Source organism: Sparus aurata, chromosome 5 (assembly GCF_900880675.1).
Source record: "Sparus aurata chromosome 5, fSpaAur1.1, whole genome shotgun sequence".
Classification (NCBI taxonomy): Eukaryota; Metazoa; Chordata; class Actinopteri; order Spariformes; family Sparidae; genus Sparus; species Sparus aurata.
In genome coordinates, this window is record NC_044191.1 from 8,731,915 (window position 1) to 8,874,617 (window position 142,703).

Sequence of the window (142,703 nt, forward strand, 5' to 3'; positions counted from 1 at the left end):
CATACATGTATATGGACACCAAAAAAGAAAAGACAGAACCAAACCAGATCCAGAGCACAACTGGATCAGCACAATAACATCAGCACATCAAAAATGAATTAAACAAATGTACCTGTCGTCTTTTCCAGGCTTGAGAAATAAAGCTAGCAGTTTTAAACACATTGAAATTGAACAACCATTTCAGCTTCTGTTCATCAGAGCACCAAAATATTTCAGGGTTTTGTCCATAGATTTCATGAAATAATACCTCTCTTAAATCGTCATACTTTGTACAGTATAAAAGGAAATGAGACTCACTCTCTGCTTCATCTAGCTCACACATTTCACATATTCTATTCTCCTCTGGAATATTTTTAAATCGACCAACCTCAAGGGAGTCGTAGGGAGTAGTTGCTAAGTTAGTATGGCACGGCTGGTGTTGTGATTATGGCTCTGTGCACCGAGGCTGCTGATTTGCAGCATTTTCCACAATTTGTCTATTATTCTAAGTCATCTTTTTAGGGGTTTAGATACTCGTAAAACTCACAACTTCAATTCTATCTGCGATCCACATTCCAATCATGCAAATGTGACGTCCACAGTAAACAAATGAGGGCTCCTCCTCATTTGCCTCTTCTTTGCCTTTTATGTGTGTGTGTACACATATGAATGTAGCGTGAGAAACGTCTCGATAAAATAATCACACGCGAGTGCAAAACTGAATTTCACGAGGCGGTCTTACTCCTGAGCGTTTGAATTCAGCAGTCCTTACTCATGTCTTACCATCCACCTACCACAATGATAAAAGCATCAGGTTTTCTGGGTTTACTCTTGTCTTCCAATACAAACCATTATGAAGTATGAAATCTATGAAACAATACAGTGATATCCCTTCTGTTGTGGTCTTGACTAGTCTTGAGATAAAATCCAGTCCAAGTAAAAATGTGGCTGATTTCAAGACAAGACCGATGTTGAGTAGCCTACGACATCACCAGCCACAGGTGGAAAACACTGCAGCCAGTTATTGGTCTCCATGTACAGAACTTAACAGGTGTGGCATCTCCAGGTCTACAAAAAAGTCTGGTGCCAGGATGTCAGCCATCGTTTTTATTTGAATTTCATTCAGTATCTTGGTTTTTTTCAATTGATTTTACATGTGCTGTCACGTAACTCCTTGGAGAGAAGTGAGTGGACTGACTTCAGATTCGGTCAGCGCAATGTTACCGCAACTTTTCGGACTATTAGAGTTTAAACTGGGATTTTGCTCAAGGTTCATATGTTGGGCAGTTTGTTGGGAAGGAGCAGGTGGCGCTAACATGTTTTGTCCAAGGGCGTTTTAATCATTTTTGAGATCTTTATGAAATATTGTTGAAACACTGCTGTGCTTTCTTATGGACAAAAAGGAAACCGTTGATACACACATTGCACGTCATGTACGGTATGCTAAGTCAAGCTCCTCTGTCAACGTGAAGGTTGAACAAAAATCTTCTCGGTGAAGGTTTGATATTGTTCTGAAGCAGCCCCTGTCAGTTTTTCCATTGCGGTCATGCTTGTCAAACACATCACATTTCACAATATCCAAAACATCAGCTTCATGACTCTGCTTTAGCTATTCTGTCAGAGAGCTGATGAGTCACCGACTGGAAGTTTCTCCGCAATTACACCACAGTCCGATAAAAACACATTTTATCATGCTGCTCACATGTTTTGACAACCTTGCTAACTCCGTCCAAGCAAAAGCCGAACTATCTAACAGCAATATTGCCTCAGCGAGCTGCACGTCACACATGGGCTCAGGGTCGAAGCACACCAACACAGGAATGGATACCAGTCCGGAGAGCAGCAGGCCATCTGATTAATGACCAGGAATGTGCACAGAGAAAACAGGAACACATTAATAAATCACAAATACAGACTGAAGTCACCTTAACCTGCAACCTCAAGTCCCTCTAGCTGCAAGGCAGGAATTATCCATCAGTCCCTCTGACCTTCTGTAGGGGGACTTCTCTCATTTAATATAAGAACATACAGGCCTAGCACTATCTGACCCACCCTGGACAGACCAGATACCCATGTCTCCTGTACTGTGAAGCCCTTTTTTTCTGAGACAAAGAGCCAAAGTGGGTCCTGAGCCCGTTTTTATGGACAACAGCAGCATTACGTTTTAATGAGCCTCCGTCCTGCTGCAGCAAACTGCAGGTCTCTACCTGGCAAAGGTTTGAGGAGCTGAAGGAGGTTAAAGAGTCTCAACAATAAGACGTTTCTTTGATGTCCAGACGAGGGAATCATTCAAATCTGTCTCCACACCAAAAACCGTTTTTCGTTTTTCTTCTTGTTCCTACGGTTAAGTATTTGCGCTTCACTGTGTTAAATGATGTACGCGCAGGGTCGTTTTCACATTCTTTGCTGAAAGTGTACATTTTCTCTGTCCCCTCTGAAAATCTGATCGGAAGACGCGGGCGCCTCCAGTGCACATACACTGAGAATAGACTCTCAGATTACAGTGGGCTCATTTATTCAGATCCCCTTGAAGCCGACACTTTCGTCCCAAGAGTCATGTCTCATATTTGTGACTTCTTGATGTTGCTGTCGTGTGCAGACATAAACAAATTATCAGTGCAATGGAATTCTGACTCTGCCTAGTGCTGTCAATTAAACTACTGAGATGAACAAAGAAAGTGAAACAAGATTTTGTTTGATTTTAATTCACATTTATATCCACCTGTTAATCATATACACTCATACAAGAGTATGAAAGTATGTTACAATGAGAGAGAGAAAGAGAGGCCAGGCGAGAAATGTCCGCCATGGTGGCCAGCCTCTTGCAGAAAGGGCTGATTATCACTTTTGATGTTAGATCGACTGTAACAAAGTGATAATGTAAGTGTCGAGTGATAACACCCACTGTCCAATTTCAGCTAAAACTAATGTGAGATTTCAACAGGCTCAGTTCGCGTCATCATGTGTCTTCCAAAGTTTTTACTTAGAGTCGAGATTAAGGAAGTATGAGCAGGCCGCAGCCGGAGGAGCTCAAGCCATGATCAGGCTCTAAGAGAGTTTAGAGCAAATGGCAGATACAGGCCGGTGCCAGACCGTTCAGGGCTTTAACAACACGTAGTTAAATCTAGATTCTAAAACAATTGTCAAACTCACAGGAAACCAGTGAAGGGCCGCGAGGAGTGGTGTAATGTGGCCGCTGCTCTAAAGTTAAAAGCCCGGCAGCAGCGTTTCGTATCATCTGCAGTCTTTGGTTGTTTCGTCTGCTGATATCAGAATAAAGTGCTTTGCAGCAGTCGTGTCTGGAGGAGATTAAAGCATGGATGACCTTTTCTGTGTCTGGAGAGGAAAGGAATCTTGGTCGGCTGCCTGAGTCGGGAAAAGCAGGACTGCGCCAAGTTAGCAACATCATCTTTACAGTAGCTGAATTTAGGAATATACATTTTCACTTTGCGCTATGAATTTTGTCCCACACATCTCGGAATCACATTATTTTAGGATCTCTTTGTGGCCAGTATGCAGCGGACCGACTATAGCAACTAAAGACTGCCTCTGTATTTAAATGGGTGTGCTGTTTTAGCATAGACTTCTGAACCTCCAGAAGAAATCTAAACCTGTCCTCTAAATAAACGCAGTTATAGATTCAAAGCTCGCGTATTATTGTCTATAGGAGCACATGGTTATGGTGAAATGTACGGATTCTTTCACAAAACTTTAACTTCACAATTTATCATTTTATTCTCATGTATCAATGTATTCATGAAGGCCCCTATGTTTCAAAAAACAATGGCATCAAAAGGTGAATGAAGTGTACATAATGGAACAAGTCATCACTAAAATACCTAAAAAACTGACACCTTTTCTGATATGTCATGAGGGATACCAGTCAAGTCAAACATGGAGACATCAAGAACTAAAACGATAGAGAACCACCATATCCCATCTGCTTTTTTAGGATTTCTTTTTGTTGTTACGTATTTATTTGTTTTATTTTTTTCAGTTTTTCCTTTGTCTCTTCAGTTCATCTTCCTATATCTATATCTATAAACTTCATATGCAGAGCTGCACAAATAATTCACCGTAAAAACTTTGGTAATGTTTTCTGTCACCACAAAGTTACCACTTCCCTTCCTGCCGTTCCATGTATTAAAAAAAAAAAAGGAAGGGTAGGAAAATAATGTCTCTCATCATTTGAATGTATTTGATTATAAACAAAGAGGTGATCATGAGAAAGTAGAGCGGGACGAGGAAATAAAGACACTGGCAGACTGAGGAGTACTCAAACTATAGCACAGAGTTTATTAGGACTTGAAGGACACAGTGGGTTTGGCTTCCGCATGCACTCAGCACTTCGCTGTACATCACGTTAAGAAGGAAGAATCCCCTCATCGACACCTCCCCCCCCCCCCCCCCCCCAACTCCTTTTCCCTCCATCCTCTCCCTCCTCTTCTTTCCTCCACTTCCAACAAAACTGTGCGAGTGTTTGTGTGTCGATGTGTTCCCAGGCGAAACAAACAGAGCATGACAGACAGAGAATAAACAAAGTGCTGATGTCTGTGTGGGCATTGTCTGGGAGATAATACTAACAAGGAGGCACTTCAGTCTGATTCGGGTTTTTTTTTTTTTTCTTTTCTTTTCATATCATAGAGAAAAGAGAAAAAAAAAAAACAGGCTTGCGTGAGATTGGTAAGGATTAAAAATGACTGCATGGATCGGCTTTCACTTCCTCAAATCGGGAAAAACACCACATTCTTAAAAAAACAACAACAAAATAATTAAAAAAGAAAAAACAAGCAGAAGAGATTGAGCTCTCCCTCTCTTAATTGGCTGTGCTGCTGCGAGAAGGCCACTTCTTTGTGTGGTGTTTGCGTCATCCACCGCGTCTTCCTCTCCTCCTCCGCTCTGACATGAATGAACTGGACCAATTAAAAAACGAAATTCAGATAAGATAATAAAACCATTCACGTAGCTTTTGATTACAGCTGGCCACAAAACAAGAGGAAGACCCTTTAGACTCGTGAGGCATTTCGAAGAGGGCAAAGGGGCAACATATAAAAAACCTGTACACGTGACAGCAATGGCTTTGCAGCAACTTCTTTTATAAATGGAAAAAAAAACAAAAAAAAAAAAGGCATAGGGAGAACAAGAACACTTCAGTTTCGGATTGTAGAAAACAAGCGAGCGGTACAATAATGTGCCTTAATGATCGGAGGTAAAAACATTTCCATTTGGTGGAGAAACAGCATGACAGTGTTTTAAAATTGTGCAACTTGTACGTCAGGCTGAGTGCATGGGTTCCTCTCCACTCCTTTTTTTTGGGGGGGTGGGGGGGAGCTGTGCGGAAAATTGAGCAAAAAAAAAAAAAAAAACCAAAAGAAGAGATTTCAGTTTCTGTACAGCATATTCATTTTTCAAACTCCACATAATGTCAAATATAAAGTGACACCGTAAACTGAGGGAGACGTCTTTGTGTTGCACTATGGAATGAGGTATGCAGAAGCGGAAAAGGGATACAGCTGTCCATACTTACACTTGTCCATGCAATGAAAACACAACACGATTCTCACAATTCAGTCTGTGTAAGTCTACCTGTGTATGTATGTATGTATGTATGTATGTATGTATGTATGTATGTGTGCTTTAAGCGATATGATATGTCTGCAGGCTCATATTTAGAAGAAAGTGTAGAAAACGGATCCTTTCGTGGTTCTAAGCGATGGCTGAAAACCTTCAAAAAACCAATAACATGACGACAGTATCACAAAACTAAACTGTTAATCTTTGGCCTGAGTGTATACGCAAGGCAATGTACATCATGTGTTGAGGTTGCTGAGGTGATGCGTTCTGAATGTTTAGGAGTGATCTGAGGTATGGGAGGTGGAAATACAGAGAAAGAATAAGTTAGAGTAAGAGTTGGTTGGGTGTGGATGGGTAGATGGGAGAGATTGGGGTACAAGATACAGGCCAGAAAGCAAAGGATTGAAAAATGAGTGAAATTCCTTTTCTAAAAAAAAAAAAAGAAAAAAAAAAAAAAGAAACCTAAACAAAAATTCACCAAGACCCCATCTTCTTTTCCCTGTGGTGGTCTTTATTATACAGTGGATCCCCTGAATATTAGCTTGTTTTCTATCCTTTTCTGTCAGTGGCTCTGCTCTAAAGTCCAACAATCCTGAGGGTAAGTAAGGTTTGTCCCAATATTTCCAAACGTCTCTGCAACATAGACCATCCCACTAACAAATGCCCGGGGTCTCAGGGCCTGGTCAACCCCCCTCCCTCCCCCCATGGGCTGACCATTTAGGCTTTTAGACAGGCTGTCTCCGGCTGCTGCTCAGGCCCCAGCTGTGGACCAATCAGCAGCGGGAAAGCCCCTCGGCGCTCCTTCCCTTTGTGTGTGTGTGGCTCCCACACTGCCACTGTGCCACTAGGGGGCAGAGTTGGACATGGAGTCCACAGAGTTTACACTGGAAGACTGCACACGGCTGTGGGAAATAGACACCTCTGGGTGCTGCGGCAAAGAAAACAGAGAAATGTCACTTGATTTGCGTGAGTTAATTTCGTATATATTCATCGGTGTGTTTGTGTATGTGTGTGCGTCTCCACTTACATGCCTCCTGAAGATCCTGTCCAGCAGGCTGCGTCTGGGCGGCTCTGGCGGCTGATTCCAGTCCAGATCTGGAGGTCTCGTCCCTTGCGGCCCGAACACATTCAAATCTCTGAAACACTCGGTTTCAATCATCTGAGATGAGAGGAGAGGAGAGGAGAGGAGAGGAAGGAAAGGAGAGGAGAGGAGAGGAGAGGAGAGGAGAGGAGAGGAGAGGAGAGGAGAGGAGAGGAGAGGAGAGGAGAGGAGGGAGATTTGGTGAACTCTGTTAAGTGAGTTCTTCCAGCACTTATACAAACTGCACCGATCATTTAAAAATGTCATATTAAGTGCACACACTTACCTCATTCTGCCATGGGATGGAAACACTGCCTGTAGCAAATTTGGAGTAGAAGTCGTTGTCAGTTTGGTCCAAATTTACTCCCTTGACTGTGGAGAACTGCTCAATGTCCAAAACATCCTTACAGTACACTGCCCGAGGCTGCGGGAGGTCAACGACCACGGAAAGACGGGGGTGAGAGGAAAAACAGCAGACAAGTTTATCTTAACAGATAATTTATCATCGTGGAACTTCGCTTGAAAAGACACATTCTTCCTGCAGTGGCCTTTTCGGAGTATTCTGGTTAGCGTTAGGATTAAAACAAAATATCCTCACAGAGAGCATGTTTTTTTGCAGCGGGACTGATTTAAGAACGCACCGTGCACAGCCGAACACATTACTCACATCGGGCACAAAGGGAGGCTCCACTATTCCAGCCTCCAGCCTCTTGAAGTTGATGTTTTTGAAGAACGAGTGGGCCTTGACGCCCGCTGCCCCGTCCGCCTGGCACCCCAGCCTCTGCTTCGGGTCTTTGGTCAGCAGCTGGGTGAGCAGCAGCAGAGATGAATCATCGAGTTATTCATCAGCTCATCGTCCATCTCTCCGTACCAACATGACTCCCATCAAATGCTCACCATTCTACAGATGGCCTTGGTGTCCTCTGTAAACTTGTCGTTGTACTCCTCCTCCTCCTCCTGCACCCTCCTCTCCACCTCCTCCCGCTTCACTCGCTCTTTGCGGGCGCGGAAGGGCGATCGTCCGGCGGTCATCTCGTAAACGAGGCAGCCCAGCCCCCACCAGTCAGGACTCATGCCGTACTTCTCGTTGTTTATCACCTCCGGAGCTGAAAGGGAAACCAGTTTTCATTAACAGCTGCCAATTATTTACCAATGAATTCACTCAGTGAAGTGCTGATCACATTTTTTTCTCACCCATGTAGCCCACAGTCCCCACTCTGCCTCTGATGAGCTCTCCTTCAGGCACTTTGATGGCCAGCCCCAGGTCAGAAATACGGATGTGTCCTGCAGAATAACAGCGTGATGCATTTCATTCACTCAAAGTTCAGTGGATTGCAAAGCACTTATGTAGTCTGAAATTGTGTATCAGCAGCGAAATGCTCTGCAATGCAATATCCAGAAATCTGAGCTGATGAAGTTTCAGAACTCACCATTGTCATCTAATAGGATATTCTCCGGTTTCAAATCCCTACAAAATAACACAGCGTGTTTGAAATAAAAAAAAAAAAACAACACTATTCAACAAAGACAAAAACATCAACTCACACTTCATAATTTAGCTAATCTAAATAAATAAATACATTTAAATTAAGGAGGAATGAAAGGTCCAGTGTGCATATTTTAATTCATCAAGGAGCAGAAATGGAAGACTTATAATTATATTTTCATCAGTGTGTAATAAAAAAAAACCCGGAGGGGACCCCAGGCCAGAGCCAGAACTCACTGGGGGGATTACATATCTCATCTGGCCTTGGAACGCCTCAGGAGGAGCTGGAAAGCGTTGCCGGGAAGAGAGACTTCTGGAATAACCTGCTGCCACCGCGGCCTGACCCCGGGTTACCAGAGGTCAATGGATGGATTGATGACTACTGAATAATCACCTGAAACTAAGCATCATTGTGTTTTCTTTACCTTAGAATGAGCGTTTTACATCTACAGAGGGAGCAGGTGCTTTTCCACACCGTTATTCTAGGGTAGCCCAGAAGGACAAACTGAGCACTGACTCTAGAGAAGGCCTTTGTGTTTCTAGCAGCCACCATAGAGGAAGGTAAAACGGAGAGGAATTTCATTGATTGCAATCTGCTAAGTGCCACTAAATCCTACACACTGGACCTTTAAAACTAAATAAAATGGTCTGATTTGAGAAACCATTTGAGCTCAATGACTTCTGTAGAGGCGTTACCTGTAGACGATGGATTCTCTGTGCAAATGCTTGAGTCCACAGCAGATCTGAGCAGCGTAAAACTGGACCCTGTCCTTCTCGAAGCCCGGCGTGCCCATGTTGTAGATGTGAAACTTCAGGTCTCCTCCATTCATGATGGTCAGCACCAGACACAGAGCGTCTTTGGTCTCGTATGCATATGCTAGGCTCACCTAGAAGAAGAGGAGAACATGTTAAATACCTAACGTGAACCTCACTTTGCTGCAGACACTCTTCGTCTATCTTTACTTACAACAAATCTACTGTTGACTTTCTCCAAAATCTGCTTCTCGTTGAGAGCCATGGACTCCCCTTTCCTCTTTTTTATTCTCTTCTTCTCCAGCTTCTTGCAGGCGTACATCTTCCCTGTGGCTCGAACCTGACAGGCACACACCTGGGAAGAAAAAAACAAAATGTTATCTCAAGTTGTATTTGACGCATCATCCTTCATCGCCATCAACACAAACTGCACGTCTTACCTCTCCGAATCCGCCCTTCCCCAGCACTCGGTACTGTCTGAACGTGTCTTTCGTGATCGGTTGCCTGACAGAACACAGACACAGCAAAATCCATTAATAGACGCTCATATAGTATTGATTAGGATGGAGATATTATCTGCAGAACTCAATACCATCCTGAGTCTGTTTCCTGTGCAGAAGGTGGGGCCTCCAAGACGCAATTTCACTCTCCAGACACGGATACAATCAGGGCGGCTCTGAAAGCTCTGCTGTTTACTTCTAACTGCCTTTGATAAGCACTCTGCATAAAATATCATCCTGTCTGCAGCGATCAGGCTCCTGTGAAGGGTCTCAGAAGTGACGTGTGATTATATCAGAGTCCTTTCACCTGCCAAATGTTCCCTTCTTCAAACTGACAGTTGTAATATGTTTAAATCAGAGGTGGAAGTACACTTTGTGGCACAACTTAACTACATGTTTTCATTTTATGCTACTTTCTATTCTAAGTTCACTACATCTGAAAAATGAAAATATTATAGTTTTTACTCCGCTACATTTATTTGACAGTTCTAGTTACTAAATATATATACAGTATGTATACAATAATATATCATCAAATACTTCAAGCTTACTTCATCAACTTGACTATTTCTGTATAATTAATTAAGTTATTCTTAATGTCCGTCACTGGGTCGATACCAACTTATCCGGGTTAGATATGTTGATAAACTATTTTCTTTGGCAAAGTGCTAAGAGATGAATGAAGTCGCGGCCTTGCATACTAGCTTCTTCTGAGAAACAGCGAACTGGAACTTTTATTATTTCACTCAATAATACAGACATACACGCCATCTCCCTACAAAACCCTCAAAATATAAAACAGCAAAACCCCATTCTATTCTTAAAAACATTCAAACATTTTATTGAATGTCTAACGATTGTTTCACTGTTTCCTCTCTATTGTTGTTAAATGTAGATATGGGACACACAACAAAAAGAATCGCTTCCCCTCTGTAGTGGCTAATGGGGATCCAAACAAACACATGATTGTAGTCTGGCAGTTCGGCACTAAGCGAAGTTCATTTTGTCACCATCATCAGCTTTTGTCCACAGGGGCCGCCAGAATCAACACAAAACACCCGAAAGCTTCTGTGTGTCACAACCCTGTTAAGTTCAATTAGATTTTTATTCGTGATAGAATGAAGAAGAGCGGTGATCTGAAAAACTGGTAGTGAGATTTTCAGTGATAATAGGAAAAAAAAAAACTACAAATGAGATGTGTGAATTGACTTGACCTCTCCACTAAAAATGACTCATATTAATAGATTTCCGTACCTCTCCAGCACCTTCCACTGCAGGAAGCGGTCGAAGTACATGCTGTTCTGGTAGTCTGTGAACGGAGCTCCACTCAGGTACTCGTGGACTGCCCTGATCCGGCACACACACGACACAGCAGGCTCAGTCAAAACAGTCCCAAACGAGAATACGACGCAAGCTGAAATTCAGTTATCAACAGCTGTGCTCTTTGTTCTGTACATGACATGAGGTAAGCTATAGCGAGCGCAAACAGGTGAGAGTGCAGCAGACAGGTGAGGGGGGGTAAAGACTCACTTGCAGCAGTTGCTGAAGATCTCCTTACATGGACTGAGCTCGAGGTTCTCTCTGCACTGGTCTGCGAAAACCTCCGCTATGTCTACACGCTGAGGTGACTACATCAACACACGTAAACACACGGTGAGATATGTGCACACATTCACAAATATATGACTTTTATTACACATAAACTAAAGAGAGACATGCAAAAATTCTAGCAGAGTGAAGCACAGTATCAGTGCATTAGAGGTTCTCGTTAAGCCAATATTATAGTCTGCTGTTCGCTGTGAAAGGTGACTAAATTTGACACAGAATGCAAATTAAGGAAGGTCCCGGTTTTGAGGAATGTATCCGACGAGGAAGCGTACTTGTTTGGAGAGAAAAGTCTTGATGATCTTGTCCCCTCGGCTTTTTCTTTTTTCATCCGGCGTCACCTCGTAGTCCTCCTGAACAACAAAAATGACATCATCACATCATGAGAACAGATTAAATCAAAGCAGGTACGTGTATCGTAGAAAGACAATGTTTTATGAATCTTTCATAAGTTTTCATTAATGGCATTATCAATGGTTAATAGATCGTTTACTAATGCTTATAGATGAGACATTAATAGAACAACTTCCGGGCTTCGTTCATAGAGAAGTCCCTAACAGTTATAACATTTCAGGGACAAACGAGTATTGCAGTCCGTCAGTTGAGCCTTTGGGACTCTACAGCTCCTGTTGTTCCCTTCGAATAAAATCTGAGAGGGGTCAGACGTAACGTATCTGCTTGAGAGAGTTCTTTTAGTACGCTCCATTTGAAAACTTTTCTTAAGCATTTGACCAACATTCTTTGAGCAGATAAATACGACTACAAATTACGACCGATAAGTGGTTTATAAATGGGATTTATCAGGCAGCGGTACCTATTTGTGTCCTTTATAAATAAGCACCAAGCCCAGATGTGCTTAAAAGCACATTATGTAATTTCTGCCACGAGGAGTCTGTCAAAGAAAGCAAAAGACGTAGTTTGGTGACGTTATTGTTAAAGAGCATGGGCATCATGGGAGTCCTTGTCTTCGTGGTGAGACAACATCCATTGCCGATGACACTTATCTATCAATCTATCCAACTGACTGAGATAATGTTTTTAAGTTTTATCTATGTTGTGTTTTGTCACGCTTGCCAACTTCCTTCTTCACTCTTGGACTTATCATCTGATGTTTCCCCGGAAGTTTAAGCAACAGGTGACAATATGAAAACAGGTCCCAACATCGTTGGAAATGTTCAGGATAACGTACTCAACTCAAATATATAATAAAGATCTTGTTGTTTTGACATGAAAGTAATATAACAAATAATATTAATTGTAACATAAAACAGTGACAAATTAAGAACTTTTTCTTCTTTCTGGTTCTGTCTTGTTTTTCCTCTTCTGTAGAAAAAAACAAAAGAAAAAAACCCTTCCCTCATCAATATAAGTGATGTTAGTGATATTGGACTTCATAAACCCCAATTTAAGATTGAGATGTGAGTCGTTGACATTAAGATATTGATCACACATTTAGTGGGAATAGTACATTTTGCATTTCATATACGCTGAGAGAATACAAAAAAAAGCTGATGTGGTGATTTGTCGTGAGAGGGTTTGTAATTGTAAGATATTGTAATTTTTTTGGCAGGGCGTCTCTGTAGCACCAGAATGTTTCATTTATAGTTATGTTGTTAAAACATTTAACCCTAATCCAAAAATTTGAGATTCAGTGATTTAGAAATACTTGGATTACTGCCATAATATTTCATAATTGTTCAACCTTTAGTTAACGTGTACTTTCCCTCAGAAAATCCCCAAATTCAGCCTAGTTCTCGTCTGAATGAAAAACAAAAAACACTTGATCGGTTGTTTAATCTGTACGATGAAGGAGCTGCCGTTCATTGGTGACGAGGCCACACACCTCTCTGCATCTCTGTGTGTCGCTGTCACTCTCACACAAACATATGCTGCCGTTGGCTCCGAAGCCGTTGACACAAACAGGTTTGGCCGTTACGCGCGCCGGACATATTGGACATCTCGCAGCGGCAACAACATGAAAAAGCCCTCTGACGCATTTCATCACCAGCACTTTTAACTTCTCAAAGAGGAGGGGAGCGACGCGGTGCCCGCGCTGCACGCTGGCCCTACTCTTTCTATCGGTGGCTTTTTTCCAACATGGTCTTGTGTTGCCTGGCAGCCACACAGTAAACACGGCGGGATTCCTTGAGGTCCTGGAGTGTCACAGTGTGTCACACCAGCGTCACCAGCTTTCCACTACAAAACACACACACACACACACACACACACTCACATATATATATATATATATATATATATATACATATACAGTGCATACACACATAAGCCCTGAGCTTAAGGAAAAACAGGCTTTAAAAAGCTACAACGTCACTGACACCTCAGAACAAAGCCAAAAACTCAAGCAATAAATATATGAATGTAAATAAAACGGAACAGAGCCTGAAAGAAAGACAGAGGGAGGAAAAGAGCCAATTGTGATCGACGCCAAGTGTTGATTAACTGAGGCTTTGTTATCAGAGGCTCCACAGAAAATTACAGACAAACACACACACACACACACACACACACACACACACACAGAAAGAGAGAGTAAATGAGCTGTCTGAATCCCACCCTTTGCCGGTGGGGGGTCAGCCAAAGGGAAGAGAAGACGCCCCTTTAGCCTTTTGGAAGCAGAGGCAATCCAACACACACGCACACACACACACACATACACACACAATTGCACACATAAAATTGTACAGCACGCACACACACACACACACACACACACACACACACACACACACACACACACACACACACACACACACACACACACACACACACACACCTTCTCATGATGTAAGAGGAACCACTGGAACCCCCAAGCACATTCCTTCCTCTGTTGCACACACCAAAACACACAAAGACACCGAAACACACTCCTTCTTCCTCTGAAACGGTCGCGTCCATGGTTTCTCATCCCTCATACACCCTCCCAAAAAAAGTATATTTTTCAACAAACTAAAAAAGCCTCTATTCAGGTTGTAGCTTCGTACTTTTTTCCGAAAGTATGATGACTAGATTATATAATAGAGGTGTTTCTAGTAAGCCTCATCACTGCATGACTGCACAAGACTCCCATGTTATTTAATCACTCCAAACACAAGCACCTGCCTGGTTATAATCATTCTCCGGCCTGGTTTATTGTGAGTAAAGTGGTGAGTATAAAGCTCCACAGCGAGTTCATCACACTGATAGCAGAATTAGCGGCAACATGTGTCCGGGATGATGGCATGTAAGTGGTTTGATGGTCACTTTCAGGGCCGGCCTGGTGGTTGAAGGGGGGCAGAGAAGGGGAGGGATGTTGGGGTTGGAAGGGGTGGTGGTGGTGTGGGAAACAATGCAGTCCTTTCTGTCCCCTCACATGGCCGCAAAGATATTCTGGGCATAGATAAAGACTTGAATGTGTCATGTTGGAGATATTCCGTCTAGACGGAGAGAGAGCGATTGGGGGGGGGGGCAAGCTGGGTAAAGTGGCGGAGGAGAGGGGGGGGATCCGGCTGGTTGAATAATCACTACTCAGTTTAATTGTCTCCTCCGGCTGCATGACCCCGCGCAGTAATGAAAGTGAGTGCACTGAAAAAGTGGATGAGTGTGTTTTCTGGTGTTCATCAAGTAAAGAGTGCTGCTTTCCCCCTACTCCCAGCACCTGAAAACATCGGAGGAACTGATGGTTAGCTAAGCCTCTCACCTGTTAGCCTGCAGGCTTTCCATTGGAAATGGCACGTGGGCCCAATATGCAGTTTACAATAACAAAGAAAGATTAACACCAGAAACTCACTTTAGCCAAGATAGATTATCTAATTATTTGTGATTGTCCGTTTTTCTAACAATGTAACAAAAGTCCTTTGTGTTTAGTTTATATGTCTATGTTAACAATACTTAACAAGCATGCTGTGTCAAAGTCCAGTGGTTTTGTCATTTGCACTTGAACCTGTTTACCAGGTTTCAATTCCCATCACGTAGTTCTCTTTGCTTTCAAAATCTTCAATGTCTATTTAAAAGCTCAAACCCATATCAGAAGCTGTCTTTACTTTAGAGTTTATACATGTAGGAAAAGTTGATTTATAAGTCTCCACATGTCAAATAGTGACACTTTATTTTACAAGCTGCAACACCACTAAATCACTAAGTAATGTAGTTGGCTAATGACGCGATCATTATTTCTGGGATTAACTTTGGAACACTATTTGAGGGAGTGAGCCAGTTTACAGGATATGCTCACCATCGTGTTGGAGCAGAGAAACACTGGCCCGCTGTTGTTTGCTCCTGTTTTTTTGAAAAGGTTAAAAGAAAGACACTTGGGAAAATCCACAGCGTAACAGACCTACTGTTCCTGGTTACAGTTACTAAGTGATTGGCCCATTAGGGGATATATGTTTTGTTCACAGACACTTTGATGGTGATCATTAACGGGGAATAAGACAGGTTGTTGTTCATTTCCTGGGGATATTTCAGGCTAATTAATAGCAGACTTCTGGTTGAAAGACGCCTAGTCAATGTGTGGTGTGTGTGTGTGTGTGTGTGTGTGTGTGTGTGTGTGTGCGTACCATTGCGTCCAGTAGCTGGATGCATCGTTGCAGTTTAAATCTGGTCTCACAGTAAAGACGGAAGAGGAGTCGTCCGATTGGCTGTTTCTCACAGATGTTGACATAGTCCCTATCTGCAGAAATGAAAAAAGCACACACACACTTTAAAACAGAGCCTTCTAAAAACACACACACACACACACACACACACACACACACGTACCGATGCTGTTTCCCAGCTCAGTGCACTGGCTTATATGGGGGAACCTCAGGATCTCCTTCCATTTTTTGCTCCTCCCTTTACGCTTCCCTCCTCCACCTGTGGCGACAGAGAAAAACAAAGAGGTGAAAATGTCGTCAGGAAAGAACTTCATAAAGTTGTCAAAGTTTATTTTCATCACTGAGGAGCAAATGGGGGCCTAATGGGTGAGAAGGAGTGGTAGAAAGAGGGGGGCTGTGTGTGTGGGCTCTCCCCTGAATGAAATCATAGTCTCAGAGTGTATATATAATTCATAGATTACGTCTCACTTCCTCCGTAAATCTCTCCTCTCTCCGCTGACTTTCTTCCTCGCTCAGTAGCTTTTCTGAAAGTGGAACAGTGCGTGCGTGTGCGCGCGTGTGTTTGTGTCCACACAGACAGAAAGCCTATTCTGACCGGCTCAGTTCCCATCAGAACCCGGGACTCGGCCAGACTGGATTCCACCGCTCTGAATAATCATGCATCAGCCTCCTCCTGCGGCAACGAGGCACCGTCAGGAACAGCACTTACATCGACCCTGAGGAAACTTACTGCGTAGTCATCAATTAATCCAATTTACCTGCTCCTAAAGTTGCATCACACATTTAACCGCCTCCACATTTCCCATCCAAATCCTGTTACAATCACCTCAAAATGTTCCGCTCTTGTATGAGAACATATTTTTGCCGTTTTCCAGCCCGCTGTGGCCTACGTCACATTCGGCTGCTTCGGTCTTTTTTCATGACATACGAAGAGTGCTCTAATGAACTGACAGGGATTTCCTTTGACCACACTGTGCAGTGGAAATTGGCTGCGAGCGGCCGCCGTGAGAGGCAACGTTGAGAGCATGAGAGCGGGAGAAGCAATGACAAGCAGACATCTTTAAGTAATAACCCAGGAATGTGAGAGGCACTACGTCATGCTGGAGCCTCTGAGTGAAAGCTCGAGCAGTTTTCCCATCAACCCTCCTGTGTGACGGCCTCATCCTTCTCTACTCTGCAGTTTGAAATGTGTCTCAAATACACTTTGTTGTCTTTGTATCATTTATAATAACTATCATGAATATTTAGTCAGTTTACAGTTTATTAAACCTAAGTTTTTGCTTATTTCACCATTAACAACCAATGTACGGAAAAGGATTAGGGCCACATGTGAATTTTTTTTTTTCTGACTTTTATTTTCAGAAATCTGACTTTTTTGGCAGAATTCTGAGAATATAGTCAGAATACTGAGATTAAAGTCAGAATTCTGCGAAAAAAAGTCAGGATTCTGAGAAAAAAGTCAGAATTCTGAGAAAAAAGTCAGGATTCTGAGATTAAAGTCAGAATTCTGAGATTAAAGTCAGGATTCTGAGATTAAAGTCAGGATTCTGAGATTAAAGTCAGAACTAAAAAATTATTTACATGTGCAGACTTCTGACTTTAATCTCAGAATTCTGACTTTAATCTCAGAATCCTGACTTTTTGCTCAGAATTCTGACTTTAATCTCAGAATCCTTACTTTAATCTCAGAATTCCGACTTTAAAGTCAGAATTCTGACTTTTTCTCAGAATTCTGACTTTTTTCTCAGAGTTTTGACTTTAATCTCAGAATTCTGAGAAAAAAGTCAGAATTCTGACTTTAAAGTCAGAACATAAAAAAAAAAAATTCATATGTGGCCCTAATCCTCTTCCGTACCAATGAAATGCATGGAGGCGCGGGAGGTTTTCATCAACATCACCAGTATCAAGCTCTGCTACGAAAAGGATTTTGCAACACCAGTTACTTTACTTGACTTTATTTTACTTTACGTGAAAGTAAACAGTTACTTTCCTGTTGCTCTTTGTGGAACCTAATACAGCAACACTAGCTCAGTGGACTCCACCTAATGCTCCGCGAGTCATGTTTAAGCGGCGTATCCCTTTAGTTTTTGTAATACCTTGATATATAACCATCACCGCAAAAATAAAAAAACACAAATTTAATATAAATTCTGGTCATTTTGCTCACGCCTACACAACTGTACAAGGTTTAAAACCATTGGCTGCAACTTTATAATCGCTATGCAAACGATGTTTATAGATGAACTTCATAGCATTTATTAACTGCTGAAAAAGTATTATAAGCGGACAGCAAACCAACACACTAGCACTAGCATTTCTAGCACTTTTCATCCACAAAATTCACAAAACAAAAGGGTTTTTAAGGCTTGTAGGAACCCTTCTGATCAGGTATGTTTTTAGATAAAGGCCCCTGCGTCACCACAGCTGACACACACAGAACGGCGGGGGACAACCACAAAGCATAAATGTATTAATAACTCAAGTCAAAGTATCCCCTAAGAGAATCATTAACTCACAGCACCTGCTCCTCATCAACATTACTGTAGACCAAACAAGCTATAAACAGGCGCACTTCCTTATTTACGCACCAGTTGTTCTCTGAAAACAGTTAATATGTAAAGTTATGATCCACAACAAAACGCCAGCACGCTCTGCTGCTGTGCGCTCCAATATTATAAATCTCTTTTAATAAAAACATGACGTCTGCCAAGAAGCACAAGAGTACAGTGAGCTGAGAAGGTCACTCCCAGCGGGGGCCGCCATGCTAAAAATGAATGTTACTGTGAGGGGTTTGTGGATAAAAGTGGCCACCAAATGGCATGGATTTCCTGCGAGGGGTCAACGCCATGTCAGATAATTGTACCGAAAATCCACGCTCCACCCAGGCATTCAACTTCTACACAATGCTGAGACAACCACAAATAATGCAGTTCCTCCTCTTTTCTTTCCCTCTCGCCGCTCTCCAAACCCATTTATTTTTCATTTTCTCGCCATCCTCATCTCCCCCTTCCTGCTTTTTGTAACTCGTGTCAGCAGCAATCACCTTCCTCTCGCTCTCTGCTTCCTGTAATCCTTTTCTCCTTTTAGGCTCTGCTGAGTTTTTTTTTTTTTTTTTTTAACACCATCACATCTACATCATCGGCTAAGTTTGTCAACCAATGACTGATCTCCTGCTTCAGGCCCGTTGTCCGCCTTTCTTTTAGGGTTGGATAAGGTCACAAGTTTATAGCTTTACGGGAGCATTAACGGAACATCGCTTTAGGTCAGTGGTTCCCTTCCCTTTGGGATTTTAACCAAAGAAAGTTAGTATTTGCATGGTCTCTACAAGCTACGTACAGTATACAGGGGTGATTTAATTATCTAGTGATTCACTGAAAAAAGTAAAAAAAGAAAATAAAAAGGGTCAGAAATCACTGCTACAGATGATCAGATGTTCTTCACAGTCATTAAAGTCAGCATGCTGAATATAAAATATATATTAGCGGTGTAACGATCCATCAAGAAATAAAGAAGAGAAAATTAAATAAGGACTGTGGTAGCAGTGCAGGGCGCAGCACGATGCATATAAAATTGCTAACAAAATGTTCTACAGAAAATATGTTTATAGGCTAATATTTGTTAAAGGGGAACCATCTAAACATCCAGATAGTGTTTTACAGACTACATAAAAAAAAAATTGTATTAAAAAAAACCAGACCTGCTCAATTTCAGGCACACTGGTGCGACCCATAAAAATGTTTAGCTGTACTTGACAGACTTTTGGGCAGTGACCAGACAGATAATGGCCGGACGCCAAGAAAAAGACGATCAGGCCTTTTACTTCCCTCTAAGGAATTAATTAGAAGTGTGGAAATAATTTGGATTCAGGAAAAAAGGCAGGGCGACGGACAAATAATGTTTGTTTCAATAATAATGGCTGGAAAAACACGTGTGCAGGCTGAAACTCAACCGTGGCGTTCTGGTGTGAGATTCAGTGACTTGACCAACAGTGACGAAGACAAAGTCAAATTAATACATACGTACTCTTGTTGTAAAGCCATGTTTTGTGTGTTCGGGGAGTCTATTTAAAGTGAACTTTACTGCACTAACCTGGGGACAATTATTCACAATTGTTTATTGTGTGGCTGTATTTTTTTTTTCGCTAAAAGCAGAAAAGAATGGAGTGGCAGCTTCTAATGTAACTTGGCACACGTATGATACCGTCTCAAGCTGACTGCAGCCTCCGAAATGAAATGAAATCAATAGTGTATCGTGATATCAGCAAACAGTTATTTCCAAGAAACAATCCAACATCATATTCTGATGAAAACCTGTGATTTACGCCCCTAACATTCATCATGGTGATAAAAACTTAAATATCTTCCTTCACTCTATGAGAAAATGAGACTGTTTGTGGGAATATGAGTCAAGACGAAAACATCCAAACTGCTTGGTAATCTCCTACCAGCACACACTGTAACAAACTACTGTAGGAGGTATAAGAGGGCTATATAGAGGCCTGTTGGGTGAAAAGATCACATCATCCAAATGTGAGCACACCCAACCACTCCCACACACATGCAAATATCATGCATAAATTATTCATCGACGCATCCATCCAGATGTAACAAGTCATTTCCTGTCTGTCGTCCGTGTCCTCTGACATCCCTGCTGTCTGCGACCTTAAACAAATACAATCCTGTGTTTGTCAGTTCAAATGAGTTCAGATCCTGTGTTGCATTCTTGGTGGCCGCGAGCCGTGGCTGTATATCTGCTCGCTGAGGGGGAAATATTCTGGCGGGATGAAGCAGACGAGGTCGGTGGGGGGGGGGGGGGGGGGGGGGGGGGGAGAGAGTTTACAGAAGGATTGTAAATATCAACATAAAAGGAAGTCAGGCGCTTTCAGACTGATGGTCTGAAGCTGCAGGGGAAAAAAAACTCCACTTATAATTTTGTTTTATGTGCAGATCAGTAACTTTGTGTTCCTGGGCGGTGAAAAGTATGAACATGCTTGTAAATCGTTTTTTTCTTTATTTCTTTCTCCATTAGGATTTCTCACTCTCGCACTTACACACGGGTAGAAGTATGCGCTGCGCCGTGGGTACGCTGCACACAGGAACTTGTCGGCCTAATTTGTTCCATGAGGGCAGTGTGGTCGCCGCCCTTTATTTGTGTTTCTGCTTAGCAGCTCTGACATCATCAAGGCATGTCAAGAGAAGCAAAAATAAGGTCAAGAGAGGGAACGACATCTGTCTGGCGCAGCACCAGGGGGTTACCGGCATCCCAAACATGTGTGTGTGTTTCTGTGTGCGTGTGTGTATGTGTGTGTGACGTGTGTGCACAGTGTTTCTACTGTGACCTCTCTCTAGTAATGTCCTCATGCTCAATTTAACTGACTTGGGCAGTTCTGCAGGCCCACTCCATCCACACGTACAAAGACGTCCCTGCTTAGCTGTGAGGTTATGTTCATAAAGTGTTGACACACAAAAGAAGCCATTATCCAGTTTGTAGCTCAGACACACACACACACACACACACACACACACACACACACACACACACACACACACAAGCAAGCACATGCACAAAAACATGGTTTCGGAGATTTCAAACACCTCCACTTGCGCTGTCACCCCAGACATGCAGTCAGTGCCGCTGTGGACAACCAGCCGAAACCACATCCTGAATCTCACGCTGTGCATCTGGCATATATGTGACAACAACATCTGCAGCAGAATGTGATGTGAGGGCGCTGGCAGAGAGAGGAGCTGTGAGTATGTGCTATTGTCTCCACCTACACGGTGCAAAAAGTGAGAATCTGGTTGATTTTCTGTGACTCTTCACACTCATCTCCTCCCTGCACCGACCTAAAATTTCAGCCTCGTCCACAAACAACCGATTATCCAACTCATTCTCGCATCACCTCCTTTGTCTGATCTGTTAAATGTCGGCCTCGCGGGTTGAGTCACACCGTGGTGGTCAGTGAGGTACCAACACAGCGAAGCCAACCAGCACCAGACAGTGATACAAACGCCTTTGTTCTCTCAAAGTCTCCTCTTCCTTTCCCTCAAACAATGTCCAACTGTTCAGTGCTTGGAATCATTTGCATTCAGGGCTGCAGGTAAGGACCAGTGCTCTTGGCCATGCAAAACACGAGTAGTAAATACACAACAAGAACATTGTCAAACAAAGACGACAAGTTTGCATTGGCACTGGTTCTGAAACATCCATTTCCTGCTGCTCTGCAGAGTGATGTATTACAGCACAAGTTGCACTTTATCACACGAAAACATCTAGACACACTGTAATAGATATCCATCTCTTGCAAAGCAGAGATGGATTTAGAAATAGATCACACCTTTCCAGTGTGCTGTGCAGCGAGACACGTGCAAAAGTTTGCATGTTACTATTTATACAGTACGAGCAGGGATGTAGGAAAGGTAAGATCCTACCTGTTTATCAGATCCTCCTGTACAAGCTGATGCAGTCCAGCCAATAGCACAGCAAAAATCCTATAATTCCTCTCCAAGGTACTAATTAAGATAAGAACTTTATTAATCCCCACAGTATTGACTGCTGCAGGGATGACGTATTTTTGAAGTTAGCATCCCCCTAGTTACCTCAACAAAAAGGCTGTGGGATTTTTCCTCTGGATTTTGGATTATAGGCGAAAATAAACTCTGCGACAATAAGTAGATAAGTCGCCAGGTTCAGTGCAATGACATTTAATTTACAGGGGCTATATGTGAGAATTACAGTTGAAAACATTGAAAAAATATCTAAAATTATCAGCAGAATGTGAATAACGGTTTTAACATTATGAAGATATTTAATTAAGTTAGCATGCTAACCAGCTAGCTGCAACCTGTCTTGGTCCAAAGCTCCCATGCTAGCGGTTTAAACAGTAACACAGTCCGAACCACTGTCTGGACAGCTGACTAAGCTAATTAGCTAAGGGCAGCTTCAGTTATCGTCATCACACTGAACACCCAGACACATCTACACACCGGTCCATCTTAACAGGCAAACTTTAACGTTTAAGTTTTTCCATTTCTTTACCTTGTAATAGCCCAAAATCCAGTTGAAAACTCCCATAGGCTTTTTGTCAAGGAAACGAGGGCGATGCTAACTTCCGGGTTAACCTACAATAATACGGCCCTGAATATCTATTTCCATTTGATTCACGATTAGCAGCAGTGACTATATTGCACTATATTTAAATCTTTACTGAAAAAAAAAACACTAAAATCTTGATGATCAGACATTTGTTGTGGTTTGAAACAAAAAAAAAACAAAAAACAGAAAACCATTCGCCAGGACATACTGTTCGCAGTTAACATTTCTACAAACCACAGATACATCCAAGGTTGACCTCTTTTACCAAATGTGGCACATCACCTTCGGGTTATTACAATTATGTGGCGTCCAAAGCCGGCTGTTTTCCATCTCCATCCGTTTTTGAGGTGACATAACTGGGTTTTTTTTTTAAGGAGACCTTGGAACATTTCCAGCAGTGTTTGCGGCCACCGAAACAGGTATTTAAAGCCAAACCATAAACCCTAACCCTATGCAGAGCATTAGCACAGTATTGTGAAGAGGGAAAAATACAAAAGCAGCATAAAGAAACATTCAGTTTCTACTTATCTGTGGTAACGCAGAAATATTAATTCTGGTGATTGAGTTGTGTATTGTGATTATGATCAAATTTCTATTAACTGTGCCGCCCTCATTTTAATTAAATCAGCCCTACTGTACATTTTGAGGCCTTACTTTTGTTGTGTCCTTATCCTCCACATTCATCTCTACATGTGAAAAACATGTTATTGTAAGGACATTTCAGCCCCGAGGTTTGGTTTAACTAACACAAGTGTGTGTGTTTGTGTGTGTGGTCTGTGTGCCACAGGAAGCCGCGGGAAACGCTGCCCAGACCTGAGCAGAAGGGGAGGACTATAGCAGGAAGAAGCTCTTTGTTGCCCTGTTCCACAATGATGTCATGTCGCTCCGTCTGTCCAGCCGCCTTATTACCATCCTGAACGAGCCTTTCTGTCCACGTATTCCTCATTACTGCGAATAATAACGGGATAATCCGGCTGTAACATCTGCTAACGCGCTCAGAACAAACATCTGTGACGTACGCCATTTACCTGGCAACACTCGGCCATTCTTTAGGCTGCTGCGGGGGTCACATGTTAAACCACTTAATGAGGGGTCATAAACTCAAAATCAGTCATAGACAATAAAAGAGAGATGTTATCAGCAGTATTGATGCTAGCCCGCAGCTGTGTCCCAACACCCGAATCTAACTTGACCTTAACAATGTGGATGTGTTCAGCATGAAAGCTGCATGTTCAAGTGTTTAAGATCGATTTAAATATAAATGCAGAGTGCAACGGTCGCTCAGGTTGCACTAAGCTTTAAGAAAAAAATAAATAAATCCACAAGTGTGACTTTTCCCTGTCTTTATGTCCTTGTAAACATTACTGCTATAAATAGCCAGCGGCCCAAGGGCAGGAGCAATGTGTTGATACAAACTGAGGTGGTCAAACCGGTCCATGACCTCAGAGCTGGTGAGCTGGGACAGTTGTCGCTGGAGTAACTGTGTGTGTGTGTGTGTGTGCAGGAAGATACTCGGCATGAAAACCTGCACGCAAAGAGCGTAGAAATCTCACAAAAGCAGCAGACAGCAGGGTACATTTCCTGTCTGGGAAGAGTCATGTGCCACAGGTTTCCTGTTCTATAAATATATAAAATACGGAATGCGAGGGGGGAAAACAACATTCAATAGACTGAAATTATATAACCCGATCAAAGACAGCGCAGGGCTCAGGGCAGGGTAATACACGCTGTTTGCTCATCCATAAAGATCCAGGAGGACAGAGCATAGTCCACATGAAGCTCGCCGTAACAGGGCGCTCCTACTCCCTGACTCAGTGTTGGTGTGTTTGTTCACCTCCATAAATGTTTTGATAGGGCGAACATTATGGCAATGTGATCCTAAATCTCTGTGTGGGATCGTTTCATGTCTACTCGCTCCGAGTGAAATTCTGCAGTGAGCAAACAAGGAGGAAAGTGCTTCCAATGGAAACAAGAGATCCAACTCATCAAACTGATGGAACACATGCTGCACTTCACCGCGCAAAAACGGGGTTAAAATGGTCACACTGGCCTTCTCAAGCGGTCTCTTTTCCCTCGAGCTGTTCTCCATTTCCTTTTTGTCCGCAAACACACCAAGATGTTTGTTCCACGTCTAGCTCTTATGTTGACATTCCATGTTCTTTTGTCCCTGTTATGGCAACATCCCTCGAAAGAGAAATAAAAGGTACTGGCGAGTGTATTGTGGCTGAGCTGAGCTGCTGAAAGAAAGTTGCTTTCCTAGCTTTTACCCCACTTATCTGGTCGTCTGGGGCATTCTGGTCGCACTTGGGGGAAAATTTCTTTGACCTTTTTTAACCTATCGTTGAAAACTTGCGGTAAGACTTAATGAACAGGTTTATTTGTTTTTACAATATTAGATGTCATAAAGTCCTCTATTTTCTTGTCCCAGAAGAATGCCCAAGTCATAGGTTCCCTTATATAACCAACGACATCACTATCTCCCCTTCCTACAAAACATCATCAACGTGAATAGGGTTCTGTTTAAAGTTTAAGTTTAGAGATTTGGAAAGATGGTCCTTGCATAAAATTGGGATGTCTATGAAGTAGAAAGAAGAGAATCTTTTTGAAATTGGTGCTACATGACTAGAGAAGACGGAGCAAAATGGCTGTGGTATTCCCTTTTGCCCAAAAGGTAGAATACCTACAACAACCAGAATGCACTGCACTGCATCAGACCAATAAACAAACCCCTGTATGGCATGGTTATGGGCTAGTTGTCAATTATGAGACAGGAAACACTAAGACGACGAGCTGGCACGGAACTATATGTCGTTATAGCTGAACAGTACACTAAAATATGTTTCTGAAAACATTTTAGACAAAGAAATAGGTAACGGAGCTCGGTTCATCGCTGATAAACTGCCTTATTTTACAGTTGGATCAAAGCCTTTTAACAATATAGAAACAATACTTCCGGATCACAAACGTTCTCTATTGCAGCTAAACAGTCAGTTTCTGAAACATTTTAGGTGAGAAATACGCAGCGCAGTATCATCACACTGGTTTATAATTCATCAGCATTGCGTAGTTCTCTGGATCCCAGATGTGCTGTGAGGAAAGTCCAGGAGAGCTGTGGAATTTTGTTACAACTAGATTATTATTGCAATATAAATCTATACAACAAGTAATGACTGAGTTTTAATTCACTTTAATTTACGAGTACAGTCTTTGTGTCCAAACAACATGCCTGAGTACAGTGTGTAGTTCACACAACGGCCCTAAAATCGACAGCATCATTTTAGAGTGGGGGGCTCTGGGTGCAGGCAAAATGGAAAGAAATCGACCATTGTTAATTTGCATGTACTACTAACATTTTATTGATACAAAGCTGGTTTCAAATTGTCAAAATTGTTATAAATGTTCCCTTGAGAAGAATCCCCAGGCCGTGTATTCCAATAAAAAAACCTACGGTAGCCCATGTGGGACTCATGACTTTTTTTGCTCCTTCTACAAGTGTAAAGAGTAAGAAGATGGTTTTAAATAAAGTTTTTTTATTTAACTGCCATTCACTGACATCAGTTCATCAAGTTTCTTGAATTAACTTTCAGATCTTGATAGTGTCGGACCACGTACCTAAGTTTGCACAGACATGTTGAAAAAGTTCATGGTCCTCATACAGCAGGAGACATCAGGGCGGAAGCTTCCTAAGACACAGTATTGATTTTCCCCAGATTAATACATCAAATATTAATCGGATGTTCCATTAAAGCGATATGGCAGAAATGCATTGCACAGGAAGCACCTCTCAGGCCGTATAGAGCTGGAGACACAATAAAATGCTGCATCAGTAATCACCTGCGTGTCTGACATGATGGGGGGGAAAAAAAAAAGATATTGTCAGTTTGGCTACTCAGTCATTCCTGGAGTGCTTCAGTGACGAGCTGTTAAAATGCACATTTTTTTTTTTCTGCATCCACTTTCCCTCGGCCCACCTTGTCTACTTCTACTTTAGATAATTGTCTCCTATATTTCCCAGAATTCCACTGGACAACCCCCGGAGAACAGGCGTGAACTTGTTGCATCCAGCTGAGTTATGTATACTGTATGTGTGGGTAGAGGCAGCAATAACAATAGAGATAGTAAGAGCCAGAGAGCTGAATTTTTCCACTCAAGAAAAAATGAGTCACACTCCTACTCAAAACACAGCGAGCCTTGTGGCGCGCTGTCGATGGAGCGATCTCGGCTTCTTCTTTAGTTTATATCTCACTGTGTTACTGCTGCTAGAAGATGGAGAGCCAAGGAAAAAAAAGCTCTGGCTCTTTAATTCTGAGGGATTGACACACAAAGAAAAAAACTGACTTAACTGATAAGATTCTTTCGATTTTAACTGAAACTGTGCTTGAGATATTTAGCCATGAAATAACTGATTTGTTCCTTTTTTTTTGTCCTGTTCGTAACTGTACTCCTTGGTTGAAAACATATTAGATAAAACTACTGCTACCTGAGATGATTTTGAAAAAGAGGATTCTTTCCACTTCCATCATTTGATTTGGGGGATTATTTGCATGCAGATGTATCTGAATAGCAAACAGTCTCATACTTTAATTCTCAATAAAAAAAAAATGCTTTGCTTGTAATATATCTGTATAGGATAAATACCCCAAATGCCACCGAAAACAGGACAAAGTGTCTACAGCTATTCTAACAGCTATTTGAGGCTGTACCAACTAAAATCAGCATGCAAACACGGCCTTATTGCTATCTTGCATTAGACACTAATTTGAATTAAAGTTGATGAACTGAAAAATGAAACAAAGAACAACTTCTGCTCACTGAAAAAATCAGAAACAATATGGATGCCAGTATTCATGGATTTTATAAAGTTTTGAAGAGGTGAGACCAAGACGACTTTTTAAAAAAAGCACTTTTAATCAAGGCTTAACGTCTACAGCCATGCTAACGGTTGAGGCTAATGACTGAGACTGACGACAGAGACACCTCAGACTACAAATACTGATTTCTAGATTTGTTTGTTAATCTAATTTTAGGTTTGTTATATAGCCGGACAAATGTCACATCACCATGATTTTAAAGGGATATTCCGGTGTAAGTTTAATCCATGGTCTAACACAGCGTCAAGCTGTGTTAGACTCCCTCTCGAGAGATAAAGTTTGCAGACCGCTAGCTAACGTAGTTTTAGCATCCTCAGAAACGACCGCACGACAACATTACACTGCAGTAAATGGGTCCAAATATAAAACCGCCATCAAAAAGCCACAAATTGCCGTATTTGTTGGAATAAATAAACAAAACTCACCACCCGAGAAGCCTTCCTCGTTGTGGGGAAGCCCTGTGAAAGAGGGAGTCTAACACAGTTTCACGGTGTGTTAGACCATGGATTAAATTCACACCGGTATATCCCTTTAATAGTTTTGTCAGTAAAATCTATGAGAATTGTGATGCAATACTCATTCCCACTAATAGTGAATCATATCACAATAGAAATATGACTCAAAATAATCACAATATGATGTTTTACTTCCGCCCTATGACTGGATCAAAGGGGTCGATGTCACAAGCATGGAGAACAACTTTATTTTTGGGACACAGCGTTACCAGTCATCCTGACTGCCAGCTAACACGGTATCTTGGGATCTAATGTCACAGGCTGAGTGCTCCTGAAGCATTCATGCTGGGAAGTGAAAACACATTTAACAAATTTAATAATGAAAGCAAATCACGTCTGAGAAAAGTGATAAATAAAAAATGTGTATGAATGGGTCACGGACAATAGATTCTCTTCTATCAGAGGAAGCCAGTGATCAAACGACAGGCTTGTTTCCCTCTCGTGTATTTCACTCAGCCTCCATTAAGCCTCTCTACCCAATAAAAGTCAACGGCATTATGTCACGGCCCCGTCCTTTCAGAGGGGTCCTGAGGGAGGAGCACTCCAGGCAAGTGTTTTTGTTTGTGTGAAGTGGGATAAAAAGTTTGTGTGTGTGTGAGAGACTACTGTATATTATTCATGCTGACACAGCCATAATAGGGACAACAAAGCCCTGTGTTGTGTGTCTGGCAGTGGTGGTTTGCAGATACAAACAGGTTACCCGGCTCATTTTACCAGAATTCTGTTGGTCCTGCCACCCGGCCTGCTCAGACTTGCTGCGCCATTCCATGATGAAGCTACACCGCCCCTGACCCCACATCCCCCCAAAACCCCTCTGCAGCAGGATCTCAAAGACAAAATCTCTTGTGCAGACAAATACCTCGTAGCTGTTATCTTATGTTACCTTGCGTATCTTCTTGTAGTCACAAATCCGTTGGCTTGAAGTGCAACGGGGCCAAAAATGTGATACGATTGGCCGCAAACATAATCTGGGACTCCGATGATCCTTTTACACGGACCGACTTGATGCCACCATAGTGATAATTTAATCATTTTAGGCTTTTCTCTATGGATTCGAATACATTTGTAATTTAGTAGAACTTTCAAACATTTACTAAAACTCCAATGGCTGCGATGTATTACTTGATTTAGGATTTTGACAACCAACCAGCCCATTAAGTGATTATTTGACACATGTGCAACCCAACATTTAGAAGCGAACTAAAAAAAGAAGAGAATAGCAACCAAAATAGTATGCAGGCTGGGTAGACAGGAGGTCCGTGGGCTTCTTTAACTCGGAAAAGATCGACCGCAATATAACAGGGACCGTGAATGATTGTTATCGCAGTGTAACTATTTAGAAACAGCTGCCGATTCTGTTCTGTACCACTTCACGCATCTTTTGCTTCGGGAATGCTGGCACGCTATCCAAAATCACAAACTGGGGCTGAATTATGCCAGTGTCATTCGGTTCAGTGTAAAGTAAGCAAAACCAGCATAATGAAGGGTCCCTGTTGATATACAGATATACAGACTGGTGACGAATCAAAGGAAAAACCAACATCAAGTCGTTCAAAGGGTAACACATTAATGTATGTTTACAGGTACAGTGCTACTGCGTTTGTGAAAAAATAGGAGGCTGCACGTGACTTGATAAATTGCCTCCAGTGATGTCACTCAGTGGTTAAGTTGCATTGTGGGAGATATAGGTACCAGATTTTGAAGAAGAGTGTGTGGGGTAAAGACGTGCTATCTCTGGTTCTGTATCCGTTTGTTTTAACACTGTTTTGAGTTTCACAGAGTAAAGGTGCTGCTTTACAAAACCTGGTGACCGTTGACTGCCGGGCTCAAACACTCGGGCCTGTACCTTTCTTTTGATGTACACCACACATGCACCCGTCACTCGGTTAAGACTATGGTGAAAGGTGACTCATGCAACCATATCACTTTTATCTGCCTCTCTGTAAACCAGCACCTACACGGTTTTTTTTGCACCACTGAACCTTCAAATGCACCTTCATCTTTGTAATGAGGGGTTTATGCGCTGCAGCCCGACTATAATATCCTTCTCTGTGTAATTGTACTTCTTGCTGACACAGTCTGATCACGTCCTGGGTTCACATTCTCAGTCACCCGAGGAAGAGTTCTGTTTTGTCCAAAAAGTGAACGGGCAATTATTTATTGATGGCTTTTCCATAGATCTAATGTCACTTTAGTTGAAACACAAGCCAGCTGGTCAGAAAATATTCACATTTAAGGAGATGGAATGAAAAGTTTCACTCTTCGTCTTAAAGGAGACATGTTATGCATATTTTCTTGTTCATAATTTAAACAGAATAAAAAAAAGCACAAGTTAACTTATATTGTCTGAAAAAACTCGGTTATAGTTCCTGTCTCTTTAAGATCGCCCTCCTGAATACCCTGTCTGCTCCCATTGGTCAGCTCACACATGCCTGAACTAGCACTGCTAACAACAGAGAAGCTGTGGTAAATATTTTTTTTTACGAACCAAACTGTCTGTAATGCATGAATTATCCAAATGTGTGACTTGGTGACATGGTGTGATGTCACAAAGTCACAAAAATAAAGTTTCTTTAACTGACAGTTGGCTGACTAACGATCAATTATCGATTAATCATTAATAATCCCTAATGCAGAATTTGACCCTGTTAACTTTCAAGATCTTTTTAGGAAAAAAATCTAAAAGTATAATAGGTCACCTTTAAACAAACTGTAACAATCTATTGTTAGCTGGAGATTTAATGCTTGGTCATCGATTAATTCAATTATCATCATCTTGTCTCAACAATCATTTTTATGTACAGGTTTTCCTTGGGCAGAATTTTACACCAAATGTCGGAGAAGTGTTTTTTTACTTGTGCAACTACAACCTGCAAAAACACGACAGGCCTACCGTGGAAGCCAGCAGGCGTTGGAGAGGAATTCAGTCTAGTAGCCCAAACTAAATACCCCGGCTCTGTTACCGCAATTCAAGAAAGGCATCTGGATGCAGCAGTGCAGTTTTTCCCCCTTACTCTCATTCACTTCGACAGCCGATGACGTTCGCTCGCCTGGCTTGGAATCTGCGACTGCTGCCAGCAAGAGTTGTGAATGGGGAGGAGAGCAGAGACGCGCACGCACACACACACACACACACTCACACTCACACACACACTTAATAAGCTCAGGGTCTACTGCACTGATGTTCTAGTCAGAACCGCCGGGTTCAGGTTACATTCAAACAAAGGAATTCAGCCCCATACCCCTCATCTGCTAACACACACATAAATCTACAGTATACCCTGTTATTAAAGCTCCTCACTCAGTCTACTTGTGTATATGTCGGCTATAACATTAGGAAGGCAAATCCAAACAGATCGAGCTGAAACAAACGGCCGTGTCAGGCTTGTGGAACTTTCTTCTTCATCCGCTGTGACCCCCAATTTCCTCATCTGACAGCAGAGCTTTTAAAGACGAGCGCACCAGCGTTTCCTGCTGCTCCGTCATGGCTTACGGTGCTGCAGCTGTCAGATGATACTCAGATGATCGCGAAGGAGATCGGGGTGTTTCATTTCACCGCATACTCATCATCCATAAAGTATCTTCCGCAGAGACCGGAGAGCAGCTCCACAGGAAGATGGAGCTTGGATGGCAGTAGCCCACTCAGTTTGTTATGTAACGATCAATTTGATTAAATAGCTTATGGGGCTGCATCTGACTGATGGTGTATAGTACCGCTTGGCTTTATGTAAGATAGCGGTCACTTAAGGGGACGGTTCAATGTGATCGGAGCTGCTTCTTTGTATATGGAAAACAAAATGAGTTATATTCTCCAGTCTGTGATAAACATAAAAACATCCACCTCTTTTTGACCACAGGTTTGAACTCATTTAAAGCATTATAACAACTTAAAAATGTAAAATGACTAATATAAAATTCTTAGTGTTGTAACAGTCTCATTTCAAACTATGCCATGCAGGCTCTTTGAATTTGAGGGAATTTAGCCCGTGCAGCCCTTTAAAATTTGTATATTTTGATGTTTAAAGGAGAAGCTCACCCAAAAATGGAAATTCAGTGCACCCGCATGCTGATGGAAAGTCAGGTGAAGGATTTTATTGTAGTTCACAAAACATCTGTGGAGCTTCGGAGCAAAACGGCGTTGCAGCAGTCTCCTAAACAACTGAAGTAGCTGGGGACTTAAAATGCAAAAAAAAGAATGCATAAAATGGCTCCAGACAGCTTGTACGGTGTAATCCGAGTCTACAGAAGCCCCCAGAGTTCAAATTTATTTGACAAACCATTATATACACCCTCGATTTGTGTTCCGGCTCGGGTTCCCACGTCAAACACTCATCGTTTTAGGCACGAGTTGATACGTTAAATGACATGTCATCTTTTAACGTCATCAGTGATATAACATTCTATCCTCCCATCCCTACTACATTCCTGGAGAACAAACTGCTACATAAAGCCTGTTTACAAAAAAAAGGGGCGTACCATAAGCACCTTTTCATCTCTTTACGTCAATTTGGCCAGACGAGCTGTACGGAGCCATTTTGCGATTTTTTTCCTCGCCGTGAAGCTCCAGAAATGTTTAATGGAATACAAAACTTCTCCCCGACCTTCCGCTGGCTTGAGGGGGAGTAGATAGCGTCTGAGTATTCATTTTTGACGAATGCGTCCTTTAATCTAGATCTCTAGCTTCTCATAATCAATGACAAGACCTCACAAGAACTTGGCAGTGAAGCCCAGCGCAGCACTGTCAGGTCAGTCATCGCTGACACAGAAGAGCCAAAGAGCGATGCGAGGCTGGCACCGGGCCTGTTTTGCCACTCCTGGCCTGGAGATATCAATAGCTTTTTATTTCTGCGCCTCGCTGCCACTCGCTCTGTTTTAATGATGGGGGAAGGTGTGAGGACGCTGGCATATACCACCGCAAAGGCTGCAAGTGTAAACTGGGGTTTCCTGTTGTGGTTTGCTGGGAGCGTTTGGACAGAGGACGCATGCCTCTGAGACGCGCTCCCATAAACAAACAGGAATAAACACTCTTTATTCGCTCCATTCACATTCTCTCACTGCTGCTGGGACGTGACCTAAAATGAGCCTCTGTGTACACTGGAGTCCGCCACACATGTGAGTGACAAGCAACGTGCACACACGCACACACACACACACACACACACACACACGCACGGGGACCTGCGCAGTCTTTGGCACCGGGCCCTGTAAGATAAAACCGCTAATGATTCAGACAGTTAAAAAGGACACAAGCAATAACACACTCCCAACAACCTGTGACATGTTTCGATGTGTGCAGAGCAATAAACTCAATCGCTGATCTGCTCTCACATGGCTGCGTTTGTAGGGCCATTGATCAAACTGCTGCTGCTGCTGCTGCTGCTGCTGTGAAAGTCGTGCTTCAGCCATCAGCTCAAAGAACCATCTCATCCCTTAATGTGAAACTGTAAAAAGGCCTTTTCTCTCCCACACACAGTCGGGGCAGGGACTGGATGAGCACCAATGGAGCAGCTGGGACAAGCAAGATCTGTCATGGGTCATTAACTGCTCTTATTAATTCATGAAGCTTAATTCGCCCGGCCCAGTCGTGCTCTGCGCCCATAAAACAAGAGTCCACATTGACCTGCCAGCGAGTGCATCCTTCGTTAGGAGGGTTCTGACAGCATGTCAGCTTCCTGATTCACTTTATCATCATGTTAATTCCCACGAAACTCTCTCTGCCCTCTCTGCAGACGAGCCCTTTAAAAACGGACAAATGGACGGAGCTTCCGTCTTTTTTCCCGCGTCAGATCGCCTCTAACCCAAACTATGCTGCATTTCTACCAAAGTGCTCTATCCAAACGTACCCCCGTGGTAACTGTACCCAAACTTGAGATGTGTTTTCGTGTTTCCACAGTGGACAGTGCTCATACTTAAAATGTAAGCTGTGAGGATTTCCAGCAGTTGGGAAACAACAGTGGAGACTATAGGGGACGGGCAAAATATCAATAAAGCAGTATATCGCGTCGTTTTCTCGACAATACGATTATCAAAGGTTAAATCAAAGCTAGCAAGTCAGCTATACGGAGGAAGCTGAGACAAAGACATGCACATAACAGCTGCACAGATGTAAAAAAAAAAAAAACAGACAAACAGCAAACACAGCTGCCATCAACTGAGTGTCTTGGGTTCGCCTCTGTGAGCAGGTTTGATACGAAAACAATAATCCGGACATGGAGACGTAACGCTGGTGCACTGAGCAGCAACAAGCCTCCGTTCATTTTGTCTCCCACATATACAACACACCAACAACTCCTGCGTCGGCAACTCTGAGAGGGCACTTTTTTTTTTTTTTGTTGTGCTCTTTGCTGACGCTCCTTTTGAAATCACGATATCACAATGGTCCAGGGCTTGGTACGCGTGGGCAACACATCATGAATCAACGCAGGAGTGTGAGTGTTTGACCACAAGTTGAGTGATTTAGATTTGAAGGGTGCTTCTAGTGAAAGATTGCATCATTTACTCTGTAAAGACGGCAGCGTGATGCGTGTTCAGAGTTCCTGGGAAATGTGATGGTGGCGGTGGAGTTTTTAACCCCCTGGCTCCCCAAACAGATTCAGGGGCCTCCAGAAGACTTTCACAACACGTTAAAGGAGCAGTTCACCCAAAGATGGAAATTCGGTCGGCGTGTTTTCAGCCTCGGGCGTATAGAGTGGGCTGAGGTTTCAAAGTCGAAACAACATTTCTGGAGCCTCACACAAAACACAAAACGGCTTTATACGGCGTGTACAGCGAAACCCAAGTGTCTGGAAGTTCCAAGAACCCAAACTGATGGGTGAATGTCATCCACTCTCTGTTTTAAACCTGAAATCTTCACTTTGCCATGTTGTTGGGTTTTTTTTTGTGGTTGTTTTTTACATTCTAAAAACAAGTCCCCATCTCCTTCCGCTCTTTAGGAGGATGCCCCAACGATGTTTTCCTGTGACGCACCAGAAATGTTTTTTTTTGTCGACTACGAAACTTAACCCGACTCTCTATCCGCTTTGGGGTGAGTAAATAACTACTGAATTTTCAGTTCTGGGTGAACTTATCCTTTAAGGGCAACAATCATGGCGTCAGGCTGCACGGTGTTTACCTGCAGGCCTCCCCCCCTGCCCTCAACACGACCCTGTCCTCCTCGAAAAAAAGAGCCACTGGTGACACTGTGCACCTTCATACCTCGGACCCTACAGTCAAACTGCATCTGGGCCTCCAGCTTACACACTAATAATAACCAGTGTGTCTCTGCGCAGGCCTCGTGCATAGATCTCAGCGGCAGGCGCGTCATCACATCACCGTTCAAATGCCAGCCAGCCTACACTCATTTATTCCCCCTGTGAAAAGAGTCATTCCCCGCTCCGATGTGCGCCCCAGCATGTATAATGTTGCGAAAGAGCGCATTCATTTTGCACAGACAGCGAAAGCGGATGTGGGAGGCAGAGGCAGACCCCCCTCCCTTCCCTCCCCTGCCTTTACATATATGGGAAAAACGCATACGATCTGTCAGAATCTGTCAGGGTAAAACCATCCAGGAGTTTCATTTCAGGCTCCCGTTAATCACCAGATGAATCAGTGCCACTGAGATGCGTTCACGCTCACTGTAATACTGCATACGAGTCATTTTTTTCAGTTGCATCTGTGGGATTTACCTGCTGGCCGGAGCCGTACAGTCCGCAGACTACCTACTGCCGTCATCACCACGATTATTCCCACCTTTTCTGCATATCGAGCGCAAAATGTGACAGAGCCAGGCCTACTTAACTGTGTGCACTCAGCTCCCGTGTGTGTGTGTCAACTTACCCTCTCTCGCTTTCAGCAGTACAGTGTTGGCTACTATGTTCTCCAGCTCCATCAAAAAGAAAAAAAGAAAAAGAAAAGATCCTAAATGCAGAGGTTTTCGGTACAGCAGCGTCTGCAGCGAGCACAGCGTCCTTCAGCCCGTCCGCTCTGTGTTTTTCTTCACTCCTCGTCGGTGTCCCGGCAAATTTCTCTCATATCAAAGTCGCGGGGGATAAAACAGGATGTCATAGATTTGCTTGCAATGTAAGCTGGGCATGGTTCTTGTTGTGGGCTGGAAGTGCGGCGCAGCATTTCTACTCCAATCCCCCCAAAACCATTCCATGCGTAATGTGGCCGCGGAATGAGTCCGTTACAGAAACTGTTCAAGTGTGAGGCACCGATGTACGCGAACCCGGGTCCTCTCAGTGGAGTCTGTCCAGCGGTACACCAGGATACTACCAGCTTTACATTTCAAGAGCAGGGGTTGGCTGAGCGCACCAGAGAGGACATCAGCGCCCCCCCCTCCCCTTCCCTCCCCGGCTAGTGCGTAATCAAAGTGGGCTGGGCCTGCGTGTTACCGCTGCGTCAAGCCAGAGACAGGAAAGACGACTCCACCGGAAATTCAGCTAATTTGTCAGCATTATAAAAGCATAATACGACCGTTACTTTCCAATGTATTATAGTCCATTCCAGTCCATTGCAGTCCAAGAGATGGATTCATCAACTCTTGAACGCATGGTGTCCTCTACAGATATTAGGAAGACGTATAAACTATTTAAAGGGCAACTCCACTAATTTTTCAGATTTCTTACAAGCACTTGTAAGAAAGAAAGAAAGAAAGAAAGAAAGAAAGAAGTAGCATGAAGACATTTGTGGCTCGGGAGGAAGCTACTTTTTTTTTTTGTTTTTGTTTAAACTACAGTGATGTCATCCAGTAGCTCATTTCCACTGTGGGTAATGTAGGCACCAGGTTTTGAAAAGAGAGATGAATGTGTGGAATGAAAAAGGTGAGGGGCGCGTTCGCATACTTTTTATTTTTATTTTTAGTGCATACTTGCAGCTGACCTTACAAAGTAAATACTGTTGCCTGCAGTACGCATACAGTTGGGACGTACTACAGTACTTCGTCATGACAGTGCGCCTTGAGCTTTTACCCTCTTGGTCCTATATCTAACGCAGAACATAGTACTGGCACTTAAATGTGCTTTCATCTGTCATTGTGGTGTCTGTCATCTGTCAGTAGGCTGGCATATGTTTGTGCTGTCTCGGCAGAGGATTGTGAGTCAGAATAGCCAGAATAGCATGCTGGCTTGCATACTGCAAAGTGCAGCCGGACGTTGCAGGACATCCTGAAATTCTTGCGTAATTGCATTTCACGTACTTTATATAAATCTCATAAAAAATCTTTTTTTCTGGCATTTAAATAGTATGGTAGTATGGGTATCGGAATGCGGGGCCGATCTCTTGTTTGGCATTTGTCTTCCTTTTCAAAACCTGGTGCCTACATTACCCACAATCCAACTTAGCCTCTGAGTGACGGGAGGTAATTTATCAGATCACAAGCAGTTTCCTCTGGAGCCACAAAAGTCTTTATACTAATATAGTATTACTGTATAACTGCAAACACACTTGAATGTATACACGTGTTAAAAGTAGCCTTTAAAGCTGGCAGAGTTCTCCTACACAGGTGTTTCCACTTGGTACCTGATTAGCCCTCCTCCTCTCAGGCTCTGAGGACATTCCCCTGACTCTGAACAGCTCAGCCGGTGACGTCAGCCATCATTCACTCAAGTCCAATCAGAGCAGAGGTCTAATCAGCCAGAATCATTGATAACACCTGTGAGGGAATTCACAGGCGTCATGTCTGAGACTGTTGATGTAAATAGCTGCTCTCGCCATCCTGTCACTTAAAATGTTCCTTCGTCTCTGCTGTTATGACACAAACAAGGGTTAAATCAGCTAACTGTAATGACCATGGGATGGGGGAAAAGTGAAGTCGCCATCTGGTGGTAGAATGATGAACTAGCCTACAGGACATCATGGAATTGGCCTCCTGGACACATTGCTTTTGGCAGCACTCCATTTTTGGATTGTACTTCTTTACTGGCCCTTTTTTCATATCTGACAGTAGAAAAAACACACTATCTCCACTTCCTGCCTCTCAACTACAATTCAGGGGCAAATAGACCAATGCACTTATTACTGTATTAGATGTAGTTGACAGCTTTAGTTACTGGTAAGCCAGTATACACAGGGCAAAATTAGATTACGAATAGATTAAGAATAAGTGATCTGTGAAAGGAAAAATCACAATAGACTGGATAAACTTGAGTAGTTAAAGACCATAACCAGTTTCAACATCAAGTGATGAACACATTAATGCATCAATAATCATAATCCATTAATATTTACATTGTTCTAAAACACCTTCTTTATAATGAGTGCATGAACTTCCGACATTGGGTACATTTTGATATTTTTACTGAACTGTGCAATTTATGAGAATTTTGGTTGAAACTTTCAAAACTTCACACTTCACGTGCGGTGTCGCAAAGCATCTTTAGCACGCCAACCAGCTAGCCCCAGCCCACCTTGGTACAAAGCTCCTGAGCTAGCGGTGTACACGCCAACACTCCCTCAGGGCTTTGAGCTCCCGGTCAGGGCTGCTAACTGCACGGCCAACTGAGCTAACTAGCTAACAGCGGCTACAGTTGGCGGCAGTTAACCAGTTACTCTCACTACTATTTGCTGAGTAACAACAGATGGCCAGCTCTTACATATCACACTTTTATGTAACAACGGCTACTTCTAGGCAAACAGAGTTTTTGTACATTGTAGCACTGATTTTACTTGGACTATCATGTTTAATTTCACTTCTAGGCACATAATGTAATCTGTTACTCAATGAAAATGATAACTTCCCCTTTCACTACAATCCCCAGCGTTGAGAACCTCTGCCCTCCTGACCCACGGAGTCCCCTTTCACACCTTCCTTAATAAAAGTACCTAAGTTTTAATTTGAAGTTTGCCCGGAAGTGACACTCTTGTAACTGCGTACACCTTGACGTCTATCTGAAAAGTTGTTGTTTTTTTTCTAACTGTACAGTGCTCACAGTAAAACACTCACCATACATTAAATCTCGGCGGGCTTCACGTGGTGCCATGATTACTGATGGAAGAGTTCAGGCCGTCCATCAGGCCGTACAGAGGCGGTCACAGGGTTCCTGCAGGGCGGCTGTTTAATATGAACTCACTGTCTCCGTCCGAACGATTAACAGGCTTGTTACTGACTGATGAGGGCAGATAGGATCGATTTCTCCGGACGCGCTCTGATCTTTATGAACAGGACATGAGGTAGTCTGAGGCACTGATATGCCGCCAGCCTGAACTCAATTATCCAGATCAATTATGATCCCTCCTATTAGATTTCATATCAAGTGCACGAGTGTCACGTTTGATGTCACATTGCAGCATCAGAAGGCCACTGGGCGATATGTTCTTAAATCTGCCCAGTAACCGGTAACCACAGACATCTTAAGGCTTACACCATATTAACATATAGAGGCAACAAGTGGCCGCGGTGCGAGTCTACCTTCCAGAGTTTCAAGTGAGAATCCGCTGGATGTCTTGACAAAGAGACCGCAGCATTTATACCTTTGAAAGCATGATACCACTGAATACTTTTAATGTGACTTCGGGGCAATTTACATCCTTGTTTTAGGTGAACATAACACATCTTTTAATCCAAGAAATGATGTTTCGCTAACCCTAACCAAGTGGGTTTTGTGCCTAGATTTAACCAGAGCATAAACATTGCATTATGAAAAGTGAAACTTGAAAATGGAACCTAAAGAAAGGTGAAGTTTTAACATCATTGTGGTTTGGCAGAAATGTACTTTGGCAACATTTATTTTGGCAATTGGGTTGCCCAAATCTACTCAAATCAGGTCTCTAGGCTGGGAATGTTTTGTTCCCAAATATCTTTCAAGTGCAACTTCATATTGTCATGGTTTGAAAGGAAGTGGACCAAAACATAAAAGGGGCATCATTTGTATGTGGTGTTTTTCTAACCCTAACGGAGTGGGTTTTGTGCCTAAACCTAACCAGAGCATAAGCAAAGCATTGAGACAACAGAAAACATGCAAGTTGGACCTACCAAAGAGAAAAACTGACACAAAGAAACAAAGTTTTAACTTATCTGTGGCTTTGGATAAATGTACTTTGGTGGCCTAAATTTAGTCAAATCAAGGCTCCAGGGTGCACCCAAAGCATTTTCAAATGTAACTTACCATTTTAATTGGTTGCACCTGACTGTAGCTTATGGAAACAAATATTAGCCCACATTTCATGTAAATCTGTAAGACTCAAAAAATATTTGATGTTGATTTATTTATTTCAGTTTGTCAAGCACCTGAAGCTACTACAAGGAACTCCTTTGGTTGATTTTGGAGGCCCCTGTGGACAAAAAAGTGCTAGTGTTTCTACCATCAAAACCATAAAAAATTATGTCAAAAATAAAACTGTATCAGGAAAAATGTCCTCCTGCTTCTTTTTAACTGGTTTACATACTACTCACTGTAACCTTGCTTGGGAAAAGTTGGCCGCAGCAGTGCAACCAGTGTAAAAGCTCAGCCTGGAGCCCTGCAAATATTTAAACCCTTCATGCTTTAGTAATACATTAAATGCAGCAGGGGAGGTCAAACAGAAAGGTCAGATGGTGTGATCACACAGACACGCCCTTCATAATGAAAAACTAAACTCTTTAATGGAGCATAGCAAGTAGATTTTACCGTAGCAGGCCCACTGATCTCCAAATAAAAAGACAAAATAGAAAGTGCTGCTGTCAAATAATTGCTGAATAACCAACAGTGATCGTTAGGACAAACACATATTTCATTTCGCTGTCATGTCTGCAAAACTGAGATTAGCTAACACATGTTTTTTCTCCAAATTAAATTCATACAGTACACTACAGTATACAAACCCAGCATGATGCAGCCTTGTACCCATAAAAACAAAAACACGCTCTCATGCTCTCTCAAACTCAACGTAAAAACCTCTCAGTCCGACTCATACTGAGAAAGAGGCTCATGGAATCAAGGCGACGGCGTTAGTATTCGTCTAAGTTATCAGCTTTGGGGATGGAAAGGCCTCGGTCCTTCAGGACCTGCATTTTGACTTTCTCCGTCTCCTGTTTGGCTTGCTGCTGCAACCGCTGTTCCTCCAGGATCTCTTCAATGGAGACCTGCTGCAGGAGTGTGTCGCAGGGCTTATCCACATCCTGCAGAGACAGGGACGACATTTCATCTGTCACTCGCTTGTAACAAACTGCAAAACGTACGTATATTTATACGCAGTTACATGATTAATTGATTGAGTCAAGTGATCTTTTGTACAATCAACAGTCCAAAACCCAGACTCTCCATTCACCCTCTTAGATGAGACCTGTTGATCAGCTGTATTGAGTTTTCGCCGTTTGACACTGACGGCATTAGCAGCGACTCAAGTTTCTTTCCTGTTTAAACGGCAGACTGATCACTCACAAAAATATTTTTTAACAAACAGAACACAAACATTTTTCTGTTGATATTTAGCTATTACACCGTTGACCACGACGTGATCAGCCAATATCTAACTCTAAAGGTGTCTGAAAATAAACTAGTCCAACATAGTCACAAACTTAGCCTGCATGCACAATGAATCTCCTCCCGAGCCAACTATTTAAAGACAGGAATCAATAACAAATTAGAATTTAATTCATGATTAAATGAAATTGAAATGGCAGCTCAGTCCAATTATCAAACTGCTGCAAACCTCTCCTGCCACAAAATGTGTCAGCATGATTCGGACTCTGAGCTCGACAACGGTGCATTCATGTGTTGTGTTGGTCTTAAAGATGAAAATATAGCATGCCATCGTGTGCCATGATGCCAACAAGTTCTATGCATCGATTCTCTGTCGACTAAATTAGATGTTTACACTTGTCATGCATAATATCCTCTGCAGCAGGAGAGGCTGCGCTGCTGTCAAAAATGCAGATATGCGACTGGACGCATAATGCATATTTATAGAGTGAGATATGGAGTCTGGGTGCATGAGTCACGTTTGCAGGCCTAGAGGGTCGTATACTGTCACTGTAATGTGCTTGAATAAATTCTAAATCATTAGAGCAGTAGTTATCAACCTTTTTGAGTCATTGCCCCCTCAGGAAAACGTGGGTTGTTCAAAAACTTTCTTTTTAGTAAACTCTGTGTACACAAACGATGTTCTGAATGCTCGAGTTCATGTGTAGAGATGTGTCGAGCCTTCTTAGTGTTTTAAAATGGCGATTTTGACGCTAGCGTAAAGAGTGCCCCTTCTACTCCCACTGAAAATGAGTTTGGCCCGAAAAAGAAAATACGGTCAATCTTAAAAGTGCCTCGTTCGTCGTAATTATGCTTTGGGGTTGCACCAGTATACTGTTCACAGTATACCACAGTATGACAGTAATCATTAACATTTACTTAGCAACTAACTTTGTGTGTCCAAGCTAAAATCTCGAGGCACACCTGTATACATATCTGTGTGAAATAGCCTCGATGATGTGTTATTTCATCGTTCAGTTTTATTTTTGGTTTGCTGCAAGATTATTACCATTATTTTTTCAATGGCATAAAAAACTGCCTCTGTGTTAAGAAATGAATGTGTAACAAAAGGACCAATATGATAAATGAAAAACTCATACATCACTTGTTTTGTTGTATAGTGCACGCCAGACCTGAACACCTTTTGGGAACCACTGAACTACAGCAGTAAAGTGTACTGTGTTAAAATACAGGACATAATAGCTTTTGAAATGAACTCTACTACTACTTTAATCTCCACTACTACCACTCCTACTACTACCACTACTACTACTACTACTACTACTACAGTAGTGGTGGTAGTAGTAGTAGTAGTAGTAGTAGTGGCACTACTACTACTACTAGTAGTAGTGCTGACATAACATGTTGAAGATTAGGCAATAATGAATGTGCCAATGACATCATTTCGACTGAGATTAACCAATAGTAATAAATATCAAATCATCTGCTGTTTGTTGAACCCCGACTTGTATCACGTTGCTTAACTTATATCATCCCAACACACACACACACGCACGCACGCACGCGCACACACACAGATAAAAGAAGGATGGTCCTACTTACTATCTCTCCGAGCAGCACCACATTCTCTCCCCTCACAATGAATATTCCTCGGGGGATGTCTCCGAATTTCTTCCCCACGTGGATGCGCTCAACTGTCTGGTGGAAAACTAAATTGGCTGGGGAGGGACAAGAGGAGCAGGTTGGGTAAATAAAAAAAGCAATGTCACACGGAATAACACTGATCGGGAAAAAAATGGTCCGAATGATATAAACGTCATGACTGAGCCTTCGTGGAGCTAGATGACAGTATTTGTCCTGTGTTTCGCACCTGTATTTGTGTGAATAAGTAGGAGATAATTAAACGAGTTTTACCGAACTGATCAATGCTTCTGAGGTAACCGATCAGTGTTCTGCCATCTCGGAGCAGCACCAGATGTTTCTCTGCAGGACACAAACAGGTTAGATCACAGCATTACAGGTTACAAGTGATCCAGTTTGTGTGACACACACGATGCCACATCTTGAAAACGATTTCCCACCAAGCTATCTGAATGTTCGAGGGAGCGGACCCTCCTCTCCGACTTACTGTCGATGTCGTCAATGAGGCTTGCCGTCCCTGGTACGTAGTTCATCTTGGGCTGCTGTTTATATTTATGTTTATTATCTTAATGTAACGTCAAGCCATGGGTGTTTCAAAATATGTTTCTTTTGAGAAGAGCACAGGAAGTGTCTTTATACACGCCTGGGATAAACTTCCTGTTAACCCTTTGGGCGCCGCAATCTAAAAAAAAAAAAAGAAAAGTGTTTTTTTTTTTAGGACCGATACTTTAAGGATACATTTATAGATAAACTTTATATCAAAATACGGTTAGTTTTTAAATAATAAAATAAAAGTTAACGTTGAAAATAAAAATGAGGTGTTGATTCAGCTGTATGACGTTTTTCCAATTGGCTACTGACGCACATGCGCGCCGAAGATCGTTAGTGTACAAACAACAGTGACAGTTTCGGAACTACTCTAAACCTCTATCCCATTGTAGTCATAGTGTTATCTAAATGCCGTTATATTTTTCATCAAATTGCACCATGGTAGTAGACCGTAGTAGACCGCACAGTGTCCCAGCTTTGTGTGGTATGAGCGAAATTACAGCAGATCCTAGCGACCCGTAAAGACGTCCTTGGTACCAGAAATAAGCAACATAGTGAGACCTCTGTAGTTTTACTCGAGCTCCTCGTTAAAGAGACAGGGCAGGATTTTCCGGGCTCGGTGTCATTCAACGATTTCCTGATTCCGATCAAGCGATCTCCACTTCTGTGGAAAAACGGCAACACTGTTGTTAACAGTTTGGACCAACTGACCACTCTTCCACGTAGCGTTAGGCTTGTTAAAGGTTTGTTTCTTTGCAATGGCACATGACAGGACAGCTGCCCGGGAAAGCGCTTAGCTGATGCACCATCATCAAATGCAGTCCAATCTAAAATCTGGCTGGCCCTCGACTTGCAACTCGGAAAATAATATCGAAAACTGGAAAAACAACATGGTAAGTAGCCGGATACAGCTTGGACAAATCTCCTGGGCTTGCCCGCTGCCTCTGAGTGTGTTTACCATCTGAAAACGACCAGAGTTTGCTCAGAGAAGTATTTTTATCCAGCTAGCTTGCGTAACGTTAGAGATCTCTCACGCTAGCTCGGCGGAGCTAGCTGCTATTATGTAATAGTTGCTGCTACACTGCTAGTTCAGCTGTTGTCCCGAGTTTGTGACCTTTATCTTGATGTAACAGCACTGCTAATAGCACCAGAATAAACTGCACGTTTTAACAATAGATTATATTTAGTCGAATATTCAACTTAGCCTGTTTCCGGTTAGCTTTCCTGCATTTATCTGTTTTGATCGAAACTGGTTCAGCGAGCACTACATGAGTCAGTGCCTTTGTTTACTTTGTTGCTGCCTTTTACTGCGAAAGGCGGCGACGTGTGATACATGTGGTTTATAGTCGGCTGTGTTGGCTTGTATAGAGGTCCGCTCAGATTATAAATACAGCCACTCTTGGTGCTTTAATAACTCCCCTGTCTGATGTTGTGTGTTCACAGGATGCTCCTCAGTATCCAGGCTACCCTTCACACTACTGGTATCCCCAGTCTCATTCCACAGGACACTATGCAAATACCTATCCATCTGGATCAGATGTTCAGCCACAGTACAATCCACAGGTACAGCTCATGACGCAACCTGGCCCTCTAAGTCCAAAGGTGTACATTAGGAGTAAATCTACTCATTGTGCTAAGTCCCTTAAGTGCTTTCACCTTTCACTCTCATTTTCTCAGTCCGCTACGTTGGCTAAACAGTTACATCACAGTGATGTGGATATGTCCACACTAACGGTTAACCCTCTCTCTTGTGCCTTCTGTGTAGGTGATGCCTGCAGGTTATCCAAATGGCCACGGCGTCTACAGCCCAGCGCAGAGTCAATATTCAACAAGTGGTTTCCACCCATCCAACCCGTTCTACTGTGCTGACCCTCAGAGACCGTCTCCAGGTCCGTATCCTAACCAGGGCTGCCCAGCTGAGCAGAGCAGCGGGCCGTCTGGACAGCCGCACTCTCAACATCAACATCAACACCATCACTATCCTGGTCCACACTGTCAAGGAGTGAGTTCACAATGATGTAACATCACAGTTAATTGTCCAAGAATTTAAAATTAAGTAGCTGTTTTTCCCAAAACAAAATTGCTCTCTCACCCAAAAGAAGGTAAACATCTTTGACAATACTACATACATCTGTCCTGCCTCTGCTCTCAGGGTCCTGGATATCCTGCTGGACCGTACCCTCACTATAGCGAAAGTGGTCATGCGATGCCTCCAACCCCACCGTACCCCACAGGTCAGGCTCTCCACCCGAATCCCCAGGCTGAAGCGTGGGCGCACTCTGGTGTGTATGCAGCCTCACAGCAGCAATGGCAGCCAGGTCAGCAGCCGCCACAAAACCACTACGGGAATCCCGTCCGTCCTGCTCACCCTCCGGCGTGGCCAGGGACTGGGACTGGCGCTCCACCACCTTACCAACCCAAGGTAGGGGTCTGCAAGAGTTTAGATGTGGCTTTAATTTTCAAAAGATTCCTAATTGTTAATTAAGTGAGGTAAATGCAAAGTGATGCGGATATAAGACATAAGGAAATCCTATGCTTTAAAATGAAGAAAATGGCATTGATAAATCTAGTTAAGGTACAGTCAAACTTGGTTTGATCTGAATTTAATTATCAAGAAATATCTGGGCACATGTCTGGTCAGGTTGTACAGCATCTGATTTTGGCAGTGATATTATCAGCTGTACAAAAAAAAAAAAAAATATTAACATTATTTTAAGAATTAGAATTTTGGATGCTCATACATTGAGTACTTAAATCGTCCTAAGAGCTTCTGAATGTTTGAGCTGCAGAGCCATTGAGGTCACATCCAGGAGATAATTTCAGTAAATATGAGTAAAACACAGGCTTCCCTCATCGTGTGTGTGTGGGTGTGTGGGTGTGTGTGTGTGCCACACAAACATAAACACAGCAATGTAATTTTTAATCACATGGGGTCCCCTGGTAATACTAGTCCCGTACGAATAAGGTTTAGATGTCAAACACTAAAGCACTGAGGTTTACTACAGCATGAGCCCTGTTCTCACAGGACTAGTATTACCAGGGGAACTCATGTGATTTAGAAATGACCACCCCATATTTGTGTTTTGTGTGGCGCATTCACACGGGATAAGCGAAGTCTGTATTTTACTTATACCTATTGACATACTGTCCTTGATATGATGTTCAGGTTCTGTCCAATGTCAGCCTTTAGAAGCTGAGTGCCACATTGATATTGATATAGTTTTGGCTTGTTTTGCCTTGTGTTTGAAGCATTTGCAGCTCAAGTAAAATATGGTTGTGAAATGTGGGTTTATATCATATAACGTTGGGACATAAAACATTTTAAACACGATATTTCACTATCTTTTGTTTTGTGTTACTATAGGACCAACAGCAGCATCGTCCCCCACCCGTGGGACCTAAACCCAGACCAGCCCCATCCCCGAACCCCCCTAATGGAAAGCCTGCCGAGATAAGTTCGCCTCCCCAATTGTACAACAGAACCGGGAGAGGTGATCCTTCACAAGGTGAGCCCCCGCCCTCGGCCCCGGCCCCAGCTCCGGCCCAAGCTCCGGCTCAGTCTCAGCCCCTGAGCCAGAACCCCGGCTTAGCACGGGTCCAAGAGGTCATGGCCAGGGTGCTGCTGCTTCAGGAAGATGTTGACGAGTTTGTTGGCAAAAAGTCAGACAAGAATTACCGATGTCTGGAGGAACTGCTGACCAAAGAGCTGCTGGTGCTGGACTCTGTGGAGACTCAGGGACTGGAGACCATCCGGCAAGCCCGAAAGGAGGCCGTACAGAGGATCCAGGCCATTCTGGACCAGCTGGAGAAGAAAGCCTTCTGAACTGGACTTGTTTATTGGTTTGTGGATCACTAAGTCTCGCTGTTTTCTTCTTCCAGATCTTCCATGGACACAGTGAGGTTCTATTCTTGTTCCTCTGAGCTGTGTTATCAGAGGTTTCATTCCAACACTATGATTATAAAAATGCCTACAGTAAGTGGCATGGACTCAAGAACAAGATAGAGCAACTGACTGGTACATGGAGTCAACCTCTAAAGCGTAATTATGCTGGTATAAGAGATATGGTGGGATTAGATGTGCAGACTGATGGTGGTACATATCACAAGTGACTCTCAGCCTCAGTGAGCGAGTGAGTGTGCTGACTCCACAACCTGACACTCTCAGTAAGCTCATCTTCTTACATCATGCCTTTGCCAGCATAATGCAGGGCCGAGTCTCTGGAAGATGAATTTATTTAGCGCCACATTACGTCTCTTCTCCAACCTGTGATTCAGATTCTCATCATGCTGTCCCTCAGGAGCGCGGGTCAGTTTTAGTCCGATCCGTCGTCTTGCAACACGTGCACTTCGTTTGCCGTCTACTAATACATTTCACAGTCCATTTGCATGATCAGGATGTAGCCCCCGATACAGTTAGTTGCCCATAGCCACTTACGTCTCCACGTGTCTGCAGGAATAGGTGCAATGCTTTCCCTTCTCAAGTTGTGCTCCCTGCCCTGCATGCACTTGATACAGCCACAACATCTTCCGAGCTCAGAATTGGACCTAGAACGTAGCAGATTAGTGAAAACCCCCTGAAGATTGCTGTCCCCATTATTCCATCTTTTGGATGAATTGCTTCCTAATTGCGGACCTAGAATCAGACCTACATATGAATGCCATGTATTTCACTCTAGGAACTACTGTTACTACAGTTACATAGGAACAAGTTTAAGAATGACATGAAAAGCTATTGAACTTTTCTTTCTATCCCTTTTTGTGAATTGTATCCTCCAAATTAAGTGTTCAGTGAGTTGCTGTAAAGGATATAGGAGAGCTTGTGTTTTTAAAGGAACAGTTCGCCACAAATTCCAAAAGCTGCTTTCTCTTGAATATAATCAAAGTAGATCGCACTTGGTTTGTTGTGCCCGAAGCGCCTTATGAATAGCTTTTGACTCAACGGCAATTTCCCCTTCCAGAAATCATGACCCGGTTCCTCAAGATAATACCAAGACCTTGTTGTGAGCAGTTTCATGTCAGAACTGTTTTCTTTCTACTGAACTGCACCCGCCTGTATCATTGCACAGACGGAAACGTGCATCTACTCATGAACAAAGACAGGGTGGGATGTAAGGGCAGAAACACGGTCGACGCAAGTTCGCAAACGTTCCAAGCTACACCAGACTGGCCGCACGCGTCACTGCGTTTCGAGTGTCAAGTGAAAATTGTAACACAAGCGCAGGCTCAGTCTGAGCATCGCAGCCCCGGGGCGCCGAAGCTTGAAACACAAAAGCTGAACCCCTCTGTTTGGGTTCATTTCCGCTCCAGACAACCTCAGGTTACCAGTTTCCAAACTCTAGCTCAGCATGTGCATACGCATCGACATATTTGTGACACTTTGTCACCTCTTCTTTTCTCTCTTTCCTCCCCCACGTTCCTCCACACACAGCAGGTTTGTTTACTACTGTGGTCATGGCAACACTCAGAATAGCTCTACAGTGTCCCCCTGAGGACCGAGTCTGTGAGTAGATGGCTTGCTTTCTCCTGCTCCGTGATGCGGAAGGAAAATAGTTCCGACGTGAAACGGCTCAAAACAAGGTCTGCGGATTATCTTGTGTAACCAGGTCAGGATTTCTCAAAAGAGGCACTGCAGTTGAGTTTTTCAAATGTGCGTTTCTTTTTCTCTCTTTGCGCACAACAAGCTGAGTGGCAGGTAGTTCCTTTTATTTTGAAACGGGCAGACATCCCTTCAGCCGATATCTCCAAAATGTGTCAGCTCACAGTGAAACAATTTAGATAAATGGCCCTTCAGGCAAGAGGAGACAAGCAGTTTTCATTATGGGGTGAACTGTCCCTTTTAACACTTTCAGTCATGTTTTGTGCTGAAAGACAGTGATGGTTGCAGCCCTCAGATCACTTGTTTACTTTGGACCTTTCTGTTTCCTCAACATCCTTGTTCAAATGCAGATTTGCGCCCTGATCCATTTTCTTGTATAGAGCAAGTCTTTTTTTTTTTTTTTCAATCATTCTTGATGTGTTGATTTAGAAAAAAAAAAAGAGTGCCATATATCAGGGGATGGTTTTATATGAATAGGAAAAAATTAAATAAAAATAAGATCACAAGCTTTGCATGAAAAAAGAAACAGTCATCTGTCACATCTGTGTTCATTTTCCTGTGCTGGTAAGTTTCTGTTAAAATGGAGCACAACTCAACTGTACAGTCTCAGATGTAATGCATGTTTCCAACACAAGATGGGAATCTTTGCCTGATTAATATTGAAATTATTACAAGTGAAAAAATAGAAGAGAAATAATTAAATGTCAGTATATTTTTTAAATCTGTGATCAACTGAATTGTTTTTTTCTCTCACAATTTTCTATTGCAAACAGTTAAGAGCGCCCTTAGAGTATAAGCTCAATATGGATAACGGCTATAAATAATTCAATTCTATTAAAAAAAAAACACACACCTGTTTTTAAAATTGATGAATGAGGAAAAAGTGCTTGTTTTTTTTTTTCCTGACAAGTGGAAACTGCTGCACGGCCTCACAAACCCTACATCTGCCGGGCAGCATTCAGATCTTTAAATAGAGAGCTATTTTGATGCAAAAGCACAACACGGGCCTCTGAACGCTGGAGGCACATGGGTTAGATTTAATTTGAGGGTCAAATGCCCTGACAGCACTTACTGTAGGTCTCCCTGCAGTGAGTAAATCTGAGGTGAAGAAGCCTGAGACGGTCATTCATGTTACCCAGCTATACACGGCAGTTCCATACTACTCGGGAGAAATTTTTCAGAACTTTTTTTTTTTTATGTAACTAAATTGCCATAAACTGCAGCTACTTTTTTCTTTTCTTTTTTTTTACATTTTAGTGGAAAAGAAGTTGCCTGATAAGTTAAGAAAATTGCTGCGTCACCTCTGACATTTGCCTCAACTCCAAACAGAATAAGCAATGTCCTATACAGCCAAACTTCCTGCGTCCTGGAACGATAAACCTCCTCCTCGCAAAGTGGAAATTGACCTGAGCTCACCTGGTTTGGCAGTGTTCGAGTTGGAAAGACTCTTGTTCACTGGCAAAGCCATCATTAGCCATGCGGACGAAGTGTGGCCAAGGCTTTACATCGGTGACCAGTAAGTGACTTACTTCTCTCTTTTGAGGAAAAAAAACACAAAAAGGTAGCACAACCTTGTAACCCTCTCTTGTGCATGCTTCTTTCCAAATATTGTGACAGAGAGAGTGAATGGAGCCTTTACGCAAATATTACCCAAGTCTAGACTTTGATTTAGTCCACATGTGTGAAAGAGGAACTGAGCATTAATCAGATTTATGTGCTGACTGACTAACTTGAGATCGGACGGGTTGCGTTCCACATTGCGTAAACTGCAGCTCAGCTATGTGAGAGTTTCCACTTAGGGAGGGCATGAAAGCAAGGTCTCATGTTTCCTGACATATTCTTACTCGCATGTCTGAGATTACTTTTCTAAATATCAATCCATCACTGCGAAACGAGCTGCATGCAAACAGTTCAACAGGAAACACACCACAGGCTCGTTGTGTTTTTCAGAGAAAGTGCAGAGAACCGGGCTGATCTATCCGTGCATGGAGTCACTCACATCCTGAATGCAGCTCACAGTAAACGCAGAGGGCAGCCAGATATTTATGCGGGCATGAGGATCACCTACATGGGCATAGAGGCTCATGACTCCTGCACGTTTGACATGAGTGTCAACTTCCAGGCAGCAGCCGACTTTATCCACAGCGCACTCCTCAGAGGAGGTGAGAGAAGGGGAAGAAAACGTGATCTTAATTTATGATTAAATTGGGTGTCTGTTTAGAAATAATGCTTTTCTGATTCTCAGGCAAAGTGTTGGTGCACTGTCATGTAGGAGTGAGCCGCTCTGCCACCCTGGTCCTGGCTTACCTGATGCTGAAGCAGAACCTGACCCTCGTGGAGGCGATTTGTGCTGTGAAAGATAACCGGGGCGTTATCCCCAATCGAGGTTTCCTCCGACAGCTCATCAAGCTGGACGGCCAGCTCTTTGGAACACACTGAACCCTGTTTAATAGCATCACCGGTCAGGTTTCATGGGTCCAGAACAAATGGAAAAGTGTGACAAAGATAGCTCAAGCACTGTACAACAGAGGTTTTCAAACAGGGATGTGGGCCTCACCAGGGGGATCCAAACAGCTTTGGGGAAGTTATATAATATTACAGTGTTTCCAGACATTCTTAAAGCGCAAGATGTCCCTAAAATGAAAAATTTTAATCAATATCTAGTCACCCCAATGCCGATGAAAAGTCGGATGAGGTTTCGTATTCCACAAAACTTTGAAGCAAAAGAGCATTGCAGCATTCCCCTGAACAACTGAAGCAGATGGGGACTTGATTTATAATGTTAAAAAGGCAAAAAAACAAATAGACTCAGAAAATGACTCCATACAGCACTTCCGATGTAAACCAAATCTCCTTGAGCCCCAAGATGCAAAATTGATTTGAAAAGATATTATTTACTCTTGAACACTCGTCAAGGGTGTAAAGAAACGGTGTTTCAAATCAGTTTGGGTTCTGAGGCCTCCCAGTCGCCTTGGATTGGGCAAGACAAGCTGTATGGAGCCATTTTATATTTACATTGTTGTGGTGGTGCTGGCATTAAATTTCCTCACTCCAAGTTGTTGGCAAACAAAAAGGGCCTATACAGACCAGAGTTTCTGGCTGACAATCACAGGGGACTGAGGTTCACAATGAGGGTGAGAGCCACCTGTTTGCCATTCTCCGCCACTTTTAAGCCTTCACAAAAAGGGTGTCATCACACCCTGAGTGGCTGGAAGGAAAATGCCCCAAGCAGGTTTCACTCCTCAATCAGGAGTCAGTCCCCCCACCTGGGCACAGGTGATCTGAATCCCCTGCAATAAGCCATGAGGAAAAACCAGCACAAACAAAAAGAAATAGCAAGTCTCAATCAAACAATTGGACTGCTACATTGATACCGGAATACTGTCAGGTGGTTTTGTTGTGATGCTCCAAAACTGTTTAGTGGACTAACTTCACTTGCAGCAACTTTCCATCAGCATAGGGGGGTGAGTAGTTAATAGGACTTTAAAGGTCCAGTTCCCTCGGTTTCACAGACTCAGCACGACATGGCTTAAGATACAGATCAAGCTTGATTACTATTACAACACTGGGAATGTTTTTCATAATAACTGACTGGTTGTACAGAAGCTCAAAGACAAAAACTAAACAGTCAGAGGTTTGAATGTGTGAATTCTACTCAGTTGAGCTGCTGTGTGGTAGTGATGCCAGAAAACTGCAGGAAATATTGAAATAACCTCAATTTCTATTAATTCACAAAATACATAAACTGAAGCATTTTTAACGACTCAGTGGGGATTCCAAGGACCTGTGGGAGCCCTGATTACAGCAGCTGTGAGAGATAAGAAGATCATAGAATAGCCGAGTATGTGTGACTTGGTTAAAAGGAGAGTTCAGAGATTCAGAAGTTTGGGGTAATTTTACCCTTCTCCCCAGAGTTGGAAGCTAATAAATGCTGTAAGAAAGGACTTTTTTCATGTATTTTTTTTAAGTTTGAAGCATATTTGGCCTATCTTGGCTCAAGTGTTGAATGTCTGTGATCAGATGACAAAATCATGATCCCGTCCAGGAATTGCTGCTGACTAAGAGGGTGAGGGGGCACCCTTATGTAAGCTTTTTGTAAGGGGAGCCCAACAGGCTCAGACTTTGAAAACCGTCTGTTTTACAATGTTCAAATTGGATGCAAGGATTTTGTTATGGTTGCTGCTTTTTTACTCTTAGCACTGTTATTTCTTTAAAAGGGACTTGTCCTGTATTGCATTGTTATTACCATAAACATAATGTAATAATATGCCCTGTATATTCTGTCAGTGTACATGTTGAAGAACGTTACAGTAAAATGCATATACAGAAGCATTAAATGGGTTTCTACTGTGTGTTACTATAGATTACATACTATTGGCTAGAGACAGTAAATATCACTAGTACGTTTTTGAACTGGTTGGTGAAACAAACAATATCCACTCGAATTTTTACATTCGTCCTGTGCAGTCTCAGTTCGATGCCACGGTTAGATAGTAATCATTACACAGAACAAATGCAGGGGCAGAGCAAATAAGAGGCTGATACAGAGAATAAACAAAGCCAAAGTTCAATTGCTGTGATCCGTTTTATAAAACAGTAAATCTCCCCTGTCCTGTCAGTGCTTCGTTGGACATACAGTGAACCAGAAGAAGGTGAGTGGTCATTTAAAAAGATGCTTTAACAATAAATGTGATCTTCAAGTTAAACCACTCTGATTAACTGTTCTCCCTGGAATTGGCAAATCTTTACAAAATGTGTTTTTTAACAGTAAATGTAAATTCTTTAGCTCATATTTGCTCTTTCAATCCTTTTAAAGCTTGAATTGGTGTGTTGCAGTTTCAGGAAATTTAAAAGAAAAAATCTGATTTTAATTATGCATTAAATATTAACAACTCAAATAGGGAAAATAATATCAAGAGAACATTTTCTGAGTTTAAAGTCTCTCCCAACTATGAAAATTCAGTCATTATCTACTCACCACCGTGCTGATTGAAATTTGGGGGGAGGTTTTCTTGTCAACAAAACATTTATTTGGGACTTGTTCTAAAAGCATTGGCATGCACTGAATATGAGGTGGGTGCATAAGCTTGAGTGTGCATCAAGGGTTTCACATTTTTTTTTTTTCACATTTTAAAACAAGTCCACAGCTACTTTAGTTGTTAAGGAGAATGTTGCCAAGCTGTTTTGCAGAGAATCTCCCGAATGTTTTTGTGGACTATGAAACTCCACCTGACTTTCCAGCGACGAGTAGATAATGGCCCCTCAAAGGGCTTCACAACAAACAATAAAACACACGGTAATCAAAGACAAGTTAAAACCATGTAGAAACTGCAAAGATTAAAAGTTAAAAAGCAGTGGGTACATTTAAATAGAGCTGTGCAAGGTGTTAAAAATGAAATAAATTAAAGAAACTATAAACCTAAATTTAAACACCCCTATAGAAAAAATCTAACTGATAAGATCAGGTAGAAAAATAAATCCTGACTTCTGTCTGTAAAATAACCAAAACTTCTCCAATGTCACTTATAGTAAGAAGCCTTTCAGAGCCTTTAAACAGACATTAATATACTACAAGTAAAATTCATATTGGCAACAGCAAACATTTTGCAATCCAGATGAATAATCCACTTTTAACCTTTTGTCGTAGCTCATGACGATGCGTGCAGCCCTGTGTATCTGGATCTTGGCGGCAGTGATCTGCGTGGGTAGAGGTCATGCCATCGTCAAACATCAGGCAGAGCAGGACACTGTGGTTGACAGCAGGGCCAACACTGCCTCTCTGGTGAACGCAGCAAACAAAGAGTTTGTCTTCCGTCTGTACAGAAAGTTAGCAGCTCATGCTGACTCACAAGGCAAGAATATCTTTTACTCCCCATTTAGTGTGTCTACTGCCTTGGCTGCCTTGTCTGTAGGCGCTCGAGGGGAGACCCACCAGCAGCTCTTCAGCGGTCTCGGTTACAACAACACCCTACTGACGCAGGAAAATGTAAATCAGGCCTTTCAGATGCTCCTCGATAGGGCAAACGAGACAACTCGTGGCTTCATCAACTCGGGGACTGCTGTATTCGTAGACAACAAATTCAAGCCTCAGCCTGAGTTCCTGGAGACCTTGAGGCAGTCCTACCTTGCAGATGGGTTCAATGTTGACTTCACCAAAACCACAGACAGTGAAAATACCATCAATGAATATGTGAAGGAGAAGACCAACGGGAAGATAGACAAGCTGGTCAGCAATCTGGATCCAAGCACAGTCATGTATCTCATCAGTTACATCTACTTCAAAGGTAAAAGGTTGCATGAAATGAAAGGCAATGTGTTAGCTCTGTTTGATGAGAAACCTTTAAAGGTGCCATACATAAGATTTTTTTCACATGTAATCAAAAGAAATGGGGGGCTTCATATCAAAGAAATCACTGACTGCTGCCAACTGCAGCCGCCATTAACCTGTTAGCTTAGTTAGCAGCTAGCAGTCCAGACTGGGAGTTTGAATCAATAAAGACGTGTTGATGTTTAGGCTGAAGATAATCTTGTTTTTAGTGTTTTGGGTTTGCTTGAAGGAACATGTACTGTTCAGTTAATTTTTGCATTTTAAATTCTTTTATATTACACCTGAAGTCTTATGTATCCACCATGAGTTGTGCTTTGATTCTGCTCATCTCAATCAAACAGGACAGTGGGCGAGCCCATTTGATCCCGTGCTCACCAAGGAGGACATGTTCAACGTGGATGAGAACACCAAGGTTCAATGTTCCTTCATTGATTCAGATGGGAGTTTGGTTGCAATACTTGCGCATCATCACAAATCCTTTATGTTAAAATGATCATTTTTCAGATTCCAGTCCAGATGATGAATATGGAGGAGGAACTTCATTCTTATTACGACCAGGGGATTAACACAACAGTCCTCCAGCTCCCCTTCAACAACTCCTACTCCATGCTGCTGTTGCTGCCAGACGACATGGCAGTGTTGGAGAATGACATTTCCAGAGGTCATGTCACCAAATGGTTAAAATGGATGAGGCCCAGGTTGGGAGAATCTAAAATCATCCTTAAATTCTTGGTTTCTAATATCGAAGTTTTGTATTAACTACTCAGCTACGTCCTTTCAGTTCAATCACTGTATGTTTGTCTATTTTCCAATCTTATTTCAGGAGATATGATGTATATGTTCCAAAGTTCTCCATCAAGACCTCCTACTCTCTGAATGATGTGTTGACTGGAATGGGAATGACTGACATGTTTGGTGATCGTGCAGACTTGAGCGGCATTGCAGAGGGGCAAAAACTGGCGGTCTCCGAGGTAAGGATAACATTTTATTGAACACACACATTTCGTTCCCTATATTCCATCCCATGTTAACTTCACTCTGCCTGCATTACTCTGTAGGTTGTGCACCAGGCTACTTTAGATGTCGATGAGGCTGGAGCCACTGCTGCAGCTGCTACTGGTGTCGGCATCATGCTCATGTCTTACCGCCACATCCCTGTCCTGAAATTCAATCGTCCATTTATGGTCATCATCACTGAACGCAACACAGAAAACATACTCTTCATGGGCAAGATTCTGAACCCAAAGATGGAATAAACACTTTGTGTTTACAGAAGCACAGCTGTTGCATTACATATAAAGTTCTCAGAAAAACACTGGTTCTGTGGTGTCATGCTTTATTATTATGTTACAGTTTCAATGTTTTATTAGTGTTTTTTTTTTTTTTTTAATTCATTTAAAGTAAAGGGATAAACTATTGTCAACAGGTGTCAGTATTACAGGGATAACATTTTATGACAGATAGAAAAGATCAAGTGAAGTGTTTTTTTTTTATTCTATAACAACTTTTCCTTCTCTTCATAAATATTTGACCTACCTAACACTGGGTCATCTCGGCCGTAAAACATTGATATATTACTTTTAATAAGACTAAACAGTTTTGTGTATTGACCTTTTTTCCCTGAGATGTTGCGTAAAGTGTGTATGGCCGATACAGCCTACAAACAGGCTGTTTCATGACAATACTGAAATGTTACATCAGCCTGAATATAAGGCTATGTAGTGTGTAAAGTATGACAAACTTTGTATTTATTACTTAAATCAAACAGCCAAGGGCAACCACATTAGGATTGGTGTTGGTTATTGATTAGTTAATTCAAAATAACTAATCCCCCAACAAAGTCTAAATAATGATTTTAGTGTTTGTTCCAAACAAACAAAAGACCCATATTACTTGTGTAGTTGGTGTAACAGCTTTAATTATATATATTTTTAAGAATATTAAAAAGAATAAAATGATGATAAAGTAGCAATGTATACATTTTCTGAACCAATCAGAAGAGAGGGAGGAACTGCACCATTTATTACAACACTTTAGATATTCCAATGCAGTGCATTTTCAATCATTCCAAATTAGAGTGATGAGTAGTAGTAGGTGTAGCAGTAATACATACTTTGTGTTCAACCATAGTATTTGTATAATCTGCTTTGAGAATGGTTTAATCATTTCCTTCATTTATTTTGGTGTTCAACTTACTGCAGTCTAATCGTCTGACTGTAGGTGGCAGCAAAGCGCCGCGTCGAGTCGGCTTAGCTGAAATGATTAGATCCCACGAAGAACTATGCCCTGGTTTGATTGGATAGCTCGGAAATTGTTTCAGACATGGCCGAAACAGCACTTCCGATGTAAACCAAATCTCCTGATGCCCCGAGATGCAAAATTGTTTAGAAAAGACATTATTTACACTTGAACATTCATCAGAGTGTAAAGAAACGTTGTCTCAAATCAGTTTAGGCCTCCCAGTCGACTTGAGTTGGGCCAGAATGTTATGGAGCCATTTTATATTTAGATTGTTGTGGTGGTGCTGGCAGTAAAATTCCTCAATCTAAGTTGTGGGCAAACAAAAAGGGCCAAAACAGACCACAGTGTCTGGCTGACAATAATAATAATAATAATAATAATAATAATAATACATTTTATTTGTTTGATGGTGCCTTTCAAGTCACCCAAGGTCACCTTACATAGGATTAAAATATAAAATCACAGAATAACATCACAGAATATTAAAAACAAACATTGACATAGAAAGAAAAAGAAAAGAAAAGAAAAGTGTAGTGCACAGTGACCAGTCAGAGTGAGTATGCCAGTTTGAACAGGTGGGTTTTGAGTTTGGATTTGAATGTTGCGATGGAGTCTGACTGTCTTATGTGTGGGGGGAGAGAGATCCATAGTCTGGGTGCCGAGCAGCTGAAGGCTCAGGCACCCATGGTACTGAGGCGAGTAGTTAATGAACATTTCAAGGACTTAAAAGGTCCAATTCCCTCGGTTTCACGGACTCAGCCCGACATGGCTTAAGATACAGATCAAGATTGATTACTTTTACAACACTTGGAATGTTTTTAATGATAACTGGCTGGTTGTACAGAAGCTCAAAGACAAAAACTAAACAGAGTCAGAGGTTTGAATGTTTGAATTCTACTCAGTTGAGCTGCTGTGTGACAGTGATGCCAGAAAACTGCAGGAAATATTTAAATAACCTCAAGTTCTATTCATTCACAAAATATAGAAACTCAAGCATTTTTAATGACTCAGTGCAGATTCCAAGGACCTGTGGGAGCCCTGATTACAGCAGCTATGACAGATAAGAATATCATAGAATAGCCGAGTATGTGTGACTTGGTTAAAAGGAGAGTTCAGAGTCAGAAGTTTGGGGTAATTATACCCTTCTCCCCAGAGTCAGAAGTTGATAAATGCTTCAAGAACGGACTTTTTTCATGTAGTTTTTTAAGTTTGAAGCATATTTGGCCTATCTTGGCTCAAGTGTTGAATGTCTACGTGATCAGATGACAAAATCATGATCCCGTCCAGGAATTGTTGCTGACTAAAAGGGTGAGGGGGCACCCTTATGTAAGCTTTTTTTAAGGGGAGGCCAACAGGGTCAGACTTTGAAAACCGTCTGTTCTACAATGTTGTACAAATTGGATGCAAGGATTTTGTTATGATTGCTGCTTTTTTACTCTTAGCACTGTTATTTCTTTTAAAAGGGACTTGTCCTGTATTGCATTGTTATTACCATAAACGTAATGTAATAATATGCCCTGTATATTCTGTCAGTGTACATGTTGAAGAACGTTACAGTAAAAATGCATATACAGAAGCATTAAATGGGTTTCTACTGTGTGTTACTATAGATTACATACTATTGGCTAGAGACAGTAAATATCGCTAGTATGTTTTTGAACTGGTTGGTAAAGCAAACAATATCCACTTGAATTTTTACATTCGTCCTGTGCAGTCTCAGTTCGATGCCACGGTTAGATAGTAATCATTACACAGAACAAATGCAGGGGCAGAGCAAATAAGAGGCTGATACAGAGAATTAACAAAGCCAAAGTTCAGTTGCTGTGATCCGTTTTATAAAACAGTAAATCTCCCCTGTCCTGTCAGTGCTTCGCTGGACGTACAGTGAACCAGAAGAAGGTGAGTGGTCATTTAAAAAGATGCTTTAACAATAATGTGATCTTCACGTTAAACCACTCTGATTAACTGTTCTCCCTGGAATTAGTAAATCTTGTGTTTTTCAACATTAAATGTAAATTCTTTAGCCCATATTTGCTCTTTTAATCATTTTAAAGCTTAAATTGGTGTGTTGTAGTTTGAGGAAATTTAAAAGAAAAAATCTGATTTTAATTATGCATTAAATATTAACAACTCAAATAGGGAAAAAAATATTAAGAGAAAATGTTTTGAGTTTAAAGGCTCTCCCAAATATGAAAATTCAGTCATTATCTACTCACCACCGTGCTGATTGAAATTTGGGGGAGGTTTTCTTGTCCACAAAACATTTATTTTGGACTTGTTCTAAAAGCATTGGCATGCACTGAATATGAGGTGGGTGCACAAGCTTGATTGTGCATCAAGGGTTTCAATTGTTTTTTTCACATTTTAAAACAAGTCCACAGCTAATTAAGTTGTTAAGGAGAATGCTGCAAAGCTGTTTTGCAGAGAAGCTCCTGAATGTTTTTGTAGACTACGAAACTCCACCTGACTTTCCATCGACGAGTAGATAATAGCCCCTCAAAGTGCTTCACAACAAACAATAAAACACACGGTAATAAAAGACAAGTTAAAACCATGTAGAAACTGCAAAGATTAAAAGTTAAAAAGCAGTGGGTACATTTAAATGGAGCTGTGCAAGGTGTTAAGAATAAAATGAATTAAAGAAACTATAAACCTAAATTTAAACACCCCCATAGGAAAAATCAAACTGATAAGATCAGGTAGAAAAATAAATCCTGACTTCTGTCTGTAAAATAACCAAAACTTCTCCAATGTCACTTATAGTAAGAAGCCTTTCAGAGCCTTTAAACAGACATTAATATAACTGCAAGTAAAATCCATATTGGCAACAGCAAACATTTTGCAATCCAGATGAATAATCCACTTTTAACCTTTTGTCGTAGCTCATGATGATGCGTGCAGCCCTGTGTATCTGGATTTTGTCGGCAGTGATCTGCGTGGGTAGAGGTCATGCCATCGTCAAACATCAGGCAGAGCAGGACACTGTGGTTGACAGCAGGGCCAACACTGTCCTCTCTGGTGAACGCAGCAAACAACGAGTTTGTCTTCCGTTTGTACAGAAAGTTAGCAGCTCATGCTGACTCACAAGGCAAGAATATCTTTTACTCCCCATTTAGTGTGTCTACTGCCTTGGCTGCCTTGTCTGTAGGAGCTCGGGGGGAGACCCACCAGCAGCTCTTCAGCGGTCTTGGTTACAACAACACCCTACTGACGCAGGAAAATGTAAATCAGGCCTTTCAGATGCTCCTCAATAGGGCAAACGAGGCAACTCGTGGCTTCATCAGCTCGGGGACTGCTGTATTCGTAGACAACAAATTCAAGCCTCGTTCTGAGTTCCTGGAGGTCTTGAGGCAGTCCTACCTTGCAGATGGGTTCAATGTTGACTTCACCAACACCACAGACAGTGCAAATACCATCAATGAATATGTGAAGGAGAAGACCAACGGGAAGATAGATGAGCTGGTCAGCAATCTGGATCCAAGCACAGTCATGTATCTCATCAGTTACATCTACTTTAAAGGTAAAAGGCTGCATGAAATGAAAGGCAATGTGTTAGCTCTGTTTGATGTTAAACCTTTAAAGGTGCCATTCATAAGATTTTTTTCACATGTGATCAAAAAAAATGGGGGGCTTCATATCAAAGTAATCACTGACTGCTGCCAACTGCAGCTGCCATTAGCCCGTTAGCTTAGTTAGCCATGCAGCTAGCAGTCCAGACTGGGAGTTTGAAGCAATAAAGACGTGTTGATGTCTAGGCTGAAGATAATCTTGTTTTTAGTGTTTTGGGTTTGCTTGAAGGAACATGTACTGTTCCTGAGTTGTGCTTTGATTCTGCTCATCTCCATCAAACAGGACAGTGGGCGATCCCATTTCGTCCCGAGCTCACCAAGGAGGACATGTTCAACGTGGATGAGAACACCAAGGTTCAATGTTCCTTCATTTATTCAGATGGGATTTGGGTTGCAATACTTATGCATCATCACAAATCCTTCATGTTAAAATGATAATTTTTCAGATTCCAGTCCAGATGATGTATATGCAGAAGCAACTTCATTCTTATTACGACCAGGGGATTAACACAACAGTCCTCCAGCTCCCCTTCAACAACTCCTACTCCATGCTGCTGTTGCTGCCAGACGACATGGCAGTGTTGGAGAATGACATTTCCAGAGGTCATGTCACCAAATGGTTCAAATGGATGAGGCCCAGGTTGGGAGAATCTAAAATCATCCTTAAATTCTTGGTTTCCAATATCGAAGTTTTGTATTAACTACTCAGCTACATCCTTTCAGTTCAATCATTGTATGTTTGTTTATTTCCCAATTTTCTTACAGGGTATATAAATTACATGTTCCAAAGTTCTCCATCAAGACCTCCTACTCACTGAATGATGTGTTGACTGGAATGGGAATGACTGACATGTTTGGTGATCGTGCAAACTTGAGCGGCATTGCAGAGGGGAAAAAAACTGGCGGTCTCCGAGGTAAGGATAACATTTTATTGAACACACACATTTCCTTCCCTATATTCCATCCCATGTTAACTTCACTCTGCCTGCATTACTCTGTAGGTTGTGCACCAGGCCACTTTAGATGTCAATGAGGCTGGAGCCACTGCTGCAGCTGCTACTGGTGTCAGCATCATGGCTATGTCTTCCCTCCACACCCCTGTCCTGAAATTCAATCGTCCATTTATGGTCATCATCACTGAACGCAACACAGACAATATACTCTTCATGGGCAAGATTCTGAACCCAAAGATGGAATAAAGACTTTGTGTTTACAGAAGCACAGCTGTTGCATTACATATAAAGTTCTCTGAAAAACACTGGTTCTGTGGTGTCATGCTTTATCATTATGTTACAGTTTCAATGTTTTATTAGTGTTTTTTTTTTTAAAATTCATTTAAAGTAAAGGGATAAACTATTGTCAACAGGTGTCAGTATTACAGGGATAATATTTCATAACAGATACAAAAGATTAAGTGAAGTGTTTTTTATTTGATTCTATAACAACTTCTCTTTCTCTTCTTAAATATTTGACCTACCTAACACTGGGTCATCTCGGCCGTAAAACATTGATATATTACTTTTAATAGATATGACTAAACAGTTTTGTGTATTGACCTTTTTTTTCCTGAGATGTTGTGTAATGTTTGTATGGCCGGTACAGCCTACAAACAGGCTGTTGTTCATGACAATACTGAAATGTTACATCAGCCTACATATAGCGCTATGTAGTGTGTAAAGTATGACAAACTGTTTATTTATTTCTTAAATCAAACAGCCAAGGGCAACCACATTAGGATTGGTGTTAGTTATTCATTAGTTAATTCATAATAAAGCAGCCCAACAAAGTCTAAATAATGATTTTAGTGTTTGTTCCAAACAAACAAAAGACCCATATTACTTGTGTAGTTGGTGTAACAGCTTTAATTATATATATTTTTAAGAATATTAAAAAGAATAAAATGATGATAAAGTAGCAATGTATACATTTTCTGAACCAATCAGAAGAGAGGGAGGAACTGCACCATTTATTACAACATTTTAGAGATTCCAATGCAGTGCATTTTTAATCATTCCAAATTGGAGTGATGAGTAGTAGTAGCAGGAGTAGCAGTAATACATACTTTGTGTTCAACCATAGTATTTGTATAATCTGCTTTGAGAATGGTTTAATCATTTCCTTCATTTATTTTGGTGTTCAACTTACTGCAGTCTAATCGTCTGACTGTAGGTGGGAGCAAAGCGCCGCGTCGAGTCGGCTTAGCTGAAATGATTAGATCCCACGAAGAACTATGCCCTGGTTTGATTGGATAGCTCGGAAATTGTTTCAGACATGGCCGAAACAGCACTTCCGATGTAAACCAAATCTCCTGATGCCCCGAGATGCAAAATTGTTTAGAAAAGACATTATTTACACTTGAACATTCATCAGAGTGTAAAGAAACGTTGTCTCAAATCAGTTTAGGCCTCCCAGTCGACTTGAGTTGGGCCAGAATGTTATGGAGCCATTTTATATTTAGATTGTTGTGGTGGTGCTGGCAGTAAAATTCCTCAATCTAAGTTGTGGGCAAACAAAAAGGGCCAAAACAGACCACAGTGTCTGGCTGACAATAATAATAATAATAATAATAATAATAATAATACATTTTATTTGTTTGATGGTGCCTTTCAAGTCACCCAAGGTCACCTTACATAGGATTAAAATATAAAATCACAGAATAACATCACAGAATATTAAAAACAAACATTGACATAGAAAGAAAAAGAAAAGAAAAGAAAAGTGTAGTGCACAGTGACCAGTCAGAGTGAGTATGCCAGTTTGAACAGGTGGGTTTTGAGTTTGGATTTGAATGTTGCGATGGAGTCTGACTGTCTTATGTGTGGGGGGAGAGAGATCCATAGTCTGGGTGCCGAGCAGCTGAAGGCTCAGGCACCCATGGTACTGAGGCGAGTAGTTAATGAACATTTCAAGGACTTAAAAGGTCCAATTCCCTCGGTTTCACAGACTCAGCCCGACATGGCTTAAGATACAGATCAAGATTGATTACTATTACAACACTTGGAATGTTTTTAATAATAACTGGCTGGTTGTACAGAAGCTCAAAGACAAAAACTAAACAGAGTCAGAGGTTTGAATGTTTGATTTCTACTCAGTTGAGCTGCTGTGTGACAGTGATGCCAGAAAACTGCAGGAAATATTTAAATAACCTCAAGTTCTATTCATTCACAAAATATAGAAACTCAAGCATTTTTAATGACTCAGTGCAGATTCCAAGGACCTGTGGGAGCCCTGATTACAGCAGCTATGACAGATAAGAATATCATAGAATAGCCGAGTATGTGTGACTTGGTTAAAAGGAGAGTTCAGAGTCAGAAGTTTGGGGTAATTATACCCTTCTCCCCAGAGTCAGAAGTTGATAAATGCTTCAAGAACGGACTTTTTTCATGTAGTTTTTTAAGTTTGAAGCATATTTGGCCTATCTTGGCTCAAGTGTTGAATGTCTACGTGATCAGATGACAAAATCATGATCCCATCCAGGAATTGTTGCTGACTAAGAGGGTGAGGGGGCACCCTTATGTAAGCTTTTTTTAAGGGGAGGCCAACAGGGTCAGACTTTGAAAACCGTCTGTTCTACAATGTTGTACAAATTGGATGCAAGGATTTTGTTATGATTGCTGCTTTTTTACTCTTAGCACTGTTATTTCTTTTAAAAGGGACTTGTCCTGTATTGCATTGTTATTACCATAAACGTAATGTAATAATATGCCCTGTATATTCTGTCAGTGTACATGTTGAAGAACGTTACAGTAAAAATGCATATACAGAAGCATTAAATGGGTTTCTACTGTGTGTTACTATAGATTACATACTATTGGCTAGAGACAGTAAATATCGCTAGTACGTTTTTGAACTCGCTGGTAAAGCAAACAATATCCACTTGAATTTTTACATTTGTCCTGTGCAGTCTCAGTTCGATGCCACGGTTAGATAGTAATCATTACACAGAACAAATGCAGGGGCAGAGCAAATAAGAGGCTGATACAGAGAATTAACAAAGCCAAAGTTCAGTTGCTGTGATCCGTTTTATAAAACAGTAAATCTCCCCTGTCCTGTCAGTGCTTCGCTGGACGTACAGTGAACCAGAAGAAGGTGAGTGGTCATTTAAAAAGATGCTTTAACAATAAATGTGATCTTCACGTTAAACCACTCTGATTAACTGTTCTCCCTGGAATTAGCAAATCTTTACAAAATGTGTGTTTTTAAAAGTAAATGTAAATTCTTTAGCCCATATTTGCTCTTTTAATCCTTTTAAAGCTTGAATTGGTGTGTTGTAGTTTGAGGAAATTTAAAAGAAAAAATCTGATTTTAATTATGCATTAAATATTAACAACTCAAATAGGGAAAAAAATATTAAGAGAAAATGTTTTGAGTTTGTCTCTCCCAAATATGAAAATTCAGTCATTATCTACTCACCACCGTGCTGATTGAAATTTGGGGGGAGGTTTTCTTGTCCACAAAACATTTATTTGGGACTTGTTCTAAAAGCATTGGCATGCACTGAATATGAGGTGGGTGCACAAGCTTGATTGTGCATCAAGGGTTTCAATTGTTTTTTTTTCACATTTTAAAACAAGTCCACAGCTACTTTAGTTGTTAAGGAGAATGCTGCAAAGCTGTTTTGCAGAGAAGCTCCTGAATGTTTTTGTAGACTACGAAACTCCACCTGACTTTCCATCGACGAGTAGATAATGGCCCCTCAAAGTGCTTCACAACAAACAATAAAACACACGGTAATAAAAGATAAGTTAAAACCATGTAGAAACTGCAAAGATTAAAAGTTAAAAAGCAGTGGGTACATTTAAATGGAGCTGTGCAAGGTGTTAAAAATAAAATACATTAAAGAAACTATAAACCTAAATTTAAACACCCCTATAGGAAAAATCAAACTGATAAGATCAGGTAGAAAAATAAATCCTGACTTCTGTCTGTAAAATAACCAAAACTTCTCCAATGTCACTTATAGCAAGAAGCCTTTCAGAGCCTTTTTAACAGACATCTCTCTATAAAAGCAAGTAACCTCTGTCTGTCTGTCTGTGTGTGTGTGTGTGTGTGTGTGTGTGTGTGTGTGTGTGTGTGTGTATTCCTCAAATATCTCTGCGGATCAGGATCAGACTGACCTGAGAGTTTCAACATGGCTGCTGCGTGGTTCAAGGGTGTGCTATTTCGCATTTGTTTGGACTGCAGTGATACCGTTAATAAATTATTTCATAAATGCTTTACAAATTCCATGAGCATTGTCCACCGGAGCCACCACAGTCACGTGCGCACCAGAGCCAATCACTGCAGAGCCCACCGTGACCCCCCATCTTAAGAAACAAGCAGATTTATACCTGCAGCGGCGCGAGCTGGACCGGGATTTTGCCGGCGGTTCGGTCCCGTTCAGTTATGTGCATCTAAACTGACTGTTGTGGATTAATGAGACTAAACGAGTCCGGACCGAGTCTCGGGGGAGATCCGGAGGAGATCCGGAGATGCGCGGACAACAAAGTGGAATCGGAATCTGTGGATGTTCGTGTGTAGCTAGCTGCTAGCTTTTCGAACATTGCCGTCACGTTTGCTTTGTGTCTGGTGCAGAAGAAACGGTAAAAAACGGGCTTTTGTCACGAAAGTGTCCAAGCAGCAAGTTTGGTTGTTGAGGAACAGGAAGTTGTGGGAGCGACGTAGGCAGATGAATGACAGGACAGTCGGTGTATAGACAACTATATTGTGAGTTGAGAGATTTGTGACATTTAGCGTGCCTGGAGTGTATAGTTAGTGTGTTATGTAGTGTTTGGTGTAGACTGTTTGAGGACAATGAGGAGATGCTGAATGTGGAGCAGGCAGTGCAGCTCTTCATTCAGCTGGAGGGAGCTCAGGCAGACCTGAGCACTGCCTGCATTTAAATGTATATAGTTACATATAACTTCGTAAATTTTTTAAATGTATGCACATATTTAGCAAACAACAATTTATATTTGCATTACAAGTTAAAAAAAAAAAAAAAAAAAGGTTTTTTAAACATATTTGTGGTTTTCACAGTAAAAAAATCTAACTTTTTCTACTCGGATTTTATGTTTTTTTTTTTTTGTGATTTTAGGTCCATTGTGTTAATACAGTATGTCAAAATGAAAAAATAACTGTACAGTCACACATGTGAGGTTGTGCTGAAAATAATGACACCAAGTAAATAGTTTTTAGGGTGAAATATAATAGCAAAATCGAAAATTGTCAAAAACGGCCAATTATACCCTGTAATATCGGATTTCACAACAAACCTAAATATCCCTGACGTCCCACCTTCAAACACAGCCTCATTTGGCCATCCATGAAAAAGCTTCTTAACCTCCCACTTTTCTATAGGAACACATATTTCCTACGGGCAATGCACTAGCTAATATAACTGCAAGTAAAATCCATGTTGGCAGCAGCAAACATTTTGCAATCCAGATGAATAACCCACTTTTAACCTTTTGTCGTAGCTCATGATGATGCGTGCAGCCCTGTGTATCTGGATCTTGTCGGCAGTGATCTGCGTGGGTAGAGGTCATGCCATCGTCAAACATCAGGCAGAGCAGGACACTGGTTGACAGCAGGGCCAACACTGTCTCTCTGGTGAACGCAGCAAACAAAGAGTTTGTCTTCCGTCTGTACAGAAAGTTAGCAGCTCATGCTGACTCACAAGGCAAGAATATCTTTTACTCCCCATTTAGTGTGTCTACTGCCTTGGCTGCCTTGTCTGTAGGAGCTCGGGGGGAGACCCACCAGCAGCTCTTCAGCGGTCTCGGTTACAACAACACCCTACTGACGCAGGAAAATGTAAATCAGGCCTTTCAGATGCTCCTCAATAGGGCAAACGAGGCAACTCGTGGCTTCATCAGCTCGGGGACTGCTGTATTCGTAGACAACAAATTCAAGCCTCAGCCTGAGTTCCTGGAGGCCTTGAGGCAGTCCTACCTTGCAGATGGGTTCAATGTTGACTTCACCAAAACCGCAGACAGTGAAAATACCATCAATGAATATGTGAAGGAGAAGACCAACGGGAAGATAGACAAGCTGGTCAGCAATCTGGATCCAAGCACAGTCATGTATCTCATCAGTTACATCTACTTTAAAGGTAAAAGGTTGCATGATATGAAAGGCAATGCGTTAGCTCTGTTTGATGTTAAACCTTTAAAGGTGCCATACATAAGATTTTTTTCACATGTAATCAAAAGAAATGGGGGGCTTCATATCAAAGTAATCACTTACTGCTGCCAACTGCAGCTGCCATTAGCCCGTTAGCTTAGTTAGCCATGCAGCTAGCAGTCCAGACTGGGAGTTTGAAGCAATAAAGATGTGTTGATGTTAAGGCTGAAGATAATCTTGTTTTTAGTGTTTTGGGTTTGCTTGAAGGAACATGTACTGTTAAGTTAATTTTTGCATTTTAAATTCTTTTATATTACACCTTAAGTTTTATGTATCTACCATGAGTTGTGCTTTGATTCTGCTCATCTCAATCAAACAGGACAGTGGGCGATCCCATTTCGTCCCGAGCTCACCAAGAAGGACATGTTCAACGTGGATGAGAACACCAAGGTTCAATGTTCCTTCATTTATTCAGAGGGGATTTGGGTTGCAATACTTATGCATCATCACAAATCCTTTATGTTAAAATGATCAATTTTCAGATTCCAGTCCAGATGATGAATATGGAGAAGCACCTTCATTTTTATTACGACCAGGGGATTAACACAACAGTCCTCCAGCTCCCCTTCAACAACTCCTACTCCATGCTGCTGTTGCTACCAGACGACATGGCAGTGTTGGAGAATGACATTTCTAGAGGTCATGTCACCAAATGGTTAAAATGGATGAGGCCCAGGTTGGGAGAATCTAAAATCATCCTTAAATTCTTGGTTTCTAATATCGAAGTTTTGTATTAACTACTCAGCTACGTCCTTTCGTTCAATCACTATATGTTTGTCTATTTCCCAATTTTCTTTCAGGAAATATGATTTATATGTTCCAAAGTTCTCCATCAAGACCTCCTACTCTCTGATTGATGTGTTGACTGGAATGGGAGTGACTGACATGTTTTGTGAGCATGCAAACTTGAGCGGCATTGCAGAGGGCAAAAAGTGGCGGTCTCTGAGGTAAGGATAACATTTTATTGAACACACATATTTCCTTCCCTATATTCCATCCCATGTTAACTTCACTCTGCCTGCATTACTCTGTAGGTTGTGCACCAGGCTACTTTAGATGTCGATGAGGCTGGAGCCACTGCTGCAGCTGCTACTGGTGTCGGCATCTATGGTTCGTCTTTCCTCCCCATCCCTGTCCTGAAATTCAATCGTCCATTTATGGTCATCATCACTGAACGCAATACAGAAAACATACTCTTCATGGGCAAGATTCTGAACCCAAAGATGGAATAAACACCTTGTGTTTACAGAAGCACAGCTGTTGCATTACATATAAAGTTCTCAGAAAAACACTGTTTCTGTGGTGTCATGCTTTATTATTATGTTACAGTTTCAATGTTTTATCAGTGTTTTTTTTTTTATCAACAGGTGTCAGTATTACAGGAATAATATTTTATAACAGATATAAAAGATTAAGTGAAGTGTTTTTTATTTGATTCTATAACAACTTTTCCTTCTCTTCTTAAATATTTGACCTACCTAACACTGGGTCATCTCGGCCGTAAAACATTGATATATTACTTTTAATAGATATGACTAAACAGTTTTGTGTATTGACCTTTTTTTCCTGAGATGTTGCGTAAAGTGTGTATGGCCGATACAGCCTACAAACAGGCTGTTTCATGACAATACTGAAATGTTAAATCAGCCTGAATATAGCGTTATGTAGTGTGTAAAGTATGACGAACTGTTTATTTATTACTTAAATCAAACAGCCAAGGGCAACCACATTAGGATTGGTGTTAGTTATTGATTAGTTAATTCAAAATAAAGCAGCCCAACAAAGTCTAAATAATGATTTTAGTGTTTGTTCCAAACAAAAGACCCATATTACTTGTGTAGTTGGTGTAACAGCTTTAATTATATATATTTTTAAGAATATTAAAAAAATAAAAAAAATGTTGATAAAGTAGCAATGTATACATTTTCTGAACCAATCAGAAGAGAGGGAGGAACTGCACCATTTATAACAACACTTGGATATTCCAATGCAGTGCATTTTCAATCATTCCAAATTAGAGTGATGAGTAGTAGTAGTAGGAGTAGCAGTAATACATACTTTGTGTTCAACCATAGTATTTGTATAATCTGCTTTGAGAATGGTTTAATCATTTCCTTCATTTATTTTGGTGTTCAACTTACTGCAGTCTAATCGTCTGACTGTAGGTGGCAGCAAAGCGCCGCGTCAAGTCGGCTTAGCTGAAATGATTAGATCGCATGAAGAACTATGTCGTGGTTTAATTGGATAGCTCGGAAATTGTTTCAGACATGGCCGAAACAGCACTTCCGATGTAAACCAAATCTCCTGATGCCCCGAGATGCAAAATTGTTTAGAAAAGACATTATTTACACTTGAACATTCATCAGAGTGTAAAGAAACGTTGTCTCAAATCAGTTTTGGCCTCCCAGTCGACTTCAGTTGGGCCAGAAGGTTATGGAGCCATTTTATATTTAGATTGTTGTGGTGGTGCTGGTAGTAAAATTCCTCAATCTAAGTTGTGGGCAAACAAAAAGGGCCAAAACAGACCACAGTGTCTGGCTGACAATAATAATAATAATAATAATAATATTAATAATAATGATACATTTTATTTGTTTGATGGTGCCTTTCAAGTCACCCAAGGTCACCTTACATAGGATAAAAGCATAAAATCACAGAACAACATCACAGAATATTGAAAACAAACATTGACATAGAAAGAAAAAGAAAAGACAAGTGTAGTGCACAGTGACCAGTCAGAGTGAGTATGCCAGTTTGAACAGGTGGGTTTTGAGTTTGGATTTGAATGTTACGATGGAGTCTGACTGTCTTATGTGTGGGGGGAGAGAGATCCATAGTCTGGGTGCCGAGCAGCTAAAGACTCGGACAGTTTGATGAGAATAGGGGTGATGTGGTCAGATGATTTGGTGCGGGTGATAATCCGGGCGGCTAAGTTCTGGATGATTTGCAGTCTGTTGATGAGTTTGGTGGGGAGTCCGGTGAGGAGGGCATGGCAGTAATCGATGCGGGAAGTGACAAATGAATGAACCGGGATTTTGGTGCTGGACTGGGACAGTGATGGGCGGAGTCTGGAGATATTTCGGAGGTGGAAGAAGGCAGTCCGGGTGATGTTTTTGATGTGATGTGCAAATGAGAGGGTGCTGTCCAGAATGATGCCGAGGCTCTTGACTTGTGGGGAGAAGGGTACAGGGAATCCGTCGATGATGATGGGTGGGGCTGGGGTGTGTTGTGATTTAGTGAGGGTGGATTTGGAGCTGATGAGCAGGGCCTCAGTTGTATTGCCATTGAGCTTCAGGAAGTTCCTGCTCATCCAGCTCTGGATGACTTCGAGGCACGTGATGAGGGATGGCGGCTGTGGGTTTGGAGGAGATGTAGACCTGTGTGTCGTTGGCATAGCAGTGAAAGTGGATCCTATGATGATGGAAGATTGTGCCCAGGGGGAGGAGGTAGATGATAAAGAGGAGTGGACCCAAGACTGACCCCTGGGGGACACCCAGTGAAACACCCGAACACCCAGACTTGTGGTCCCTTATTTGCACCACGTGTTGGCGGTCAGTGAGGTAGGATGTAAACCAGCGGAGTGCAGCACCAGTGATCCCAATGCCAGCCAGGCGGTCCAGGAGTAGTGTGTGGGAGATAGTGTTGAATGCTGCGCTGAGGTCGAGGAGGATGAGAATTGTAAGAAGTCCGGAGCTGCACAGAAGAGGTCATTGGTGATTTTGACAAGGGCTGTTTCAGTGCTGTGTTTTGGACGGAAACCGGATTGGAAAGGTTCATGGAGGTTGTTTGTGTCGAGGTGGGACTGTAGTTGTGCGGCAACCACCCTTTCAAGTGTTTTGGAGATGAAGGGGAGGTTGGAGATGGGCCGGTAAAGGTTAAGGTCAGTTGGGTCAGCACCAGGTTTTTTCAGGATGGGTGTGATAGCAGCCAGTTTGAGAGTGGGGGGCACAGTGCCAGTGGTGAGGGAGGAGTTAATTATGTTGGTGATCATGGGAGAAATGGATGGCAGACAGGCTTTGACGAGGGAGGTGGGAAGAGGATCAAGCTGACAAGTGGTGGTTTTGGCTTTGCGGATGAGGTCAGGGATGGTGTGTTCTGACACACCAGAGAGGGGGGTGAAGTCAGAGAGGGAGCTGATGAGAGGTTGGCCAGTGGTGATCATCCAGGCAGGATCGTTTGAGGAAGAGCAGGATGAGGCCAGTTGTTGGTGAATGGTATTGATTTTATTCAAAGGGGACTGAAGTTCACAACAAGGGTGCGAGCCACCTGTTTGCCATTCCCCACCACTTTTAAGCCTTCACAATCAGGGTGTCATCACACCCTGAGTGGCTGGAAGGAAAATGCCCCAAGCAGCTTTCACTCCTCAATCAGGAGTCAGTCTCCCCACCTGGGCACAGGTGATCTGAATCCCCTGCAATAAGCCATGAGGAAAAATCAGTACAAACAAAGAGAAATAGCAAATCTCAAATACACAATTAGGCTGCTACATTGATACCGGAATACTGTCAGGTGGTTTTGTTGTGAGGCTCCAAAAATGTTTAGTGGACTAACTTCACTTGTTTCAAGGACTTTAAAGGTCCAATTCCCTCGGTTTCACAGACTCAGCCCGACATGGCTTAGGATACAGATCAAGCTTGATTACTGTTACAACACTGGGAATGTTTTTAATAATAATAATAACTAGCGGGTCGTACAGAAGCTCAAAGACAAAAACTAAACAGAGTCAGAGGTTTGAATGTGTGAATTCTACTCAGTTGAGCTGCTGTGTGAGAGTGATACCAGAAAACTGCAGTAAATATTGAAATAACCTCAATTTCTATTCATTCACAAAATATAGAAACTCAAGCATTTTTAATGACTCAGTGCAGATTCCAAGGACCTGTGGGAGCCCTGATTACAGCAGCTGTGACAGATAAGAAGATCATAGAATAGCCGAGTATGTGTGACTTGGTTAAAAGGAGAGTTGAGAGATTCAGAAGTTTGGGGTAATTTTATCCTTCTCCCCAGAGTTGGAAGCTAATGAATGTTTTAAGAAACAACTTTTTTCATGTTTCACTACTCCGTTACAAGTAAAAGTAGCTCAGTCGACATGTTAAAAAAGTACTTGCTTTTAAACGTACTTTAGTATCCAAAAGCATGCTTTTAATTTTACTTGAAGTAAAAGTAAGAGTAAGGGTAAATTTCTTTTTTTTTCACAACAATGAATTACTATAATTTTTTCTAAATGAATTTAAGGACCTTTTGACTCTTGTTTCTGAGAATTAACTCTTCGAAACCACCTGCAATGATGTGCTTGCTTTTAGAACCACACTGTTATACAAAGCCTGCAGAAACACCTATAAAAACAAATAAAAAGAATGGGATCACAGGAGGACAGCAGATGTTGCAGATGCAGATGTTTATTAACAATCATTAAAACTGTAACCAAATGAACCTGCACCGTCCAACTAACTCTATCATTTAGCTAAGTTGGGAACTGGAACCCCCTCAAAGACCAATGTTGTCCCCAGACCACTGGTTGAGAATCACTGCTTTACAAAAAACTACATCTGATGCAGCCATTGTTGCGGTTTTGTGTTGACAAACGCAGTCGAGAGCGTGGCTACTTTGGTGGTATCCTTATGGGGAGGGATGACGTATTTCCGCTTTTACGTAGATCCCAGTGGAGAGCGTGCACTGTGATAGGTTTCCTTCTTTGACAAACACAGCTTGTGTCCAATAGTATTTTAGGGAGAAAAAAAAAAGAAAAGAGCAGACCTGAAAGTAACAAGTACTTTTCAGCCTTGATAGAAATTAACTCGAGTAAAAGTAAAAATATTTGTCTTGGAAATGTATTCAAGTAAGAGTAATAAATACCAAAGAAATCTAATACTAAAGTAAAGTACAAATCCTCTGGATATGTACTTAAGTACAGTACTCAAGTAAATTTACTCCGTTACTGTCCACCACTGCATATTTGGCCTATCTTGGCTCAAGTGTTGAATGTTTATGTGATTGGATGACAAAATCATGATCCCGTCCAGGAATTGCTGCTGACTAAGAGGGTGAGGGGGCACCCTTATGGAAGCTTTTTTTAAGGGGAGCCCAACAGGGTCAGACTTTGAAAACCGTCTGTTCTACAATGTTGTACAAATTGGAGGCAAGGATTTTGTCATGGTTGCTGCTTTTTTACTCTCAGCACTGTTATTTCTTTAAAAGAGACTTGTCCTGTATTGCATTGTTATTACCATAAACGTAATGTAATAACATGCCCTGTATATTCTGTCAGTGTACATGTTGAAGAACGTTACAGTAAAAATGCATATACAGAAGCATTAAATGGGTTTCTACTGTGTGTTACTATAGATTACATACTATTGGCTAGAGACAGTAAATATCGCGAGTACGTTTTTGAACTGGTTGGTGAAACATACAATATCCACTTGAATTTTTACATTTGTCCTGTGCAGTCTCAGTTCTATGCCACGGTTAGATAGTAATAATTACACAGAACAAATGCAGGGGCAGAGCAAATAAGAGGCTGATACAGAGAATTAACAAAGCCAAAGTTCAGTTGCTGTGATCCGTTTTATAAAACAGTAAATCTCCCCTGTCCTGTCAGTGCTTCGCTGGACGTACAGTAAACCAGAAGAAGGTGAGTGGTCATTTAAAAAGATGCTTTAGCAATAAATGGCTAAAAAAAGAAAAAGAGCAGTAATTCACGTTAAACCACTCTGATTAACTGTTCTCCATGGAATTAGTAAATCTTTACAACATGTGTTTTTCAACATTAAATGTAAATTCTTTAGCCCATATTTGCTCTTTTAATCATTTTAATGCTTAAATTGGTGTGTTGTAGTTTGAGGAAATTTAAAAGAAAAAATCTGATTTTAATTATCCATTAAATATTAACAACTCAAATAGGGAAAAAAATATTAAGAGAAAATGTTTTGAGTTTAAAGTCTCTCCCAAATATGAAAATTCAGTCATTATCTACTCACCACCGTGCTGATTGAAATTTGGGGGAGGTTTTCTTGTCAACAAAACATTTATTTTGGACTTGTTCTAAAAGCATTGGCATGCACTGAATATGAGGTGGGTGCACAAGCTTGAGTGTGCATCAAGGGTTTCAATTGTTTTTTTTCACATTTTAAAACAAGTCCACAGCTACTTTAGTTGTTAAGGAGAATGCTGCAAAGCTGTTTTGCTGAGAAGCTTCCGAATGTTTTTGTAGACTACGAAACTCCACCTGACTTTCCAGCGACGAGTAGATAATGGCCCCTCAAAGTGCTTCACAACAAACAATAAAACACACAGTAATAAAAGACAAGTTAAAACCATGTAGAAACTACAAAGATTAAAAGTTAAAAAGCAGTGGGTACATTTAAATGGAGTTGTGCAAGGTGTTAAAAATAAAATAAATTAAAGAAACAATAAACCTAAATTTAAACACCCCCATAGGAAAAATCAAACTGATAAGATCAGGTAGAAAAATAAATCCTGACTTCTGTCTGTAAAATAACCAAAACTTCTCCAATGTCACTTATAGTAAGAAGCCTTTCAGAGCCTTTAAACAGACATTAATATAACTGCAAGTAAAATCCATATTGGCAACAGCAAACATTTTGCAATCCAGATGAATAATCCACTTTTAACCTTTTGTCGTAGCTCATGATGACGCGTGCAGCCCTGTGTATCTGGATTTTGTCGGCAGTGATCTGCGTGGGTAGAGGTCATGCCATCGTCAAACATCAGGCAGAGCAGGACACTGTGGTTGACAGCAGGGCCAACACTGCCTCTCTGGTGAACGCAGCAAACAAAGAGTTTGTCTTCCGTCTGTACAGAAAGTTAGCAGCTCATGCTGACTCACAAGGCAAGAATATCTTTTACTCCCCATTTAGTGTGTCTACTGCCTTGGCTGCCTTATCTGTAGGCGCTCGGGGGGAGACCCACCAGCAGCTCTTCAGCGGTCTCGGTTACAACAACACCCTACTGACGCAGGAAAATGTAAATCAGGCCTTTCAGATGCTCCTCAATAGGGCAAATGAGGCAACTCGTGGCTTCATCAGCTGGGGGACTGCTGTATTTGTAGACAACAAACTCAAGCCTCAGCCTGAGTTCCTGGAGACCTTGAGGCAGTCCTACCTTGCAGATGGGTTCAATGTTGACTTCACCAACACCACAGACAGTGCAAATACCATCAATGAATATGTGAAGGAGAAGACCAACGGGAAGATAGACAAGCTGGTCAGCAATCTGGATCCAAGCACAGTCATGTATCTCATCAGTTACATCTACTTTAAAGGTAAAAGGTTGCCTGAAATGAAAGGCAATGTGTTAGCTCTGTTTGATGAGAAACCTTTAAAGGTGCTATACATACGATTTTTTTCACATGTAATCAAAAGAAATGCGGGGCTTCATATCAAAGTAATCACTTACTGCTGCCAACTGCAGCTGCCATTAACCTGTTAGCTTAGTTAGCCATGCAGCTAGCAGTCCAGACTGGGAGTTTGAAGCAATAAAGATGTGTTGATGTTAAGGCTGAAGATAATCTTGTTTTTAGTGTTTTGGGTTTGCTTGAAGGAACATGTACTGTTCAGTTAATTTTTGCATTTTAAATTCTTTTATATTACACCTGAAGTTTTATGTATCTACCATGAGTTGTGCTTTGATTCTGCTCATCTCAATCAAACAGGACAGTGGGCGAACCCATTTCGTCCCGAGCTCACCAAGAAGGACATGTTCAACGTGGATGAGAACACCAAGGTTCAATGTTCCTTCATTGATTCAGAGGGGATTTTGGTTCCAATACTTATGCATCATCACAAATCCTTCATGTTAAAATGATCATTTTTCAGATTCCAGTCCAGATGATGAATATGGAGGATGAACTTCATTCTTATTACGACCAGGGGATTAACACAACAGTCCTCCAGCTCCCCTTCAACAACTCCTACTCCATGCTGCTGTTGCTACCAGACGACATGGCAGTGTTGGAGAATGACATTTCCAGAGGTCATGTCACCAAATGGTTAAAATGGATGAGGCCCAGGTTGGGAGAATCTAAAATCATCCTTAAATTCTTGGTTTCTAATATCGAAGTTTTGTATTAACTACTCAGCTACGTCCTTTCAGTTCAATCACTGTATGTTTGTCTATTTTCCCATTTTCTTTCAGGACATATGATTTATATGTTCCAAAGTTCTCCATCAAGACCTCCTACTCTCTGAAGGATGTGTTGGCTGGAATGGGAATGACTGACATGTTTGGTGATCGTGCAGACTTGAGCGGCATTGCAGAGGGGCAAAAACTGGCGGTCTCCGAGGTAAGGATAACATTTTATTGAACACACACATTTCGTTCCCTATATTCCATCCCATGTTAACTTTACTCTGCCTGCATTACTCTGTAGGTTGTGCACCAGGCTACTTTAGATGTCGATGAGGCTGGAGCCACTGCTGCAGCTGCTACTGGTGTCGGCATATTTGGTTGGTCTATCCGCCACATCCCTGTCCTGAAATTCAATCGTCCATTTATGGTCATCATCACTGAACGCAACACAGAAAACATACTCTTCATGGGCAAGATTCTGAACCCAAAGATGGAATAAACACCTTGTGTTTACAGAAGCACAGCTGTTGCATTACATATAAAGTTCTCAGAAAAACACTGGTTCTGTGGTGTCATGCTTTATTATTATGTTACAGTTTCAATGTTTTATCAGTGTTTTTTTTTTTTTAATTCATTTAAAGTAAAGGGATAAACTATTGTACAGGTGTCAGTATTACAGGGACAACATTTTATGACAGATAGAAAAGATTAAGTGAAGTGTTTTTTATTTGATTCTATAACAACTTTTCCTTCTCTTCATAAATATTTGACCTACCTAACACTAGGTCATCTCGGCCGTAAAACATTGATACAGTACTTTTAATAGATAAGACTAAACAGTTTTGTGTATTGACCTTTTTCTCCTGAGATGTTGCGTGAAGTGTGTACTGCCGATACAGCCTACAAACAGGCTGTTTCATGACAATATTGAAATGTTACATCAGCCTGAATATAGCACTATGTAGTGTGCAAAGTATGACAAACTTTTTATTTATTACTTAAATCAAATAGCCAAGGGCAACCACATTAGGATTGGTGTTAGTTATTGATTGGTTAATTCAAAATAAAGCAGCCCAACAAAGTCTAAATTTTTTTTAGGGTTTGTTCCAAACAAACAAACAAAAAACCATATTACTTGTGTATATATTTTTGATAGTATTTAAAAAATAAAAAAATTAGATGATAAAGTAGCAATGTAGATGTTTTCTGAACCAATCAGAAGAGAGGGGGGAACTGCACCATTTATAACAACACTTGGATATTCTAATGCAGTGCATTTTCAATCATTCCAAATTAGAGTGATGAGTAGTAGTAGTAGGAGTAGCAGTAATACATACTTTGTGTTCAACCATAGTAGTAGTATAATCTGCTTTGAGAATGGTTTAATCATTTCCTTCATTTATTTTGGTGTTCAATTTACTGCAGTCTAATCGTCTGACTGTAGGTGGCAGCAAAGCGCCGCGTCGAGTCGGCTTAGCTGAAATGATTAGATCCCACGAAGAAGAACTATGCCGTGGTTTGATTGGATGGCTCGGAAATTGTTTCAGACATGGCCGAAACAGCAGGAGAAGGAGCGAAAGGAGGACCATTTTTTCACAAAGAGAGAATAAAATACAGCCCCGAGGAAGAGGCCAGGCTGGAAAGGCAGCATTTCTGGAGAATAATCGATGCTTTTAGATTTTACAGGTATAATATCGTTGTTTGAAATAAAAGCCCGAGCCAGGCAACGTCGGTTTGTGTCAGGATACTATGTTAGCGAATATAACTAGCAAAAGACAGATAGCGTTCAGTCAGTTTGGAGGGAAAAGTGCTCAGTGAGGTAGCTCATCTTTATTCGAGCGTTGATTAATACTTCCTACTGTTCAGTCAGCTGTTACTTATTCCGCTTCGTGAGGCATTTATTAGCTAATCATGTGACTTTAGCTCCATTCGTGTCATATCGCCACTTCTACTCCATGATCCACCCTTTCCACCCCTAACACACTCAGAGGAAAAAAACTAAAGAGAGAAATTTTGTTTGTATTTTGATGTATTCTCCCTTGAATATGATACAGATAGTATAGGAACCGTTTAGAACAGAGTGACCTGTGTTACGAGGGCTTCCTGCGCATTTTCCATATCAAAATACCACTTCTCCAGGCTATTATGTTGCTGGAAGATTTAGGTTAAATGCTAGAAGAGTGCAATGTTATTCAGTTTTCGTCTTGTAACTTTAAATAATTATATACTTTCAACTCCCTACACTAACAGAAGGGAGGACAAAGGAACAGAAGAACTGAAGTCCACTGACTTTGATTCCGTGGTTGTTAGATGTAGTAAACCACTATTTAACAAATGAATATAAATAGTCTGAGAGTCAAAAAGAATCAAGTAATCGTGCATTATAAGAAAGTGGTATAATTGAGTTATAGTAGCTTATTCACTCACCTCACTTACTTACTCACCTTGGAAATGACGTTGAAGTTGTTGATAAATGTGTGTTTGTTTACTTTGTTATGATAATTATGAAAGCACATCAATATATCAGTTGGTTGATATTTGCTTATCAAAGATATACAGATATCATCGGAAATTTTGTTGAGTATTTGGCACTATTCATTATTTTTAAATGGAATATAAAGCTAAAACGATGCTTGGTGAAGGTTTTTGTTTTTAAATTCCCAGGGAAATGCTTTCAGTGCATTTGTTCAACGGTAAAATATCCTGCTACTATTATGTATGTATCTGTAGTGTTGGATAACCACATTGTAGAGGTATTGCGGAAAATATATGTTTATGTGTATATGTTACGTGTGTGTAGAATATCATAATTTCTTTATCGTATTATTGCTGCCCAGTATCGACCCCAAAAATCCAGTGTTGGTTTGGCTTTAGTCTCAGAAGACTCTGTACTGTTATAAGGCACTTATGCTACTAATATCAAATTCCATAAAATTCCAAACCATTCCTTACTGTGTGGAAAGCTTGTTTATCCCTCTATGGATGCCTGACTTGAACTGTCGTGTCTTTCTTGTCAGGGTCCATGTTGGGGAGCAGGTCAAGCGTGCTGAGCGTCAGTTTCTGAGCCTGCCACAGCACCACCAGGATTTGCTGCCAAATGTTTTGTCCAACCTCTCCCGGATCAGCCAATGTGCGGACCACAACCAGGAGTTGCTACAGGCCATTGTTCATAACAGCCTCCACATGTTTGAGAACATCGAGTATGGCGAAAGGGTAAGGCTTGAATCTCACTAGGCAGTCTACTGTATGTAATGGTATACACATTTTTGCTGTTTCTTATTCAGTGAGTTTAGCTAAAGATGTTGTGTCTTCATTCAATGTCCAGGAGAATTCGCAGAAAGTGCGCCCATCCACCACGTTTGACATGGACAAGCTGAAGTCCACCATAAAGCAGTTTGTTAGAGACTGGAGCGAGGTGGGCCGGGCTGAGAGGGATTCCTGCTACCAGCCCATCATCCATGAGATTCAGAGACTCTTCCCAAGTGACAAATAGTAGGAGACATATGTTCACACACACAAACACCTGCATGCATGCCAAGAAAACGAAAGACACATAAAGATACATGGATACTGAACCATATAGTCACCTTTTACCTGTGCTGTGCTCTCACAACAACTTTTAATAATTCTGACCAATGTGACTTACTACTTGTTTTCTATGTGATATGTGCATTTTGTACATTTTATTATGTCAGTGATGTGTCTAAGGTGAGTGTGCTGGTTCCGGGTGCTGGGCTTGGCCGTCTAGCCTGGGAGATCGCTCGGCTAGGTTATATCTGCCAGGGCAACGAATGGAGCTTCTTCATGCTCTTCTCTTCAAACTTTGTTCTGAATAGGTACATCCCATACTGACACTAACACTCGTGATAATCCAGCCTTTCTACATGACACCTTTCTAAGGATACATTTCTGCAGGCTAGCTCATAATTCTGTGTTTTAATTATGTGTCAATGATCACAAATGAAATCAGAACACATCATTCATTCGTTTGGCAGTACAAGTGTGACCTCATTCCTCATCAGAATCCATCCATCCCTCTAACTGTCCTAATAAATGTGACTGCTCCTTTCAGGTGTGAACAGGTGAACTCTCTGACCGTGTATCCCTGGATCCACCAATACAGCAACAACAAGAAATCCTCTGACCAAACGCGACCAGTTAGATTCCCTGATGTCAACCCTCAGAGCTTACCACTAGATGCCGACTTCTCCATGGTAGCAGGGGACTTTGTGGAGGTGTACTCTGATCCAGGTCAGTAAAAGCTTTGTGGATCTTCCATCTTTGTAGTGAAGACTGCATGAAACCCAGAGTTGAAATGTGTCAGGGATGACTTGAGGCAACTTTGCTTATACATTAGTTCCTCCAGGAATTTGCCATCATGCAATTGAAAGAATTTGCATTCCCCCCCAATTTTCCCCTTAAATTGTCTGTTCTGTCTGTCCCTTACACCTTTACTTCTTTCAGCAGCCTTGCAGTTTAACAACGTGGCCAAATGAAAATGAAAAATCACACACACACGCACGCACACACACACACACACACACAAGCATTCTTTAGAAAAAGCCCCTGAAATTTTATCATTTCTTGCTGTGATAATAACAGAAATCCTTTGTGATTATGTTGGGGCTTTATTTGAGGATACTCATTTTACTTGAAATGATTGTTGACATTAACTATAGAGATTAGATATGAACTTACCAACAAATGCACAAATAAGTCTCCCTACTTCAGACTTCAAGAATGGGTTATCGATCATACACTGTTTTCAAATACAAACGATCTCGATCAGGTGAGAAGTGTATGTCATTACATTGTAAGAAGCTCCTTTTTATGTTAACCCAGAATAAAAGGTATATTGATGTGAATGTACTGTAAATGATGATAATTGATCACTGATGCATTGTGTTTGATTAAGGAGACTCTGTTGGCAGAAATTTGATATATATTTCCTAATTATGTTCTCATTCGTGTATAATAACCTTACACTAAGAATTGTTTTGCTTTCACTACCTTATTGTCAGCCTTTTATATCTACAGAGGGAGCAGGTCCTCTTCCGTGGAGTCCATCATTTTTCTGCAGTTGCCAGAATCGACAACCATATATTGGCTCTGTAGAGGGACTTTTGTGTTTTTTGCCTTTTTAACATCCACCATAGGGAAGGGTGAGAAGAGGAGTAATCACTTGGTTGTAATCTGCAACCACTCTGCTAGATGTTGCTAAGTCCTACACACTGGACCTTTAATAAAATTCATCAAACGTGATCATGTTGTAAGATATTGTCTGTTTCGGACAGAATCTTGGGACTGCGTGGCTACCTGCTTCTTCATTGATACAGCTCATAATGTCATAGAGTATGTGGAGAGTATCTGGAAGATTCTGAAGCCCGGTGGAGTGTGGATCAACCTGGGTGAGCCAGCTTTAGGAAACATTTTTTAAAATGTACATTTAAACCTTTGGGGAAAGCAAAGTGCCTTTCATGAGTGGATCACATGCTGTTGGAACTGTTAATTTAAAGGTTAAAATAGACAATTAGACCAACAGTTAGACCTGTAAGTCCAAGAGAAATAAATATGACAAATGTTGTTAGAACACTTTAATGCATTTTTGTAATTAGTAAGATGTCAACTTTGCTATTTGTCTCCTTTTTAATCAAAAAAGAATAATAATATGACTTGGTCTTATGATCAAGTAGATAAAAAAAAAAGGTTAAAGGTGATCTTTTTGGGTAAACTAATATCAAAGTTTAAATCTTCATTGTTACAGGTCCACTGCTATACCACTTTGAGAACATGGCCAATGAGCTTTCAGTTGAACTGAGCTATGAAGACATTCGGACAGCGATCGTCAAGTCTGGCTTCCACATAGAGGTAAATCACATTTTTATTCATGCTCGTGTCCTTACATAATGTTTGTCATCAGAAACCTTGTTCCAGCTGTGAATTAAGTGTATTAATATTTCTCCTGCAGATGGAGAAACAGTCGGTCCAGACCACCTACACGGAGAACGAATGCTCGATGTTGAGATACGTTTACGACTGTGTCTTCTTCGTGGCACGAAAACCCGCGGATGTGCACTTTAACTGTCAAGAAGACGACCAACAACAGATTTCTCCACCGGCTGCTAAATCACCACGGCGAGAAGGCACCGACAGCCTTACGTGACAAAAACGGTGAACTCAGGACTATATGAAGATTAAACTGACAAAAAGAAAATGGACCCTGGAGAAAAAAATTCAGTGGACATGAATTTTCTTTTTGCCATATATATTTTTTATCATGCATCTCATGGAGCTACGTGCCCTGTTTTGTTTTCTTGGACAGGCTGAGCACCAAACTCAAGCTGTAGAATGTAATACGAAGTATTGCAGTACTTTGTCATGAATATCATCTGAAAAACATGTAGAAGTACACTGCATATCTTGATACTGGGGTTGCCATGACAAGTTTCTTTTAACTGCGGTCTTATTAATTCTCATCTTTATTGACTCAAACTGCCCGACAGTTTGTTTCTAAAACTGCTTTTGAACTCTATTTATTTTTTCAAACATGCTGCCAACAACTCTCTGCTCAATTTTCCATTTATCATCGGCCAAAACTGAAAATGTAATCACAACATGTTTCAGCTTTTACAGTTACAGGTGACTTTCAACAACTTTTAGTTTTTCTAATCACACTTTGGAATAAAGCCACATTTTAAAAATGTTAGTCTCGAGAGTTTTATTGTTTTAGGGTTGATACGATTTTAACAGAAAAATAAAAGAAACAAAGACAGCCATTATTATTTATTAATTACACCTGTGCGTTTCCTCCTGTCACATGTCACAAATGTTTGCAGTGAATAGGGTCTTTTTGGAGCACTAAAGATTCAATCAGATTAAAAAAGAGATTGCATGAGAACCCAAATATTCACACTAAAATGTGCTAAAACTGTGGCTTATTATCTGCTTTGTGATGTATGAATGTAAACTTTAAAATTAAGTGTTTATGTTTTCTTATAGGTACACCAGTCAACCCTGTTTGGTCTTCCAATAACATGTGATATAAATATAACAACTTAAAGAGCCCTAATGAAGGGCTTAAAGCTTGATTCTGACACAAACAGCACCACATTGTAATAGTTTTTTTTTTTTTTTAAATTGATGGATCCTGCCAGTGGATGCCAGTCCACTGAGGCAAAGGTGGTTGCTCCTCCTCTATTTTTAAGAGGCAAGCGGGATAAAAAAAAAATGTCATTGGTTGAAATGATGATCAAATCTCAGTATCATTTATAAAATATGGACTTGGGTTTTCCTCATGTCCTCCCCAATTTCTTGAGTAAACAGCTGCCACTGTGCCCTACCAAATACTGTCAAAGTTAAAAAGATAAAGGAGGCCCCTGAGGAAATATAATAGGCTGTTTTTCACAATCATTGTAGGAAATTCACAGTTATTACTAATAATATGACCAGTGGTTCTATATATATTAGGGTCCCGGTAAGTCACAACCATGTGACAGTGAATTGAATTGAACAATACTAATACTATACTGCTCATCAATCATTTCATTATATACACCTGTGCCTTTCTTACTGTAAAATATCATAAAATGGCTCCGTAAAAAGGCAGCTAATGAACAAAAAGTACAAGTTTCAATTGACTTGACAGGATCAAACTCTCTGAGCTGGCCTGATATTGCTTATTTTATATGGTCAGCTATTTATTGGTGCCACTGAAATGCGATGTATGTATCACTTTACATGTAGTAATAGTATTACTACAAGTAAAGTAATTAGCATGAATGAGTAGTCACTAGATTGTGCCACAGAGCAGCTGGTTCAGAGTTAATCAGTGAAGAGGGACTCATGAAGAAACTGATCGCTGTGGATTCACAGTACTCATCATCAGCCTCCTTGCTCCATAACCATATGCACATTATGACCTTACTGTAAGGTGTTACAGATTTCCATCTATCATAGAAGAAATGGGATTTTGACATTTGTTTTTGAAGTACATTTGACAGCAAATAGAAATATTATATATATGTATAGAATAGAAGAGAATAGAATAGAATAGAATAGAATAGTCTTTATTGTCATTGTACAGGAGAGTACAATGAAATTGAGGGTGCTCCCGTAGCAACAAATAAAAAAAAGTGAGTGTATCCGTTCATATTTGTAGTTCGTATGGCCCAGGGGAAGAAGCTGTCTGTCAGCCTGCTGGTGTGGGACTTTGTTGACCTGTAGCGTCTCCCAGAGGGCAACAGATCAAACATACATATATATTTTTTATTTTATTTTTTTCTTGGTATTACTCTTTACACGGGGGAAAAGACAAAAATGCCAACATACATTTGACACCAGTCTGATCAGCTTTAACATTACTTGAGCTGCCTATTAAATCTTTCTTGTCCTTTCACGCTTTCTCACGCACACGCACGTGCATGCGTCAAATGCATGCGTCTGACGTCAGACCGGAGGCCTATATAAACGCTGCCAATCATTCTAATCAGCCCTTTTGCACAAGACTTTGACACGAGTGGTCTGGCGTTTCTGCAAAATCTTAACTTGAACATCGGCACTGCTAGAGAGAGACAAACATCATTTCGACTACCGGACGAGAGGATAACTACCATCACTGGAAAAGTGAACTTCTGCTGAAAACTGGCTTCTCGTTGGCTGGTTGGACGCACCTGGGAGGACCACCTGCTGGTTGGAACTGCCCTTGAGCAAGACAAGCACGATGGAGGTAAGCAAACTTTGAAATTCACATTGTTTCACTCCCAAATTTCTAAATTCGCCTCTGTGTTTACAGTTCAAAATGAATATTTTTAATTCGTTTTTTAAAGGTAAAAACCACAAGTATAACGAATTGAAAACCACTCGGTTGATGTTTACTCTACGTTTTCTCCGTGTTAAATAGTTATTTTTTTTGTTAAGAATACGTGAAATTTCGCGGGACAGCTGCAGAATGTACTAACAATCATGTAGTAATTTGAAAACACTGTTATTTTTGTTTGAGTGGGTCACTTTTTTCAAATTTGGGGATAACATTTGTCCAAAAAAAAAAAAAAAAAAAAGGCGACTGGGCCATTTTACAAAAAATGCCCCCATATGTTTTTTCTTGAGCTCCATGGAGACGGTGGAATTATTAGGAGCTCTCACCACAGAACGTGTAGGACGCACAGGTGTAAACAAACATGGCCGCTTCCTCTGTGTGGCTAGCTTAAGAGATTAATTTGATCGTTGCAGCTAGAGTTGGCCTTGTTTCAAGATCCAATTTTATACAGTTTGCGAACAAATGTACGTTTATTCCTTAGATTACCAACAGAATACAGGATTAAATCCACAATACTGTAAAGAAGCAGCCCATCATGATCACATTGAAAACTCGGATTTGACATGGTGGTTGTTGAATAAAAGTTAAAAGTGGTTGGTCATGAATCAGTCTGTGACAGTCCAGGGATGTCGCTGTCTAAGTGTCCCCGTTATTTGCATCTTATTAAACGAGACAAAACAATGTATGAGTTACTCTTCATGTGAACAGAAGCAAAATAGTCTTGTGTGCTTATTTCAGAGAAGCCTTGTCGGCCATGATGCTCAAGATTGATTAAGCTATCTTGTGTTCTTGAAACACCTAATAATTGTTACATGTCTTTAACAGCAGATATGTGATTTTCCTGACTGAAAACAAGCCTTTTACTTTCTCTGATTTCAAATGTATCAAAGAATTTTTTCCCCTTTGGTTGCATGTGCCTAAAAATTGATCTGACTGCTAAATTTGAATTTAAATCCTGCTCAAATAAGACTGGAAGATCTGTTTAGAATAGAATTACTTTTATGATTTTTTTTTTTTTTATTTACGATGAAGTCTGGTAGTGGGCCTCTTTTGTCATCATTGAGCAGTTACAAAGTGTTGTTTGATTTATGGTATATTTATACAACAAATAATATCAACATGTATATTGTCTTCCCCTCTGAAGGCCCCGCTGGGATTTCGGACAGCATTGCTGACCGAGCTGACGTGATCCCAGAGGTGATCGGGCCCATCTACGGAGAAGGTATGTACTGGTCCTCGGATGATGAGGTAAGTGAGCTTGACAGTGAGTTTTCAGAAGGTGAGTTCTACCTGATGTCCTCAGATGAGGAAGGTGAGTTTATTGGTGAGTATATGGAAGGTGAGTACTACCCTGTGCTGTCTTCGGATGAGGAAGGTGAGCTTGACAGTGAGTTTTCAGAGTGGGAGCTCTGCCTGATGTCTTCGGATGAGGAAGGTGAGTACATCCCCTGTCCCCCGTCCCCTGCTCCTTCTTGTCTTACTTCTCTTGTTCTTTCTAGTATTCAGATGCTGTACCTCAGTGATCTCGGTCTGTCTTCAGATGAGGAAGGTGAGTTTGTTGGCGAGTATATGGAAGGTGAGTACTGCCCTGTGCTGTCTTCGGGTGAGGAAGGAGAGTATGAGGAAGGTGAGTATATCCCCCCAGTGTCTTCTGGTGATGAAGACACTGTTGACAGCATTAATCTGTCTGCCTGGCCTGTCAGCATTAGAACCGATGAGTCTGGTGATCACAGCTCTGAAGAGGAGTTTGTTCCTTGTTGTCGTTCTTCTCTTCTTCTTGCTGGAATTCAGTTGATGTACCTCAGAGACTGATTGTCAGGTGGCTGCAGGTATCTGTTCAGCTCTAGTTGCCTTTGTGACAGCATCAGGAACTTCGGTTAAGTTAAAACAATTCTGCATTTGTTCTTGAGCAACCTTGGCTTCTCAAAAGAGGAGATGCAAAACATTATGGAGTAAGTATTTATACGTTATTATTTATCTGTTGTCAAACCTCTTTTTGTACTAGTGTATAGATGTCTTTGTCTGAGGTATTGTAATAATGAATATTGACAGAAGTATCCTGCAAGTCTTATTACATCCTTGTTGTTAATTCAATTATTGTTTTATCCTGTTCACTTTGTTGTGCTTTGATATAATTTTTTGCGTCACCATAAGTCCCATTTAAGTCTAATGATGCGTCATTCAGTAATTCAACTTACTCACTTTGTTGTACTTTTTTTTTTCCAGAGACGTGAAGAAAGTTTCCAGCCGTTTCCTTGATGAAGAAGAAGTTTGTTCTCCCGACCAGATGAGAGAGATAGCTGACCACAAGACTTGTTGGAGACTAAGACTTCAAAGCTGCAAAGGTGACATAAAGTGGCTATAATCTGAAGTTTACATGTTGACATTTTTTCTAGCTAGCTTCTTTATTAATCATCTATCACTCACAATGGTCATCATTAAAGATGGAGACAAAAACTCTCTGACAATAGACACTAAAGTTGGTTTATTTAGAGGATTGAGTCTGCAAAGCAAATGCGGTCAATATCATGATGTCTGTTAACCTACAGGAGGAATTGTGATGTTAGAAAAACAATCGTGACTTGTTTTTGATTTCAGAGGGCAGGACTCTTCCTTAGGCTCCTCAGAGTGGATGTGGACCAGCCAGTAATCCCAGGACGTCCACGCACCACAGCAGTGAACTGAACAGCCTGAACTGCTCTCAACACCCTGAAGATGATCTGAAGGGCCAGTGAGTCGGCCATTACCTGAAACCGAAAGCCTCCGGATTGGTCCAGACTGCCTTCCTACATAGCCAACTGATCACCATTTCTTAAACTTGACTGGTTTGGTGTTGAATTCTAGTCTCCAACCACTGTTAAAGGTCTGCAGACGTGAGAGGACTTTAAAGGGAAGATCCAGCTCTTCTAGATTAGTCCAATATTGCTTTAATCAATAAAATACGTTCAGAAGAGAAGAACGGATGTAACAGTCACAGCAAACAGAAATTACATTTATTCCAGGTGGGAGATAAAGATAAAGTTTTTAAAAAGCGTTGCTTTCAAAATGCCAAAACTGAGTGATGTAGTGCAGTGTGGTTTAATGCAAGAGGGTTAAAAAAAAGGCAAATATAATTCATGTCTACTTAAGATGATAAGTAAATCATTAATTTATTATTGAAGTTGGGATTTAATGTTTTCTTCTGTGACAATGATAATACCACACAAGGCTGTGGGGAAAACAAACCTATAACAAACACTGGCATTCATAGACTTTTCTCTTGGAAATTCTCACACATACACACCTTGGGAAATAATGTGGGACGGAAAAAGACACAGTGCTTGACTATAGTATATTGCTGAGGGACAGAGATGACAACATATCTCCTCCACATATTAAAATTTTGTCATCTTTCACTAAAGCAAACAATTATTTGATCAGTTGGAAGACAGAATTCTAGCTAGTGTAATGTGTGGATAACTTGCTAGGGGTTGAAATATGTGTCTGGGATGTAGTGTCACTGCTTCCCATGGGGGTTCATTGGACCAAATGACAAATTAAAAGCAGCAACTGGACTGAAAGAAACAAGGACAGCTGCCTACAATACAGCACCTAGAATTAAAAGCAGCAAATGAACTCCTAATATAATTCTATACAATTATTTGAGTACTCTACATAACGTCACTTAACATAAAAATTTGCTAGAAAATCAGAAATTGATGCTGTTCGAACATCGATAAAGTTGGATTTATTGGAACGTCTCCCACATAAAGTTCCAGAGGTGTCACATAGCCATGTGCAATAACAGGCTCTGTACTGTGGATCCAGGTCAGTGCCTCAGCAGACAAGGCAGTCTGGGTCAAGGGCAGCAGTGAAAACAGTGTAAGGCTTTACCTCCAAACTCAAATTACAGGAATTTCACAGAGATCCTTAATTTGAGGGAAACAAACCAATCAATCGTTTGATTGTTTTGCAAATTGCAAAATCAATGCATTGTTCATCCTAAGGCACATTAAAGCCTGTCCTGAATGTCTGAGTGACCATAAAATGATGGGACAATGATGCTGTTGCACTGTAAGCATATTAAAATCAGTGATTCTCTAAATGTTTCATGTCAAGGACCCCTGAATAGATAAGTAATAGGTCAAGGACACCCATATGATACAACTTTGTCTCAGTGATCCTCATCTCTCAAGGTATTTGTAGTTCGATATGTTTTAGTCAAGTTCTATTACATAGGTGGGGAGGTAACAGTGGAGAGAGTGAAGCCTATGATCAGAAAAGCCAAATTTATACATTGTCTCATGGGACTAACTGGCCAAGGAAATATTAATTAAAGGGACCCCTGGAACCACCTCAAGGACCCCTGGGGCTATTTGAAAACCACTGTTTTAAATGTACTGACAGTAGATAGTGACATGTAGTAACACCTAAATCTGTTACTGCACCAAGTGTGTGTATTCTTTATGAGGCAGCCTTTATGTCCATTACATTTCCATCAGGACAAATAAAGCAATCCCCTTTTTTGAATCAGTCTTTTGTATTTAGTATTAATTATACTGGCACTTTTCATCCCATATTTTAAAGAGGAAATGGAAATACCTTCACTCCTTTAACCAGTCAGAATGTCTCAAGCACTTAGTCCTCATATGATATTGATCAAACAAAATATGGACAACTGACTCACATAATTTTTGTAATACTGCACATTTATAACAGTAGCCACCTGCAAGATTACATTTGCTGGTGAAATGTAACTGTATATGTAATGTAATAAAATAAGTGTCCATAATTTTCTGTTATGGACTCAATCACTTTACTAGTACCCAGACCAGCATATGTTGTGTTTTGGGGCTCGTATCATGCTGGTCGACAAGACTATGACAGTAGGCCAGCATAATTTATGGGATCTTGCTGGTGGACCAGCTTCATCGTGCTAAACCAGCACCAAACCAGCACTTACCAGCATAGACCAGCATGGAAATCATGCTGGTCTATGCTGGTTTTTCCAGCAGGGAAATGGAAATGGAAAAGAATCCACACTCACGGCAGTGACTTATTTTTAATTTGGTGACATTCATTTTTTGTCTAAATAATTGTCATTATTAATGCTGAAATGAATACCAAAAATATTAATCTAAATCACTTGAATATAAAGTTTTTATTCAGAAAACTCCTACATTTGTTTACAGGGCAGAAGAACTCCAACATCCAATATGGCGGCGACTATGACGTAATATGCCTGTGGCCTCTACCACTCTGGTAAAGTGCGTGCTACCAGCGGTGCTCTCCTCTGATTGGTTATCCTGACTGCCTCGCACTTTTTGTACTTCCGGTGTTGGATGTTTGCGGATTAAACCTGAACACAACCACGTTCACCACAAGCAGCGAAACAAATCTAGACTCAGAGTTCTCTGCTGTATACAAGTGCACCGACACCGATAAATGGCGAAACGACGCGCCGAGGACCCGCTGCTGCTGCCCGACTCTCCCTCCAAGAGATGCTGCCGCTCTCTCTGCAGTGTTGACATGCAGCTGGGAAGCATGGCTCCCATCGGGGGTGTCAGCCCGCCGTCCCTGCTGGCTCTGCTGGGCAGCCGCTCCAGAAAGCGGCCGAATTACTTCGAGGAGCCGGAGGTAGGAGATGAAGAAGCAGTTCTGCTTTGTCGCAAGGCCACACACTGCAGCGACACGAGGAAACATGCGGCCAGTGTTGCGGTGCAGGCTTCTGGAAGTTTCCAGGACCGTCGCAGCTCCAGCACACTAACGAGCTCCAAGAAACGACATCGAGATGAATGCAAGGCTTTAGGAACTGCCACTCCTCAAGTTACTGATAAAGTAAGTCTTTGGTAATACAGCAAAAATCTGCAGTCGTCTCAGTGACGCTGTTCAGAGAAAGTGAGCCGATGTAATGACAGGAAATGTCCACTAGATGTCATCCTTTACTCATTGACTACTTGTATTTCCAGCCACTTGACAAAATGTCTCTGTTTCTAATTATTAGTAATCAACAGTGATAAAATACATATATATACTTTAGTACTGCACATAAGTGCAAGTTTGAGGTACTCGTACTTTACATGAGTATTTCCATTTTCGGCTACTTTATACTTCAAATCCACGACATTTTGTGTGAAATATTGTATTTTCCAATCATTACATTTATTTGATAACTTTAGTTACTAGTTACTTGTAGATTACGTGCTGTGCCAGAGCCAAACCAGCACATGTGTTAATGTATTTAGTACACAGACAATAAGATAAAAATATATATGTATGATTTATTTGTACTATTACGTTTGATATCTAAGTACTATGTGCTATGTCAGATACTTAGAGACTTTAGTCAAGCAAAATAAACTTTCACTTTCACCAAAGTTATATTTTACAGTTAGGCAGTATCTTTACTTTTACTTCAGTATGACTTACTAACACCTGTTATCAAGGAGGCCAATAACCAATATTTGGAAACTATAAACATTTACTGTAAAATTAAAAAATCTTGGTGTCAACATTTAGGGCAACTAATGATGGAGTGTAGCATTACAACTTACTCAAATACTGTATTTAAGTACTATTTTGACGTACTTTACTTTAGAATTTCCATTTACTGCTACATTTGAAGTAAACACTGATCCTTTACTCCAATACAAGTATTTGACAACAAAGTTACATTTTACTTTGCAGAATCAGATCAGTTCTCTGTCTTATCAGTCTCCCTTGACTTGTTTGGGTATCGGCGTACCATGTGGTTGAGGTAGCTGTCCACACATACCTGCTGGTTGAGACACAAGACTATGCTGACGCAGCACACTACAGGCATATGCTGGCATGATAGGAGCCACAGAGAGGCGTCTGAGCCAAAATACTGCATTTTTTAAATTAATTCATTAGCAATTGGGAAATTACCCCCAAAGATTCGGGATAATCGGAAAAATGCTGAACAGTGGATCTGATAATAAGTTGATTATCCAGCCCAGATACGGGCTACCATGTATAGCCAGTCTAAAATATTACTGTTAGTTGCATTGGACAGTTTTTCTCGTGACCTCAGTCCCTCTCTCTTTTTCATCACTCTCAGGCTGAGGAAGACGCCAACAACGAAGACTGCACCTACAACTCCTTCCAATACTGGAGGGTTCCCTTACCTGAACTTGACCTTTCACTGCTAGAAGATACCTGTGACCACTCTCAGACAAAAGAAAAGCCAAAAGTCAAAGTCTCTTCTTCTGATGCCATGGAAACCTGAAGGTGATTGGTGTGTGATTCTGTTCTGACACCTGCAGACAAACGTGAGGATGAAAATGAGAGGCTGTTCAGCAGACAGACACGTCAAAAGCACATGAAGATTGCTTGAAATGCATCCAGGTGAGATGCATTAACCTGATGTTGCAGACTGCCATGGTTGCCCAGAGTGAATCCGGCAGTAGTGAGTGAGCCTCCTGCTGCTGGAAGATTTCAGTGACTTGTTGTGAAACAACAGTGAGATTTGCACTGCAACAACCCCGTTCTTACAGTGAGGACCAAAACATTTTTTTAAAGCTCAGTGAAGTGTTCCCTCCGCAAATTATACATATTTTCATTTAAAGTTGAAAACAGCTTTGTGTGAAAAGCATTTCAGACAGTGTGGTGTTCAGCCGTGACTGGCGTTTTTTGTTTTTGTGCACAGTCCTTACCTTGCAAACGTTATATAACCTTACAGAGATTAGGTGTGAAAAGTTGAGTCTGTACACAGTTTCTATTAAAAAAATGTTTAATATCTTTCCGAGTGTGATTTTTGGCATCACTGTTGTTTTTAGAGTGTGTGTGGCTGAGATTCACATGTTGTGGGAAAGAAAAAAAAGATAAAAAACATATTGTCACTATCAGCAGACCAATAATTATCCCCTTTTTTATTTCACGCATTCCTCTTTCTTTTCAAAATCTGCCACCTGCATGACCCACAATTCTACTTAACAACCACTGAGTGACATCACTGGAGGCAATTTGTCGGATTACATGCAGCTTCCTGAGGAGCCACAGAAGTATTTGATCAAAACGATTTTATTTTGCATTTATCATTGTTTTTGTCATTTGTCAACAGAAAAAAAAACGGAACCTGAAGCTCATCCTAAAATTAAATACGTTCTGTAACAAAACGCTCCAAGATCTAAAGCAAGGTTGCACTGGTATATCGGTTTCAAGGTATACGGTGTATAAAACATTGACAATGTTGATGGTATTTAATTCTACCATGTTTGTGTTCTTAAAAAAAACCCTATTTCAAATGTGTGTCCATATCTGTCAGGACATATTTTGTGAAATAATAAATCAAAGACAAAAAAAACCTTCTGTATTCCTTCTGATAAGGGCCATTTTATCTGTAATATCCTAGTGGTTTCTGAAGTGGTTATTATACTGTGGAATCCCAACCCTAATACAAAGTTAAAGAAAGAAATATAGTTGGCAAATAACATGACATCAAATAGAGATTCAACGGCACAAAAAAGTAAAAGGAAGGAACAGTAATATGGCCACAACCTTTACAATTTATTGTATCTTTGTGAGGAAAAATGACTCCTCCACGGTCCTGATGGAGCATCTTCACTGCATGTGTTCCAGCTGTTGAGAAGAGCTCAGCACCACACAGCCTCTGCTCTTTACAGGTACTGCATGTACTGTGTTAGCAGGTGCTGTGACCCTGTAATCAGCTGTCTGTGTGTGAGTGTGTGCTAGAGAGGTGGCTGAGAAAACGGAATCAAATGCAAATCAGTTTCCATCATCCTTCTTGCGCCTCTTAACCCTTCCCACACCTTCCTGCCTGTTTACCAAGAACAGGACGAGGGGCTCGACCACGCTTGCTCTCTCGCTGTTGTGCTGACAGCCGAGGAGCTGAATCTGTCCTGAATGCGTTGGAAGGAGCGGGTCATGAACTCAACAAGGCTTCTCGGAGAAACTCTGCTCTGCCCTTTGGACCCGCGGCTGATAAAAGGGCAGTCAGTCCTTGTCAGGGGAACAACTAATGATGAAGTGGTGGGATACATGTAGACTCATAGCGTTACAAGTTACACGGCTTTAACTCAGGTGTGGAGACATGGTGAGTTACGAGACGTTATGACTAATACCTTAAAATAGTATCTAAACTAATTGTGGGGTTACTGACGAGGCCAGCTTGTTTCCAGCGGGTGTGTACAAATAGCTCAACTATTTATTCAACACTACTTATTAGCTGTCGTTAGCAAATGGCTAATGTTAGCTACGTTTCGGTGTGATTTCACTGTGAACTCGCCAGGTATCATAAACAGGTAATGCAGCTAGCTACATGTCATGTAACAAAAGGTGAGCAAAACGACCCACTCTGCTCTGTATCCAGCGTCCTCCTGAGATAAATGACGATTTATTTTTTTTCTGCGTCCTGTTTATTAGACATAACTTATAATGTTACTCACTTTACAGGTTGGTAACTAATGTTAACCTGCTAGATAAGCGTTTTGTGCATCTTTATACTTAAACTCCACAACTTTTCAGAGGAAGAAAATACGTAAATAAAACGAAAACCAATAAAATATAGGAATATGTGTATATATTACAGCCCCATAATTTTTTCTTTTTTTTATGGGGGGGGGGGGGGGGGAAGAGAATGATAATGATTAGGGAATAAAAAAAGTTTTGAAATCGTTATACTGGCCAATATTCTTACATCTATCTAGAATATCTATTTATTAATTATTAACACTGCAGAAAAGGTAAGTATACAGTGGAGGCAGGATATTGTACATTGTACAACAACAACAACAACAACAACAACCTTAATTATGAAAAGTGACTGAAACAACAAACTTCACTTAGAACTACATGCAATTTTTTTGGCATTATGTTCTGTAAAAAAAAGTTTTGAAATTAGTGAATGCGGGCCAACATGTACAGTGATACAGATATATCTGTGGTAGGCCAGTATTTATCACTAAAATCAGCTGCCTGATATGTTGGTTGAGTATAAATTCCCATTCAGAGCACAAGGAACCCATTTGTTAAGTTGTTTGTAGATGTTTCATTACAGTGTATGAAACCCATCACCGAAATAGTCACATTTTCTCTCATTGTGTTACTAATGGATAAATTAGTGAAAGTGATAATACAGTTAATTATTCCCATTTTTGTCGGGGAACCCCCTCAAGGACCCTTGGAGGTCCCCAGGTCCCACCTGTATTTTAAAGTAATGCTTTAGTTGTTTTATTATTAGTCATGTGGCAAGTCTAAAATTAATGCTGCAGCACATGATAAACTGGTAAGCTTTATTGTCTGTAGAGAAACATAATTGCTATGATAACCACTGTGAGCTACATCAGTTACACTTCATAGCCCTGTATAGTGTTTACACAGTCTGTCGCAGGGAGGAGGCACACCAGCAACCAGCCATTTGTACTAATCTCAGGAAGGGGATGTATGTGAGTATGTTTCCTACCAACAATACTCTCCTCAGTGAGGCCATTGTTAAATATGTCTGGTGAACAGAGCGCAGGAGCAGGACAGACCTTGAAAGAGCAGGGGAAGCAGTAAAAAAAGACGGCTGAGAGGTTGAATGAGAGGCCATATCGCACATCCAGTTGGGGTTTTTAAGAGTGCAGTTCAGGTTTCTTTGACGGGGAGGGACCTACAGTTCATTCCCTGTGAGGCTGCTGCTGGCACTGCAATGAACTTCACTGAGAAGGTCACTGATCACCAAATTTCTGGAATAGAGTGTTTTCTGGCTTGAGGATGAGATTGACAACTCAGTTGAGAATATAGTGAGTATCTAACCAAGGATTTGTTGACTGAAAGCAAATAATTTCTCTTCGTATTCCAGTCACGAAAGTCTTGGATTGAGGAAACCTTCTTCAAGAGAGAGTGTGTGAAGTTCATCCCCTCCTCTCGGGACCTACACAGGTAAACTGGAATCTGATTGCATTGATGAGCTTCCAAACTAGCGTAACACACTCGTTTTTATGAGTCTCAGAAGAAGCACAGGAGGGTTTGTTTAGTCAGAACAGCAGAACAATATTAACAGCAGCGGTTGGAAACAACATTTTTCTGAGAGCAAAACTATTTGGCACTCAGCCCTTACTTCCAGGAATAGAGACCATGTGGATTCTTTGATAATGTGTTATTTCCTGTTTCTTTCAGATGTATTCCAGTATGCCAAGTGTGCCAAAACTTGATCAGGTACAGTTTATGAGTTTGCGTGTGTCTGTATGCCATCCTCAAGCTCAAGATATTCCCCTCCTACACTCCACGCCCTATTCCAGTGAAGCGTCTCTTTTAGTCTAGTGTAGATTTATGACTCAGTTTTTCCCACAGTCTTTTGCTTTGCTCTGTTTCTGTTTCTCTTTTCTTTTTCTCTTACAGTTATTTTGACAGACATTACGATTGCGATATGCTTCACGGTTTGCAGTGATGGAATGTAACTAAGTACATTTACTTAAGTACTGTTCTGTATTTTCATTTTCTGCTTCGTTGCACTTCCACTTTGCTACAATTTGTAGGCAAATATTTCACTTTTACTCCACTACATTTATATGATAACTAACTTAGGTTATCATATTTATGAGTCTAATTACTATGCAGATTACATGCTTTATCAGAATGAAAGTAGTGGATTTTAAAGTAGTTTAATTAGTCCATTTGTTATATGTAGCTGTTTAGAACAGGTGTTTCACAATATCAGATTTTCACTATTGTGGCCAATCAAATTCACTATAATGCTGTTATCGCAATATCAAAAGAACTTGTAAAAAACAAAAATGCTGGCAATCTAATCAATCTTCAGTTTCTTTATTTATTTGTGTGTTTTATGCCTCTTTGGCAAATAAATTAACAGAGTGCCAGGAGGTGGAGAGAGAATCCATACCCATAACTGTAAAAAAAAAAAGTGTACAAGAAGAACAACTACTATCAACTGCTCAGTTACTAGTGAAAAGGATACCAGATAAATTCATAAACAAAACATGCACAAGGCTGAACATCTTTGCTGGCTTATTCAGATGATATTATCATATGTGTTTTATGAACACAAGATCAATATTTTATTTTTTTATATCACAGTTTTCGAGAATATTGCGATGTTGTGACACCCCTAGTTTGGAACATTCCACAGTTTCACCAGGTCCTTTGATTACAGATAATAGTCTCATGATTGTGTATGAGCGATTATTATATAAAGGATGTTATTACATGGGCTCAGGAAGACTTTGTAAAACCTTGTTGGAAAGAGTTTGTTTGCAAATGATTGAATTCTGTTTTTATTTACATTTAATACAGTGTTTGCGATTTCTTTTTGAATGTGTTTTTATTTTGTTGCTATCCTATGAACAGACAGTGTGTGAGATAGTGGTATCAACAGCGAAGAAGACTTATGAATGAATGAGAGGTGAACACTTTGATTTTGTAGACTGCAAAAGACAACCAAACTTAAAAACATAGAGATGCAGATGCGAGGACAAAGGGAGGGGAAGAGGAAGGGAGGGACACAGAAAAGGGGAGGCAGGGTCAGGTGTCAATGAATCATACCTAACAACACTATCTTGATTTTGTGGTGCTTTACAAACAAAAACCTACTTTTTATTAGCTCAAATAGTCATAACATCTAAGTGAATAGTGTCTCTTTCAAGACACAATAATCTGCCCCTGCCACGCTCAGTTACATTATCTTTCCATTGGCCAGATGTTGTTGTGGCCGTCTGATTGGGGAGCACTCCTGGCAAGAGTCCTCTCCCCCCATATCCCTCTATCCTGGTCCTGGACAGGACGTGGAGGAGGACTGGTCCATAGAGCTCCACACCAAAGCAAGTCCCACCAATGCCTATGGGATTGTAGACTTTGAGGACACTGCCACACGTGTTTGCCGGGCCAAGGTTAGTGAGTCTACTAACTCTACAGGATATGTGTCTGCAGGCCAAAGAAAAAATGGTTGTTTGCTTCATTAGCGTGCCACATTGTTACAACTCCACTTCTGTTTTCTGCATGGGATTACTCCAAAAATAAATCCTCGTCCAGGAGTGAACAGGACAGGCGTTTGGCTTTTGATGGTTGTATAAACAAGATTTGGTTTGCTATGATGTCAGATAGTATCTTCTTCAAACAGTAGGAACAAAACAGCCACACTAGCAGCACCTGAGAAAAGTCTCTCAGTCCCCAACAGACCCATGTGTTTCCTGTCCAGTTTGTACGTGTGGCTGTGGACTCAAAGCCGGAGGCGCTGCTCCAACTGATGCTGAGGGAGTGGCAGATGGAGAGACCCAAGCTGCTACTGACTGTCCAGGGAGGCTCAGAAAACTTCACCCTGCCCCCTAAAGTCAAGCAGGCCTTCAGCAAAGGGCTGATGACTGCTGCCGTCAGCACTGGGGCATGGATACTCACTGATGGCATCAATACAGGTAATGGTTGTAATTTCTGCGTGTGTGGGGGGCAATATTTGTATTCTTCTTGAACACACTGGATCTTGGGCTATTGTTAGATATGCCCTAGAGATGTGTGTGATTGGTTGACTTTTTAATCAAAAGGTGCAGACCTCATTAGTTATTATTGATATGGCATTAAAACTAATTTTACTTTGTTTCGCCATCATTCCTCATCATCAAGATAATTAATCTGATCTTTTCCTTTACTTGCTTTAAAAACAAATGCACACTCTAGTCATGTCAGTATCTTTATATTATAGGTGGCGGTGGTGTTTCAACATTTTGTCCACAGTGGCCACCAATCAACAAAAAATGCTTTTGATAGTTTTAACTTTGTAGATGAAATCGTGAACAATTTTCACTGTTTTCTGAGCATTTTCGTACTTTTAGAGAGGTCAGCTAGTCTAATTTAGATGTCCATTTAAACGTCATGGAAATTAGTCATGAAAAACATCTGGGATTACCAGCATGGTCCCGTAGTTCCACAGTGACACTCAGTCTAATCAGTGTTGCTCCTGAAGTGAAATGAGTGAAAAACCAGCTGTTCTCTACATGCTCTAGGTGTGTCTAAGTATGTGGGCGAGGCAGTAAAAACATTTGGGGGCCACGACCTGAGGAAGAGAAACACAGTTGGCATCACACCATGGGGAGTTATTGACAACAACACTGACCTTATAGGCAGAGATGTGAGTACTACTGTACACCAAACACATGCATATCTTTCTAATGAGTCTTTAAGCATTGTTTTACTTTGATTGACTCCTGGTTGATGTTTCAAAAATGTTTCAGGTGTTCAGGCCCTACCAGCCACTTGGGAACCCTCTGAGCAAGAGGGCCTGTCTTAATGGTTTCCACTCCCACTTTCTGCTGGTGGATGATGGAACGCTGGGAAAACATGGCTGCCAGCAAGGTCTCCGGAGGAAGCTGGAGAAACACATTCAACTACAAAAGATACACCCCCGTGAGTAATTGTGTGTGTGTTTTTGTGCATAACATACAGGAAGTGAGAAAAGCAGAGGGGTTGGGTGTGACTAATGTTATTATTCCCCTCTGCTCACCTCAGGACTGAACCAAGGAGTGCCGGTGGTGTGTGTGGTGGTGGAGGGAGGCCCTGCTATGGTGTCCACGGTGTTGGACTATGTGAGCAGTGTGCCCCCTGTGCCAGTGTTTGTGTTTGAAGGGTCAGGCAGGGCTGCCGACCTTCTTGCCTTCTTACACAAGCAGACTGCTAATGACAGGTATTCATGCTTACGTTAGAGTTGTAAATCTGGAGCAGTGGTTCCTAACAGCTCTGTCAGATAAACTAAAGTACCCCTTCATCAACATTCGTTCTAATTGTCCGCATTTGAATTGACTTTAAACTGGATGTTGTTGATTTTTTCATACAGTTGGCTGTATTCACTCTTCTACCACTTGAGACTATCACCACATTTATTAACTATTTCCATAGTTTATTTATCATTTAAAGAAGTCAATTCTAACTATTTATCATAACTTTTGGCCATCTATTTTAGACATGTATCACTTACTTTCAGCTTTTAGAAAAATGTATCATGTATTTCATCAGTTTATGCTACCATTGTTATCCATTTATCAATTAGTTTCAGCTAACTGTTTCAACTGATTATTACTAAAATGTTAGGTAAAAATGTTAGCAATTTATAGATTATATTTTAGCTACCTATTTCAACTGTTAATTTGAAAAATTTTAGCCATTTATTGATTATATTTTAGCCTACTATATTAACTATTTGTGATGCCATTTATTTCAACAATTTATCCATTCATTTCGATGATTTTAACTACCTGAACAATTTATCCACTCCGTTTTGCTTTTTCATCATTTAATATTTTTGTCTAACTATTTCAATCATTTATCCTTTACTTTGAGATAACAATTTCAACCATTTATTCATTACATGGTTATTCAACCATTTAAGCATTGCTATGTTAAAGTTCCAGATTAATGTTGAAACTCAGTAAGTAGATCATTAGCCACCATTTAAATAGCCTGGTTGGGAATCACTCATCTAAAGGATCTCCATAATTGTGCAAAATGAAACTTCTTGTTTGGTTTGATGGCACTGTTATACTCTAAGTAGAAACAGTTTAATTATTGAACATCACTTCATTTTGTAGGCAGTTGGATGCTGACATTAAAGAGGACTTCCATGTCAGGATTGAAGGTGTGTTTGGCGTAGAGAGAACAGAAGCCTCTCAGCTCTACAATCTCCTCCTGCAGTGTATGGATCACAGACAGTCTGTAAGTAAAACACCATTTGTTGATGTTTGTGTTGTGATGCAATACATGTAGTACTCATACTTCTTCACTATATCTGGAACAACAGATAACCATCTTCGATTCAGAGTCAGAAGACCACATGACACCTGATGCAGCCATTTTGACAGCTACTCTCAAAGGTACTGATTTTTTTCCTCCTGGTTGTGACAGAATATAATTTTCACTGCAACATACAGGAGGAGAGGTACAAACATTACTTTGAATTGGTTGAACGTAAGGAAAACAACTTGACTGTAAGGTGCACACTTTGTCCGTGTTGGAAACTTCTCTCCACCGCGGCTAACACTACCTCAAACTTAACGAAGCACCCGGAAGCACCTATAGAGACAGCACGCACACACACAAAGCTTGTTGCTAAGGAACCGTGAAGCAACTTGAATGTAACGAGTAATGTAACTAATTACTTTCTTCAGGGAGTAATCATGTAATGTAAGGTATTACTATTTTTGAGAGTAATTGTGTTATGTGTAATACATTACTTTTTTGAGTAACGAGCCCCAACACTGGCAGTAGTCTAGGAATGGAGAGATTCAAGTTCAGTGGTGTGTTTTTTTGTTCTGTATGATGAACAGGTACCAGGGCCAGTCCTGCTGAGCAGCTGAGCATGGCGCTAGCCTGGGACAGGGCTGACATTGCCCAGAAAGATGTCCTGGTGCCTGGACAGCATTGGCAGGTGAGGCCGGGTGATTATTAGATATATTGCGCAGAAGTTACATGTTATATTCTTGATAGCTGTTAACTTTTCATAATTTTGTATTATATGTAGGCGGGTTCTATGGAACAGGCAATGCTGGATGCTCTGGTGATGGATCGGGTCAGTTTTGTCAAACTGCTGATTGACAACGGCATGACTATGAGCCGCTTCCTAACTGTGGATCGCCTTGAGGAGCTCTATAACACGGTTATTATAATGAATTTATTATCTACATGCTCCATCTCTACTTTATATCAGGCTACACATATAAACCAATAACTGCCTGCTCTAGTTGCATATTAGCAGCATATTTGTTCTCAATTAGTCATTATAACTCACAATTGCTTTTTCTGCACGGCCAAATTATACAATTACAAGGCTCCTAACTAAAAGTTTTCCCTCAGTAACCTTCTAATTAAAGCTAATTGATAGTAAATAAAGAAGTTGTTGTACACGAGTTAGAATCTTAACACAATCAGTATGGGCCTTTAAAGTGGTAGTACCACAAGAAAATAGATTCCTTCTTAATTTCCCTTGATAGATATAGTCTAATGTTATGTAACAAAAGACAAAACTAAACGTAAAGAGTCCAAGTAACTCCAAATTAAGATCGTGCTAATAAGTAATGCCCCCAGACAATGTTGGAGATGGTAATTGTTGAAACGTTGAAACCTCTGACTTCTGACCTCACAGTGTTCCAGGTGCAAGATAGCAAAAGTGAACAAAACACTTGACTCAACGTAACAACATTATGTCTCTTTGGCAAGTATACACACAATTGCACCATCAGCAGTACAGACTCCATGCATAAACTGAGTAGAGGAGGAAACAGATGCTATTTTATATTTTTGTTTCCCGGCAATTTAATACTTGGAAACGTACTAACATTCACTTACCCTTTACAAATACTGTAGTCTACAAATACAATAATGAAAATACAATTGCTGCTAATATGCGAGCTAAAAAGCAACCAGTTAATGGTTAATGTGTTCCTATATAAAGCGTGTCCTTATTATTATTATAATTGTTATAATTATTATTAGTATTGTGCTGCTGGAGGACGATTAATGCTAACTTCTCTCAACTTCTCAAACAGATAAAGAATAAGTACATTATAAAAACACACTGTCTTGTGTTTCTTGCTGTACTAGTTCCACTATTTTCCCCCTCGGATCGCACTTTGCTACACAAACCGAAGAAATTCAGTTCTTCTGTTTTTGCGACTCTTGAAAAACAAATTTGTCATCTGTAGCTTTGATTGAAATCACAATAATGCAATGTAAGTGTTTTGCACCGATAATCTCTGTGCTTCCTGGACAGTTGCATTCAGGATATTCTCCCAGTTGTTGTTTTAGGATACTTTCAAGATCACAAGACTCTTTTTCATCAGTGCACTCACACTTGGCATTCTCCACACTGCCTTTATCTTTTGTGTATTAAAGCCTGTTTATTTATTCATAAATCTGGGATAATAAGTCCCCCTAAGAAACATGCTAAGGGCCCCATAGCTGCAACTGTATATGCAGTATGCAACTGTCTTTGTTTTTTCTCTGATTTGGTTGTTATTATTTACTGTTACTTGTCTATTTTCTTTGAATAATAATACAATTTTCTCTCCACAGCCACAGGGACAGACGCACCGCTTCCTCCACCACCTTGTTGAAGATGTGAAACAGGTGAGTAGTGAAGCCACTGCTTATAATGATACAAATATTAAGTTACGTACATATAGATATTAGGTTTTGATTCACTGTAGCCACCATATCTACAAGTGTATGGAGAGTTGGAAAGTAACGAAATGCTTTTTAAGTTCCTGCTCTTCCATTTTCTACTACTTATAATTTTACTTCACATTACATTGTACTTACTTTGCAGATTAAGATCATTGATATAGAATATAGTGAACAAATCGGTAATGATTTATATTTGTAAATTTAACTACGTAAAGTCATCTAAAGGAGTCTCACTTTCACCAGCTGCAACATTGAAGCTGTATGTATGTGTGGGCATCAACAGTCTTGAGGGGAAGGGAATTAATTAAATGTAAGGAATATTCAAGAGTGACATTGTTAATGTAGTATTTTTTAAGAAAAAGGAGCAATAGAAGAAGATAAATAAATACATGAATAAAATAACATAAATTATAAGACAAACATAAATAAATAAAAGATAGAATAAGGAGGAGGCGGAGTATGAGGGAAATAATTGCATACTTAACCGAGGGGGGAGAAGAAAAGAAAATTAAAGTGTATAAATAAATAAACAGATAGTGGTCATAGGATTTGGTTAAATTGGTATAGCTGGTAAAGTTTTGACTGAAGGACTTACAATTGTTACTTATATTTTGAGACTGTGGTATTCATATTTGTACATGAGTAAAAGGTCTGAGTTCTTATTCCACCAATGGGTCTATGTTCATTTTCTGTATCTTTGTTTATCTGTGTGTGTGTGTGGTGTGTGTGTGTGTGTGTGTGTGTGTGTGTGTGTGTGTGTGCGCGCGTACATGCACGTTTGTGTAAGTAGACTTCTCTTCCATTAGGTTACCGTCTTTCTATCATTGACATGGGCCTAGTGATAGAGTACCTCATAGGTGGAGCCTACCGCAGTACCTACACAAGGAAACACTTCAGAGCAGCTCACAGCCGCCTGCAGGACAAAGTGAGCACCAATAGTTCAAACTGTATTTAAGCCTCTGTGTTTTGATAAATTGCTATTTTCTTGTGTTTATCAATTGTGATTATGATTGGCCTTTCTTACAAATGATGCACTCTCTAGGAGGGTAGATGGGACAGCTCCACCTCCTTGTCGAAACAGAGACGGGGATTAATACCAAATTCCAGCAGGGGCAAGAGTCTCCAGGATCTGCATTTCTTTAGAACTGCTCAGCCCTACAGACCAAAGGTTGGTGATGCATTTTTCCCAGAACTGGTGATAAACAAACAGTTTTGTTAAGGTAATTAATCCTATTCCTGGTGCTGCCATCGTGTTGTTTCTAGCAGGCACATTTTGGATCTCTAACAATCGGTTAAACTGTTCCTTCCATTACTAACTTATTTCCTTGTTCCATCTCTCCTTCCTCGCTTCCCTCTCTTTTGTCAACGCCTCAATCTTTTTCATCTAGGAGCAAGATGTGTCAGCCAGCAGCAGTCAAGAGATCACTACGACCCCTGTCCTTGATGATACACCGCTGCTGGTTCCCTTTAACTTCAATGACCTCTTTGTATGGGCTGTACTTCAACAAAGGCAGCAGATGGCGCTGTTCCTGTGGCAGCATGGTGAGGAGGCGCTCGCGCGGGCAGCAGTGGCCTGTAAACTCTACCGCTCCATGGCCTTGGAGGCACGGCAGAGCAGCATGGACGACATCATATCAGAGAGATTCAAGTCATATTCGCTGTGAGTGTGTGTGTGTGTTACTGTGTGTGTAAAGATCCTGTTGTCAATTTGAGAGGTACAGTAGGTTCAATCCCGTGTTTTTTGTATTTTGATGATGCTGGTGGGTTTTTGTTTTCTATGTTAATATAAATATTTTATATTATTATGGACTTCATGCCTGCATATGGTTGCATGTCTTTCCCATCTCTGTGTCCTAGGGAGTTTGGTCAGCTGGCTGTGGATGTGTTAGACTGTGCATTTCGTCAGAATGAGCAGATGGCCATGAAGCTGTTGACTTCAGAGATGGAGGCATGGAGCCACTTCACCTGTCTGCAGATGGCTGTCTCTTCATGTCATAGACCATTCGTCTCACACTCCTGCACCCAGACCCTCCTCACAGATCTCTGGACGGGTCCACTCAACATGAGAAAAAACTCCTTTTTAAAGGTAAACATTGTAAATATTGCAAGGGTTGTCATACAAAATCAAATACATTTCATATCATGTTTAGTTTTGTTACACCTTTCGAAGTTATAACAAAATGAACTGATTTCTTTTTTATTTATGGCATAGACACCTTTATTAAGCAGCAGACAGATAGGAAATATGGGAGAGAGAGAGGGGGATGTGACATGCAGCAAAGGACCTCCGGCCGGAATCGAACCAGGGTCGGCTGCTTTATATGGCATGCGCTCTAACCACTCGACCACCTGCGCGCCATGAACTGATTTCTTTGTGTGTACCTGCACTTAACTTGTAACAAAGTATTTCTCCACTGTGATATTAGTCATTTCAAATGTGCATGTGAAACGCTTGCACAGGAGATTTGAAAATTAAAAAGAAGGAAAACCATGATGTGTTCTGCCTCTTCTTCCTCCCCTCTATGCCTCTCCCTCTTTCACCCTGTCACTATAATTTTTCCATTTCTCTCTCACCCCTCCTTGATCTCGTCCTCTTCTGTCTCTGCTTCTGGGCCTCTGTGCTCTCTCCTCTAGTGTATCCTGTGTCCAAGCTTTCCTGTTGTTAGACATTGCGATTAAAAGAATCAAAATGCAATCAAACTTCACCAAAAAAGACATTTTCTCTTTTCTCAAATTGCTCCAAATGCTTAATTTGCGATTTATAAAAATTGCTAAAATGTCCTGTCTCTCTCCAGCTTTCACTATTTAATAAAGCAGAAATACCAAAAACAATCTGAAAAAAGACATATTGCTTAATTAAGCTTATTTTTGTTTCTGGATAGTTGTACAAGCTTACGTGACACACTTGTTATCTCTTTCTTTCAGATTATTTTGAGCCTTCTTCTGCCCCCCGCCATCTTGCTGCTGGAGTTTAAAAGCAAAGCTGAAATGTGCCATGTACCACAGTCCCATGAGGCTATGCTGTTTGGACTCGACTCTGTGAAGTCGTTACCAGCCCACGAGGGAACTGATCACACGGTAAAAAGCCAGTAGTACACTTATCCAGCACTGTTTTTAAACTACAGCCATAACAGCCTCAGTATCGTTCTTTTCTTGTCTCGTCTTTATTCTGCCCCCTGTCCTTCTCTCCTCTCACAGGGCAGTCAGGATGCAGAGCGAGGCCTGTCTTTCCGTGACAAATGTCTTGGCCCTGTGTCAGAAACTGTATCCTCTGTGACTGTGCATTGCGTGTCCTGGATCAAAAAACTCTATGAATTCTACACAGCGCCTGTTGTCAAGTTCTGGTTTCACACAGTAGGTGGTGTGCATGTTGTTACACTTGTGAAAAGATGTAAAACATTTCCCTTTCTGGGCTAAGAGTATGTCCCTCTCGTTGATGTGTGGTATTTATGTATACTGCCGTTAAAAAGTTTGGAAGCTCTGATGAATTTCTCTTTTTTTAAAAGGTATTCACCTTTTTAATGGAAATGTAGTGTAGAATAGCTGTTGTCAAATTTAAGAATGACGTGACCCAATTTGAAAATCTTCAGCGGCCCAACCAAACATATCATACTAAGATGTGAAGTGTTTCCCCAAAATGTATTTTAAATACAGAATAATGTGTGAACATGGGTCCATGGCAATGCAGTGAAAATTAATCCATCCAAGTACACGTAACACTTTATAAATGTATTATAAATTTACAGTTATTACATCACAGCTGGAAAGATTACCCTGGAATATTTGAGGGGTTTAACATATCAGCCAGATAAAAAAAATTGTTCAGATAAATGAAGACACACTCATCAATTAACTTCTTTTTCTCAGTTCTGATTACTTTGAACTTTTTATGGTAAATTACACTAACATCATTGAAAATTAAAAACTTTTCACTAATGTGTTGTATATAAAGCCTCCTGTGGCCTACCTGCAGTACCTTCGCAGCCCAACAGGGGGCCATGGCCCACACTGCTAAAATGGTGATTCTTGTTGGAAAAGGCGAATTTTCAGCAACCATAACTTCTGTATTCCAGTGGCAATTAATTTAGATTAAAAATTAATCGAGAAAACCCTTATGCCATCATGTTAGCACAGTTGAAGACTATTTTGCTGTGTAAAAAAAACAATACAACTGTCTTTCTTTAGGCTAATTAAGTCTTGAAGCAACAGTAGTTACTTTTATAGACAAACTAAGAGCTTTTCTCTAGAAACTTGACAATCACATAACATGGTACAGGAAGGCTATTCTGAAGATTACCTCGACTAATGGACAGCCAGAAAGCCAAAGATATGCAAGGCTTTAATTACTGCAAACCGAAACTTGTTTGATGAAAGACAGAATGAAGTTTGTAATTGTTGATTGAAGTAGAAGTTATCATGTTTTTACTACTACTATATTATTCAATGTCTTAACTATGTATTATTTTAGAACTTACAATAAAACTATTGGTATTTGTGGTCAATCTGAAAATACTTCCATAAATTTTTTTTCAAATCTCTACATGTCTCTCTCTCTGTTGCTTTGTCTCTGTTTCCACTTCAGATGTCCTACTTGGCTTTTCTGATGTTATTCTCCTACGTCATCCTGGTGAAGATGGGGGATCAACCCAGTGTTCAGGAGTGGATAGTTATAGCGTACATCTTGTCCACAGCAGTGGAGAAAACCAGAGAGGTGAGAGAGCCAGAAGAGAGGCCCGTTCTATTCTCTCCTTTGTGATTTTTTAGTTGTTTATCTCCACTGGTATGCATTTATGATACGTGTTTCAACCATTAAAGCATTGCTTGAAAAGTGTCATATATAATATACAATAAAAGTAGTAAGTATATAATACAATGCATATAAATCTGAGCTTAATGCTTAGAATATCTATATATATACCTCTCATTTAGGTACTGATGTCCGCGCCGAGGAAGCTGAGTCAGAAGCTGAAAGTTTGGTTCTCAGAGTACTGGAACGTATCAGATTTCATTGCCATCCTCCTCTTCCTGGCTGGACTGGTAATGCGTTTGCATGCTAATCCCTACCAGACAGCAGGGCGCATCAGTTACTGCCTGGACATCATCTTCTGGTTTGTCAGGGTGATGGATCTGTTGGCTGTCAATCAGCATGCTGGACCTTACCTCACCATGATCACAAAGATGGTGGGTAGCAACTGTGCTAGATGGAGAGGAAGAAAGGGAAGAAGAATTTTTGTTCACCTATGTCTCCTCTCTGTGTGTGTCTGCTCAGACCAGTAACATGTTCTTCATCGTGGTGATGATGGCAATAGTGCTGTTGAGCTTCGGGGTGTCCAGGAAAGCCATCCTGTCACCAGATGAGGAGCCGTCCTGGAGCCTAGCTCGAGATGTAGTCTTCCAGCCCTACTGGATGATCTATGGAGAGGTCTACCAATCGGAGATAGATGGTAAGTGGTTCAAAAGAAAACATTAGATACTATTTAAAGGGTAAATTCAGTATTTTTCAGCCTGGATCCTATCTTATCATGTTTTTGTGGCTGATAGGGTCAAACTTTCAACTTGTCTTCACAGAAAAAAAAGACCTGATACTCCACTTTGACGTAGAAGTTAGAGACTTGTGACTTAAGACACATTAACTTGAATGACTTGTCTGTGTTAATTTTATGCTTAGGTTTATATCTTAATATAAAGTAATTCTGTGTTTGTGTATTTTAACAGTCTGTGATGACGGTCATCCATGCCCTCCGGCTTCCTTCCTCACGCCCTTCCTCCAGGCTGTCTATATGTTCTTCCAGTATATCATCATGGTCAACGTTCTCATTGCATTTTTTAAGTAAGCGTGTTTATTTAAAAATGAGAGATCGATTTTACAATGCAGGACTCCCAATAAGACTACTTCTAAATTAATGAATGTTGTCTTCTGAACAACAGCAACATCTACTTTGACATGGCATCAACATCCAATAAGCTGTGGAAGTACAACCGCTATCGCTACATAATGACCTATCAAGAGAGACCATGGCTGCCACCACCTCTTATCCTCCTCAGTCACATGACCCTAGCTTTGAGAGCCATCTACAAGAGATGTCGTGGAGACGCTGAGCAAGAGGAGAGAGCCTCTGGACTTAGTGAGTGCTGCAGTGTGCATGTTTGTGGATAGAAAACGAATTTAGCAGTCATCTACACACATCTTACAAGCCACTTTGTCCTTTCTTCTGCTTCAACCAGAGCTCCTTCTGGGCCATGAGGATCGAAAGAAGCTCCACGAGTTTGAGGAAAAGTGTGTTGAGGCCCACTTCCATGAGAAGAGTGATGGTCTCCACAGCAGTCAAATTAACAGGATCAGAGCCACAGCTGAGAGGTTAGATTGATATTCTTATAGATTTGTATAAACCAGGAGTGTGGAATTAGGGAAGTTTCTCCATGTGTGTTAATCTCAGCTCTTGTGTTGTCTTCCTGCTGGCCTTTTTGATTTTACTTGGGTCCTCGCACAAGATGTTGTAGACTTAATGCTTATGTAAACACTGACCTTGGATAGAAACACAAAGTACTTGGGGCTCTATATGATGTAACTGAGAAAAATGTCTTGAAAACTAAACATGTATGGGTTTTGTGGCCTGTACAAGTTGGTGTTGTGTACCAAATTGATTTTAGTTTCTATAGTAAATAGGAGGTCAATCATCTGTGTCCAATGCCAAAACCAAAATGTTTTTCCTAGTGACTCACCCACAATGGGGCCTTCTATCATTGTTTTTTGGCTCATTATCTTATAAGGGTAATATATAACGACTTATTTAAGTTGATGCAGCTAATCCTCAGTGACCTCATTCGGCTTTTCAAAAATTGACCTTTTTTGTGATTTAGATAAACTGCATGTGAATAATAACATTAACATGAATATTCAATTAAATGCTAAATGCTTTATTTGTCCCTCAAAGGGCAGTTCAAGCAAAGCAAGTGTGCAAACTATGGATGTCACCGTTAACCGTTAGACGGCTAACGGCTGAGAGTATTTTTGAGCAGTTACGCATGTTGTTCCGTAGGTTAATTTGCATACAGACACACTGTTTGCTAACAGCTTAACAAGAGCAGTCTGAGGTAAAAAGAGAAGTGTGCTGAAAGAAGAGTAGTGTGGGAGCTTCTTCTCCAGAAAGGCAATCTTTAATTTGGGAAATTTGGTAGTGCCTTATGTATTTTGCATTGTTTCTTGATAATTATCAGGTTAGCTATTGGTTAGTAACTAGTTAATGGGTGTCTGCTTTTCAAAAGCAATATGACTGGAAACTCAAGTCCCCAGTGCAAACAGCAGTACAATTAGTAAAGTACACACAGACAATTGATTTAGACATAAACAACAAAAACTAAAATAAATCTAAAAGAATACAATTATGACACAAGGATTAGGGTAAAGTCGTTTGACCAGGGAAAACAGATGTAAATAAGCTTATCGCTAACACTGATACTAGGGCTGGGTATCACCAGGTACCTCGCGATACGATACTATCACGATATTTTGCCCACGAAAACGATAATATCACGATACAGCGATTCTGCGATAAACGATATATTGCAAAAAATTTCATCCACGATACATCACGATATCTGTGTCACTGAAGAAATTCAGAATTTATTGACTGCACTGAATCCATCTCACAGGAATTACAAAACATTGTCAATCAATTTCACATGAATGACAGCCAAGTAAACAAAGAGTATATTGCACAGTGACTGTTCTTAACACACATACTGACTACAACTATCATTATGTGTGGGTTTCAGAGCTACTTAAACCATTTTTTTAATTTTATTTGGTTGTATACCTATGTTTGAATAAAGATAAAGCTGTCCTCCGAAGAGGGGTTGTGGTGGTGGGGCAAAAAAAAAAAAAAAATGTAAAAAAAAAAAAAAAACTTTTTTTTTTTACATTTTAAATATCGATATTTGGCACCAGTGTATCGATAACGTACCTCAAGACGAAATATCGCGATATATCGTAGAATCGATATTTTGGCACACCCCTAACTGATACAGCTAAGAAGCTGTGCGCTGACCCCGTCAAATGAAAAAATAAATAAGAATTTCTAAGTGCTGTATCAGAGGCAACTGGACGTTTCTACACCATTACTTATCAACCACTTACAATGCTGTGCTGAGCTCCCTCCCCAGACAGCTTAACAACCACTCACACTGGAGCTCACCTAGCCCTATTAACACACAAGGGCCACTTGGGTCAACAACCCACAAGTGGCCCTAACAACTCTAAATCTCAGAGCTCACACCTGTCCTTAATGACTCTGTAAGGACACTCCCAAACAGAGTTTAAAAGCCTGCTACTCCCCTCTAGTTAGTTAGAACCGAAGAAGCCTCTTGGATGAGAGGTGAAATGGGCTCAAGAAACTGAAACACATCTAGTTTCCTACAATACAGCACTTACAATTACCATGATCTTGATGACTGAGAACCTTCATCAATAAATGAATAAGTGAATACATTTATCTTAGTAAGTAGTCTACTAAGTAAATATTTCTGTCCAACTCACATGTGTACTTGACGACACAGTCTACTACACAAGGATAAGGGTAAAGTCGTTTGACCAGGGACAGCAGAAATAAATTAGCTTATGCAACATACAGTATTATACAACATGTCATCAGTGCATGCTATGTTATTGGCCCAATATTTGGTAGGTGAAACTATAGCCAACAAATGAAGCCTATAATACAAAGCCAAATTCCTTTCATCAACCCAAAAGTGCACACTGATCAACACACACTGATAATAGGTGGCAGTATGCACCTTTAAAGTTGGTTAGTAAATCAGCAAATAACACAGAGAAGATGAAATAGCGTTGCACGCTGTTGTTGCACTCATGACCTGAAACTGCTACACTTGGCTAGAGCCACACAGTTTAGACTAGGGAGCTAAGCATCATGTTGGTGGTGTCGGTGTTTTTTTTACGGTGTCAGAAGAAGACAACACAATTGCAATTGGCAGCACAGGATCTGCAAGGGCTCAGAGAGGAGGGAGAAAGTCTGCAGGTTTAAAAGAACAAACCTCACTAGAGCTTTGAAATACCTTTGCTCACTACATCTTTGCTTCTTAGTGAAATTAGTGGTTATCTTATCAGTGTTGGCCACATTACACAGGTAATTATCACTTCAGAAAAAAATCCATATCGTGCATAACTACCAGTGTTTTTTTATTTTTTGTTGGACTAGGGCAGAGGAGATGTGCTTGATGATTGGGGAGGTCACAGAGAAGGTCAACTTCATTCAGGACAGCCTGTCAGATTTGGACAGTCAGCTGGGCCAACTCCAGGACCTGTCGGCGCTGGCTGTGGACACCCTCACTCTGCTCTCTGCTTCTGACAGCCTGCATCAGGAGGAGGCACGCCTGGCTCAGTGTCGCCCCATTGCAGCATCCCAGCACATCCTCCCTCACAGCTGGACCCTCCCGCATAGAAGTGGAGCAGAATGGGATGGACTTAATGTGCGGCGAATGATGGCCAAGTCTTGTAAAAGTACCCCGCCTTCTTTGCTGAAGGGCTACACTCTGGTGGCGAGTAGACGGGCATCACAGGATTGTCATGCTGGAGCCAGAGGGAGCAGGGGAGGAAGACAAGGACGCACAGAGGAAGGAGAGGAAGGACACAAGGAGGTACTTACAGTTTTCTTTTAATGCTGTCATTTTAGAACAGCTGCTGTAGGAAGTGAAAGAAACCTGTAAAGGGGCTGAGAAAGTATCATCATGTAAATATGTAGCATCTTTAGCTGTATAAAAATAAAACTACCACATGAGAACTCATGACACTCTCTAGCTTAATTTATTTAGTTAGAGAGTAACAACTTTTCCTTTCCCTAGTCTGCTACCATTGACCATCCCAGTGAGAACTGGCCAGGAGTTCCTGGACCTGCATCCCGACACACACCCTCTGAGTCCTGTGGACTGTCCCGCTGTGCATCTCCTCTTTCATCCAGAGGTGTGGAGTCACCACATCATAAACTCTGGACGTGTGACCCATGCCTATATCCCAGTCAGGAGGAAACGTCCATGGAGGAGGAGGAAGATGGAGAAGAAGAGGAAAAAGAGGAAGAAGAGGACAAGGAGGAGAAGGAGGAAAGGACGCAGGAACAACTGTCAGACACAGAAGCATCCAGAACCTCGAGCAGGGCTGTCCTTCTGTCTGAACCTCGAAACCTCTCTGAGGGTTTGGTAAATCCTGCCTATTCTCCAGAAAATAGCCCACCAAGTTCTCACTCCAGACTGTTCAGCCGTCAAGGAAGACCTGTGAAATCCCACAGGTGGGCGTGCCTGTCCAGAGACCGCCCCTACGGCCACTGCAGATCCCTGTCATCCAGTGTAGAGAATATGACCTTCTCTGGCACACCTCTCTGTCCAATGAGAGGGTCGTTTCCTTCTCTTAATGAAACACTGAACAAAGAAAGTTTGTCTCGTGGAAGGAGTTTTAGGGACGACACATCGCTACGATGCAGCAAGATGAAAGGTATTAATACAGAGGCTAGAAAACATTATGTATTACAAATGGATGATTTAAGGTCCAGTGTGTTCAAATTAGGGGGCTTTAAGTTCAGTGAACTGGCCTGTCTCAGCTCCACTCAAGCTGGCTGATGCAACTCAGCTTGTCAAATTCTCAGTGGCTGATTTTAGAGCATAAGGCACATCAACTGTTTCAGCAGCCAACCAGCGTCTTGTATCAAAGTCAGCTGGTCTTAATGTCAGAGTTTTGGATGAAAGAAAGGAGGGTTAACCTCCAACCATCCATTTGTCTGAGGAACAACGTTGCCACGGAGATGATGCTACATCTTGTCTAGTTTTAAGAACATTGCACTGGCACATTGAAATTAGACACAAGTCTCAAATTGTCTCATCATGACTGTTTGGTCTAAACAGGGCTAAAGGGGCAGACATGGACTATACAGTGCTGTTGGAAGTACTGACTTGTCAGTTGGTTGCAGTCTATAACCTCATCACTAGATGCCACTAAATTCAACACACTGGACCTTTTAATCAGAAAATGCATTAATTAATACATCTAGAAAGTACTAGAGGGATTATTCAGATGTGAAGCATTCTTACTTCGAGTCTGCCTCTGCATAACAGAAAAACAAATTATCAAATTATTAAAAAATCTCGATGTACATTAAGTCTACTGAATATTTTTTAGTATTAAAATGCAGACATACTTTCCGACAGCTCATTTGTGTTTTCTTTTTTTTTCTTTTTTTTTTTGCAGAGTGGTCCAAGTCCTCTGACTTCACTCAAGTTGACAGCATAGGCAAAAGCCAGAACAGGAAGACGGTGAAGATACAAGAGAGCAGTCCAGAAACTGTAATGTGACAAAAGATGTTTTCTTCAGAGCATACTGTTGAGATTTATTCATTACAATTAAACTCTCTCCATTGTGATTCATTGATGCACTCGATACATCAGGGAACATACCATTTTGATTTTAAACTTTTCCATCTCTGTATTTCTAATGGAAAGCAGATAACCACGGAGTCCCACTTGTCTGATGCCTGCTGGAAAAGGTTCCGGAGATTTAGAGGGGAACCTACATGTTGGTCAGCTTCAACCAGCCTCACGCAGCTGAGTAAGGAGCTAGTCATATTTAAATTAGGTGCACATTAGTAATCTGTGATACTGTCGGCATACTTCACCCTTTTAACCTGAACATAAAGTGTCACTAAAGGAGAAGGAAAGGGTGATAAAGAGCTTGTTTGTCCTCTTGATTTATTTATGTTATCAATCAACAATATACATTAAGAGACAGTCACCTAATTAAATAATATACATTAAGTTATTTACAGTGTCAGCTTTGTTTTAAATATTTGATTATTGAAAATGTTTATATTGTTTCAGACTTCGAACCAATGGATTTGTTGCAGAAACAAGTGTTTTCCCATCAGGTAAATGTGTACCAAGTTGAAATATATTCTGTTCTAATAGTGGTAACATAAATGATATTATTTATTATTATATAAATATTGAGGAACTACAATATGTACTGAGTGTATAATATGTCAGATTGGTCTGATTGTCTTTGCATTGGCCTTCAGGATATGTGGAGCCCCACTCATTCAGCATGGAACAGCTGGGCCAGATCCATGAGCAGGAGGTCTTCGTAAGTCAGCCTGTCTTTCAGATGTCCATAATGTTCGTACATTTCAAATCACATCAGTTGTTTTTCTTTATGTCTCTGTTGCAGCTTACAGAGTGGGATTGCCCCTGAAGGTATTTCTGAACATAGAGAGTGCAGACCTGTTTCCAAATAAAATGTTTTTATACACACACATGAACTGTTCTTGTACTTGATTGTTTCCCCTTGTTTTGCCTGCAGCAGTGAAGAGCCCCTCATTCCAGTCCACTGACAGTTTGTACCCATACTTTTCAGGTAACAAAATAGCATTCAGAATATTACATTTACTTATTTTAGCTATTAGGCCTGTCACAATATTTATGTTATTGAGTTATTTTACAAATCCTATTTTATCGACCTATAGATGTATGTAGATGTCGATCATTTTTGCTGACCTTGATATGGCCTGTTTTCCCTTCCTAAAGGTAGACTTCGGGGGGCATGGAAGGGTTTTTTAAAACATTTTATTTATTGGTATTTTTTTTCTTTGTGTGATATTCAAATATTTTCTTAAAATCTATGAATAATTTGAATTTAAAATGTACTGCTCTGAAAGGTGTTGTTTGCTTTATTATCCTCTTATATTATCAAATGAGTGGCATAAAAGGGGTCTTTAAATGACAATAACTATTTGTTGCAGTTTCTGGGACAATATATTTCATCCAAGAAAAGTAGTTATTATGACAGGCCTAGTGACTGTTTTTGACTTTTGACTGTGACCTAAAAATCTACTTTATTGTGTTTGTGTGTAACAGCTGTGGAGAGAAACAACCTAATGAGACTGGCTCACACCATCCCCTTCACACCTGTTTCCATTATGGGTAATGTTTTTGTTTGGTGTCAAAGTAAACTAATTAGTATTACTTCTACATGTTTTTCTATTTCTTTCCAAGCATTTCATCTACTGTTTTGCTCATTCTGCGCAGGAGGTGAATTGGTGAGCATCTACTCTCTGGAGGAAGTTCCTTCCCATGTTGACCCTGAATCCAACACAGTCTCCTCCTGGTCATCACGAGGCCTGTCTGCCCTGCTGCAGCCCCTCTTCAGTGAGGAGGGCTCTCTGGATGGGGGTCTCCGACGGGGCTGCAGGGTGCTGTGTACCTGGGCGGAACAGGACGTGCTCAGACCTGGTCTGGTGTACATAGTCAAAGCCTTCAGAGCGGAGGTGGTTCGTACCTGGCAGAGGTACTTCCATGGTAGCACAGCACTGCAGCTTTGTTTAAGGGTAAGTTTATCTAAAAAGTATATCTGATTTTAATTTATCAGTAGATGTTTTTCCTATTTAGTTAAATGTTTGCAAATTTGAAGTTTCAGCTTCCTTATTGGTTTTAATTTATGATCAACCTCTGTTTGACATCCCTGAAGGAGATCCAGCAGCACAGAGCAGCCCAGAAGATGATGACAGTGTTCAACCAGGTCAAACCTGAAGATATGCAACACTCACCAAGGTGCGTGTGTGTATGTGTGTGTGTGTGTGTGTGTGTGTGTGTGTGTGTGTGTGTGTATGTGTGTGCTTGTCTCATCTCTTGCGTATGCATCTGTGTGTGTCTGTGCCTGCACAAATTGTCTTGTCTGTCCACCAGGTTTCTAGATGTGTTGCTGGTCTTCTGGCATTCAAATGGCCAGTGGCTGACTATTGAGAGGAACATGTCTGGTGACTTCAGGAAGTACAACAACAACACAGGAGAGGAGATTGACCCCTGCTGTTCACTCGAAGAAATGCTGCTAGCATTCTCCCACTGGACATATGAGTACTCATGTAGAGAGCTTCTGGTGCTCGATATACAAGGTAGATTATTTTACCGAGTGTGCATGGTTGCCAAGTGGAATATCCACAACGCAGGTGCTGCCTTTTTTTGACAAAGGTAAAATGTGCCATGACATACAAATACAGATAGTGACATTGTGGTTCTACAGAGATGTTTCGGCCTACAAAATCATATTCTCACAACGTGAGGCAACAAAAATAAAAAATCACATCATCATCCTTATATTTCTTTTCAGTGAAAATAATTACTGCTCCTCCTAAAATTATGATTCATATAGTAACCAACCTCGTAACCTAATCAATTAGAGATATGGCAATAAAAGGTTTTATCATGGATCCTGCAATTTTCATTATTGAAAAAATGGTGAATACCTTGAAAAAGCTGTGTAGCTCGCTGACATACATTCTTACTGGTTTCGTGATTTATTTTGATCTGCCTAAGCCTTCATCACCATGGCTGAAGGCATGGCTTGCATATACAAACAAGTCAGATCAGATGTGTGTATACTACGGATTCCAACCTAAAACACTACAGAGCAATAAGGTTACCACCATTTATTTATCCTTTATTTGTGCATGAGGGCTTTAAGATTTATGACCCCTTAAGGTTCTTTGATCGTTTATCACAAAATATGATGTGTGTCCTATCAAAGTAATCGCAATAGGATTTTCCCCATTTTGTTCAGCCCTAATAGTTACCTGTGTCTTTAATCATTAATTTTTGTGTTGGTTTGTTGACAGGAGTAGGAGAAGAACTGACTGATCCAACGGTGATTATGGCAGACAGTCAAAGGTATAGTAACCAGCAACAGACAGAGGTTATCAATAACGTTTGGTTCCAGATATCTAGAAATGATGAAATTATCTCTAACAGATGCTCAAACCTTTCCCTGACCCTGTTGCAGTGGTGGCAGGGGTGAGATGCTTTTTGGTCCTGATAACCTTGGAGATGCTGCCATCAGCGGGTTCCTGCAGAAGCACTCTTGTGGCGCCTGCTGCCGTAGACTGGGCCTAACAGGTCAGAAAATGTTCAGCATTGCTGTGGATGTGTGTGTGTGTGTATGTGAGAGAGAGAGAAGTTGTGAGAGAGAATGTTTGCATGTTAACCAAAAAAAAGAAACTTATTTGTGAATGCTTTTTCAAAAAATCTAAACCTGAAAACCAATATGTGATTTGCATTCTTTGGTGTACACAAAGGATCTTTTTTGGTCATTTGTGTTATTTACTCGTGCACGTGTGTTTATGCATGTATTCGTATGTCACCTCTGTGTCGTCACTCTGGAGGCCAACGTTGGCTCTGAGATAAATCCCCGACAACTTCAAATGAAGACAGCACACACCAACAACCAGCTAATTAAGCCGCGAGTGTTCGTTTATTTCTATAACAACAGTAGTGTTTGAGGAATGGGGGTGGGCCCTGCTTTGTGCGTTGTGCTCCACGGCCTTTGATTACGTATTAATCATGTCTTTGTGCTGGCGATGTGCTGCTGAGACATTAGCTTTGATTAGCTATTAATTAACGTCTCTGGGTAGGCACGATACCGGCATCTGGAGGATAACTGCTCGGAAAGAAACTGTGCTCAAAAACAAACAAGCCCGGCAAACAAACACACAAACACTAACAATCAGACACAGTTGTTTTGATATTTCAAAGGTGCGTTGTGTTTCCTCTTCCTCTTCTTGTGTCCTCTCCAAGATTTCTCCAACAAATCAAACCAAATTATTCATGCTGGATGCGTGGACTTCCTCCCAGGCCTGTCAGTATTCTCTTTCTTGTGATAATGACTGCGTTATTGGAACGACATGTCGCTAACTGATGTTTCTGTTGTTTCAGATTTAAGGAAGTGTTCGGACAGCTGCAAGAACAGCCGTGAGGCAGAGCCGACGGCGGGGAAGGAAGAACAAGAGGACGATGATACCGAGATGTGACCTTTGACCCAGGAAGTAGGGAAAAAAGACACTTGCACTTTTCCCAACATGTGTACAAAGACTGCCTGAACACACACGTATCACACATATGTTCTTACAAGATACTGTCTTGGTATCCTGCGGCAGCCCTGATTCCTTTGCAGTGGAAACAGTGTTCTATTTTTTTTATCATGCTTTATCATCTGTGACTAGACACTACAGAGTTAATTACTATAATTTGTAAAAAAAAAAGATGCTAATATATTGTTTCAGTTTAGTAAGTACGTTCTGTCAGGAAGAAGGACGTGTTACACATTTTTTTATAATAAAAACTGGTTTTACATAATTAAACCTTTTCTTATGAATCATAAAGAGAAATTCAGTAACAACAAACTGCTTTTTCTAAATTGCTTTTTCTATATCTTTTTGTATTTTTTTGAAACATATGTTGATAATCTGACCAAACAATGACTGTTAAAATTAACATATACATAATGTTCAAAAAATTGTTCAGTGTTGTTGTTCAAGTGTGTATGTGACAGAATAAAGAGGCAGAAATGCACCCATAAAATTTATTTTATTTTTTTTTCTTCCCACAACAAAATGTCTACAAAAGCGATAAAATATAGAATTTAACAAAAATCACTTCAGACCTTCACATTGTATATACATCTCAAAGGAGGACTCAGTAAGGGCCCTGCATAGCTCTGAACTTCAACCCATTCTGATCCATCAAATGTGGCTGTTTGTGGCTCTCTTTGATGCAAATGAATGCACACACGCACACACGCACACTTTTTCATCCTCATGTTAAAAAGAAAAACAATTACAGTAGAGCTCATGGATTTCTAGTTGAGTCAGAGTTCAGAGTCCAGCAGAGTCCCCGCTCACCAAATGAAAAAAGCATAAAATGTAAAAACTGTTTGTCAGTGTAAATAAATACACATTTTCCTTGGAGTTCCCCTTTTTTGATTGGTTTCTCAAGTAAACTCACACAGTAAAGCATCTACGCCCCACTCTGCCAATCCTCTCCTCACTAGCTATGGCACTTTGAAAACAATAACAAAAAAAAGTCTTGTTTTATTGTATTTTTTGTTTTGTTTTGTTAATCCTGTGTAAAAGAGGTTCTGTCACCCGACCACCTTTTAGGTTTCGGTTACAGGTTGCTACATTTTGTTTTATTTGCTCTTGCTGGGATGCAAAGACATTCTAAACAATAAATTAACAATTTTCAACACTACTCCAATTGCACGCACGTGTAATGCATCAAGAAAGTTTACAAAGCATTGGTAGAGCAAACATCTCATTCTCGCTGTTTCTCTGTCTCACAAACACACACTCACACACACATATTTCTCAGGAAAAGGAGGAGGAGGTTTTGGGTGGAGTGTAATTGACTAATTGTAGGAAATGCATTTCAAACCAAGTGTATTAAAAAATGTATGCGCAATTTGTCTGAGCCGTCACATAGAATGACGGCTAGTTTTATTGTGCGCTTTGCGATGTCAGTCTGTGTTGATGGAGTGAAGTAAAGGCGCATGATGTGTTCAGCCCCTCACACTGAACAGGCTACTCCATAACATTCAGAATAGGTTACCCTCCCCATATCGTCCCCTCCCACTGCAGGTTAAGGGTCTTTGATCCGGTTCAATAAGGCCAGTTCAGAAAAGGGCCATTGACTGACTGGTTATACCAACTCACACATTCAAAGGTTGAGAGAAAAATAAGCCATGTCAAATGGAACAACAAATTTTAAAATTGGTTTTGTATAAATAAGAGCATTTTATTTAAAAATGATTTCAGCTTGTGAAAAAATGTTTGCTTTGAACTGACTGAAATGACGTGGAATTTGCCCTAAAACCCATTGCCCACCCTGCCAATAATAACCCCTCCCAAGAAACTCACAATATCATGAGAAGAGAAAACACAAATAAGCCCCAAATGTTTCATTGCAATGAAACGTCATGCAAATAGAACAGAACAACAATAGGCTAATAGTAATAGAAGAATAGTAGTCATAATAAGAACAATAATAATAGTAAATAGTAATAAAATAAAAAATAATCTTACAATGCAAACATGACAGTAGTAAATGCCTCCAGTTCTTATTGCTACAGTATCTTACTTACAGTGTTGTGTTGCCACTCGTTCTTGCCAGCACATCCCCTCTCATAACCCCATCCCACCCCTCTGATTCACAGTCTAACAAGGGAAAATAAAAACATCACAGACAAAAACTTCATATTCAGAGTTGGAATTCACTGTCCCAGGGGTGTTGTGATGGCGCTTGATTCACAGCTTACTAGTGGACTTCTCTCACTGTCCCCAAAGCAGCAAAATAAGCAGTAAACATGAGTGCACAGTGGTGATGAGAGCACGCTGACGTACAGTATATATTTTTTTGTTTTTCTTTATGTGCTACGTAACAATGCCTGTCATCTAATCTGGGCTCTGGAGAGATTCGGACAGTGAATTCATGCTCTGTACACACATACACACAGACACACACTTATCAAAGCCTTGTCTGGGCAGATTCCTTCACGTGCATACGTTTTGCGACGTATGCCATTTTTTTTATCCTAAAAAGTTATTCTTTAATAATTAAATTTTTTGTAAATTTTGCAAAAATATTAAACCCTCTTTTAATGCAAAGTCAGAAAAAGAGCTGCTCCCTGAGAGATGCTGTGTAGTGCATCGAGCCTTAATGAGCAAGTGATTGTCTTAAGAGTCACTGGCCTCTGATCTGGGGTCGGGTCAGGGGTTGAAGGATGGACTTTATGAATGGATCACTGAAACATTGATGCTCGTTATTTTGTTTACCATGTGGAGTAAACATATGAAAGGGTGAAAATTGTAATAGTTCAAGTGTTTTTAATGTTAATGAATGCAAAATTCTCAGACTATGTCTATGCTCATAGCTAGTTGAACATTTGCAAACAACCCAACACAGGTCTTCACTTTTAGTTCCACAAAGCAAATATGTCATTTTGTAAGTATTCAGGTAACCAAGTACAATTAGCTGATACATTTTGTGCCATTATTGTATATCTGCCATAATCACTTATTTTGATAAAAAGCTTGGCTAAATGGGAAGTTGCACTTGGATTTGTCATAGCTCAACACAGATCTCTTAACAAAAAAGTAATGCATGCAGAGCATCAAGTTTCAAATTGTTCCTTATCAGACAGTGATAGCTACCAAATACACATTTTACATAGTGGCCAAATGCTCAAACATTTATGTGGAAAAAGCAACAACAAAGTAAGATAAGTGCTATTCATTTATGGAATGACTAATGAAAAGCAAAACAAGTGATTGTCTATCACAGCTTTCTGAGTGAACTGTCAATGTAATATTTTAGCTTTAAAAGATTACTGGTAGCCAACCATCTTTCAGTAAGTCATATGTATTAACCCAGATCATATTGTGTGACATTACAAACACTGCAGATTCTGTGGTGGGATGAGTACCATCCGTAGAGATGATTGTTAGACATAAGTTATATTCAAGAGTCAAATATAGTGCATTCTTGTTAAAACTGCTACCCTGTTTTTGAACAGATGTAAATAGGAAAAGATGGAAAGGAGAGGAGTTAGATCAGAAAGGCAGTGTGAAAGTTATTGCTCTTTAGAGAAAATGGTCCTTCATATTCACAGCCAGGAATGATTGACATCCAATGACTGGATTGTGCAAATAGTGATGGGAGGGATGAGGGCGTACAGCACTCATACAGGCTTTTGAAAATTGGCAAGTTGTGAGTTAAAATTCAAGTTTATCTTGATCTTGTCTTTTTTCTGTATTTTTGGTGGAATTTTTATCCACTTCTTCATTGTGATTTCTGCCGAAATCTCATGTCAAGACCCTAATACATAAGAAATAAGGGGCACGGTGAGAGGAATTCGGTAAGAGGTGGGGTTTATTTATAGGGGGTCCTAGTTTCTGATTAATTGATTCTGGTTGATTGTTCGAAAGCAGTCCAGCGTTTGTTGGACATATTTATTGCAGCGAGAAAAAGATGATTGATAGGACGGCAAATCTGCCTGATTCTTTTACTTGCAAAATAGAATATTTATGTATATATCTTCACCTTGAAAAGTAGTAGCCATTATTTTTTTCTCTTTTCTTAAAATCCTTCATATGCTCTCTTTACAATTCTATAAGTTCTCATCAGAAGGATGCAGTACCTTCTTTACATATGAACAAAATCCAGACAAGGCTTCTATATATCAACAAAACCCGAATTGACTCCCGGTTTTTACCCAATATTCTTTTACAAGTCTGAACTTTACAAATTCTGTACACAAGAAACTATCAAATAAAATAAAAACACAGACAAGGTATAATCAGCCACAGTGGACTGCTGTATATTTAAATTAGGACTAACTTATTTTAACAGAACAAGAAGTAATACTGGAATCCGCTCTGCACTAGGAGAATATCTACAATAGCTTCTCTAAAACCACAGTTCCCTCCCCTGTCCAGCTTCTTCAGCCTCACAATTTCTTCATGTGAAAAAAAAAAAAATCAAACAAATGTAAAAGTTTTTTTTCCAAAGTTAAAACAAATTAACTTACCCATTTTTTTTTAAAGATTGACAGCTTACAATTTTTCCTAGATGGTTCAAAGTCTGTACATTTCTGGTCAGTCAGTTCAATTCAGGAGACAGAAGGAAGCCCCATTTAGGTTGTGGCTTGGGGGCTTTTCATTTATATATACATTCTTCAGACTGTATCGGTGAACAGGATGGGATAAGTGCTGGACATTCCTAGTATTGTTGGCGGTATCTGTAAGTTTCTGGCAGATGACTCCTCCCCCTCCAGCCTGAAATGAGACTGGGGGAGCTCAGGAATATGTGCTTGCCACGTTAATGACATGGGCGACACAGCTGCGGTTGTTTCGTCAGACGCTACTGTGTTCTTGTTTTCTTGTTCCTCCTCTAATGCTGTTTGCTGTGTTGAGACCACAGGCAGTCACTTGGGCATGGTCATGGGCAGGGAGTTGGGGTCAGGGTTGAAGAGTTCTTTGTAGAGCGGAGGGAAGAGGACATTGACTGTCTCCGGGTGGAGCTGCTGGAAGGCCTGGAGCTCCTCGGTATGGAGCGTGCACAGGGCAGACAATGTTGGGATTCGGCTGATGAGCTGTCAGACAAGACGGAGATACAGTCAAGGACAAGTGAAATTCAGACTGGTAAACTACAAACGAAGATAAGATTCGATGTGAGATTATTGTACAAGAGTCGAGCTGCCAGTGGAGCTGTTGTATGCCCCCTTTTTTTGACCAAGGTGGTTCAGGTGATGGTTCTGAGCAGGCCAGGAAAACTGGTTCTAGAGCTGCACCAACACTTTGCTGGTCTAAAAAAAAGAGTGCTGGTGCTGGGTTATCATAACCAACCACCAACTAAAATCACCAATGACCTTTATTTAAAAAACCAGATAGTCAGAATATAGTCATGTTGTGGCTTATCCATGGGAGAATAAACCAACGATTTTCACTATGGACACCAAATTGAAGCAACAGTGGTCTGATGACCAGTCATGTTTGGATGCCAAAGTAGTAAGGGTGTCACGTTTTCGATTTTAAATTGAAAACTACCGAAATTAAGTCACAATCTTGAACTTCGAATAAAAAAATGGAATCATCGATGCTGCCACCTCCCTTAACCTAACTTAGCTACAGCCGGTCAAACGATAGCATGGCAGCTGCAGATGCAGAAGACCCATTGACAGAACAGAAGTATTTTGGCTTTGTGTTTCGGAGTTATGTTGACAACATTTGCGTTGTCGACAAAAAGGCCAAGCTCTGCTATGTGCATGTACCACATTCTTCCACTTGCAGCACAACTAACATGGCAGGACTTCTCCACAGGCACCAGAAAAACATAGATTTATCTGTTAAACCAACACCTGTAACACAAACTACTCTTCCATCTTAAATTGGAATTAAACTTCCTTGTAACTCAACTCGTGCAAATGCAATTACAAGCGCCTTAGGAGTATTCATAGCGCAAACATGCAACCTTATTCGGTGGTGGAAAACTCTGGTTTTAGGCATTTAATTAGTGTGCTAGAACCACGCTACGAAATCCCAAGTAGAACGCATCTCACAGCAATGTTGATACGTACATGTACAATAATGTAAAGGAGAAAGTTATTAAAGGTCTGAGCAGTGCGCATTTAGTGGCCTTAACTACAGGTTGCTGGACTTCCAGAGCAACACAGCGCTTCATGACTGTCACAGCACATTACATTAATGATGACTGGGAAATTCTAAATCCAGTCCCTCAAACTTGCCCCGTACATGAAGCTCACACAAGTGAGCAGGTTATTTTATTTAAGTTTCCAATTGACTGAAGTTATTGTTACATTATGTTGTTAATAAATGTTTTAAATTTGACAAGGTAGTGTGGTACATTGTGAACAAAGATCAGATATTATCTAAAAATGTCTAAAAATGGCATAGCAACCTGTGCTTAAAATAAATGTAAAAATTGAGAGCTTTGGAGAATCGTGGCACCCCTACAATGTAGGCATGTAAAGCCAGGAGTGACACTTTTCAAGAGTTACTGAAGTCCGCCACAGTTGTGCCTCGCAGTGCTGGGAATTTGAAGACGCATTCACTGACTGAATGATGTGCCTCTTCGGTGGCTTTCATACCCGTGGAAATGCAAACCCACTATTAAAGGATCTGTAGGCTGAACCAACTCAGAACCAGCACTAGCATCAGCCCAGAACCAGCACTTGGTTACCTGGTCTAAAGGGGGTATGTGTTTGACTCATCAGTTCCTTTAGCCTAAGACAGTGCCTTGGGGCCTACTGTACCTCAGTATGACTTATCTAACTCTGAAGGCCTAGTTTACCTTAGCCAATGCATCTTCGTCCATGTGGTTTTTCTGCATTATGTGCTGCAGAGCAAAGTAGATCTTCTCCTGGAGCTTCTGTACTTTCCGAGGCTCCATCAGCCACGGACGGTCTGAGTTAAAAAAGGAAGGAAGCGTTGATTTGATGGAGAGTCGTTCATAAAGTTATACAGCTCAGACAGTAGAACTAGAAGGACTTTATGACTTCGACTGTGATTGTAGCAGCTTGATACTGACAAAAAACAGAGTGACTGTCTTGTTTTGCTTCCTGCTAAGTGCCTTGAGTCAGTACAGGCACTGAGTTCACGCAGGTTGCTTCCTGTATTCTAATAATATTAGGGAATGTGCACTGACCTGTGGAAATTAGTACAGCTGCTGAGAACAGAGCGATCTCCTCCTCCGTCAGCTGCAGCGAACACAGACTCTTGGCAAAGTCAAACACCGCGCTCACTAAGTCATCACAACCTAGGAGGGACACAGAAGAGGACAGAGAAGGGCAGAGAAAAAAGAGAGGTTTTCAGTACACTTATTCCAGTCATGTATGGGCTGATGAATAACTCACAGGTACAATTTCGATTTGCTTTTTGCCTCGTCCATACCAAGAAGAAATGCAAAGTAATTTGTAATGTCTTACCTAGAGCTTTGAACATCTGCATGCCGCCGTACTTCCCTTCAAAGAGTACAGTGTTGTTGAGAGGGTTGAACGCCCTGCACATTCGCACCAAGACTACCTCCAAACAACCTGGAACAACAACGGAGACAGATTGTGATGAGTTTGAAGCTGATTTACGGGGACAGAATCTTTTTCATCCCTGAGCTAAATTGTCTGACCTGTAAGAAGGCATAGATATATCCATGACACACCATGATCCGTCCGGTCAACTCACCTGACTTGAGCAGGAGGATCTGGTCATTCTGGCACAGTTCCATGAACCCTGAGATGCGCTTGGCAAACTCCACCACATACTGGATAGCATGGGTAATCTGGATGGCACACTGCTGCCACAGCACGTCCCGGGGCTAGAACCAAACACACCAAGGGTTTTAGGATTGTAGGTTTTGCACTTGCATATTTGTATTCATGGCAGTTAATGGAACTCTTGTCGTCCTTCCAGATTGACATTGTTGTGTTTGCATCTCCACTAATGAAAAAGCAATTTTCAATTCTCGGTCATTCGGTCCCATCATTTGTCAGTCTACAAGTCTTGACGAAAACCCATTTCAAAGCACATGAATGCATCGAACACAGATGTATTAGTGACAATGAAACACCTTCATAGCTATAGTATGGCAGAAGTAGCTGAAAATTAAAGTAACACTAATGATAATAACATAAAGCCTCACCTTGGTCTGGTACATCTTGACCTCTTCATAGGAGTGTGTCTGCCAGGCTAGCTGCTGCAGCTCGTCTGTTGTGTACTGACATGTCTCCAAGTGGGACTTGATGATATTCTGAGCAATACGGTCTGAAAGAGATGATTGTTTGTTTATTCATTTATTCCTTTCGGGGTGGTATGGCTGTTAATTAAAGTTTGATAAAGTGGTATATGGTATGTGTATGAACAGTATCAGAAAATGTAAATACTTAAAGCACCTTAAAAAAATGTACTTAAAGGTAGGGAAGGCGATTCTTGAGAAAGATTTTAGCAGAGTCTCATTCTGAGATTGCCAAATACTGACAACTCGAATCGCCTGCCCTCGCTTTAAATACAGTACTTCTGTCAACTGTTCTTGGTTCGATTCAATCACTGGTTCATTTTTACTGCAAATGTATATTGCTACCATTTATCGGTTATTGGTCCCTTTGATAATTTATAACAGATAGTTGTATTGGCCCTGAAATTGTACTGTATCTTCTGTGCTGCTTCAATGTTTAAAGTCTAGAGGAAGAGACTTAAAGCAATTTTTTCACATCTACCCACTTAATGCTTAATTTAACATTTTCTTGTGTTTGTCTTAAATCCATCATTTTATCCTAATCTTAACTTGTGCTAACAGAGCTGTATGTACAGTAATATGACAGGTTGTCAGATAGCTGTGTAAGCCTGTCTGATCTCCTGTTCTGCTCTCAGATTAGCTCTCTGACTCACGGTCCCTACCAGGACTGCTTTGTGGGTAATTTTCCCATGTGGATAATTCATGTAGATTTTAAAACCATTCTCCTGTGCCTATGTTACAAAACCGAACAAAATATATCATGCAGTCCTTACCCAACTCTCCCATGCTGACATTATTGGGTCCCAGCTGACTATCCTGGTATCCTCCATAGCTGAACAGGTTGGGTACTGGCGTCAGGTCGTACACGGGCTCCTGCTTAATGTGCTTCATACCCGACATGTCCAAACCTGACTGGTCTGGGGACGGCTGGGTGGAATCCATGCCATAGTACCCCCCTGGGACTCCACCTCCGTTACCGTGTCCGCCCTTTGGCAGCTCAATGACGTGACCATTGGCGTAGGTGCCCCCAATCTCATGGTTAAGGGTGGACAGTCCGTTGGTTAAGCTGGATGAGTAAACGCGCGCCAGAGCTTCTGCTTCACCTGTCTGCTGCTGGCGCTGCTCCTGAAGTCGTGCCTGGTGCTTCTGGACCTCTGCATACAGGCTGTCACGTTGCTTCTTGGACATGCGGCCGAACTTTACCGCTGTACATGGAGACAGAACAAGAGACATACGCAGAATTACTACTTAAACCTGCCATAACGTTCCAGCTTCTTCAGGCATTATAAATCAGTTAGTAAGCAAACTTGTACTGTTCTACTAAGCTTCTTAACGTAGTGTTTACACTCATACACCACGTATATAATGATTAAGTTGTGGTCATTCCTTTGTAGACATTGATCTTACCATCTCTGGACATTCCTAGGGCGAGACATTTCTGCAGGCGGCAGTGTTGGCAGCGGTTGCGGTTTGTTCTGTCGATGAGGCAGTTCCTCTGGCGGGGGCAGGAGTAGGAAGCATTGTTCTGCTGACTCCGTCTGAAGAAACCCTGGTTACATGTCAACACAAAAGAGCGTGAATACAGACTTTACAGGTACCCGAAAAGCACAGATTGGGTGCCAAAAAACAAAGTATAGAGTCTCACCTTACATCCCTCACACGTAATGACTCCGTAGTGGATACCTGATGATTTGTCTCCGCAGATCTTGCATGGTATAACTTCAATTTGGGCTGCAAAAAAAAGAAGAGAGGACAGAAAAGACGTGTGTTAGAGACATTCTGTGCAGGACATCGACTTTAATTTCACACCTTATTCAGTCACTTAACAGATTTTTAGACCTCAGTCGGTGGTCTGATTCGAGGTTGACCTGCCTGGCTGTACGACCTGATTTGTGAACACTATGAACTTCAACTTCACAAGGGCACAATGACATTTGGACATTGTGTATGTCCTTGAAGGAGTTTTTTCCACCAACTGGGACTTGAGGAGGACTGTGTATGTGCAGGCACACATAAAGATACTTGACAGGGTAGCATTAATTGCTTGCGTGTGCGGGTTTTTCATGTAACGCTTGCAGGAGAGACCCCTGCCAGTTCGAAAGGTTGCCCATAATGAGAAAACCGATTACATCACTGGAGGACCACTCTTCAACTCCCCCCCCCCCCAAACATTTTAGTAATGCTCTCAGAATTGAGCTTTTTCTTAGTCTACAGCTCTACTAATTGAACTACTTTTCATTCACGTCAAATGTATACTCACTGTGTATTGGCAGCTCCATGTACAGTCACAACCAAAAGGCACAGAAAGTTTTTCAATCTGTCACTCAGAACCACCTGTTACCGGTGTCTCTGAACGTATCATCCATAATATATGGAAAGGGAAAGTCGCAGCTCTCGTTAAGAGATATGAGATGGATGTAGAGGTAGGCAGGTATGTCTGCTGAGATGGCACACCCTCTATAAAGAGATTAGACAGCCTATCTAATCCTAAATTATTTCCCGACGAGTTGGTTCCCTCCTCTGCTGAGCACTGGCTTAGCCACAGCTGAAATAGACATTGCATGTAATCTCCTCGCATATTCCCACCTGTGGGACAAATTCTGCATTTTTAGGTAGAGCTCCGACACATTCATAGTCAGCAAGTAGAAAAGAAACTACAAGTTGTTCAGTTTTAGATTTCATGTTCGCATTAATTATGCATGATTTGTCCTCCTTAGGAGCAAAACAAATTTTTCACTGTCTTTCTGAGCTTTGTAGATGTGCGTTTACACTGAAGTGCATATACGTAGGAGTTGCATCTCAGTATTTTTGTGTGCATTTGATGGAGCGTAAATGTTCTGGTTTGTCGTCATACATGTGTATACTAAATGTCTGTGGAGGAATGAGTGTGCAGTATATATAATTGGATAATCCCATATGAGGATCAATGCAGACAGTTCTGTCTGTCTAAGCGACTGAGCAAGAACAGTCAGTGCGGTCTATACACTCTATCTTCACCTCAGGGATTTGACCGCTTCACAATCAAAAGTTTCTCTTAATTCCTGCTTTAATTCACTTGTGGATACTCACAGTTGGACTGCCCTAATTTGTCCTAATTTGCCCATTCACTCATTTGTTATTCCTCTCATTCATTCATACACCTGCCTGTCTTCCCCCTAGAGGCCATTATGATGCATTCCAATCTTGATATATTGTCCGATATTGTTATATATACTGAAAAAATACGTTAATAAACATTTTTTGCAATTACCCCACAAATATGGTCATCAAACACTTTTGAGAAAGGATATTTTATAATTTAACAATAAACTTGATTGTCCAAAATGACATCAGGGCACAGAAACAGCAAACTTCACCAGGAATTGTATAATTATATATATAATTATATCCCAAACATCTCTTATTATATTGGCAAATATCGGACAACGTATATCTGTGATTGGAAAATATGAGCTGATGATATTGATATATCCATCGGGCTCTTGAAATATTCTGTTATAGGTAAAAGTCATGGATTTAGTATAAGCATCTACATTTAAGTGCCAAAGTAAAAGTACTCTTAATGCAGAATGACATGTGTTGCGATATATTAGTACAACCTTGTTATTAAATATTTATATTGTTTTTTTTAATAATTAATTTGTGATAACATGTAAATATTCCAGCACATCATAATCACGTCTTTTTTCATCTGAGTCCTTATGTCCCCACTCCTTTTTTAACACCAAGGAATACTCTTGGATATTGTGACAGCCTTATTTACAAAAATAACATATATCATATTACTGGATCATAGTTATTGATCCAATAATGTGTTCATCACTCCAATGTTGAAGCTGGTAAAGACTGTTTATCTACCTATGTATTTTATCTGTTGGGTAGCTTGTGAATTTCCCCGAAGGTGTCAATAAAGTTCTGTTCTAATCTTTAATAATGATTCATAATTTATCTGTTGATTATATTTTGTGTTATTAAACTAAAGTTGTCAAATAAATGTGTAGTGGAGTTGCTCAAGGTTGTACATCAGTGCTGTACTTAAGTAGACGCACTCTAGTTATCTTTATAGTTGTCGTTCAAGCTGTGAATGGGACCTTCAGCCCCTTTATTTCTCTCTTGTGAAATTACAATTTGTATTGTAGTAGCTCAACACTAGATCATTGTATCCGTCTGCAATAAATGACCTATGGACGGCGTGACAGGCTGTTTGATTGTGTGCTTAAGGATGGCGTAGCTCATGCTGTGCGTTCTGGTGCAGCTCAAGACGTGACCCATTTCCACCAATTCTCGGCCAAATGGCTCCAAACTGGGTCAGAGCAGAGCACCGGACTGGGACGATACACAGACCACACATAAACAGAGTTGTCGATGAACGTGGTCACTATTTATAGGCTGTAAAACAGGTCAGTTGTGCCCGTGATTGCCGTTATCAACAGAGCACAAGTGAGCAGCAAACAGGAGACAGGACAACAGTGCATCGGTCGTGCTTCTCATAATCCTGTTTTTCTTTGCGGTTGCTGTGCGTACTTTAATTCAAACTCTTTGATTAGATTGTTAATCATGAAACAGTGAATCTCTTTAGGCAAGCTGAATGTGTTTAGCCCACACCTGCTGCTGCTGCTGTGATGTGGATATACATACTTATTATTTTAGTCAATTTTTAGAAAAGGCTCTTTACATTTTTCCACCTTAGAGGAGTGTGTGTTTACGCTCTCTATCCACTGATTACATTATATCTTAACTGTATTTCCTTTTTGCCCCATGGGAGATAGTACTCCTCTTTGTATCACATAATTATGCCCAAAGGAGCATGGGCGTGTGGGCATGTGCATTGTTTTAGCGTGTGTTTCAGAGCGGGTTTGAGTGAGCGTTTCACTTCTAAAGAAGACACAGCGAAAGATAAAGTACGTGTATATGTCTACGTGTTGACAAAGTGTTTGTGAATATGTGTGTGTGTGTGGGGGCGTGTGCATTGTTGAGTGTGTGTTGTGCTCATTGCCAGCGGGAACTGTCAGGTAGGATATAGGGAGACGGTCATGACAGCATTGCTGTTGCCAGGGTGACCACCCACTCGCTGCACTCGTCTGGCTGTCACAGCGATGATGTGCTAAGCTGTCACACTCTTAAAGGAAGTGATGTCATCAGTGCACGGAGCCAAGTCAGTGTATCATCACCGCTCTTCCTCGTCAGCAGCGGAGGCTTTTTTGAATTGTTTACCAAAGGACTCCCACTCCCGCATCCAGTCGACAATACACGCCTGCTGCCTTGTTAGCTGCAGTGGTGGATTACAGCAGAATTAAGACTTGTTTTCTGTTGGGTGTTTAGAAGAGGCTGTCTTGCTATTGTCTCCAGAGTTAGGGTGTATGATAATGCATCTTGGGTGTTTGATTTCATGGTTTTACATTACAGAAGTTTTATCTTTAAAGCTGCAGTGGAAGTGAATCTCTAAAATAAAGTAGCACTGCAGAGAAATCAATCTACTACACCTCATTTGAGAGGCCATTTTCCAAACCTTAGTTGGGGGAAAAAGGCCTCTCATTTCAGTTTTTTTGGAGATTATTTTTTGGAGATTATTTTACCCTTAGCTAAGGAGTGGGAGGGGCCTTCTCTCCAACCTGAGCTGACCCACACCGAGCTGAGTGACTGACAGCGTCCTCGGCCAGCGGGAGCGCAAGTGTTATCCTGAGGTTATTATGTAAGAGCGGGACTGCAGCGCTGGCGATTCCTCAGCTAAGAGGAGGATCAGACCTGCACAATCTCTTGAGGGGGAAAAAGAAACAGAGGGAACTAACTTAGAGATTAATTTCACGAAGATAGTGAGAGTTGCCGCACGTGCGCGTGTGTGTAGCAGCGGCCATGAGGGCTGTATTGCGCTGGCACGTGTGTTATGATAATTGATTTTTAATGAGGTGAGGATCTCCTGTGTATTTCCTGGGCTGGCCCTCTCTCTAAATAGAGTCCTAATTATCTACATTGCACTGCAGAAAAAAAAAAAAGCAGCAGCCTAGCACCAGTATCTTAACAATGCTTCGTCTAAGTAGAGTGCATATACACACACAATGACATGATCGTTTTAAAAGGCATCTCCCTTTATCTATGCGGACAATGTAACAGCAAATTGAGGCCACTAGGTGCTGCTGTACATGTTTAGTTTCGTTGTGTGTTTGTGTGTGTTTCAAGTGGGGCAGACTGGACATGCATGTTTCATTCATTCAGCCTGCAGGGTGGGTCTACAATAGAAACATACCCAGAGCAACACACACACACACACACACACACACACACACACGCACGCACAAGCAGTTTCATGCAGTAACACAGCATTATACACTAGAGGTTGGTGCTTATGGAACAGTTGAAATCACTTTCTAGCAGAACTTTTGCAACTTCAGAAATGCAAACACAACTCCTGCTTTAGTCCCAGGGGTTGATTTGTTGGGGATGAATGTGGGTGGTATCTCCACTTCATTAAAAATATGCATAGCTTCTCGCCAGTTAACTAGATATCTTCTGGGAAAATGAAGGAGATCAGCACTTTACCCCCCACCACTCCTTGTTAAAAAAAACCCCCGGCGCCGGCCTTAGATGTCTACACACTGTGAATTATGCTATCACTGTTCACCATCCATTCCACTTCAGTCTGTTTGACTTTTTCATTTGAGTGTTCCTCCTCGCTGTAAGTGGCTGTGTGACTGGGAAATCATTTCGGTTTCTGTATTTCATGATCTATTTCCATCTCTCAGCGTAACTCTGTCTTCCTCGTCTCGTAGAGCTTAGAGAGGAACAAGCTGCTTTTTTTTTTTCTCTCTTCCTCCTGCGGATGATGAAAAACACGAAGAAAACTTTTGGTGGCGTGATCGCTGGGTGGATTAACACACACAGCTGGGAATAGCGTATAGCAGTGCTGCTTGGGTTATCTCCCCTGTGTCTCCTGTCATGTTTTCATATCATACTGTCCCATTAAAATCAATGAAACACAGCCACTGCATATGGTTTCAAACGGACTTGTGCTATGTGCTGTCATACTTTTCTCTCTTTCCTGTCTGTTTTTACTTTCTGAAGCGTCTAAAGAATAAACTGAAGACTGGTCGACTATCTGCTCTCCCTAAAACAATGAAATAAAAGAACGTGCATTTTATTCACTTTGATTTGTCTCTCATACTGTATGTCCATTCCACTTCTCTTTGTGACTCAGACACTAGTCAACAGTATTATGACTACACTATAAATGCCATTGTTTGGGAGCCTTTGGGAGATCTTTGGGTTTAAGGCGCTGACCATTTTCACTTCCCAGTCCAGTAATTATTTATCTCTCTCTGCCCTGTCCATCCATACTCTCTGTTTTCCAATAAAGGTAATGATAGCAATGATGATAGATAGATAGTAAATCATTGAGTTTATTATCAGATGATAAATTAGCAACTATTCAAGCAGAACTGGCAATCATCCTCTGGTTCCAGCTTTGATTTATTGTCCATTGTCTTTGAGATATCTGGCACAAGAATTTCCTTTATCAAGATTAATAAAGTTTTGTCTCATCGAACTGTTGATCGGACAAAATATGACAACTCAAGGTCATCTTGGACTACTGGATGAGCACTGTTCCATATTTTCTGATTATTATTTTTTTTTATATTTTATATATCATTGAAATAATGGGGGAAACCTGAGAAAACAAAGTGCTAAACGGGAAATTAAAAACAGGACCAGGCGATCTAATTATCAGAAAATGTATCAAATGATGAAATAAATATAACAAAGCCTTTTTATTATTATAGTGGCTAAACCATTAAGAGGCCAGTCATTTAAAAAACCCGAAATGTTCCGACCACTAGGCGTTAAGGGTGAAGATCTGAAGATCTTTCTCATGAGCCTTAATTGAGAAAATAATTGACAGAATAATCGATAATGAACGTAATCATTAGTTGCGGCTCTGAACTCCATGTTAGTTATGATCATCCCCGACTCCAACATCCAGACCTGATCTGATGCGTCAACATTACGCTGTCATGAATCATCCTCGTTGTCATGGGACGACACAGTCCTGTACCGGTTCTGTCTTTGTCCGTACAGTCTGCTGCTCTGTGCGTTATGATAGTAATCATAATGCCATGCAGCGGGCCCATCTCCCCTCCCCCACCCCCACCCCCATCCCCATCCCTCGCCGCCAAGCATGTCTTTGTCCACTTTGTAATATAGACAGTCACACTGTTGCTGCATGAGCATACATGTTCCTACCCCCAACCTCGGTGTTTCCCATCAGTCCATCGTCATCGACCCCCCCTCCCGTACTTTGCCAACACACATACACACACACACACTTACAAACAGTCAGAAAAACAGTCTCTCTCGCCCTCCCCCCATGCTGTATGTCAGAGGGCATGAGCTTGTCCAGCTTGCCATGCGGCCCCAAAGCACTCTGGGTAATTGCTCAGATAGCAGGTCTGGGATCAGCTGCGGTTTGCTCATAGAATATTGTGCCGCGGCGTGATTGGACGCCACGGAGAGGGAACAGAAGGGGGCCACTGGCTGTCATCCAGTGCATCGATTCACATGCACAGACACACACACACACACACACACACACACTTGCAGAGACACGTTCAGACAGACAGAGGCACATTCAGACATGCTCGAATGCATACATTACAGCAAACTGCCTTTGAAAAAGCAGACTTTACAGTATGATTTCTATGCTTGCCTGCTTTCCCACTCGACACACACACACACAAACACGCACACATGCACGCACACACAGCCTCCCACCCAGTGCAGCATGTGTCCTCAGATGGATAAGTAGAGATGGAGGCGTGGGAAAAAATCCACAGGGTAAACCCAACTCCTGCCTGAACACATATACACACACACACACACACACACAAACAGTCTGCCCATCTGCCCTCTCAGATCTGCCTCTCATGACCACTGTACACACACACACACACACACAGGCATACGCTCACAGTCCAACCCCCTGTGTGACCTGTAGGACCCTGATGACCTCTGACCTTTCCTTAAGGACTGAGCGAGTGCATCAGAGTGGAAGGAACGAGTCCAAGTGTGAGAGGTCTGCATCTGGTCATTACCGTCTTGAAATCAGCCATGAGAATGCACACACACTGAGGCGAACACGCACATAAAATAACACAGGCACACACACACACACACGCACACAGTCTTATATATTTTATTTCCTCTCTCACATTAGCAGGCATGCATGCGTGCACACCGAGCTGCTGAAAAACACACATCGGTGTCGTGGGGTTCGTCGTTTCGTAATGTGAGGGGAATCAAAGCAGAGAAGAATATGTTGACACACACGTACAGTGACTGAGATCCTGTTGTTTCATTCCCGAGGTGAGAAAATAACGTTTTGTTGGCTTCGGCCAAGTCCTCAACCTCCCTTAACCTCACGCTCCTCCTCCTATGGTGTTTCTGTTGAGCCTAATTCTCAATGACAGTGTGTGTGTGTGTGTTTGTGTGTGAGTGTGTGTGTGTGTGTCTTTGAGGGGGAAGGGAGAGGAAAGGTGGCTATCCCAGTGTAGAGAGAGAGAGATAGAAAGAGAAGGACATCCATGGAGAGACAGACCGAAAATTGCAGCTTTCAGTTCTTACATAAGATGGAGAGAAATTAGCCCCGAGTTTTGTTAGAGTCCTTTAGAGTGGCAGTCGGTGGTCAGTCAGATAAAACAGGAACATCAACATGAGTGAGGGTGAATGGGCTTTAAAGCATTAATGAAGAGAGCAGCACTTAGTCTGGATAGCTGCGGAATTAAATCACTGAGAGACGAGTGGAAACTGTGTTCGTTTCGAGCTCTACGAAAACTGTTTCCCTCCAGATTTGATTGGCTGCTATTGAAATTGTTTATGAGACTGTTTACATACAAACTACACATTTGCGCATTAGTGTTGCTGAAAGTAACTTAGTACATTTACTCATTTACTGTACTTAAGTTTGAAAAATAAACTTTAAAAGTACATCGTCTTAGAGAGGAAATATTGTAATTTTGACGCTTAGTACATTTATCTGACAAGTACAGGCACTAGTAGTTACTAGTCGCTTAGCAGATAAACATTAGCCCGACAGATATAGCACTTCCCCCGATATTATTAACCAATACTGGCCTGTGACAGATCAGTATCGGCATATATGCAGTCCGACATGAGCCGAGACGAAAACTTTTGTTTTTACTGAACACAATACAGAAAAAGATGCATGATTATTAAAAATGTATGCCATTTTAGACAATAAAGTTTATTGTTAAAGTGTAAAATATACTGCCTCTGTTATCTTCTTCACAAGTGTTTAATAACCACATTTGAGTTTTGCCGTTTGTATACTGGCCGACATATCGATATTGAAATTTGGCTATCGACATTGGCACCAAAAAACACATTTCTGTCAGGCTGTAATCAAGTACGTTTGCTCAAGTACCATAATAGGTCAAATCCTGAAGTATTTTCTTGATATTTTCATATTGTGCTACTTTATGCGCTACGATTTAGACTGAAATGTACTTTCGACTTCCCTACAGCTGCAGTTTCTGTTAGTTGCAAGGTTTGCAGATCAACATTTTACCAACCAAACATGATGAAACATGATGTATATTCATTGATTTAGGCTCCACCTTAACCTACTAAAAGATTAAAACACTGTTTACGTGTGACTGCATCAATAAAAATCTGGGAACTCATTTTTCCTCCCTGTTCCTGCCAGACATCTCCCAAAGCATCTGTATTTGCACCTTGTCGATTCCACTAATTATATGGTGATGCACCCAATGTTTACTGGGAATGTAGTATTTTTACTCTGTGGCATTACTACTAATTAATTATAGATCCTTGCCCCACTCGTTGTGGGTTTTTGCTTCCCTTCGAGTGAAGCAGGCTGTCTGCTTGAACATGTGAATGAGTTTTTAAAAGGGTTTGAATGTACGTGTGTGTTTGAACGAGTGTGTGAGCACGCATGTGTGTGAGTGTATGTGTGTGCGCGCGTCTGTCCTCTCTCAGGGATGGCTGCTAATAGCTCGCCTCAGGCAACAATTTAACTCAGCCTAACAAGGTTCTCCCCAAAGTGGCCCCAGGGGCATCTCTCACAGAGGCAAATTGATCACAAAGACTATCACACGGCTCAGCTCGGCTCGGCTCGGCCCGGGCTGCTCTGCTCTTCACCTGCTCTCTCTCTTCCCCTCTCTCTCTCTCTCTCTCTCTCTCTCTGTCTCTCGCTCTCCCTCTCTCTAGTGGGATGATTTAACAGAATGCGTTATGAACATTAAATCTGTGTTGAGAGAGCAAAAGCAGCAGCAGCAGCGTCGGTTTCATAATTGCAGACTCTTTGTGAATGACAGAAGACCTCACATCACCAGCTTAGGATACACACATTCAAACACACACACACACGCACACACACACAGGTAATGGGAGGTAACTCAGGATTTGGCCAGAGAGAGCGAGAGCGATGTTGAGAGAAAGAAAGATAGACCTAATAAGAGTCTCTTCAATGAGATTACGAGCACTAAAACAGGCTAATCTTTGTCATTAAGAAAGATGCCGCAGTAAGCTAAGTCATATTATAGGCTTATTGTTGCCAGTGGGTGCTAGTGTGCACCTGCCAGCACCGAACACCTTCACAGAGCATGGGCATTCATCGACATGGTGTTGGATTTCAAACGGTGGATGTGGATATACACGATCTGTTTTATATCTTCACTGGAACAGCTTAAATCATGCATTTTGTTCCTACCTGTTTTTAGGCTTAATGGCAATGCAAGTTTCTAAAGACATAAAAAACACATAGGAGCATTTCATCTATATGTGTATAAAGCAGAGGTAGGATTGTTAAAGTGACACAAACCTGCAATAAAGGGACTAATCTGCTCTCAGTGTTAGCTAAAGTCTAAAAGGAGGTGTGCAAGTGTGGACTTTGGACGCTACTATTACGGCTTCTGGCGTTATTCATTGCTCGGGGCAGTGAGTGTGCCAGTGTGGTGTGAGGACAGGATAGTTTGAATCAGTGTGTTTCTGTAAGTGTGTGTGTGTGTGTGTGTGTGTGTGTCCGCGTGCGTGCGCGTAAACACCGTCTACTGCTTTATCCACCTTGTACTCTCTCCTCCCTTACTTTTGCACATAGAGACGCGCTCACACACATGCACGGCTGCACTGTTACATAACTCTGTAGTCAAACTCTTGCACTCTCTTTTCTTATCTCATTCATTTACTCATTCACTTTGTGCCTTCTCTCTTTCTCCTGCATTCGAGTACTCTCTTTAAATTTAAAATGAGCCATCTATTGGCTTTATAAACTCTAAAAACTACACTCTGATACAATTTTCCTGCTTCCGTAATGGTTAGTTTTTTGTTTTTTTTTGTCATTCCATGTCCAAAATACTATTTAATTCAATAGTAGATCTCCCACATGATTAAAACCAGAGTTTTGAATTACAGGTGAACATGCTCTCTGACTTTGGACTATCAAACTTTGCGCTCGGTGTCTCCACAAAGACCACAATACGAGGCTGATTATGAGACAGCAAAACTCAATTTCTGCTCAGATGGTCTCGATATGTGCGTATATCTCCCACCCAATTATATCCATGGTCTCTCTGTTCCTACATCACTCGGTTCCTGTGTTTAACAAGCGCAGTCACCCTCTTCCCCCGGTTTTTACTTCAATGTAAATCGAAGGAAAATGTGAATATTGAATGTCATTGTGGCTCCATTGAGACATGCCGGCTTCATGGATGAGTAAAACTGACAAAACAGAAGGAGCTGTCAGAGGACTGTATGACTTCAAGGCAGATTTAGAGTTTAGGAGTGGTTCAGGCTGAAATCCCTCCCGGCTAAGATAAAGTGGAGACACAAACCGAAGCGTGCCGTGTAGCCCACGCTTTTGTGTGTATAAAGATTAAAAAAAGGAGAGAGGGGAAGAGAGGGAGAATCGACTGAGGAGAAAAAGTGTTCGCCTAGACTCCCCCAGACAGCCGCGGAGGGATAAAACCAACAAGGAGAGGCACGCTGAGCACATGCTAAACAAACATGGGCTATGATAGCGGCTCAGTGGGACCACAGAACTGCCATCCAGGCCACACACACAGCGTGGTGGGATGTTTTTAGTAGATGGCCTGAAAAAAAGGTCAGGCAGGCACGCTGGGTGAGGAGTGTGTATCTGGAGACAGGTTAAGTGAGTCCTGAATGTAAGGTGTGTGTGTGTGTGTGTGTGTGTGTGTGTGTGTGTGTGTGTGTTGCGACAGCACTCTGGCGGTACCTCAGTCAGTCAGTAGGGCTGTGTTGAGGGATTAACAGCGTGGCCTGCATGGGCTTGGGGTAATCTCTCCTCTCTTCTTACATAACACCGGGCCATTAGTCAGCACAAACACACAATAAACAACACAATCAACAACACAGAGCTCGACAGCGGACTGCACAGACCTCGACTGCACTGCAAACCACAGATTCACTCGGGCCAGGTGCCCGCTATTGTGCGCAATAAGTGATTTCATGGCAACAATGGAAAAGAGTGATTTGGTGACAAAACCTGTGCGCTGGCCTGCTGTTTCCTCCTGGTTTCCAAACTGCTCCTTTATCAACCAGTGGGAATTATGTCGGTCCATATTTTAGGGTAATTGTTCATTGTTGGGGCTCTTATTCATCTTTCCATACAGACTCCCTGTTAGAGATTTTAATCATCTTTTGGTACAAAACGTTACACTGAGTATGTTTTTCTCCTCTATATCTTAACCAGCATCTTATTCCCATTTATGCGCACTATATAAACATTTGGCAAAAACACGATAATGTACTTTAAAGCATATGTAAGCACATGTTCAATAAGGTATGTCTGATTTGAAGACATATTTTGTTTTATTAAAACTGTGTTTCACTGTGTTGTCAGTCATAAACTGTTTATAGTGGATAACAAATGCATTAATAAACACTTAAATCTGCTTACGATTACATTATTGTTGATTAGAAATGCTAAATAAAAGTGCTTAAGTAAAGTGTTTCTTATATTTTCCAATTTCATACATATTATAA

General features: G+C 41.1%; 10 protein-coding genes and 1 pseudogene across 12 annotated transcripts in view; 8 read left to right on the top strand and 3 right to left on the bottom strand.

Moving 5' to 3' along the window:
• Positions 1-4,583: 4,583 nt before the first annotated feature.
• On the bottom strand, positions 4,584-36,372 carry grk5l (G protein-coupled receptor kinase 5 like). The gene is made up of 16 exons (XM_030417840.1): positions 35,870-36,372; positions 15,737-15,832; positions 15,535-15,647; positions 11,254-11,331; positions 10,904-11,001; positions 10,628-10,720; positions 9,314-9,377; positions 9,088-9,228; positions 8,817-9,007; positions 8,065-8,102; positions 7,829-7,918; positions 7,532-7,740; positions 7,302-7,439; positions 6,921-7,058; positions 6,581-6,712; positions 4,584-6,481 (listed from the first exon to the last, which is right to left on the bottom strand). Exons 1-16 carry the CDS (start codon positions 35,919-35,921, stop codon positions 6,398-6,400), a joined length of 1,755 nt encoding a protein of 584 aa, XP_030273700.1. The 5' UTR covers positions 35,922-36,372; the 3' UTR covers positions 4,584-6,397.
• A 3,848-nt stretch (positions 36,373-40,220) lies between these two features.
• lsm1 (LSM1, U6 small nuclear RNA associated) lies at positions 40,221-43,732 on the bottom strand. The gene is made up of 4 exons (XM_030415978.1): positions 43,562-43,732; positions 43,348-43,416; positions 43,036-43,151; positions 40,221-41,129 (listed from the first exon to the last, which is right to left on the bottom strand). The coding sequence occupies exons 1-4, from the start codon at positions 43,605-43,607 to the stop codon at positions 40,959-40,961; spliced, it is 402 nt and encodes a 133-aa protein (XP_030271838.1). The 5' UTR covers positions 43,608-43,732; the 3' UTR covers positions 40,221-40,958.
• A 461-nt stretch (positions 43,733-44,193) lies between these two features.
• On the top strand, positions 44,194-49,940 carry bag4 (BCL2 associated athanogene 4). Its single transcript, XM_030415976.1, has 5 exons — positions 44,194-44,516; positions 45,067-45,186; positions 45,389-45,625; positions 45,776-46,045; positions 46,988-49,940. The coding sequence occupies exons 1-5, from the start codon at positions 44,424-44,426 to the stop codon at positions 47,444-47,446; spliced, it is 1,179 nt and encodes a 392-aa protein (XP_030271836.1). The 5' UTR covers positions 44,194-44,423; the 3' UTR covers positions 47,447-49,940.
• Positions 49,941-50,162: 222 nt separating this feature from the next.
• LOC115581114 (dual specificity protein phosphatase 26-like) lies at positions 50,163-52,058 on the top strand. The gene is made up of 3 exons (XM_030415977.1): positions 50,163-50,735; positions 51,170-51,381; positions 51,465-52,058. The coding sequence occupies exons 1-3, from the start codon at positions 50,557-50,559 to the stop codon at positions 51,656-51,658; spliced, it is 585 nt and encodes a 194-aa protein (XP_030271837.1). The 5' UTR covers positions 50,163-50,556; the 3' UTR covers positions 51,659-52,058.
• Positions 52,059-52,287: 229 nt separating this feature from the next.
• Positions 52,288-69,812, top strand: LOC115581112 (plasma serine protease inhibitor-like). Its single transcript, XM_030415975.1, is given in 8 exon segments — positions 52,288-52,683; positions 67,816-67,916; positions 67,918-68,450; positions 68,841-68,911; positions 69,004-69,197; positions 69,322-69,449; positions 69,452-69,468; positions 69,556-69,812. Coding segments are annotated over 7 exon segments (1,239 nt in total). The 5' UTR covers positions 52,288-52,683; positions 67,816-67,818; the 3' UTR covers positions 69,754-69,812.
• On the top strand, positions 53,824-56,862 carry LOC115581110 (serpin A3-5). The gene is made up of 6 exons (XM_030415972.1): positions 53,824-53,871; positions 54,867-55,503; positions 55,889-55,959; positions 56,052-56,245; positions 56,371-56,518; positions 56,606-56,862. The coding sequence occupies exons 2-6, from the start codon at positions 54,870-54,872 to the stop codon at positions 56,801-56,803; spliced, it is 1,245 nt and encodes a 414-aa protein (XP_030271832.1). The 5' UTR covers positions 53,824-53,871; positions 54,867-54,869; the 3' UTR covers positions 56,804-56,862.
• LOC115581109 (hibernation-specific plasma protein HP-55-like) lies at positions 60,671-62,615 on the top strand (annotated as a pseudogene).
• A 5,212-nt stretch (positions 69,813-75,024) lies between the features above and the next one.
• LOC115581111 (alpha-1-antitrypsin-like protein CM55-ST) lies at positions 75,025-78,169 on the top strand. Its single transcript, XM_030415973.1, has 6 exons — positions 75,025-75,155; positions 76,169-76,805; positions 77,196-77,266; positions 77,359-77,552; positions 77,678-77,825; positions 77,913-78,169. Exons 2-6 carry the CDS (start codon positions 76,172-76,174, stop codon positions 78,108-78,110), a joined length of 1,245 nt encoding a protein of 414 aa, XP_030271833.1. The 5' UTR covers positions 75,025-75,155; positions 76,169-76,171; the 3' UTR covers positions 78,111-78,169.
• A 949-nt stretch (positions 78,170-79,118) lies between these two features.
• Positions 79,119-84,317, top strand: carnmt1 (carnosine N-methyltransferase 1). The gene is made up of 8 exons (XM_030418295.1): positions 79,119-79,297; positions 80,629-80,824; positions 80,937-81,103; positions 81,307-81,447; positions 81,684-81,862; positions 82,906-83,019; positions 83,376-83,479; positions 83,580-84,317. Exons 1-8 carry the CDS (start codon positions 79,161-79,163, stop codon positions 83,772-83,774), a joined length of 1,233 nt encoding a protein of 410 aa, XP_030274155.1. The 5' UTR covers positions 79,119-79,160; the 3' UTR covers positions 83,775-84,317.
• A 12,508-nt stretch (positions 84,318-96,825) lies between these two features.
• trpm6 (transient receptor potential cation channel, subfamily M, member 6) lies at positions 96,826-120,954 on the top strand. 2 transcript variants are annotated; one of them, XM_030416926.1, is made up of 41 exons: positions 96,826-97,095; positions 97,231-97,310; positions 97,548-97,586; positions 99,085-99,274; positions 99,583-99,796; positions 100,382-100,506; positions 100,610-100,781; positions 100,884-101,058; positions 101,960-102,083; positions 102,169-102,241; positions 102,695-102,795; positions 102,889-103,023; positions 104,439-104,492; positions 105,340-105,474; positions 105,592-105,717; positions 105,938-106,209; positions 106,407-106,635; positions 107,475-107,627; positions 107,748-107,903; positions 109,132-109,260; positions 109,479-109,730; positions 109,819-109,993; positions 110,265-110,379; positions 110,478-110,674; positions 110,775-110,907; positions 113,765-114,203; positions 114,408-115,050; positions 115,801-115,895; positions 116,055-116,157; positions 116,427-116,473; positions 116,624-116,688; positions 116,773-116,798; positions 116,905-116,958; positions 117,459-117,524; positions 117,630-117,928; positions 118,069-118,151; positions 118,287-118,492; positions 119,213-119,264; positions 119,377-119,489; positions 120,168-120,228; positions 120,306-120,954. In XM_030416926.1, exons 1-41 carry the CDS (start codon positions 96,967-96,969, stop codon positions 120,343-120,345), a joined length of 6,075 nt encoding a protein of 2,024 aa, XP_030272786.1. In that variant the 5' UTR covers positions 96,826-96,966; the 3' UTR covers positions 120,346-120,954. The 2 variants fall into 2 exon arrangements, with proteins under 2 accessions (XP_030272786.1, XP_030272787.1); XM_030416927.1 differs by lacking the exon at positions 120,168-120,228 and having other exon boundaries at positions 96,827-97,095.
• Positions 120,955-121,462: 508 nt separating this feature from the next.
• rorb (RAR-related orphan receptor B) overlaps positions 121,463-142,703 on the bottom strand; it is a 24,850-nt gene continuing 3,609 nt past the window's right edge. The window contains exons 1-10 of one of the 2 annotated variants that reach the window (XM_030416928.1): positions 130,933-131,069; positions 130,318-130,403; positions 130,080-130,221; positions 129,446-129,877; positions 128,580-128,701; positions 128,123-128,255; positions 127,870-127,977; positions 127,590-127,700; positions 127,236-127,348; positions 121,463-125,517 (exon numbers count right to left, since the gene is read on the bottom strand). In XM_030416928.1, coding sequence (XP_030272788.1) covers positions 125,350-125,517; positions 127,236-127,348; positions 127,590-127,700; positions 127,870-127,977; positions 128,123-128,255; positions 128,580-128,701; positions 129,446-129,877; positions 130,080-130,221; positions 130,318-130,403; positions 130,933-130,951 — 1,434 coding nt within the window. In that variant the 5' untranslated portion in view covers positions 130,952-131,069 and the 3' untranslated portion in view covers positions 121,463-125,349. Of the gene's footprint in view, positions 125,518-127,235; positions 127,349-127,589; positions 127,701-127,869; positions 127,978-128,122; positions 128,256-128,579; positions 128,702-129,445; positions 129,878-130,079; positions 130,222-130,317; positions 130,404-130,932; positions 131,070-142,703 lie in introns of those variants that run through there. The other variant, XM_030416929.1, reaches the window with a different exon arrangement.

Coding starts and splice junctions, on each gene's coding strand:
- LOC115581110 (XM_030415972.1), top strand. CDS start 54,870: ATGACGATGCGTGCAGCCCTGTGTATCTGGATCTTGGCGGCAGTGATC. Junction 55,504..55,888: donor CAGTTACATCTACTTCAAAG/GTAAAAGGTTGC, acceptor TCAATCAAACAG/GACAGTGGGCGAGCCCATTT. Junction 56,519..56,605: donor AAAAACTGGCGGTCTCCGAG/GTAAGGATAACA, acceptor ATTACTCTGTAG/GTTGTGCACCAGGCTACTTT.
- bag4 (XM_030415976.1), top strand. CDS start 44,424: ATGCACCATCATCAAATGCAGTCCAATCTAAAATCTGGCTGGCCCTCG. Junction 44,517..45,066: donor AAAACTGGAAAAACAACATG/GTAAGTAGCCGG, acceptor GTGTGTTCACAG/GATGCTCCTCAGTATCCAGG. Junction 46,046..46,987: donor CACCACCTTACCAACCCAAG/GTAGGGGTCTGC, acceptor GTGTTACTATAG/GACCAACAGCAGCATCGTCC.
- lsm1 (XM_030415978.1), bottom strand. CDS start 43,607: ATGAACTACGTACCAGGGACGGCAAGCCTCATTGACGACATCGACA. Junction 43,417..43,561: donor CCTCATTGACGACATCGACA/GTAAGTCGGAGA, acceptor TGTGTCCTGCAG/AGAAACATCTGGTGCTGCTC. Junction 41,130..43,035: donor TGGTGCTGCTCGGAGAGATA/GTAAGTAGGACC, acceptor CTGTCTCTGCAG/GATGTGGATAAGCCCTGCGA.
- trpm6 (XM_030416926.1), top strand. CDS start 96,967: ATGAGAGGCCATATCGCACATCCAGTTGGGGTTTTTAAGAGTGCAGTT. Junction 102,242..102,694: donor TTTGACAGCTACTCTCAAAG/GTACTGATTTTT, acceptor TATGATGAACAG/GTACCAGGGCCAGTCCTGCT. Junction 106,636..107,474: donor GAAAAAACTCCTTTTTAAAG/GTAAACATTGTA, acceptor TCTTTCTTTCAG/ATTATTTTGAGCCTTCTTCT.
- carnmt1 (XM_030418295.1), top strand. CDS start 79,161: ATGGCCGAAACAGCAGGAGAAGGAGCGAAAGGAGGACCATTTTTTCAC. Junction 80,825..80,936: donor ACATCGAGTATGGCGAAAGG/GTAAGGCTTGAA, acceptor TTCAATGTCCAG/GAGAATTCGCAGAAAGTGCG. Junction 83,020..83,375: donor TGGAGTGTGGATCAACCTGG/GTGAGCCAGCTT, acceptor TCATTGTTACAG/GTCCACTGCTATACCACTTT.
- LOC115581114 (XM_030415977.1), top strand. CDS start 50,557: ATGTCCTATACAGCCAAACTTCCTGCGTCCTGGAACGATAAACCTCCT. Junction 50,736..51,169: donor AGGCTTTACATCGGTGACCA/GTAAGTGACTTA, acceptor TGTGTTTTTCAG/AGAAAGTGCAGAGAACCGGG. Junction 51,382..51,464: donor CAGCGCACTCCTCAGAGGAG/GTGAGAGAAGGG, acceptor TCTGATTCTCAG/GCAAAGTGTTGGTGCACTGT.
- LOC115581111 (XM_030415973.1), top strand. CDS start 76,172: ATGATGACGCGTGCAGCCCTGTGTATCTGGATTTTGTCGGCAGTGATC. Junction 76,806..77,195: donor CAGTTACATCTACTTTAAAG/GTAAAAGGTTGC, acceptor TCAATCAAACAG/GACAGTGGGCGAACCCATTT. Junction 77,267..77,358: donor ACGTGGATGAGAACACCAAG/GTTCAATGTTCC, acceptor ATCATTTTTCAG/ATTCCAGTCCAGATGATGAA.
- grk5l (XM_030417840.1), bottom strand. CDS start 35,921: ATGGAGCTGGAGAACATAGTAGCCAACACTGTACTGCTGAAAGCGAGA. Junction 9,229..9,313: donor GGAAGGGCGGATTCGGAGAG/GTAAGACGTGCA, acceptor TTTTCTTCCCAG/GTGTGTGCCTGTCAGGTTCG. Junction 7,919..8,064: donor TATCCTATTAGATGACAATG/GTGAGTTCTGAA, acceptor GTTATTCTGCAG/GACACATCCGTATTTCTGAC.